This window comes from Diadema setosum, chromosome 6 (assembly GCF_964275005.1).
Source record: "Diadema setosum chromosome 6, eeDiaSeto1, whole genome shotgun sequence".
NCBI classification, from domain to species: Eukaryota; Metazoa; Echinodermata; class Echinoidea; order Diadematoida; family Diadematidae; genus Diadema; species Diadema setosum.
The window spans coordinates 10,617,009-10,761,187 of NC_092690.1; the positions used below are offsets into that span (position 1 = coordinate 10,617,009).

The 144,179-nt window shown below is 38.0% G+C and overlaps 5 protein-coding genes across 5 annotated transcripts; 2 read left to right on the forward strand and 3 right to left on the reverse strand.

The window, feature by feature from the left end:
- Positions 1-9,022: 9,022 nt before the first annotated feature.
- On the forward strand, positions 9,023-25,462 carry LOC140229948 (serine/threonine-protein kinase Chk1-like). The gene is made up of 13 exons (XM_072310148.1): positions 9,023-9,090; positions 12,865-12,990; positions 13,235-13,334; positions 14,000-14,123; positions 14,993-15,127; positions 15,715-15,903; positions 18,135-18,239; positions 20,238-20,324; positions 21,320-21,416; positions 22,020-22,200; positions 23,263-23,397; positions 24,456-24,557; positions 25,323-25,462. Exons 2-13 carry the CDS (start codon positions 12,926-12,928, stop codon positions 25,401-25,403), a joined length of 1,401 nt encoding a protein of 466 aa, XP_072166249.1. The 5' UTR covers positions 9,023-9,090; positions 12,865-12,925; the 3' UTR covers positions 25,404-25,462.
- A 7,860-nt stretch (positions 25,463-33,322) lies between these two features.
- LOC140229949 (histone H2A-like) lies at positions 33,323-34,027 on the reverse strand. The gene has a single exon (XM_072310149.1). It carries the CDS (start codon positions 33,850-33,852, stop codon positions 33,439-33,441), a length of 414 nt encoding a protein of 137 aa, XP_072166250.1. The 5' UTR covers positions 33,853-34,027; the 3' UTR covers positions 33,323-33,438.
- Positions 34,028-35,285: 1,258 nt separating this feature from the next.
- On the forward strand, positions 35,286-85,623 carry LOC140229519 (ubiquitin-associated and SH3 domain-containing protein B-like). The gene is made up of 13 exons (XM_072309767.1): positions 35,286-35,300; positions 38,226-38,371; positions 63,262-63,315; positions 69,542-69,728; positions 72,594-72,792; positions 73,876-74,045; positions 74,975-75,183; positions 76,833-77,004; positions 79,780-79,924; positions 81,292-81,414; positions 82,247-82,339; positions 83,033-83,281; positions 85,385-85,623. The coding sequence occupies exons 1-13, from the start codon at positions 35,286-35,288 to the stop codon at positions 85,621-85,623; spliced, it is 2,001 nt and encodes a 666-aa protein (XP_072165868.1).
- A 17,034-nt stretch (positions 85,624-102,657) lies between these two features.
- On the reverse strand, positions 102,658-110,176 carry LOC140229520 (uncharacterized). The gene is made up of 4 exons (XM_072309768.1): positions 109,900-110,176; positions 108,477-109,288; positions 106,758-107,010; positions 102,658-104,204 (listed from the first exon to the last, which is right to left on the reverse strand). Exons 1-4 carry the CDS (start codon positions 110,174-110,176, stop codon positions 102,658-102,660), a joined length of 2,889 nt encoding a protein of 962 aa, XP_072165869.1.
- Positions 110,177-130,246: 20,070 nt separating this feature from the next.
- On the reverse strand, positions 130,247-132,947 carry LOC140229869 (uncharacterized). The gene is made up of 4 exons (XM_072310080.1): positions 132,707-132,947; positions 132,209-132,477; positions 131,778-131,906; positions 130,247-130,408 (listed from the first exon to the last, which is right to left on the reverse strand). The coding sequence occupies exons 1-4, from the start codon at positions 132,945-132,947 to the stop codon at positions 130,247-130,249; spliced, it is 801 nt and encodes a 266-aa protein (XP_072166181.1).
- Between the last annotated feature and the right edge of the window lie 11,232 nt (positions 132,948-144,179).

Sequence of the window (144,179 nt, forward strand, 5' to 3'; positions counted from 1 at the left end):
GAAAAAATAATGCATATCTGTCAGTGTATAAGAAAGTTATACATCAATTAGTGCCAAAACCGTGTTTTACACCACTGATTGTAAAAATGGCCATATGCGATTTCTAATAGTATTGACACAGTAGTTTCATATGATCATGCATTATAAAATTAAAAGACCCGCCCTTTAAACCATCTGTTTCCAGCTTCTTCACATCATAATGTCTAATGAGATGAGTGGTCTCAACACAACAACTTCATATCCATATATCTCTGCACTAACTTGTTCTTCACCATTAATGCAAGGTGAATGTTTTTTAGTGTTGATATAAATTTACACTGTGCAGGTAAATGTACATTCTCTAACGTTACTAAATACTATGAAATAAACAGCCAACATTTTCTGTTGTCCTCGTTTTTTTAGCACCAAGCAAGAGGATTAACCACCTCAAACTCATCAGTATAGGGGCAATTCCACGGTAACTGACGTTACGCGTAAGGATTTTCATGAAATTGTTTATGTTGTAGTTTTGTGAATGAAAGCACCCGGGGCTTGTAATTAGCATTGATGAATGAGTTCATGAGAATGAAGAAATAGGTGGAAAGTTTTTCTCTCAAACTGCATTCCTTATCACATAGCAAGTGAAAATGTGTCGGTAACTGACGTTACGGAAAAAGGACATGGGAAATTATGGTGTAGATTTAAATGGAAATATCTCATGTCCCTGACTTCTAAACTCCATGTGTTTTATATGGCAATATACCTAGGTTCTTAGGAACAGTTGTGCAAAATAATGTGCACTTCAGATATTTCCTTTTAGCACCATGCCAATTTCAGTGAAGGCATGATGGTAACTGACGTTACGTAACTGACGTTATGCTTACATTTGCCATAGGGTTTACACATGGAAAATCATGATAAGGAATAGTTTTGTGATATTTTATAATTCTGACCTTTCAGAGTGATTTCTTTGATATGGAATCATACCTTGGTTCATCAATTACAAATACCCAAATGAAATGAAACATTAGTCCATTTTATTTGTGTATAATGAAAACTTAAAGGGAAACATGTCAGTAACTGACGTTACGTAACTGACGTTACACATACTTTTGCTATGGGGTTTACAAAGAACTAATTTATTTAACAGGTTATACTGCTGCAGTATACCAGTAACAATCCCAGGCATTTACTTAGCAACAAATTAAAACAAAATTTAAAGACACAAATGGGATGGGGTCCTTAGGGGGCAAGCTCCCCCCCCCCCCCCCCCATGCCATAGCACAGTTGAGCAAAAATAATGTAATGCACCAGAGGATATTTCTTGACATTTGTCTTAAGATTGAATGCTTATTCAACAGTTATGAGTACACAGAGCCACTTAGATTCAGCGGTTCCAAGTATGAATATTGACATAACTAAGGTTTTTTTGTTGTTGTTGTTTTTTTTTTTTTTTTAATGAACAGGAAAGTTTCTATCTAGAGTACCCCACCCATAATGCCCTGCAGTACTACACAAAACACAGATATTTTTGTGTGTGAAAAAAAAAATATCTTTCAGGTCATGGGGAAAAAACACATACAAATAAAAATATTCATAGGGCCTATATATGTATGAAATCTACTGTGATATATTCTTTCTTCTTTTCTTCATTTTACTCCTTCTCCCTCAAGGCATTGTTAGGGCCATAAATAAAAAAAATGGTCTCCATTATCAATAATGATTTAAATGAATAGTGTTACACTTCTAATATTTTTTCTGTGAAGAAGAATCATGCTATTTTGGTCAAAAGGGCATTATTTGTTTATTCCTTGCTTGAAGGAATGTAATTGTTTTTCTTTTCCTTTTCACTGGTATATCAAGGCTTGCAAATACATCCCAGATACCAAGAAATAGAACTTTGCAACGAAAGAATTCTAAGATCACTATAAATGAATCTTCCTGTTCATAATTATCATGTATTACAAAAATGTCCCTGCATGAATGAAATAAAGTAATCAACAAATATGAAAAGTTTTTTTTTATTTTACCCTAGAATCACCTCTCACTTTGAGCAACATCAGTGTTAAACGTTGAGCAACATCAGTGTTAGTTTCAAACAGTAATGACAGTACATGCCTTATGTCAGGCCTGCTTATGTACCATTTCAAGATGTTCCATAATAACTAAACCACACATTTAAGTGCAAGCGAAGAAATATATCTGTTCCTGCATTTGCCTTTAGGTAGAAACTTCACCAAGCTTCCAGAAAAAAAGAAAAATGCTAGCAAAAGTAGTCATTAGTTAAGATTATGAAACTGTTGGTATACAGCTGTACACAAGCTTTTTAATAGAAAAAGGTGGTTACCATGCAACCACGTCATTGATTAGGCCTGCAAATTTGGTAGCTTTATCATCCCGTAGGACTGTGAATGTACTGTATAGTAATTTGAGTGCATTATATATTGCATGTGGTAAACCTAAACTTCCAGATGATTTAACCTTAAACTTGTGTTGAACAGAAAATCAAAGGCTCAACCCCCCCACCAAAAAAAAAAGAAAAGATAAATAAATAAATAAGATAAAATGAACAACAACAAAAATGTATCCATGGACATACAGTGTACCATGGTGATGACATCATTCCCTATCAAAGTTCCCAGATGTATTGAAATGGCCTAAAGTAAAAACATTTGCCTAAGTTATAATTACTGACATGGTAACTGACGTTACATACTGGTATATGACGTTTCGGTAACTGACGTTACACATTTTGATGTGTTCATTTGACTCTCCAGTATGCCAAGTATCCTTATTTTCTGGGATTGAAAGGAAGGCATATGGGCATACATTAGAAATCCTAAGTTACATCATACAGCTCACTTTCTTTGATGAATAAAGTTAAAAATTCCTTGTTTTTGGTAACTGACGTTACATCCATCATTGTCAAACTAATTAAAAGTTTTCATAAAATTCTTTAAAGCAACCAGCTTTTTCTTTCTATCATGTGGTAAAAGACTCGTCTGGTAACTACATACATGAAAAGATTGTTGTTTAGAGTACGAGTAAAGTGGATATACAGAGGGTAAATTATGTGACAATACACTCTTTCTTACCATTGAGTTATAGGCATATTTTAGCAGCCATTTTGAAAATCAAAATGGCCGCTTTTATTGAAAAACATAATGATTCTTAAAACTTCAACGCAAGTGTTGTCTGAAAATGTATGGTGTTTGACACAAATATCATTTTGAATTTTCGGCATCTGTGTCCTACATACCGGGCCGTGGAATTGCCCATAGACAGAGGACAATTCGAAGTGCATTTTGCTTTGGATGAGCCAGAAAAAAAGTTGCTGTTCTTGAAATGAAGACCAGACTTGTAACCTTCTAGAAAATCTTCACTCATTACTTGTAAAGTTGTAAAAATGTGCAATTCGAATGTGCAACTGCATGCCATGCATGCATCCTGCGCAGTGTGTAGCAGGGTTGTTATACAGTACACGCGTGGGGACGTGTAGCCCCGGAGACTGCGCCGGTAGTGTGGCGGCTGTCGCAGGTGTTAGGGGACGTGGTGACACTGACAGCTACAGCACAGCCACAGGCAAATTGCAGGCACGACACACGACTTGAGATTGGAGAAATAAAGGATCTTAGCCGAGCAGAAACAAACCTAACAAAATCATAATTATTGACCATTTACTCACTTCAAACTTGTATAAACCGATGCTTGTTTTATAAGCCAATTAGACTGTAGAACTGTCAGAATGCAGAATAAGTTTCAGTACTCGACGTCACAGTACGGAATATGATCAACCCTCCCGATTTTACACGGCCGGGCGCCCGCCGCCGCGCCGCTAGTGTATAGCGCTGGCTAGCTGGTGACGGTGAAACGCAAATGGCGCCCGCCCTCTAGCGTTCAGCGGGGATAATCGAACCTGGGTCGGCAGCTGCACTGAAATCGATCTACGTTAGTACAGTGGTCAGAAGACTTCGATGGCATGGCTTGTGTCAACCTAAAATTTTTAAATTATATGCCTTTTCAGCGCTCTTACTTTCAAATTATCACTTCTTTATGTGAATGAAAGTGTACATTTTTGGAGTGAAAACTAGTCAAAGAATCCACTGTTATATCATATTTTCTCTAAAGCGTGAGGGTACTTTTTCTCCTCAAGAAAATGGCAAGAATTTTTGTCAACTTCACAATATGTTCGCTGAAATGTTATTTTGCAGTAATGCTATAACCTCTCTTGAAAATTATGCTACAATTCTTGTAAGGCTTATCATATTTTGATTTTAAGCAATTGAAAAAAGGTTTGAACTAACAAAAAAAAAAATGATTTTTTTTTTTGTACGGGTACCTCTTGTAGGTTAAAATTTCAAATTAAGTTTCACAGACACAATACACGTTCACTCTTTTTTGCCATTTACTTTAAAAGAAAAATATTTATATCTAGGAACAAAATAAACAGACCTTTAGCAGCTAATAGTATCACAGTGAATTTATTTAACTCCCTTTGAGCAGCATTTGAGCAATTTCATTTAAATTTTGGCACATGTGACAGCTATGAAATATATTGTGTAGTTGTGCAAATTTCATTTTCCCCATATTTTTTTCTCCATGTCTCCATTCCTTAATGAAAATCATTGTTTATTCCAATACCTTACTCGGGTTATGAGCACTTGAATTGAGATAATACATGGCACACGTGACTACATGCTGTATTAGTGAGCAGAGTGTACATTTTGTTCAATGTTGAGCGGCAAATTGCCATGGTATTCTTTTTTTTTTTTTCTCCAATAGAAAACATGCAGATGATTATTACTGGTTGAGCTGTCTCCATGGGTGTTGGGTAGGGGTGTTACTCACGTTGAGAGATAGTTTTAGTTATCTATGAATTTATTATTTTTCTCTCTATCTTTCGCTCTTTCTCTCTCTCTCTCTCTCTCTCGCAGTTCTGTTTTGTTATCTGTCCAAATATAATGAAGTTAAAATGAAATGTTGCAAGGGAATATAGTTTACATGGAAATTTCAAATTCATACATTGTTCACTAACTGTATATGCATTTTTACACACAGTATAGGTTTTGATGTCGGTAGTCATTTAAGAGCTGACATACATATATGCAATGTATCATATTTTTTTTCTTAGTTTTTTATTTAGAAAATGACCTCTGATATCTGAATGGAATAAGAAAGATTGGTAGGTTCACATATCTCAAATTGACACTTACAAAGAAACAGTTGTTTTGTTTTTGTTTTTTTATGTATGCCTGTTAATAAAATTTGTATTTTTTAATATTGTAAACTGACTGTTTTGAGTGCACCAGGTGGGTTGGGGAGGATGGCCTGAGGGCCTAAGTCATTTAGTTGGCTCTTTCCAGACCCGGGCTGCCCAACCTGGTGCCCCCTTACCACTCCAATGTACAATTTTCTGATTTCGAAAAATGTATTTGTGATTGAAAGCCAAATAAATAATAATAATAATAATAATAATAATAATAATAATAATAATAACAGCTTATCATCATGACTATTACTTACGTTTCTGTGAAATTTCTCAAGATATAATTTCAATCAGAGAATTTTATCTGCTCTTTATTTATTTATTCATTTATTATTATTATTATTATTATTGTTATTATTGTTATTATTGTTATTATTATTATTATTACTATTATTATTATCTCTATCTTCACAAGATATCTCTTGGAGATTAATATCACGTCAAGTTCGTACATCCTGGAACCTTAGACTTCCAGTACTTTTCTCAGGATTCGTGCCGTCCCCAGCAATGCTGCTTTTTGGAGCGTTTGCACTCGATCTGGCACACCAACATCGTCCAAGTGCCGTCGCAGCTGCTTTGGCGTTGTTCCAACGACAATGAGGGATCACCTTCGTTCTCATATTCCACAGGCGGCGAAGCTCTCTGGCAAGGTCTTGGTACTATTATTATTATTATTATTATTATTATTATTATTATTATTATTATTAATGGGAGCGGTTCGGTTATGTGAGTCTATAACATAGATTATTGTAAGACTCGGGTTCAGTTTTTGGTATGTCATTAAATAAAAATAGTTTCTATAATTTACTCGTTCATTCAATTTAATCAAAAGTTCTCTAGAGAGCTTTCACACTTTCCCGGATCGCGCTATACACATGCACAACAGGGACTGTTATTCAACACTGCATTTACACAATATAGATGGCTTATTATATAGATATAAACTGGACTTCTGCTTACTTGGATTTTCATGATTGAAACAACCACAATAAAATTACGGCAATACACAATATCAATACAGAGTTATTATAGGTTTCTTATTCAAATGAATACTTGACAAGTAGTATTTGACTACTAGGAAAAAAAAAAAATTGGACCGGGGATTTGGAAGGTGAAGGGATGAAAATTGCTTGTATATAAACACTCATGTGCATGAAGCCGCTCCCTTTCAACCTTTTAATTTTTCAATATTTTACTCAAGACAGTGTGCACGAGCTCGTTGAATTTCAATTCTAAAATAGCAAAATCTCTCTCGCGTGGAAGGGGGTATCCCCCTCCCACACCCTCCCCCACAACACTTCGTTTTTTTTACTGGCACATTTAGATTGACAGATTCCAAAATGTTTTGTATATCTAAGTTTGCATCAGATCCATGACTTCAATTCTATTAAATGTACAAGTTCCTCGTTTAATTTACCTTTCCCCCGCTCGGTCGCTGTCGGTCACTTTGGAAATTGACAGTTATTTTCCGAATGATTCCACAAAAGTGCGCATCATTCTATGGTTGTAAAATGCAAACGTTCCGTTAGGGAGGGGGCTACCGTACCCCTTTATACACATCGTCTCCCTTCCTCTGGCAATAATTTGCACGTATCATTAATTTTAGTATAGGCCTACACGGTGATATCGTACACTCGGAACGAGATACCACAATTAAATCATTCAATTATCTGTGAATGCTTCTTTTTCTATTTTTCTTAAGAGAAAAAAAATCCAACTTTTCACCAAAAGCGTATACCAGATCGCTGAATTTCAGGTCTAAAAATGCAAAATATTCCTCGAGTGAAACGCCCCCCTCCCACACCCTCGCATAGATATTTCAACTCAAAGTTCCCCTTCCCCACTCGTGAAAACGGATTGACGCCCATGTCCCTTCAAATCCATTCCTTCGTCCTCTCGGTCACTCCGCTCTCTCGCACATAGATTTTCTTGTTTTAAAGGGGTCGTATAGTTTTGGTTGAAACCTAATTACAGGTTTCTAACATTTCTTTTTTTTTGTGAGATAGTGAGAAATCTCTTATGAAATATGAAAGAGCATGTAAGTCCATGAGGAATTCAACGTTTATTTGATGAAAATTGGTTTTGAAATGGCTGAGATATCCAAATCAGAGCCGCATTCTAATGAAGTGTGCTTGGGACCCACACTTTTAACCCCAGTCCACGAAAGGGTTCAATGGTTCAAATTCATGTTGAACATTGAGTTGTTATGGTAACAGCTAGTATACAAATTAATTGTTATAGCTGAGTTTATTTTTTTCGGTGTTTGATGGGGTATATCAATCACATTGGATGATAGTTTTAGTTTTGATTTGTATGCATGCATGTGCTTTATCTTCATTTTTATGCTGACGACAATGATGATTAAAAGTTTAGGGTTGGGGGTCGGGTAGAAATCAAAGAATCTCCTACATTTATGTTGAAGTTGCATTTTTTATAGCCTATTTATAAATGAAGCTAAGGGTTGGATGATTATATTGGAATTATATTGTATTTTTATGTTTTGAAGTTTGATATGGACTATGGAGTGAAGGGGTAGGAATCAGGGGTTGAGTGATAATTTTTTTAATGATTGTTAAATGTTTCTTAGGGGCAACATGTGATGGTTCCCATGCCTACGGGCAATAGTAAATGTATTTACTTTTGTGTGCCCTGACCCTCATGTAGTCTCCATTAATTTCATTTTCATTTTGTGTAACGTGTACAGTACAGGGTATCCTTTGTAATGTTCATTCTGGGTTTTGTTTCATGTTTGTAATGTTAATGATATGTATTCTACATTCTTTACCTGGTCGAATAAATAATAATAATAATAATAATTGAACCCCAAAATGAACCCTGATTTCTTAGTGTGAGGAATATAATGGTTATTTATGTGGAGAAGCTTTTTGACTGCTGCGAAGTGATGGCGTCATAAACATTATGTTGTTCATTCTGGGTTTTGTTTCATGTTTGTAATGTTAATGATATGTATTCTACATTCTTTACCTGGTCGAATAAATAATAATAATAATAATAATTGAACCCCAAAATGAACCCTGATTTCTTAATGTGAGGAATATAATGGTTATTTATGTGGAGAAGCTTTTTGACTGCTGCGAAGTGATGGCGTCATAAACATTATGACGTCATCACATGAAGAGTTTGTTCGCAAAAACCGATAAGTCCATTTTTGAAGATTTTGAAGTACGGTATTCCTATTAAATGATATATTGGTCACTATATTACAAAGGTACATTTTTGAAGTTATGGTGAAAAGAAGCAAAAATTTTCTTATTATTCTCCTTATTTTTCTTGACCTTTTAATCACAAATATCTCCATTTGGCAAATATGGACTTATCGGTTTTTGCGAACAAACTCTTCACATGGAAGACCAGAGGTGTCCTACATCACAGGATAATTCATGTTGATAACTAAATTCAATTGAATCGAAACAAAATTATGTAGAGACGGTTGGGCACTTGTTCATGATGTCACACCTGTAGCCTACACAATTTGGAACATTTGGTGTCGAACAAGGTCCGTTTGGCCACCCGTCTTGCCCCCCCCCCCCCCCCCCACCAAAAAAAAAAAAAAAAAAAAAAGGAGAAGAAGAAAAAAAAAGAAAAAAAAATAGTTGAAGAAGAAGAAGAAGATACACTGTAAAATGTGTATAGGCCTATATTCTAAAGCCTATGTCGGCAGGACAACGCGCAACCAACAAAAACAATCACAGAGAACGGCTTGAACTATTTCTAATTCTGGCAATTTTAATTTGATTTCGCGCGATCTTCGTAAGTTGGAACGTCATTCGTGGGCAGTATTCCACGTTTGTTTTGCATTCGTATGTATCGAGATTGAGGAACGGGTAAGATACAGAGCGCAAATGATGACTTTATTCTCATATTTTAAGACGGAGTGTCATATGAGCCATACTTATGTTTGAATTGGTGCTTTATGCACGAGAATGACCTTTATGAATTGTTGATATTTGTAGTTTAAATGACCAGCACGCCAACCCGTAGTCCCACGTCTTAGAATTCGTGTATGCTAAAAATTTGTTATGACTAGTATAGTTTTAGGGCGCTAAACGTTAGAATGGGCTAGAATATAACCACCAACGCAACCATCGACCTTGAACTAACTGTGTAGGCAAGCAGTTAGGACGTTCTAACTTCTTATTCTTAGTACTTCAGTTCGGGAAACTCGCTCATTGAGTCATGAAAGTGGCTCCTGCTCAAAACCGTCTTCTTTAAAAGAGAGTAGGCCTAGGGCCTACCATCAGGACAGTAGCACCATTCACTCTCCTACTACCTTGACTACCTAGGGCCTGCACTACTACGACGTACAAAGGGGTGTAGGTAGTCGGAGACGCGCGTTTAGACGTACCGTTAGTGCACCAGTTTTCGACAGGACCCAGATTTCGACACTCAGCAGATAATTCTTATTAAATTTTAGGGTAACATCCCCAGTATTCGGTCACTTAAGCTTTTTTGCAATATTTTTCAAACTAAAATAATACATACAGACATCATATCTACAGCAATGTATGTGAAATATATCAAATTTCTTTAATCTCAACTTTCATTTCGTTAAATATCTCACAGAATTGCACAAAATCGCGAAATATTTCACCTTGAAAATTCCCCAGTATACGGTCATCGGCTCCAGTATTCGGTCACGCGATGTGCGCGTTCAAAGTCAATGCGTGTTCAAGGCAGCTTGAAAAACGCGCACGCGCGCTACCTTGTTGGCGCAGAATTGCATCGGGGACGTTGCGGCGACCGTTGGTGACCGAATACTGGGTCCTCGGCACTTGCATTCAACCCTTGTACATTGGGACACTGTATCGGCACGTACGGACATTTTGTTTTTCTTTTGCGTTTTTGAGGATACCATTACACTCCAAGCTTGCGATAGGCGAAAAATCCCGCGAGAGAACGGCGTATTTCTCGATTTTTAGCGCTTTTTCGGCGACCCATACTCTTATAACTGGGCCTTATCCGCGCGCGCTTTTGGAAAGTAGCGCCGATTCTGCACTTTTGACGGTAAAATTTGGGATTTTGGATGGATTTTTGGAGGGGGCCAAGGGAGTTTCCTATTGTGAATGAGTGTGGAAGTATGTGAATTAATGTGATTTGCGTGTGTTGTGACAGTTGAACTTACTGGCTGGTGACTAGTGATAAGTGACCGAATACCGGGGGCTGACCGAATACTGGTGCCCTTACCCTATACTCAATAAATTTTACATGATACAAACGTCTGACTTCAACAATCAACCAAGTTATCAATCACATTTCTAGTCTTATATAAACACCGTTTGTCACTTGTCATCATAATCCGACAGTAGAATATTTAGGAGAAAAGCAACACAGTGTCAGCAGAAATTTTGATGTCGGCCATTTTCAGGGGTTCAAACAATATGATGCATTTTGTATACATCGCCGTAAAATGAAATTCACCCATGCCGGATATCTTACTTTAGTATCAGTTTGTTTGCCAAATCCTGATGTTAGAATTCATAATTGTCTTTAGTAATTTCATGGCTGAATTCGTGATAAATGAGCAAACTTGTAGAAAGAGTTGGCTTTGAGAATGTGGCACCAGATTTTGGCATTCCCATAATAAGACACGTTATTTATAGAGGAAACAACAAGTTCTTGCGCTGGTACTTTGCTGGTTTGCGTCCACAATGCAGTGTACGCATACTGTACGCGCCATGTGATTTAGGCCTATGTGTGATGCGCGCTGTGATTGTGTCGAAAAATGATGCTGGGTGTCGAAATCTGATGCCAGCGACGGCGTGACGGAAATCGCTAAAATGGAACACGAGTGCATTCAAACTGGAATTCGTTCAAGGCATATTATAATTGGCCTTTGTAGCTCAACTTCACATCGAAATTCCGAGGTAAAACGGTGCAGTATTGATGGTAAACAAGGAAATGTGCTAAAGTGTCGAAAACCGGTACCCTTACCACTGCTTACTGTACGTCTCCGACTACCTACGTTGTAGTATAGGAGAGTGAATGCCATTCATATAACACGCAGATGAGGAGTGAAGCAATAAGGACGTTTACAGACCTGATTTCAGCCACAGATTTCGGTGAGTTTTTGACGTAATTAAACAAAAAATCGCATACCGATTATTGAATGATTATCATAGATTACGATAATTCCTTGTATTTTAGTTTTCCACGATTAAAAAAGATATTCATGAAGGAGTCGCACAACCACACTGAAAAATGACAACGTCTGCGAAGGAATAGAGGTGCAGCCGCGTTTGTCGCGGCTGCCTGTAGTTACCCCGTCATACAAATGAGCACTTCCAGGCGCCGGCCACAGCACAGGCCAGGCAGGGTCCTCATACTCAGTCATGAGGCCTGGCTTTGTGCTCAACTATTGATACACAGCCCAGTTGCTGTAAGTAGCGACAAGATGCTCATGACATGACTGAGGCCTGCTGTTCACTTCTCATCCATCTCACATCTGACATATTACTGTTTATACAACTGGAATATTTGAAGAGTTTGTTCGCAAAAACCGCGAGAAGACCATTTTTTAAGATTTTGAAGTACGGTCTCTGTCATAAAGTACAAAATAATACCTTTTAATAATCTATTGGTCACTACATACAAAGGTATATTTTTGAAGTTATGGTTAAAAGAAGCAAAAATTTTCTTATTATTCTCTTTCTTTTTTTTTTACCTTTAATTGCAAATATCTCCATTTGGCAAATATGGTCTTATCAGTTTTTGCAAACAAACTCTTCATTTATTGATAGATTGTCACAAGTTTGCACTGTTTTTTTCTTTAAATTATTCGTTTTTTAGTTATTTTTATTTATTTATTTATTTTTTGCGAAGTTATTATTTTTTTTTTTACACACACGTAATGAAAAGAGGACATATTTCTGTCTGCACTTTTTGACAAAGAACTCAAGTTTTAATCAACTGATGAGCAGCGCGGCAGCGACCCATCCAAGCACGCACGATCAACCACGAGCAAAGCGGATGTGCTCAATGCAGGGCTGTTGCAGCTTAGTACACTAGTATATTGCTATTTGCCTGATCCAACTCAAATTTTTGTGCTTTTTGTGTGGCTGTCAGTCTCACCACTTCATGCGCATATTCCCATAAAACTGAAGTCTGACTCATTTTATAGATATTCATGATCATATTAAGTAAAATCGTACCCACACCTCCTCACCAGCCAACCTAAAGTAAAACCACCACTTAGGGCCCTACAAATATAGTGTAAAATGGCTACAAATACATTTTAATTATCACATGCAGGTAAACAAAATTATACCTGTGGACTGTGTGCAGTACACTTGAAACATTGCAGGGTTTTCACAATCAAACAACTGAGGCGAAAACAGACCAGTTTGTATCTTAACTTTAAGAAATGTGTGTTATAAAGTATCCTAAGTTACACTAGAAATGTATGTGTGACTAGCCTATAGATGTTTACACAGATATATATTTTGATATGATCACAGTAAAGTTTTATCAGAGTACAATTCATAAGAGAGTCATCTGAGGACATGTCAAGTATCTGTTAAATTGGCAAAAAAAGAAAAGAAAGATAGATCTGCAAGGATGTTATTATCACTGAACAGCCAAGCATTGTTTTGTTTTTACAGGTAAACTCAAACATCGATTAAACTGTGTACTACAGAACAGGTCCCTTGGCATGCAGTCGGCATGGTGACACCATTTGTAGATGGATGGGACTTTGTCCAGACCTTGGGTGAAGGCGCATATGGCGAGTGAGTTGATGAATTAGATCAAACTTGGTATTTAAAACACATTGATCATACACCACCAAGAGAATGATTGCCAGTGGCCAGATATCATTCAGTTCTGTGTGGTGGTCAAAAATACCTACTAACGTACAGGTTAAGACGTAGCTCAATGTGTGTTTGGTGAAGTATGGGTCATCATTTTGATGTCATGTTTTTGTGGTGTTCAGTTTGATGCCTGTTACGTAATTCATGACATCTTTTACTGCAGGGTGAAATTGGCCGTGAACCGGTCAACACAGGAAGCGGTAGCTGTCAAGATCTTGAACCTTGATAAAACTCCTGGAGCAGCTGACTGCGTGAGAAAAGAAGTAAGAAGTAATTTTATATGATGTGAACTTGCTAGTCGCTATAGAGAGCTTTTTTTTGTAAGAAAACTCGGAATTTGTGTAGGAAAAGAAAATTTGTTAACCGTCAGAATGAGGTAGATCACAGGTAAGCCCATCAAATTGCAGAAGGTACATTTCTACAGCTTAGTGCTGTACAATGTATTTTGTTTATTGTGATAGTTGTAAGGTTACTCTTTGCTAGTGTTTTGCAAGGTAGTGTCAGGTGAGCTCTCTTGCCTTGGACCCTTTCATACACTAAATTGTTTGTACACTAATTGTTTCAGTTGCAGAATTTCAAATCTCTTTATTTGCTGAATGCATAATTGATTCTTAAATTGACAACAGATTAACTTTGGGAAGATAAAGGTTCTTGTCTCTTTCAGGGGTTTTCTGCAGATTTCATGAATTGTACGTGTGCCATGTATACTTTGCGTATTCAAAATAAGTAGTTAATTTCAAGGATCACAGTTTGATAGTCCAGATAGACATTTTAGCCAAAGTAGGAAGAAAAGTCATGTTTTAAAATCAAAGAATGGCTCATGTTCATTGTCAACATATGTCACAAGCAGTTGTACGGAAATTACTGGTATTTCGTTGATCTTGTTACGTAGTGCTAATGTTAAGATCATTTTTATTTCACTCGTCAGGTATGTATTCATCGTATGATGTCAGACAGCCACATTATCCGATTTTACGGTCACCGCAAAGAGGGCGCCATTCAGTACCTGTTTGTGGAGTATGCCAGTGGTGGCGAGCTGTTCGACAGGATCGGTAAGAATATTGCATTTCATAATACACCACATGGTACATAGCTATTCAGTCTTTACTGTATACACCGTTATTTTCGCGAGGGTTTAATTTTCACGAATTGCAGTTGGATCGCGAATTTGTCTCCATGCGCTTTGTTAATACAGCATTAACGTAAGCGTCGGCGTTGATTCGCGAAAACAACATCTCACGAAAATGTCTATGACCTCGTCATTCGCGAAAATATTTGTACGCGAAAATAACGGCGTATACAGTATGTGGTGCTTGTTGCCACTAACAGTTTAGTTGTATTTGCCTGGATACAAAGGAAGAGCTCATATGGTAATATGGAAGGGACATTGTCAAATTGTATTTAAAATGGTTTTAAGGACTTTTAGAACAGTAAGATAAAGCTGCCAATGGTCTTATAATGCATTTGAATGCACTATCACATGACATGCACAGCATACAAAGATTTCTTGCAACTGAACTTGTTTAAATCCATTTAGAAATTATATGATTATGTTACACTGTCAATAAAAGTGTACAAATGAAGAGATAGAAACTCAATGTTTCCCATAGATGTTCATACTAAGAACTTGTAGAATAACTTTTTTTATGATTGTTTTTTAAATTAAATGTTTTAAATATTAGCATAGTTGTAGTAATTTGTAGTGAAAACAACAGCACAATTCTCAAATCTTTTTTATGCTGGAGTCTTTTATTTCTTAGCATGCATTCTGAAAATCATCATACAAGTCAGCAAAATTTGAGAATATGTGAAATTGCACCACAAGCACTTTTGCTGTGTTAATATTCTATTTGTCAAATAGGCCTATACATATAAGAATTGAGGCATTCTGAAAGAACTCTAGTATGATCTTTCTCCGCAGAGCCCGACGTGGGTATGCCAGTACCCGAGGCTCATCGGTTTTTCTCCCAACTCATCTCGGGTGTGGAGTATCTCCACACCAAGGGTGTCACTCACAGGGACCTCAAGCCTGAAAATCTCCTCCTAGATGACAATGGTATGCCTCCTGTGCAGAGAATATAATTGTAATGACAATGCAGATGAAGTGTTGTGTGCTTTGGCAGTTTACTTTGGTTTTGGTTATTTAGTTGTCAGCATTTTTACTGTTTTCACCTCTGTCTCATTTCTTTACAAGCTACAGTATTTGTGTCTTGAGTTGTTGATCTGTTTGTGTATATGTGTATTAATTTTCAAGATTCTTTTCATGACACTTAGTCATAAACTGTAGTTGGGCAGAGTACTCATGTGAAGTGAAAGCTTATGATTATCTACATCATGTTTGATATCAATATCACTGTATGCATCTTTTGTCACTTATTTTTCAATTCTACCTTTTCTTCGATTTTGTTTCATCTGTAAGTAATAGTGGTTACAATGTATTTATTATTATTAATACTTTATTAGTATTTTCATTAATATCATTATTGTCATAATCATTGCTATCATGAATATGATGTCATTATTCTTTGCTCAATTCAGAGAACCTGAAGATCAAAGTGACAGTGTCATCCTCATTATTGTCATTATCATTGTCTTCCATAGTTTAATTGTGATTATGGTGTCATTATTCTTGACTCTGCCCAGACAATCTCAAGATCTCGGATTTTGGTCTGGCGACGGTCTTCAGGCACCAGGGCAAGGAGAGGCTGCTGGGGAAATGTTGTGGCACTCCGCCGTACGTCGCCCCTGAGGTCCTCAAGAGAACAGAATATCACGCCGAGCCTGCCGACATCTGGTCCTGTGGTATCATTCTCGTTGCCATGCTTGCTGGAGGTACGACTGACGCCCTCTCTTGAGTTGATTCACAAGTGTTTATTTTTTTCCTGGCCATTATATCATTCATTTTTTATGAACGATTAGTGTACAGTGCACTCCTGTTATAACAAACACGGTTATCACGAAATTCCGGTTACAATGAATTGAATATTCAGACCGCGATATTATCCACTCTATGTATTTTTATTGTTTATTTGTTTGGTTATAACGAAATTTCAATATAATGAAAAAAAAAACAAACAAACTTGCCGGTCCGACTTTGTTATTAACCTGAGTCCACTGTATTTGTCTGTACAGTGCATTTAATCAGGTTTTTTTTTTTTTTCGTATCTTCTGGGGGGTGGGGAGGGGGGAGGACATAAATATGAGATTTTTCTTGAAGATCCTTGCAAGCTGAGGTGTATAGTTTCACATTTCATGTGATTCTTCAGTACAAGTGCAAAGTCACCTTTTCTTGGGTAGAGGAACCTATTCTCAAAGTTGTTATTGTACATACAGTACTTGTATTCTATCTGATATGTTCTGCATATATACTATCAATTGCCAGAGAGTTTTAACTACATTTTAGCTACATGTATCTTGCCAAATCTTTAGATTATCGTCACGAGACTTCCAAGACGGCAGTTCCATTCCGTACAAGTAAATTGTCTGAATTATTATGGGATAGGTCCATTTGCATGATGCCAGCGTGGTGTATGACTCAACAGTCGAGAGCTGTTATTGTGCCATCCTGTGTGGGAAATGAATTCTCATCAGTGATACCACAAAATTGTCATTGGTTTGCATGGCAAATCAGTCTGATCTGTACATAAGTCAACACACTGCAGAGGAAGTGTGAGAGTATAGCCGATGCTCTTTGAACATTTCATGGAAGTAGAACTTTTATGGTGTGTGGTTTCGTGGTACACCATGCATTCATTCTTGGATGAAGAAATTGTGCCTACCCCACAGAAAAGTGAAAAATCTGAAAAGTGTCTACCCCACAGTTTTGGTGAGAATGTTCTTACCGCCTTCAGGAGAAAGAATACATGGTTTTCAGTGCAACCACCCACTACTAAACTGAGAGGGTAATTTACCTATAGTCAATAGTGTATTGTCTAGCTCTGTTGCTCATTTTGGAAGAAGACATTTCTGAACGGACCCTTTGAATTTGGAACTCAGTGTATCAATAGATCTTTAATCCTCTGTGAAGGGATTAACTCACTTAGAGGCACACATTGTTAAGGGATTTAATGGAACAAAGAGCCTTTGTCAGTGCTGTATTCATGACAAGAAAATGGCTTGTCATCTGGGAGAGAAAACAGATTTTCTACAGAATACCCCTCACAAATGCCAATTAGAAATTTGCAGTTTTGCAGACAGCTGCCCTGTATTACCACTAATTGAGATGCTTTCACTCAGTCCTTAAACTGAATTCACTCAAAGAACTTCAATCTTCTTTTTTGTTCACCTGAATTCAGTGTTTTCCATTACCTTGATATTGAAAAGGTTGCTACAATCTTACAAAACTCTAAAGGATGCCATCTAACTACAGCACTGTGGTAATTTGGGCCTTTGTATCCAAGAAATAGTGCTATTTCTCAAATGCTGATTCACATTAGCTTTGAATTACTCCAGAGACCTGAAGAACAACAACAGCAACAATAAAATCCATTAAAGAACTTTCACTGCTCTGTATAAAATCATAATTTGTCAAGTGTTAAAGTGGCACAAATTGGCCTTTGTTGTTCGCAGTTTGCCCACAGTTTGGAGAGGTCACTAAGAAAAAAAAAGAACAACAGACAAAACGATATAATGATAAGTGAGTTACCAATACCGTTTGTCCATTTAACTGCAAGGCATATTTTTATGGAGTTTAATGTCTCAACTTTACATGCAGACTTTTTATGACATTTTTTCCCCTTTTATATCATAAAAGTATTGTTAAGGCTTACTTGTTTCTAGCTGTGTCACAAAATTACTGTATTATTGGGACTGTTAGTAAATATTGCAAAGTAATGAATTCGCTGTGACAAGAATCAATGTGATGGATCTAGGAACAACTACTGATATTCATTTCAAAATTTTCAAGAGAACAGTTCATATATATTCTGTATGAAACAACAACAGACGGGCAGTTTTGGGTGGCTTGGGGAGTAATAAGACGGGTGGTTTGGGCATTTCAGTTGCTAATGGCTTAATAGATGAGTGATGTGTGTTGTCGTTATTTATTGCTATCTTCCATCCAGAGCTGCCCTGGGATGAACCTACGTACACCTGCACGGAGTTCTGTGATTGGCTGGACAAAAAGATGCACCTGTCACCATGGAAGAAGATTGACACCACCCCACTGGGTAAGATTTAAACATATCAAGATATGCAGATTGTCATGAATAAACAGTATTCTTTTTTCTACGCAGTGGTGTGGCCTGTTCGGACCGCGTTGGAAAAAAAATGGTTCCAGACAAGACTGGGACAATGTTGTGTGAGGCGAGGGAAGAATGAAGTTTTTGATACTTTAAGTTTGATATCATTGGTGGCGGTGATTATTTTTGGTGTCAAAATGTGTGACATGATGTTGTGCCACCAGGATTTCCCTCCCTTCCGTAATAAGATCTATTATAGTTTTTACCCCTTTTGCTCTTTTTAGCTCACCTGAGCCAAAGGCTCAAGTGAGCTATTGCGATCGCCCTTCGTCCGGCGTGCGTCGTCCGTCGTCCGTCGTGCGTAAACTTTTTACATTTCATCTTCTTCTTGAAAACCCCAAGATCGATTTTCATCAAACTTGGCAGGTAGCATCCCTAGGGGGTTAGGAACTCAATTTGTTAAAATGGGCACCATGCCCCACCCAGGGGGCCCCCAGGGGGGCCCCAAACCCCCCAAAATGAAGGAATCTTTAAAAATCTTCTCTAGAATCAGAAGTTATAGAGCTAAGATAATACTATGAGTGAGTACATTAATGACTGTTGTTTCAAGTGTGTTCATAGCAGATCCAGGGGTGCCCCTTGTGGGGGCAGGGGGGGGGGGGGGGGGTGGGAAGGTCCAAATGGGGGCCTGAATTGTGCATTTTCATCTTCTTCCTGAAAACCTCATTATATTGGATTTTCGTCAAACTTGGCGGGTAACATCCCTAGGGGGTCAGGATCTTAATTTATCAAAATGGGCACCATGCCCCACCCAGAGGGCCCCAGGGGGCCCCAATCCCCCCAAATTAAGGAATCTTAAAAAATTTGGGCCCTTATTGTACATTTTCATCTTCTACTTGAGAATGCCTGGTCAAATTTTAGTAGAGCTGTGAATAATTTAGATTAGTGACTGCGTGAAAGGTGAACTTGCGATACTCAGGTGAGCGCTAGACCCGCGGGTCTCTTGTTTTTTTGTTTTTTTTGGGGGGGGGGATGAGTGCAGTTACCTCCATTTAATCAAGACTCAGATGCATAGGGAAAACCACTTTAATAAGACAACATCACAGACACATTACCAAGACACATAAGTTGTACCACTTCTATGGTATTAGTCATCAGTCGAATGTGACATCATTTTCACCAGATATTGATTCAGTCGTGAAACATTGGATTGTTTCACTGAGGAAAAAAAACAAACAGTTTTAGGTAATGTGAGAGCTTCTACAAGTGAACCTTTTATGGAAACTACTTGTTTGAAGGATTAATCCAGCATGATCATCAAGATGATGACATCAAGATGATGACATCATCACCTTTTGAATAGGCAATTTGAATATATCGTTGATGGGGCAACAAGACCTTGTATCTACAAAGTGTCAAATGTTCAGCAGAGCAAAAAAACATGGCAGCCAAACTCACCCAAGATGGTGTCCGATCAAGTAGTTGTTATTATATGAAATAATGTACGTGACATGAACTAAACATGTGCAAAATATTGGGCTGATAGGGCCTGTTTTTCTTGAGTTATTGCGAAGAAAGATAGCTGCATCAAATGGGAGAGCCTTTCCTTTGACATGCCATGGTGACTTTATTTTGGGGGTAAGACAGCTAGGATTTGGACAGGACATCATTTTAATAAGTGATTATCTGACCATTAATCTAAAAAAGTCATTTTCACAAAAATTTCAGATACAAGGTCTTGTCGCCTCAGTGAAAATATGACTGTCTAAACTAGTATCATCATGTTTGCAAAAACTGAAAAATAAGTATACTTCTAATGCATAAATGTACAGTTGTAAGTGTGACTAATATCACCTGTAATGTGTAAATGTGAAGCTTCAAAAATGTCTAACATCTTCAAATTCAACCTAAACATGTTGTAGAATTACACTCTAATAGAGCAGTGCCATTCTTTAACTCCTGTAATTATTCTCGCCTCTCGAGCAGCTCTATTGAGGAGGATCCTTACCGAGAAACCCTCCAAGCGCTACGGCATCTCACAGATCAAGAATGATCGCTGGTTCCGGTCCAAAGGTATGCTCATCGATAGAAGCACCACGCTCTCCCCCTTTCTCTTCATACTTGCCAACTTTATATGACATAGGAATATTCCCGTTTTTCCAGTATTGAAGAAGCAGTTATAGTATCATGTAGCAATATTTATGTCCACCTGTTGATGGTAAAGTATGAGGGATTAGTGAAAACTCCCCATTTTTGCAAGTTTTGCTCCTGTTTGTACCTACTTTTGAGCTTCTGATTTGACACATAAACCCGCTTTTATGTGAGTCCTAGAAGTTTCAAACAATTCATCTTTATCCTTCACAGGTTGCCCATCTATGATCCTTGGGACTATTACTGACCCGACCTGTTCCTGATTATGTTTTCTCACCCCTGTGCTTTAATCCCTCTGCTTACAATCTGTTGGGCTCCATGCCTTTGACACATAACCCACCCCCTTTTGTTTTCTTTGTTCTTTGTTCCTTACCCCTCCCAAGACAGTGCATGTTGTGTGTGGTCCCCTCATGTGTATGTTTTTGTAACCTGTATGCTTGTCATTTTGCCGCTCACAAAGATTCATCTGGGGTTGAAAGCTCAAACCCCTTTTGACTTAATCTTAGAGGAGATTATTTCCCCTTCTTGAATGGGTCAGTCAAATGATAACAATGTGGTATCAGCTGCTCTTCATTTGGTCATTCAACATGATTTCTACAGAACAGTGCAGTATATAAAGAGAGACAAGTATAGTTTTAAGGATCCTGAAGAATATTAATGTCAAGTAACTGGGGGAATTTGTCTACTAAGCAACATTAAGAAAATGGATAGATTGATATATAAATGATCGAGTAAGTACATAAATACATTTAAGTAAGCAAAGGAATTCAAATAAAACTAAAAAAAAAATGAATTAAAAGCAAAAATGAAATAAGATCATTTGTAAACAACAGAATCTGTCATCATCTTATCATACTGCATGTATGCCAACAAAAGTTTACCCTACCGTCATTGCCTGTAATTGTTCTTGGACTCAGGAACCCTTGGCCGTGTGCCGTCCAGTTCTCCTGGCTTGGCCAGTATGAAGAGAGTCTGCAGCGGCAAGGACCTATCGCCTCTGGCAGGTGGCCGCAGGTAACGGTCATTTGTTTTGACCACATCGCATGTTGCAATATCTTTTAGTTGCTATCAGAGTTGCCCACCAGTGTGTTTTGTTCACGTCCTGCTGTGAGCTAAAAAATGAGCCAGAACTCTTGGGCATAAGCCTGTTGGTGGCTCTGCAAACTGACAGATCAATCCTCTGTGCTTTGATAACCAGTGGGAAGATTGCCCGCATATGTGTTAATTCAAAAGCTGGTAGCAGTTGTGTCTTATACTGTATACGCCGAATATTTCGCGAGGTTTTCATTTTCGCAAATTTTGTGAGTCAGGTGCTATTCGCGAAATTAAAGTCACACGAAGATATTGACTCTGATCACACTATGAATGTGACGCATGCGTATACATTTCTCCATTCACTACAGGACTCCACGATCGCGAATTTAATCACTCGCGGGATGTTCCGATTGGCGAAAATTTAGTCTCACTAAATGTATGGCGAATATAGTAATCATAATGTTCTTGTGCAGAAGCAAACCCTCCCTAATTATTTGAAACTCACAGCATGATATGTATTTCACCCACATCTGAAATCTCTCTCCCTATTTCTCACGTTGTCGTTGTCCATGGTTGCCGTAGCAACGGGAAGGTCTCCGCCTCCCAGCCCACTTTCCAGACCAATGGCTTTGGGACGGCAAACGAGGGCGCCATACCCAGCGCAGTGGAGGAACTGGTGAACGCATTCAGCTTCTCCCAGCCAGTTCACCCTGACAACATGCTCCTCAGTAGTCAGCTAGCATGCACCCCTGGAGCCTCTCAGGTAGGCAGTGGTCCTTAAAGGTATTAGCCCACATTTGTAAACCTGCAGCAATTGGTCTCGTAGTTAGCATGGAGTTTGGGTATGATTGCAGTAACACCTGTGCAAAATTTCGTTCCAATTAGTCCATTACTTTAGTTAGTGTGCGTAGCTAGCCCGCGCTCGTAATTTGATTTTGGGTCGGGTTGACCCGGTTTGAAAATTGATTTTAAAACAATGATTTTCTCTCTTTTATCGAATGGTATAGACAAAGAGCAACAGGTGAGGTATGTTACTATTATAACTTGTACTTGAAGTCATATTGGACCTGTTTTATGCAGTTTTGATTTTCGTGGGTTTGCAAATGTGGGCTAGTACCTTTAATAGGCAGAGGAAAGTTTTAGAGCCCTGTTATGTATGTTTAGATAGATAGATAGTTATATAGATAGATAGATAGATAGATAGATAGATAGATAGATAGATGGATAGATAGTTAAATAGATACATAGATAGATGGATGGATGGATAGACAGATGGATAGCTCAGTGGCAATATTCAACTCCAATCAATATTCTTCCACTACATGTATGCTGCATACAAAGTTGTAGACAGTTCATTGTCTGAATTCCTTTTTTTTTTTAATTTATCTCAGTCAGGCCAGCCTTCCCATTGCATGACTTCCCCACACTTATGGGTATTAACCCATTGAAGACGAGTCCCGAGTAAACTTGGGCAAGTGTCTATGGGAAATGCATACTATAGCAAATTCAGCCCATCCTCGACAGGTTAAAGACCACAATGGAAGACAAGTGCTAACATGGATATTAATATGTGGGATTAAGGAAGTTATGCGTATTGTTTTATCTTATTGCTTATCTTATTGCTCTTTCTCTTTTTAAATCTTCACCTTTATTGTTCTATCTTTCCTTCCTCTTGTCCATTCACCTGCTTCAATCAAACCTTGTCCATGTCTTTACATACTTCCTCTCTCTGTCTGTATATTATGTACATATATATCTATCTGTCTCTCTTCATATAATATATAATATATGTATATCCCTCTCTGTCTATCTCTCTTTCTCTCAGACTCCGCTGCAGAGACTAGTGCGTAGAATGACGCGTTTCTTCACCAAGTGCAGCTTCGAGGAGACCCTCAGGGTGCTGACTGGGATCCTGGACAAACTCAGCGCCTACTCCTGGAAGAAAAGCTGTTCAAACCAGGTAGGGAGAATAGTGTAAACCAAGAGACATTCGCGGCATGGCATTTTCAGGAATCAGAATCAATGGCCTTTTTCGCCACATGAAACTTAAGTGAATTGCCACTGGCTTTCAGTGCATTCTGAAGGGGGGGGGGGGGGGGGGAACTGCCGCAAATCTTGGCTCCTCAAATTCGCAAAAGTTTTGCGCATGTAAACATTTCTGGTTTTACAGTAGCTTTGTGCGGGATCTATTAGTACTAATCTGTCTCATCTGGAATGAGTAAAATGAAAGAAAGCAACTATCTTTTGAAAGTGAGCAAAGCTAAGCAAATAAGAGATTTACAACCATTTTTGTTTTCCGAATATTGTGTCCTTGTGGCACCTCCAGTTAGCATTTGTGGTCATGTGACTATATTCCAATGGATTACACATCCTTAGCTGTAGCGCACATTTCCTTTAGACACCTGCTTGAGTAAACTCAGGAATATCTTCACAGGGTTCAGACATGAGAGTTTAGGGACTTTGATGCAGTGATAGCCAGTATTGTGTTAATATGTTCCTTCATCAAAATATAAGGAAGTACATTTTGATGTGTAAGATATTATGTTTTCTGATTTAGCATTGTTAGAACCTGTATGTTTTCCTATTTTCAAGTCAAAGCAGGATTTTATTTTTGCTTTTGAAGTTGACTTCACTATGCTGATCAGTGGGTCTTTTTGGCAGCCCTGCTGATCTAGCTTGAGTAGAAATTTGAAAAGTAATGGTCTCTCTTGAGGGAGAAAGAAACAAAAACAAGCAAGTTAAACCTATAATCTCTATTTGAAAAAAAAAGAAGTGACTTCTTCACATCAGCAAACCCTCAGCATACACATGCTACTAATCGCAACCACTTTTGGAAAAAAAAAAAATGGATACAACCTTGTACAATAGAAAAGTAGCATATCAGAGCAGAAATAAATCTTTTAAAAGCATAATTTGTTGTTTAGCTATTTGTCATTAAGTGGTTAATACTCATAAAAGAGTCTCATATTCTTTGTTGTTAGAATAATACTGTGAGAAATTTTGACCCTTAACCTTTAGATCACCATCTCAACCCTTGACCGTCGCAACCACCAACTGACCATGAAGGCCAGCCTCTTGGAGATGGACGGTCGCATTCTAGTGGACTTCCGGCTGTCCAAGGTAAGAGTCTTCCTCTCTCTTCTTTCTATCGACCCAAAGATCTCCCTGGTCTCTCTCACTCCGCAAGACGTTTTCTGACAATTTTAAAAGAAACCAAAGCCCAAATATAAAATTGGATTGAGTGAAAGCAGCAATATCAGTGGAACACATCAGTTAATGGTTTGAGCAAAATCGGACAATCAGTTCAAAAATTATGATTTTTAAAGGTTTGGTGCCATCATTGCTCGATAAGGAGACTTTGACTGGCCGAGCTCCGGCTGAACGTTATGTAGGCGTGGTCTCGGTGCATGGATCATGCAGATCGACCAATCAGAGACAAGTTTCATTGGGACACTCTCTGGATTGATGCCTAGCAATTTCGGGATTGAGCGAGAGTTCAATATTATGTACTGGACCTTTGTGAGGGTGCATTTCGGAGGGGTTTGGTATGTCTCCCTCTTACGTCAAGTTTGTAGAGGGATCATAGTCGGAAGCTGTATGTTTTATGTCGGGATTGTGGACACCCCTACACAAAGGGCCAGACTGGACTAGTCAAAGTGCTGCAAGTTACAGTAACACAGAATTCTGTTTCATGAATGTCAAATTGTACTGTGCCTGAAAATTACCACTACAATGTCAAGTACTGCATGAATGTTGGTTGGTGTCTACACACATAGTATTTGGCTCTACGACTTCATTGTGCAATGTTTAGGGGGGAAATGCTTTCTCTTTGCTGGACTTTTAATCATTATTCAATTTCATTTGTTTGTCTTTCTGTTTCTCTAGGGCGATGGACTCGAATTCAAGAAGTGCTTTGTGAAGATCAAGGAGAAAATGTCGAAGATCATCATCAAGGGTCCCCCTTAACACACACGACATGATCCTTGTCCCGAGTCCCTTGCGAACTGACCCGCGCACCCCATACCGGTCATTTGCTTGCTTGACCTTTCCAAGAACTCACCTTGTGCCTTATTGATTGGGTGCCTTTGTCTTCCAGTTTTACATATACGTATGTACTACATGCATTAAGATGAAGCCAGACAGTGCTTTCCAACCCACTGACCACTTGCCTATACACAGATATATTTTTCTTCTTCTCCTTCTTCTTCTTCTTCTTCTTTTTGGGTCTGTATGTGAGAGTACTATTTCTGACAGCATGAATGACAAGAGTTTTAATCCAACGTTACCACTTGACTTTTACCACTTCTCCAGAAAAGACAACGTTGGAGTAAAACTGTGTCGTCTGAATCATCCCGCCGCTTTTTCTTGTCATGAGTTTTACGTGATTCCTATCTCATACTTTCCTCCACAAATGACCAGATCAAAGGCTTCACTGGGGCAAAATATTTTACGGAGAAAAATATTTTGCCCTAATGAAGCCTCTGCTTATCATAGAAATCGTGGGAAAATAAATCTCATATTGATCTTCGAGAGGGGAGAAATTGTCACTGTTTATGTGTGCGTCACCCAATATTACTTGAAGGAAACCTGGCCTGTCAAAATAATGATATAAAACATTTTTTTTTTTTTTTTTTGGGGGGGGGGGGTATTCAACATTTCAGATCACCTTTAATTAAACTTTCATTGCTTGTTGTTTTGTGCTTGATGGAATGAAGTCATTTATAGAATCCACTCCATGTCTATCGAGATCTATCTAATCATATGGTACAAATTTGACTATTTAAAGATCACAACCCTGCATCCATTCATCCAGTCAATGTGCTCCAAAATGGCCTGGGTGGACAAGAGACAGAAATGAGAGTAAAATGACAGGAAGGCAGATTTTTAATACCATTAGTAATGCTCATCTTTATTTCCAGTCAAAACAAGACACAATATACATAAATATTTGCTTTTCTTTTGTTGTGTTTCTAGCTGCCGGATTACAAATGCCAATAAGGGTAGAAATTCCCCCATGAGCAAAAGTGAACAGAAATGCAGCATGACGATGGCAAATTCGTGTCTGCAGTGTGTGACATGCCACAATATTCCAAAGCAATAAACACTTGACTTCACTGTATCAATAGTTTCACCAGACTGCGATATTACAAGCTTTACTTCCAGCTGCACAATTCGTATCTTACAATGTACATACAATTAAAAGGCAATAAACTGTTGCTTTAATACACATGAAGCTATGCATTGTACAGTCAACCTTGCCCAAGTAAAGATATTGTCTTAAGCCCCCCAAAAAATCATACCCTGGATGGATATAACGCCACTAGGGCTACAAGACCTTGTCTTGTGGCAAATTCTTGTCGGCAGTGTGTGACATGCCACAATATTCCGAAGCAATGAACGCTCGACTTCACTTGTATCAATAGTTTCACCAGACTGCGATATTACAAGCTTTACTTCCAGCTGCACAATTAGTATCTTACAATGTACATACAATTAAAAGGCAATAAACTGTTGCTTTAATACACATGAAGCTATGCATTGTACAGTCAACCTTGCCCAAGTAAAGATATTGTCTTAAGCCCCCCCCCCCCCCCCCCCCAAAAAAAAAAAAAATCATCCCCTGGATGGATATAACGCCACTAGGGCTACAAGACCTTGTCTTGTGGCAATTTCTTGTCCGCAGTGTTTGACATGCCACAATATTCCGAAGCAATTAACGCTTGACTTCACTGTATCAATAGTTTCACAAGATTGCGATATTACAAGCTTTACTTCCAGCTGCACAATTAGTATCTAACAATGTACATACAATTAAAAGGCAATAAACTGTTGCTTTAATACACATGAAGCTGTGCACTGTACAGTCAACCTCGCCAAAGTCGAAACACTGTTTTAGTCAAAGAAAAATAATACCCTGGATGGATGTGTTAATTCTATTGTCTAAGTCAAAATTCAGTAATTTAATTTTTGTGATCCAGTTGGATTAATTAGACCTAGGCAAGGTTGACTACCAATAGTTATGTATTATTCCTTTGTTCTCCATTCATGACTTACGAAAAAAGAGTCATTGTTGTGTGCCACAACCCGTTCCATACTGAATTCTGAAATGCTCATAGGCTTAATACACAGGCCACCAAGTTCCCCAGGGCCGATGGAACCGGGAAGGGGGGAGGGGGTGCCCCCTTTTTTTTGCACAATATATAGAAATACATAGGGTGTAACCACTTCGGGTCCCCCCACTTTTTTTACCTCGGAAGTGGCACCCGAAAAAAAAAAAAAGTAGAATGTGGTTAAGCTTTTGCCGATTGTAAGTTGTGGGGAGACATGGGCAGCCTGAGTGAATTAATCTTCATTTGCTCCCCTCCAGGGTACATTACAAAACGAGAGAAGCACTCTGAGAGTGCAGACCTTCGCCAAGCAGCTTATTTCTGCTACTGATCTTGTTCTTCCATAGTAGAGATCAGTGATTTCCACCTATACAATACGCATGTTGAAAGTCGCCATATTTCCCAATGCAGAAGCCTTTTGTCACATCATCAACCTTCAGCTGCGCGACGCGCTTCGCCCTAGCAGAAACTAGAGCACGCACTATAGTGTGCGTGTGCAAACCTCAAAAATGTGCAGCTTGAACTCGCAAGTTCATATACCCTACCTGCCAAAATATTGAAAATCCTTCATAAAATCCACAAAAATTACCGGATCACTGCAAAATTAAATCATCTGTTCCTTGTGTCATTTGCAAGATCCTTTCATGTAAGTTTTACACAAATCCGTTATCTACTTTTTGAGTTATTTTGCACATGGACAAACAAACAAACGGCGAAGAAAACATAATCTCCTCCCTTGGCGGAGGTAACTACAACTAGTAATGCAGCCGACTTGGCCATTGGCAAATCATGCTCGTTGAAGCAAACGCTCACTGATAATGTTCAACTCCTATTGAGATTCCTTGACTATACATAAGTGTATGTGTATTTACATTATAGATCAGTGAAAAAGCTATACACAATAAAATTCGTAACGGGGAATCTCAACTATATCTGTTTTGAGGCAGCCTTCCAACTGCCTCAAACACATTCCTGGTCTTTAGTTGATGAATTGTAAGGCTTATCCCGATAGTGTTACCATTTTGTAGACACAAAACAGGGTGTGTAATTGATTAAAGACAAATCATTGCTTGCCAAGCTTGACCTTTAACCTATGAACCCTCTTACAACCTTCAGCTTCTGCCTTGAATGAGAGTAAGTTAAGCACTGTACACATTCTGTTATACTGTACTCACAACACACACACACATACACACACACACACACACACACATGTACAGTTGTACATGTGACAATTAAACAGAACTCCTGTCTTCCACCTACAGTATAATTATACTGTATACTCCAAATATTTTGCGAGGTTTTTATTTTCGTGATCTCGCGAGACAGGTGCCATTCACATCTTTAAAGACACCTGAAAATATTGACTCTGATCCGAACATAAATGTGATGTGCATGCTTACATTTCTCTCTTCATTACTGGACTCCACAATCATGAATCTAACCACTTGCAAAATTGTTGGTAAGTCCAAATTCGTGAAAAATCAGACTCTGCTATTAAAATATATGGTGCATTCAGTATGTCACTAGGTAGTGTGGATAAGTCTGAGCCAGAGATGCAGTCGTGTACTTCAATGCTTCATTTACACCCCCTTTCCTGACTACAGTTCCATGCAGGAACTACTGTATTACCGGTACTGGGGGAAAACAATCTGGAAAAAAACACAAGAACAAGAACACGAGCAAAAACCAAACACATAAAAGCTGTTGTTGCAAACTAACAATGTTACTGTAGTGCTACATCACTCAAATGTGTATCCAAATGATTAGTGTGGCAGTGAAGAGGGATTGGGAGGAAAACAAGCAGACAATTGAAAAACCTTGTATGGCACCTTGGACAAATTCTTTTAATAGAAACTGTTAACCTTTCTACTCCCACAGGTTTTCTGCAGTTTTATCCTTCACCTCACTTATACAAGGCAGTGAATTTCACTATAAAGTGTATTTTGCTCAACTTAAGACACATTTATTCTGTTTTGATGGCCATTAAATGGCAGAGCAGGTCCTGATGATACATGTAAAATAATGATACAAAACTAGGCAAAGGAGGTCAATACATTCCCACACATATGATGTTAGGGGTGTTTCAAAAAAACTTGATGGGGGCATGACCATGGGCTGTTCAGATGTTAAAAGTTTAGTGGGGTTGGCCTTTTCCTCGAGAATACTACATATTTGCCCATTTATGATGATTGTACTCTAACCACTTTTCACTGTTTTAGGAAAGAAAGGTTGGTCAATGTTAATGCAATAAAATAATAATCGTAAAACAACAGACATGTGTTCCATGGGGACGCCAGCAATGTTACAGTACTGATCATGGGCATGGATATATCTGTTGTGTCTGTTTATAAGTTATTCATGCATTCAGATTTGCATCGATTTTGTGCCAAATTTTGCGTTCTTTGTCTTCGTGGTTGTTGTACTATGTCTGGGATGGTACTGCTTGTTATTGTTCCTATGTTATTATTGCATCAATTAAAATGTTACAGTGTACATCTCACCTTCCTTATACCATAGGCTAAAATATGTTTTTCATATTCTAACATGCTTCTCTTCTAAAAAGAGGCAATAAGGCAAGAAAATCTATGTTCACATGGAGTTTTGTTTGATGTATTATTGGAAACTGTGTTTTGGAACTTTCAAGTATTATCTTTGTGTTGACAGATTCAGTAATTTTTTTTTTGGTTTTATTTGTGTAAGTGTGAATGTGTACACTGTTCCATCGTTATATATGTTTAATGTGTACACTATTCCATCGTTATATATGTTTAATGACACTAAGTGCCTTATTGAAACCATAGTCTCACATTTCCATACATTACAAAAAATAGGCAAAGCAATCTACATTGTATTTCATATGATGTTTTATGAATGTATTCTTGCACAAAGTGTCTTCTAAGTTTCTGAGATCATTATTCCTTGTACTCATCAATATGTTGTATTGTGTTCACTGTACTGTTATTGTGTACATTGTTCCTATGTATAACCAGTAGCTAAGTATGCCTTTTGTAAACCGTGAAAATTTGTATTTCCCAAAACGAGAGAAAACACAAAGCAATGTTTATCTTCTTGAGATTTTGTTTGCTGTATTATTGCACAATGTGCCATGTAGGCCTAAGTTGTGTACGTTGTAATTGCGCAAGTTCAAATGGCTGTTTACATTGCTACATGTACTAAAAGTGCCTTTCATAATCGACGACACCTCGCATATCCTAGTACATATTAGAGAAACAAACTCCTTTTACCAGTTTTTGTTAACTCTACTATTCCTGCACTTCGATCATTGCCTTCTGTGCTGATGTCCGTGTTGGCAGTGGTTGGGTTAATAGCTGAAATGTTTCGGTGAGCAATGTGCCACGAATGTCCAACAGCTAAATTTGCCTTCTCTGAACCACAATGCATCACATATCCTAAAATGACAAATTAGACCAAGCAATTATTCTACAGATCATAGAATTTTGTTCTTCTGTTATACATACATGTATTTGTGATTCCTTTAAGTGTCAGGTGTCAGTGTGAAGGGAGAAAGTGTTCAGTATTACAATGTACCTAGCAATTGATGTTTACTGGTTTTTGCAAACAAAATGTAAGTAATTGCATAATGGGAAAGAATAAACTTGTATATATCTTTTTGAAACAAAAGTATGTAGCTTTGTTTCTTTGATCCCACATCATTTTCTAAAACTTTGCGATGTTGGTTGATTTTTATCTCTTACTCGTACATTTCAACACTTACAAGTTGTTTTTTTTTCCATCGTTAATGTCTTGTTGGGTCTAAGAATGTGGAGGGTGGGATTTTGATGCGCCGAGTACTTGTTAAACATAGGACCGATTTTATTTACTTCTTATTGACTTCAAAGAATTTTGGTAATTTTTGCATCAGAAGCAGCTTGGAAATGGGTGAAAAGCAGTCAGTTAAAATAGGCATTTCTAAGATGTAAATCTTTTACTTATTTTAAAAGTGAAATCAGAAGTAGAGCCTATATAGTCCTCCAAGGCTCTCCTATGTATAAGATACTAGTACAAAGTTCTTGTGAAAGTAGGATCTAATTAGGGATGTGGAGACCAGGTGACCCCCATTGTAATGAAGGGCTGGCAGTTTGTGTGTGTGTGTGTGTTTTTTTTTTTTGTTGTGTGTGTGTGTGTATATCTGTATGTCTGTGTTTGTGATTGCTGTTTTCCAAAAGTACTAGTAATCTAAACAGAGTGAATATGCACCACAGATTTGAATAATTTTGTAACCTGAATGTGTACTTTGTTGTGACAGACTCTCATGGAGGGGGGTGGGGGTGAACGAGGGAATGGGCAAATGGAGGACAGACAGAACAAGAGTCAAGAAAAGGGGGGTCAAAGGTGATAGGGGTTGCTTCTTTTTTTTCTTTTTTTTTCTCGACAATGGGTCAATCATTTGAAAAAAGGCAAGTGTGAGAAATTTACAAAAATAACAAAAACGTCACCACACCAGTTCTCGGCAAAACAGTGATCACCCTATGTAGCCTACCTTAGCCTTAGGTGTACCAGACTCGGTAATGGTTTCTAGATAAAACAGTAACAGGTTAGCTACGGTACTACATGTAATATACAATGTAAATGTTAGAAATTCTAACGTGTTAGAGAAGATTCTAGAAATTATAAGTAGACTCAAAATTGGATTCGGGATCTAAACGTGTTAGATCTATTAACCAGTAGATTCTGTACATCTATGTTTTGTAACCAGCGTTAGAGAATCTACACTGCCCTGTCACTGTAGGCCTAGAGAAGTTGCAGCACTGCATCTAGGGTCTGGTCGGGCAACATGTTTTGTTAGCACCAACCGTTATTAGCAGCTCTTTTTTGCTCCTTCCACAGCTAGACCGTCTAGTGATGGATCCGGGGCGTGGGGGCACACCAGGCACCCCCTTTAGTTTTGTTAAAATAAAAGGGAAAAAATGCGGGCGCATGCCCCCGACGCAATTTGCCGTAGATCTGTGACTGTACATCGTTGATGTTGCTTTTCTATTTTTTGTTACTTTAAGGCTTCCGGAATCCTACATGTAACTTGCATTTAGGCCTACACATTTAACGTTACATTTAGATGTCTAACGGTTAACATGGGACTAGTAGAATAGATAACTAACGTTAAGTCATGAGCCTCGACCCATTACGAGAAGTCACAAAGTTGTCATCGGCAATGGCAGGTCAGTCGTTCAGCTTAATAACATTTTAAGGGTTTTTTTTTTGTTGTTGTTTATACAAGTTTCAGTCTAACCCGTAATAATTTTAAGATTTTGTTTGTATTAACATTTTGTTTGTATTAACAAGTTAGGCCTAAATTGTAACTGTTAGGCCCAACGTTAGATGCTACTCAGGATTTCTCAACCTCAGAGACGTGGAGACAGAGGCAACCAGGCTTTAACGTTAAAGAGGGTTCTAACACGTTAATTGTGAAACAGTGGATGTGGCAAGACCATGCACACAAAAGCAGACACCAAGAAAAAAATCAAATTCTAACCCAATGTTCAAAAAGTTTGTCAGTTTCTATGGAGAGTGGAACTCCCTGATCACAATCTATGTAGGCCTAGACTTGGGCCATTAGGACCTACGTGTCGTACTCGTAGATCCTCTTCCAAGTGAAATTTACATTCTGCAATACAGTTAACGTTAACATGAAACATGTCATAGACATAAATTAATGTATTCTAACGTTAGAGTCAACGTGATGTCAACCGTTAAGTTAGTGTTAACCGTTAGTAACGTTAGACATCTATTTACAAGATTGTACACATGTCACTTGAACTTAGTAATCTCAGAATTCTTTCTTGGGCATATGGTGGCCCTGAAAAGGGCCGAGCAGACGAGATATTGCTCAAGCTTTTGACAGCGAGCCCAGTCAGTAGAGCAAGACACGAAGCTCAGTACTCCTGGCTCTGGCTGCTCTTTCCACCAGCTTTCTTTGCAGCAGCGGTCTTCTTGGGCAGGAGCACGGCCTGGATGTTTGGCAGCACACCACCCTGGGCGATGGTCACTCCGCTGAGAAGCTTGTTCAACTCCTCGTCGTTGCGGACAGCGAGCTGAAGGTGACGGGGGATGATCCTCGTCTTCTTGTTGTCACGGGCAGCATTCCCAGCCAACTCGAGAATTTCAGCGGCAAGGTATTCAAGCACAGCGGCTAGGTAGACGGGGGCACCTGCACCAACACGCTGGGCATAGTTTCCCTTGCGAAGGAAGCGGTGAACACGACCGACGGGGAACTGCAGGCCAGCTCGCATGGAACGGCTCTTGGCTTTGGCCTTGGCTTTGCCGCCTTTTCCGCCACGTCCAGACATAGTGATGTGATTTGAGTAGGCGTGTGAAACACAAACGAGGATACACAAGTTGTGACTAAAGCCGAAATGCTTTCGTCGAGGTATTTATACGCTCGAATGTCAGCCGCGGTTCCAAGGCACAACCAATGAGAGAGCGAGGTGGAATGACGTGCAACAGATGGCGGCCTGCCCGCCGCCACAACTCGCTCCGGACGCTTTGAAAAAAAGGCGGCCTGTTTCCCTTTACGTCCGGATTAATTCCACGGTGTCATGTAGTACAGTTGGGATGGCGACATTGTAGTGACCTGTCATCTAGCTAAGCGAACCACCTTGTTGTACGTTGAAACGAACTGCATGATCCTATCCACGTACTATGTACGCAGCACAAAATGTCAATCTCTGTTCTGCATCAGACCAATAGAGGGCGAAAATCACAAATCTGGGGAAGAGCCAAAGAGGTTTGTATAGAACCTGTTTGGGAAGAGCTGTAGCTAAAAAAAAAAAAAAAAGAGTACTACATGATACAGTACCTGTAGTGTATACAAAAGAAGTGTTGAGAGCTCTGCGACTCTGATCTGGGGCCCTGCAGTCACTGATCTTTTGTTTGTAGGAAAAATTAAATTCTCTAAACAAATCAGTGGGCCCTGTCAATAACAAAGATCATAATACGATGTACAAATAATGATGAAATCAAACACCAAAACCCTGGTTTTTGTACTGCTAGCTGAGCAGCATGAGGGCAGTGGGATACCGATGATTTCATGGACAAATAATTTCCATAGATTATTATAAACGCATGCGGGGATCATACACTATTGTTCCAAAGTCCAGTCAGAAAAAACAAATTAGTCAGGTATGAGCCAATCAGAATCGTGTATTCAGAGACTTCTAGGCCTGCTAAATTTTAACTCCATGAGGCATGAGGGAAGTGAGAGAAATAGTAGAGGGCCTAATTACCAGAAACGCAGGGACTCCTTGGAAAAAAAAAAAAAATCAATGTTATGGCTGGGATTGGTTGCAGTCATACCAGGGCTGTGAGAACGCAGATTTTAATCTGATTTGAGACTTTTTTTCTTTTTTTTTTTTTGCTCTTCCCACCCCCCCCCCCTCCCTTTTCAGATTTTTTTTTCTGCAGTTCACTATACTGTACTGAAATATTTGTAGTTTAAGGCATTTCAGACTTTGTTCCCATATACAATAAGTTTCAGATTTTTTCAGACTTTATTTTTTCTGCATATTACACCATATTATTATACTCTAACTCACTCCCCGAAATACCTAGCACTATTTTTATTATCGTAATATTTTAATCGTTATCATTACGGTTGTCCTCCGTATAGATTTCTACCTGTCATACTGAATGAAAGATAGGGCCCTACATTTTAGGTAGATCTATTAGAATTCAGCGCGAGTCACACTGAACCAAATGAAATGGTGATTACAAATGACAAGATATGTCCTACAACTGGGTATGGTTACTTATCTTGTGTACGGATCACATTCGTATAAACGCAATTGCAGTCGTTGAATATTTCGTCAAGTCTTTACATTTGGCTTTTGACAAGCCGTTATCCATGGGACACGCACAATACGCGCGCAAAGTGAGCTATTTTTAGTACGTGTCTGGGTTGACCCCGTATGGGGGGAATCCCCTCCTCACACGTACGCGTACACACCACTGGAGCAGCTGCTACATGCTTTCTGTGTGAATTACAATGCAACGGAGAGGGAGCACAGGGAGGGCTGATGATCCACTGGCGGATGGGGGGGGGGGGGTGGGTAGGGACAATACCGGCGCACGCCCCCTTTATTTTTTGTTAAAAACAAAAGAAATGAAATGAAAAAAGAAAGAAAGAAGTAAAATCCGGAAGTGGCACCAGAAATATTAGTTGCTCCCCCTTATACAGAATTCCCGGATCCGCCCCTGTAATCGATGGAGTATCAATTCTGTGCAGAAAATCCGCACCCATGTAAAATGAAGCATTCTCTAGATGCGCTTTTGAAGGACATGTTCGCGTAGATCGGCACCTCTAGCTCCAAGACGAAATGTGGACAAAAAGGAAAGATGTTTGACATTTCACCGAACTGCAAGATGCAGTGGCTCTTTTTATTTATTTTTTTTTTTTGTAAAAACAAAAGAAAAAAAACAAGGGGGCGTACTTGCGCCCTCTTTAATTTTGTAAAGGAGCCTCCGCTTTATGGAGTTCCTGGGGCCGCCCTTGAAGCTGTATTTCACCGTAGAATTAGCGAAGGAAGACTCGAATTTGTGGAGCTGCTGACGATGTAATTCGAAATAAAAATAAAAAAATAGGCCTATTCCTGATATCTTCGTAATGCGCAAATCGATGTGAAATGAAGAGCAGGTGCTTTTAAAAACTTGGTATTTTTCGTAATGCGTGCATTTGCGCTTGTCAGTATAATCATAGACTACTTTTTGCTGTTTATAAAGTGTGCTGCAGATTCGATGCTCCAAATCATGGCATAATAGGCCTATATTGATGCGTGAACATTGAAAGACTATATCTAGAGCGAACTATGATGCTCGCGGGGGTGGGAGTGCAGGTCTTTTCTGCCGCAAGAGCGTTTTAGTCCTTGAAGTCACTGTATAGGCTGTATATTGTTTACAGGTCACACAGACACAAGTTCGCCTTCATATACATGTGGATTAAAAGAATGCAGCAATGCTAATGAAACATAATCCCGTTAGAGTTTGAAGAAAATCGGACAATCCATTCAAAAGTTATGAATATTGTTTAAGTTTCCGCATTGCCGCCATCACTGGATGAGAAGACTACTACAGCTTGTGATGTCACGTGTGTATACAATATAAAGAAAATACAAAGAAAATCTACCATATTTTCATTTTTCTTGCATGATAAAAGAAAAACTTTTAGAAGGCAGATAGAACAATAAAAGTCGAAATATGTATGTTGTTGTTGTATACAAAAAATGCATTTTTTTTTTCTGGGGGGGGGGGGGGATGAAATCCTGGATATGTTCCCAATATCGTCCTATGCTCAAACTGTAGTAGTCTTCTCATCTAGCAGTGCCACTGCGCAGAAATTTCAAAAATTCATAACTTTTGAACGGATTGTCCGATTTTCCTCAAACTTTTGCTGATGTGTTCGATATGTAATATTGCCTACTCTCTATAAAAAAAGATCGAGTGAAAATATTCACTCTTGAAGGAGTGAATAACAGAAAAGAGTGAATTTAGAATGAAATTGGAATGAATTTTGAGTGAACATTTCACTCTTTTTCGATTGACCTCAAGGATCACTCCAAAATCTTCGAGTGATCCCTGAGGTCACTCCAAAATGAGTGAAAATAAACATTTTCACTCTTAATTCACTTTTTTTTTGTATTCACTCTTTCAAGAGTGAACATTTTCACTCGATCTTTTTTAGAGAGTATACATTCATTAAATCCACATGTAAATAAAGGTGGACTTATCCTTTGATATAGCCGTGGAATGACAACAAGAAAGAACGACTAGGTCTGCCTGGTATCGGGGGGGGGGTCAAGGAACCCCCCCCCCCCCCCCCCCCCGTTTCACGGAGTCTAGTAGAGCACTTTTAGCCGCCCATTGAATGTCATGGCTGTCGCGTGGAGGATAATCCTTAGTAGGCCTAACCCAATTTACCGAAGGATATTTCAGTTGTGTAGGCCTACATGATAGGGTGTTGAGGCCCTATAGTCTGAAAAAGAGGAAACTTTTGAAATCATAGTACAAGTGTATTTTATAACCTTTAAAAAGGTTCGTTTCATACAAAGAATTAAGGTCTAGTCCCAGAGAATAGGACGCAACAAAGAATATTAATTTAAAAAGTTAAAGAGATTATTATAGGATCCATCTCTCAATCGTGCACCGCCACTGAAAATCCCTCTTCACTAATATCAAAATTACACAGGCCTGCATTGGAGGAGAAAATGCTAAGTGTCACCGAAATTAACATATGACTATTTGGAAAATAAAAGTGGTGCTTTTCAATATGAGAGGGCATGAATGTAAAGAAAACTTTAATGTATGGGGCTTAGTTTAAACGAAAAGCATTGAATGTTCTGCGATTCTACGCAGCAAGAAAACATAGCCCCGTCCCTATAGAGTGTCCAGCCCCTCCCCCTTGGAAACCCACGTTTCGATCATATCGAGTTTGGCCGGCATTCATAATATCTTTTTCTGAATTTCCACCTTATTATCATCAACTTTGACAACCATGAGTAGGACCAAAGAATGTTGAGATTCAGACAAGAATCGACCGTATCCGTCATCGTACAATAAATTGTTGACAAGGAAGACACTGCAGAATATTATATTTTATGAAGAGCGCCATCTTTTGGAAGTATTCAGAAAGCAATCCTCGAAACCTGTGTAAATTGGAACTAACTGTAAGTTACGACAAGCTGTACTGCTGAACCCGGAGCAAAATGTCAGTTCAAGCTTCGACGTCCACCGTCGAACCATGCGGAAGGCCAGCGTGAGGCAGAGTGTAACTCCCCTGGAGCTGTTGATGTCCATGGGTTTTCCTAAACATCGTGTGTGAGTACAGAAATATGGGTTTTTATGGAGGGGGGATACGTTTTCAGCGTTGATTACACGGTGGTTGTCGGAATAGGCATTATGACGCCCACGAGAGGTATGTTATGATTTTGGGTGTTCCGCAGGGAGCCGCGTCCCGTATTCATCGGGCTAAGTCAACCCGGAAGTTCCGAATTGAGTAACCCCGCGAAACCAAACTGAGGACGTTGTGAGGTTTGGTGTGGCTAGCAACACGCACAATCATGATAATGGTCCTATTCCTTATCCCATTTTACACTACCATGCAATATGCATGGCTAGCCCAAAATTCCTGTATGCTTTGAAGCACCATTTAGAAAAAGAAAAATCAAAATGTAAACACAACAAATGCTTCATCTTTTGTTGCTCAGGTTGCAATGCAATGTTGTCAGCAGGTGGCTTAACAAATGGAACTCTTGCACAATTTATGTGCCTCTGGATCTACATACTGTTGATGCTGTTACCACACAATTGTTTGTACAATGACATCAATGATCTTTAACTGTAAAGCTTTAACAACATTTATTGATACGTTTGTATCATTAATGTAAACCCAATATGTGCTCATGGACATGGTGCAGGCAGTCAAGGATGGTGATAATTTGGGGACTTTATAGGATGGCTGTAAACCCAAGTGTAGCCAGTACTCGTGAAAAGAAGAGCTTCCAACAGAGACTCATAAAACAACATCCACCACTTGATCTGAATAAAAGTTTACCAGTGAGAATACTTGAGTGCAAGTGTTTAAACTTGTTAAATGTTATGATATGAGATTACAAAGCCGAATGTTTCAAATATTTACAAAACATTTAACATTGCCGATGTAAAACATAATATAGCCCAGTGACAATGTCATTGGTCTAGCATTGTAGCACATGTAATGAGTACCTGGTAAGCTGTTTCCCATGTGTATACCACATACCATTAAAGTCACAGGTAAAAGAAATACAGGGCAGGAGAGAGAGGGAGAGCTGGGGAGATGAATTGAGATCATCATTTTTCTAATAGATTATTGTCCATGTCCTGATTATTCGACTATTCCATGCTAAGCAATGCTCTTTAAAGGGATGGTACAGTATTGGTGGAGATGAGAATTGGGCTTTTAACTTTTTGCAAGATACCAGTACCAAGAAAACACTTTAATAATATGATATAGTACAGAGCATACCATTTTAAGAGGAATTCAAAGTTTATTTGATGAAAATCGGGTTTGGAATGACTGAAACATCCAAAAACAAAGTAAAACAGAGCGATCGTAATACAAGTATGGGTCCCACACTTTATTAGAATTGCTCTTTTCTGGATATCTCAGCCATTTCAAAACCAATTTTCCTCAAATAAATGTTGAATTCCTCATAGAATTACATGCTCTTTCATATTTCATAAGAGGTTTCCCATTATCTCACCAAAAAATGTTAGAAACCTGAAGTTAGGTCTCAACCAAAACTACAACATTTTGTACATTGTATATGATCCCTTTAATGAAACTTGGAATTGTGATTGTGCCATGATACATCCGTACACACCAATACTGCCATCATTCCTTGCCAGCCACCATTTCTTACATTGTAGGTATACAATTTGACTTTTTGTCCAGCCAGTTTACAAGTTGTATTTTTTTTTTAATTGCTGAAATTCCCTATTCTGAAGTCGAAAATAATTTTCATGTGGTTTTAAAACCGGTAGTGTTCAGTTCTAGGGCAATTACCCCAGACCATTCCCCTGACCCTAACCCTAATCCTCAACCTACAATTGTAATCCTAACCCTATCCCATTAAACTCTAACCTTATCGCTAACCAGTAATTAGCTGGGGGGGGGGGGGGGGGAATTGCCCTGATACGCAGTATTCTTTTGGAATACTCATTGTTGTGTTTCATTAGTTACAGTTTGTTATTTCGAAGGTTCATTCCGAATCTGGAAATGAAATAAGGTTCATTATTCTGAAGATTCCATCTTAATAGAAAAAAAAAAAGAAGAGGAAAAAAAAAAATGCCTGAATCGGGCAAGCAAGAAGTTTTGCAGCCACTCTTTTTCACATTTCCCCTCTTCAAACTCACAAAGTCAATCCTTATTTTGTTTTCTTAGTGAACATGTGATCCTCTTCTGGTGGCAAATCATTACAGGTTAATTATTATATCTTTATCTACATGTATATTGTACATAAGAGTTTTTAGACAAACAGAGCAATTTACAATAGTTTAGGCTGTGTCTTCTTCACATTCCTTGGATCAAAAGTTTTACCTGGTACTTTAGGAGAGAATGAACCTATCATTTAAATGTGTTGCTTGATTTTTTAATGGGTATATTTCACATTTTACATTTGCCCTGAGTGTTGAACAGAAAGTACACTGAAGATTTGTATTTACATTGCATTAACTGAATGCCTTTTGGCACGTATGCTGTGCCTGTAACTGGAATTAGAGTCATGTGTGCAATTTTGCAATAATAAAATGTTGGAAGAAAAAAAAAGATGGACAGATATTATTGTTTCAAGGTCAAACAGTATTCAAAAAGTATTGTAAATTTAATTGACAGGGTTTTGCTAAAGACATATCATAGCTCTTTACATAAAATTTAGAGTACCGGGTAGAGAAAAACAAACATACACGCACACATTAAAAGTGATCCTACGGTGTATACTCTCTATGATATCAGGTGGTATTTTAACCTTCAGCATTTTTACGACCATCCAATACCACCCTTAAAAAAAAAATAATAATAATCTTCACAAGAATTTCAGAAGGCATATCATGTTTTCAGTCTGTCAGTCACGATACTTCGTACAAGAAATCATGACATTGCGACAGCTGACAGCCCGCAATACACTGTATCTTGATTTGATACTGAAACCAGTAATGGCATACCAGATGGACCCGTGGTAATAGGGCTCAACATAAACTTGCATGACACAATGTATCATGATCATCATACTCAGTCCCATACAAATGTACCAAGGTATGTCTCTTATAACACCTTTATACCATTTAATAACTGATAGAGGTTTCACAAGTCCACATGTCCTGTATAATCATGCATCCACATATTAAAGGACAAGTTTACCTTCATAGACATGTGGGTTTTGTGAATGTAGCAATATTGGCAGAACACATCAGTGAGGGTTTGAGGAAAATCTGACAATCCGTTCAAAAGTTATGCATTTTTTAAGTTTTTGCTCAGTCACGACTGGATGAGAAGACTACATGTACTATAGCTTGTGATGTCACATGTGTACATTATAAAGAAAGCATAAAGAAAATTCAACATATTTTTACTTTTCTCGCGTAACAAAAGAACACTCGACTTCTCTCTTTCAGAAGGCAAGGGGAATAATATTACCCTTAACATACATCAGTAGCAAGTCAGAGAAATGTGCACTTTATTCAAAAAGTTAAGTTTTGTGAAATTCTCTTTTTATTTTCCCTATATCATTGTACGCATGTGACATCATACACGGCGCAGTATAGTCTTCTCATCCAGCAGTGACTGCGCAGATACTTAAAAAATTCATAACTTTTGAACGGATTGTCTGATTTTCCCCAAGGTTTCCCTGATGTGTTCTACATTGCTGCATTCAAAAAAACCCACATGTCTATGAAGGTGAACTTGTCCTTTAAGTAATGTGGACACTTGCAGGGACACCACAGGCAGTTCTAATGACTGTCCACTATATAATAGAATTAGTATCAAGTCATGAATTTGCTGTAAAATGGTAAGGGATTACAAAATCCTTATGAATACTGTAAAACCAAGGAGGTACTAGGCGCCTAGTACCTCCTTGGTAAAACGAGGAATGTTCACGTGCATTTTAATTTTGCGAATTTCGCGAGCGCGAAGATTCGCGAAATTAAGATGCACGTGAAATCTCTTGTCTACACTATAAAGATTGAATGCCAGTGGCAGCTCGCAAAAATTTCATGCCGCAAAAAAGGCCATCGGCTCCAATTCGCGAAAAATTCATGCCGCGAATATACCGTGTTTTACAGTATTCAAATGAGTGAGTTGATGATGTCATACCCTCACAATTTTTGATATGAGGTATATAAAGTCAGAAAAGAATATTATTTTTGGCCAGTTATACAAGTAATACAAGTATGTTCCCATACTAAGATATATCAGAGTTTATATAACACACAGTGTATTATCTTCTTTTTCATTTTGGGTGGTTTTAAGACAAGTTTACAGCTAAAATATGAGATTTTTGTCATTTCTGTATGAAATGAATAAAAGATGTGAGAGCATGACATCGTCAACTTGCTCATCTGAATATTCATAAGGACTGATCAAGAAGTGATTTCCTATATTACATGTGAAATTTGAAATGTCATATCTTCTTTATTTCTGCTCTGATTGTTGTCATTTTTGTATTATTCTGAAGGTAATATTTTTCTCTTTCTTCTGAAGTTCATCATTTGTTGGGTGGATTTCCTCTTTAAAGGCATACTTTGCTACTGAGGTTGTTTTCACACATACTGAGAGTGCATAATTTGAAACAGTTTGTAATGACGCATCACGAGAATCATGATTTAAATAATGGCTTTTCGCCATGGCACACATTATATGTACATGCAAACTGGAATTGTGGAGGGTGATTTGAATCGTAATTCCAATTGTGATTTAAATGATGGTCCGGAGGTGTTTCAGAAGTACAATAGGAAGCAGTCGTGTGCATGGATTGACCTCCAAATCGTGTTTTTGGGGTGGAGCTTATAAATGGTGACCTTTCAACTGTTTCTGCAGAATAACTTCCAGGGAATAATTTTCTATGCAACAATTTGCTATGCATTTTTACACCATTGCAACACAAGCTATTTGTATGAAACTTTTGTGTAGCAGTTTTCTTCCATAGAAGTGTACAGGATACCATTTGAAATATTGTTCATCTGCTGATATTGCTAATCAAATTTGAGTCGGAAAATTATTCCCTGACTTCACTCCTCAAATGCTAGTTCTGCAGTCAATGTACACACTACCTACTGCGTAACCCGTTGAGGACAGTTTAATTTTGCTACAACATGCATTTCCTATAGATACCATCCCAAGTATACTCGGGACTCGTCCTCAGTGGGTTAAGAGTGATAGATGGAGACTCAGAAAGAAGCCACACCTCTTCTCCTTGCCCTGAAATTAAAAGCCACAGAATTCGCAAAACCTTCCTAGGTCGTGTGCACAAACGATACTTTGAATCGTATTTTGTAATTCAGCATTGCAGTAACGCTTCTAGACTGGTGTGAAAACAGCCTTAGTTTTGTGCGCTCATAAAACAGGAAATCATGAGTGATGATGGATCCTTCCACATTTTTTTACATGTATTACAGCCCTGTAGTCATCATAGTACTTGTTATGAAATGCTACGTACGTGTGATCCGAAGTCATGTTGGCGTGTTTCCTCATCCAGTGGTGACTCTTGGAGAATATCAGCCTGACTGAGCTGATATCTCTACTTAAAGGTCCAGTTTACCTTTGGGAGCAGTGATTTTAAAAATGTTCAAGATATCACATTTGATGCATATGTGTAGGTCTGTTGTATCACAAAACATCCTACCATATAAAATTTTTGCAATAAAGCCTAAAATATAAGGAAATATCAGTATTTTTCTCAATAAACCGTAACTGTAGACGGTTTATTCTGGAAGCATTTTTATTATAACTATTGTTCACATTTTGTGTATTTAACAATACTTTACATCGATTATACGGATTCAAATTCTACATCGATTATACGGATTCAAATTTTTACAGTGGTTGTTTCTATCCCTAACTCACATTTTAGAACTATTTTAAAGCACTAATGCTGGGGTTTTGTTTCATCTGCAAATTGTAAATTATGCCTTTAACCCACTGCATGCCACATCAATTTTGTATCCCTACATGTACACACACATACAATGTACGGTGTGTAATACAGCTGTATATTAAATGTATGAAATATGAGCATGTTTGACTCATTGGCGCAGAAGGTGTGAAAGCACTCTGAGCACTGTTTACATTTTACAAACCAACAACCAAATATGAGCATGATGCTTGTTGTACATTCCCCATACCGGTAGTACACAAGTGTTGATGTGACGCCTACACTCATGCATTGTACGGTACATGCCACCACGTGTGATCATGTATTACAGCATCAGACACTGTGACTGTTAATTGATGAGGCCAGGTGATTGATAGGGTGTATCTAAAAGTCATTTCAAAGAAGATTCGGTGGTCTGTGATGAGTATGGATGGTGCGCTCTTCAGCATCTGTACCGACGACCCATTGAAAATTTATGATTAGATGAAGATTGAAGATTGTCTTCATCAAATCCGACGCCTGTTTTGTTGTCTGGCCTTTGCCAGTCTATTTCAAATATGATGATTGTTTTTAACACATACTGTATCATTGAGGAGTTCCCCCCCCCAAGGATATCAAATATTTAAATTAAATATTTTGCTACCGGTGTTTCTGTTCTCCCCCTCCACCCCTCGCCCCCCCCCCCCTTTAAGGTGCTCTACATGAAATAGCCAACAATAGATGGGGGGGGGGGGGGTACTGTCTTTTCCATTACAATTGATTAAAAACAGTCGGTCAAAGTTACAAATTAGTCTCACTTCAAGTCTTGTATTCTATTTCTAATAGTTTGCTGACATTCAGACTTTTCCATCATAGAGCTATTTCCAACTACAGCCTGACATTCTCATGTTTTACAAAAGTAGGATTGCTTTTCTGTTGGATGTAGGCCAATTTCTGGAACCGAAGTTACAAGATATTGACAACTTCTTGAATATTTTATTGTCCCCGCCGAACGAGTTCGAGCAGGGGACTATGAAACGGGCTCCGTACGTGTGTGTGTCCGTGTGTCCGTCCGTGTGTCCGTCCGTCCGTCCGTCCGTGTGTCCGTGTGTGCGTCCGTGTGTGATCAAAATGTTCAAAATGCTACTCCTTCGCCATTTCTAACCCGATTTTGATTCTGTTTGCTTTATATGATAGCACTACATGGGAGCTTTGAAACTTCTATACAGAATTTCAGTTGTGACCTTTGACCTTGACCTTTGACCTATATTGTACATTTTGCTTCAAAATGCTACTCCTTCGCCATTTCTAACCCGATTTTGATTCCGTTTGCCTTATATGATGGCACTAGGTGAGGGCTTCAAAACTTCTACACAGAATTTTGACCTTTGACTTCTTTGACCTTTGACCTTGATTTTTGACCTATATTGTACATTGCCTACAAAATGCTACTCCTTCGCCATTTGTAACCCGATTTTGATTCCGTTTGCTTTATGTGATGGCACTAGGTGAGGGCTTCAAAACTTCTACACAGAATTTTGACCTTTGACTTCTTTGACCTTTGACCTTGATTTTTTTATCTATATTGTACATTGGCTACAAAATGCTACTCCTTCACCATTTCTAACCCGATTTCGATTCCGTTTGCTTTATGTGATGGCACTAGGTGAGGGCTTCAAAACTTCTACATAGAATTTTGACCTTTGACCTCTTTGACCTTTGACCTTCATCTTTTTACCTATATTGTACATTTTGCTACTGAATGCTACTTCCGGCGGGGACATATATTACGCACCGCGTAATTTCTACTTTTCCTTGTTAATATTGTCATTTCTTGGGGGGGGGGGGGGTGGCAGGGAAGAAAGGTGTAGACGAATTTTCTTTCAGCTTGTGGTCAGTGACGTCCTGTCCACTGTGCTACCGTCTAGCAGGTGCTGGGTGATCGAGGTATCTAACTTGATGTTCGTCCAAAGAGCAATTGGCAGTGTATTCTGGGAAGTGACGGACCAGTGTTTCCTGTGCTCATCCTGTGGTGTTATCATAAAACCTAATAACTCTTTATTGGGCAAGTCCAAGATAAGGTCCCCTCAGAAGGCAAAATTTCATCTTTGCTCAATATTGACATGTTTGGTATCATTTTGAAGCTTATGAGTTGAAGTTCTGATTTCCATGGAGGAAAAAATGATATTATGTAAATTTATGCAAATTTCAAGGGCTTCATTTCAATACACTAAGTATGTAAAGTACAGCGTTACGGACGTATGCTGGGACATTTATAAAAATTCATATTAATTCAAAGGAAAGCAAGTGATATTTGATTATTTGGACATAAGAAATTCATCAAATAGTTTAACTTAGTATGAAAATTTTGGGATTATGCAAATGATCATGCAAATTAGCTTATGTCCTATCATGACATGTCACATACGTAACAAATTGAGGTCATTTTTTAAGGTTTTTTCTGAAATTGCTAAAGTTATTTGAGTGCCCTTCTAGGAAGTTCTAATTTATTTTTTAAAGAATTTAAATACCATAGAAAGAAGAAAAGATAGTAAAAGAAATATTTTTTATTAGGCAATTAAATAATGTTACATAAACTGGGACAAATGTGTTACGTATTGGACATCCTCATACATATTTCATGTGAATGCATCCATTAGCTAGCTGGGAAGGTCTCTCAGTACATAAATGGTCAATCATCCTGCAGAAAGCATCCCAACTTTGCAGCTACATAAACTTATGAGTTAATATAGATGCTTGAAACTATACATGTACAGATGTACTTGACAACAATTTTCAGAAAGGGGAGGGGGAGATGGCAAAATACACAATGAGTTATAGTTTTCGTAGAAATGGGGATTCAGTTTTCAACATTTTACAAGATGATTAGAAACCACTTACATGAATTATTAAAGAGCATACAATTCTAAGAGGAATTTAAAGTTTATTTGATGAAGATCCAATATAAAATGGCTGAAATAAAAAAAAACAAAGTAAATAAAGTGGTCCTAATAAAAAATGGGACCCACCTTTTATTAGGACACCAGGTTTGTGGATATCTCGGTCATTTCAAAATGGAGTTTTGTCATGTTAACTTTGAATTCCTCTTAGAATTGTATGCTCTTTAATATTTCATAATTTTTCTATTGCAAGTGATTATAAATGAATTGTCCTTATTCAGTTTTTAGTAGTTAGCCATGGTAAAAATTATGGGTATACATACATGTACAGAGGTGTGACTCGAATCAATGACCTGATTGCTAGACAGACATCATATCTACAATACTCGATTACTGGGGTTCCAAGCAGCAGGTATTGCATATTTATTGAAATTAAATTTATTTCTTGTGTCAAGTTGTTTTTTGTCGAAACTGAATGGCAAACTGCCCTTCATCAGTGGAAATAAACACTTTACCATTCAATTTTTTTAGTAGTAACTATCCTGATAAAAATACAGGGCATGCATGCTCAGGTTGGTTTTCAATGAAAATATAAAATATGATTAAATATGATTATAATGGTAAATTAATTGGGGAAATGTTGTTGCTTTGACAATCTGAATCAGTATTTGAGTAATTTCAAATGATTTTATTTCAATATACGTAATTACATTGTGTGCAAAATACCCATAAACATGGTTCTCCACACACTAAACGAATGCGGGACAAAGGGCATGCATACTCAGGTTGGTCATGAAAAATATAAAAAATATGATTAAATATGATTATGATGGTGAATATTTGGGGAATGTTGTTCCTTTGACAATCTTGATCAGTATTTGAGTAATTTCAATTGATTTTACTTCAATAATTATGCAAAATACCCATAAACAATAAACATGGTTCTCCACACACTAAATTAAAGCGGGACAAAGTGTCCCATACGTAACATGTCATGTCTGTCTTTAATTAGAACCTGTAAATAGAGCTTTTTACCTCATGACGTGGAACTTACCTCTGATAATCTTGAGTGTTGTGAGTTTCATCACACTGAGTTACAAGTTGTAGAATGAAATACTTTCAGAGAGTTTTGAGATTGAAAAAATGTTCAACAAAACAAAATTTTTCTGGTCCCATACGTAATGGCACATATTTTCTCTTCTAGAATATAATTGTCAAGGTAATTTTTCTCCATTTTTTACATGATTATTCTTCTTCTAGATATCAATCACCATGATAAAGTTCAATATGATCAAAGGCCATTAACACTATTTTTCAGGTCAAAAAAGTCTCTGAATGTCCCATACGTAATGCACATGTTATCTTGGACTTGCCCTATTTTCTTTTTTAGTAGATAATAGAATATAAAAAAATAGTGATGAGTGAGAGTCTTGGTGAAAAATCTAAAGAATACAAAGATAAAATTGAACAGTGAAAGTATGTTTGTTTAATTTTATCGGCCAGGAGCCTGTTTTCAGAGATTTCAGCTGATCTGTTGAAGTGATTTTTTTTTTTTTTTTTTTTGGTGTGTGTGTGTGTGTGTGTGTGTGTATGTGAATACCTCCCCTAGTGCTCTGCTTTTTGGGTGGCAGATCATCATAGGTGCCCTGTCTAAATATCAGTAACCTTGTGTGTGTGTGTGTGTGTGTGTGTGTGTGTTTGTGTGTGTGTGTGATTGTGTATGTAACTTTGAGATAGAAACTTATAAATGTACACATGAGCATTTTTGCCAATAAACTACACAACTGACGTTAAAGTTCTCTTTGTTTTGTTTTGAAAAATGCTCCCTTCTCCCACATTATGAGTATAATGTTATTAAAAGGCTTGCCAAGTACGGCAGTAAACGTTCTACATTTTCATTCAGTTAGTATTTGGTTTGCTCCAGTAATGTAATATGAAAATGCACCATCACAGTTTAAAGGACAAGTCCACCTTCATATGTAAGGATTGAGAGAATGCAGCAATATTAGTAGAACACATCAGTGAAAGTTTGAGGAAAATTGGACTGTAATCCATTCAGAAGTTACAAATATTTTAAGTATCTGCGCAGTCACTGCTGGAAGAGAAGACTACTACAGTGTATGTCACATGCGTACAACAACATTATAAGGAAAATAAAAAGAGAATTTCACAAAACTTTACTTTTTGAATAAAGTGCACATTTCTTCGACTTGCTACTGACGTATGTTAAGGGTAATTATTATTCCCCCTGCCTACTGAAAGAGGGAAGTCGAGTGTTCTTGTGTTATGCGAGAAAAATGGAAATATGTTGAATTTTCTTTATTCTTTCTTTATATCGTTGTACTCATGTGACATCACAAGCTACAGTATAGTAGTCTTTTCATCCAGCCGTGACTGAGCAGAAACTTCAAAAATTCATAACTTTTTAACGGATTGTCCGAATTTGCTCAAACTCTCACTGATGTGTTCTACTAATATTGCTGCATTCACTCAACCCACATGTCTATGAAGGTGAACTTGTCCTTTAAACTCTTTATGTGCCACGATGTAAACCCCCTGAGTGCAATACAAAACCTCTGCCAAGGGAGGAGGTTATGTTTTCATTACAGGTACCACACACACACACACAAATCTGTGGTTATTTTGCATTCAACTGATCAGTAGATCACATCATTGACCATACATGACTTTTGCACGCAAGATAGTGTCAGATCGCAAATCCACTAGGTACAGTGTAAACACTGCTTGATATTTAATCACAACAGTATGCAAACTACATGTAACAGTGAATGGAATCGCGAATGATGCTTTCATTGCAGTGTATTATTTGGCGATTCATTGATCCATTTGGGCGGGTTTTTGTGTTTGAGCAAAACATGCAAAGTTGGCACGCCATCGCCTGACTGGGGTGTGTGAACATGGTACATAAAGAGAACTTTAAGCAAATTGAATTTTAGCAAGGTTGTTTACATACAATTGTACCACACTACAAGGTCCCATGATCTTAAACAATAATTCCCTGAGACATTGTATAATACGAAGTGTACGTCCTTGTTTTAGCAAAGTTATTTAACAAAAAACATTATACCTTGAATTTCTTCATTTACGGTCTAGTCCTTGTTGCAAATCTGACAGCAAACTTCTTGTGACCGTCACAAAATTGCAGTCTGTCGCGCAGTCTCCTCTTGCAATGTCAGTGGATGGCTTTTTGCACATTTACTGAGCAACTTTCACCCAAAATGTCATATTGTCCTGTGAATGACCCTAATGTGCATAGATTCTACATAACAAAGAAATATAACTACTGTATGTGTATATATCAATATTTTTTTTCTTGGTTTGCATCTTGAAATAAACACTTTGTGTTTGACTCTTCTCTATACCCTCTGTCAGCTGATGTGCAGGAGCAAAAAACAAATGCTACTTTTCTACCACCACAGCTAGCAAAACAAAACAAAACGAGTTTGTTTATAATCAGAAAAATACATACACATAAGTGATAAACATTGTACAGAGTTTTTACATCTTTAGATGTATGTTGGTAGACCCAAAGTACGGTAGCAGTGAACCAACATGTCGTTTAACTCATAAAACTGTGTGTGGATTAGTAATCAGGCACACTGGGCTCATTCCACAAGCTGCCGTGTAGGAAGGAAATGGGGAAGTGGCGAGGAATTCGAGATATCATTAATTGCCTATCACGGCCTGGTCCCGCTGCGTGCATTCCCATTATGGAGGTAATAGATTTTCAGATGCAGCCCCAGTTGCGTAAGCAAAACCACTTACGCCCAAGCTTTTAGTTTCAGAGCTTTTTAACACCAGACCCTGCCTTCGGAAGTAGCAAAGTGGTCTGACAGCTGTGTTTTGTAATCATAAGGAAAGTTTGTGTTGGTATTATACAAGTGTATCACTGTATCAAATGTTTTGGGTGAGGGGGAGTATACTAGTGTACGAGATATTTCTCATCAAAATATGAAAAGGAAATGCCTGGGTTTGCAAATAAGTGAGCACCGGATGTTAAATTCTCAAATTAAAGTAGTAATTATCTGCAACTGTCAAATTTTTAAAATAGACGAGAACATTGCTCCTACCTTTTAAGCTGTGCTGTTATTCTGCTTTCTTGTTTACTCATTCTTTAACTTGGAATGAATCAATCACTTCAGGCCCTTTTATTCTTTTTCTTTTTTTATTATGTTTGTGTCCCTATATAACAACTGGTAGTTAGTTTTTATAATGTCAAAGGCTCTTAAAATACTATTATGATTTCAAGAGGAGCAAGCATATCGTCTGTTGAGAATGAGAAGGGCTTTAAGTTGTCTCGAACACTATGGGTTTTGTGATCACTTAACGCCCTTATCATTCTCAACCGACGATATGGTCATTTTGCCAGACTAGTCAAACCAGCAGTGAGAGCCAATACCCAGCGAGAGGACATTTGGGGATTTGTCCAAATCTGTAGTAAAGGCCGTTTTCACAACTATCGAGAAATGGAATGCTGAATTACAAACACGATTGCAATTGCAGTTGGAATCATTTTTTATTCACACGACCGAGGAAACCTTCACGGATTCTCCCATTTTGAATTTCAGAGCGAGGAGAGCTCTCAACGTTGTCTGCATCAAAAATGTCCACCTTGTATATCCCAAAGGTCAAACTGACCCACAGTAGGCGCGGTCACTGGCAAAAGATTGAGAAGTTTAAGATCGCAAAGTTTTGGTCATTGGTATGCACGCAAGAAAGAGTGCGCCGTCTGATGGCTAGTGATTGTGACGTAACAATGCACATCTAGACATAACAACAGTTACGTTCAGACGACAAGCCCCAACCTCGAGGTTAAGCTCTTGCCCCCTAACTTCGACATGTGTCCACATAATGAATCTTAACCTCGAGGTTACGAAACCTGGAGGTATAAATTCCTCCCTCTTTGAGTGCGTTTTTTTTTTTTTTGTGGCTTTTTGTGGCTAACCTCGAGCTAACCTCGAGGTTAGCAAACTATGAGTCCATCTTCACGGTCCCTAACTACAAGCTCTAACCTCGAGGTTAAGGCTTGTCGTCTGAATGTAACTAATGGCCTCGCTCTTCGGAGACACTGCCAGCAAACAGATCAAGAAGTTTCGTGGGAAGTTTGCAGTCGCACTGGCAAAACTTCGAGATCTTCGAGATCTTGATCTGACTGCGCCAATCTGGCATGTGTGACCGCACCTAATGAAGAGAGAAAACTGAGAATAAACACTGTGCCATCAAGCATGTTTCCTTTGAATAGTTGCTGATTTGTTTTGAGCATTAACAATTAAAGAAAGCTGTATGAAGAGAGAGCTGGCTTAAAGATAATAAAAAGTTCTGGTACCTCAAAAAGTGTCCTTGAATTTCCTTGTCTTAGTTTGTGTTTCAGGTTAAAGTACCTTTCATATAACTAACACTGTGAGACTTACTCGCCCCAAAGTGCTCTCATGTCTTAGTAATCATGCAATTAACTGCGACCAGCAGCCCCATACGCATAGCGACCAGCAGTCCCATACGCATAGCGTAATCGGGCTTCGCATTGTAGCATTCAGGATCATGACAGATTTAGTATCGCAGGGTAAATGTCAACTTAAAATCCCATAAATTCTTCAATTTGAAGACTTACCAATTAAGTTGAAGTATTGAAAACAGGCTTCGGGCAACGTTTGGTTCTGCCTATAGTCCCTTTCTGTTCGAATTGATGACTGAATGTGACTCGGTCGACAGGACCTTAGGAGAGCTGCATACAGTACACTGAATACCGCAGCCAGTGCATGCGAACACATCACATGCAGCCCGCGCACAAATTTCAAATCCATGAACGGATAAGATGTTTGTGTGTGCATGCGCTGGCCATGGTATCCAGTGTATGTAGCTCTCCCAAGGTCCTCTCGACCGAGTCACATTCAGTCATCAATTCGAACAGAAAGGGACTATTGACAGAACCAAACGTTGTTCGAAGCCTGTTTTCAATACTTCAACTTAATTGGTAAGTCTTCAAATCGAAGAAATTTTTGGATTTTAAGTTGACATTTACCCGCGATACTAATTCTGTCATGATCCTGAATGCTACAATGCGAAGCCCCATTACGCTATGCGTATGGGGCTGCTGGTCGCAGTTAGCTATGCGTACAATGGGCTGCACGCTGCTGGTCGCAGTCAGTGGTTTCGTACAATATTTATCGACGCTGTACAGCGTTGGCTCTGGTACGAAACCATTATTGCATGATTACTAAGACATGAGAGCACTTTGGGGCGAGTAATTCTCACAGACAACGTACTTTAACGTGAAACACAAACCAAGACAAGGAAATTCAGGGAAGCTTTTGAGGTACCAAAACTTTTTATTATCTTTAAGACCAGTCGGCACAGAAGCTGGAGCTGTGAGAAGGATGGTAGAAACTTTTGCATTGATAGAAGAATTAATTACACCATATGCCGTGTGGTGTGAACATGACACTTTTTCAGGACTTGTGATACAGTTTTGTGTGTGATTATTAAAATCATAGTTGAGCATCAAAGCAGTTGAATAAATGGTAAGCATTTTATAATCCCATTTCAAGAAAAAAAAAAATGGCTATAAAATGCGAATACATCAAGCATGAGATATCCTCAATGGATGTAAGACATCAACATGACATGTATGTAAGACATCCACATCCAAGAGTATGCATTCTCCTGATCACAAGGCATTTTCAGGGCCTACACCAAGGAGGTACCAGGCGAGCTCGCCTGGTACCTCCTTGGTTACATGTATGTGTACAACATACTGTAAGAGTGGAAATTCTCGCCATTTTACGCAACCAGAAGCTAGCGCGAAAAATAAAAACACGCTAATTTTTTTGCACGCCATATTCTAGTAGTTAATATTCTGTTTCGGCAGCATTAAAACATGCAAAATCTATCTTACCCGGCAGAGCGCAAAAAAATTACTCGTGCAAAAATATCCACTTTTACAATATAGCATTTCAGTTGTAACGTATAAATACACTGCAGTGTTCAGTTTTATACTACATGTACACGATATCTTTGTGGGAATCAATATACTGTTATCATTTGACACACTTCCATGGGATGGGTTCCCTATTTTCCTTTTTCTAAAAATTATCTTTACCTACATTGTCTCCAGATGTGGTAAAGCTGTGTGAGAGAGTCTCATGGCAACTACCAGACTATTCCATTGCAATGGGGGATTGTACTTGACTTTATTGCCACACACGGGAAGTTTCACTGTAAGGCTTCCTCCACAGTGTACAGTGCAATCAGGTGTCGTAGCTTGAACGGAGAGATAAGGTATATTTCGTACTATATCTAGACCGCAGGTCTGCCGTTTGTGTGTGTGCCTACTGTATTAATGGAGGTTTGTTTGGGAAGAGTTCTTTGACCTCTACTTTTATTTCTTTCCCAAATTACGAATGGGGTCAGGCGGGGAGAGATAGTCTAGGAAGGAGGAAGGGAAGGAAACTGGGAGGAAAGTGGCTGTAAATGCCATTAATTTACAAACATTCCAGCCCCAAAATTGCCCCCACATATATAGATAGATAGATACAGATCTTAGATAGGCACATCCCTAGTAATCCGGTGCTGCGGCGCTTAAATTAGCCAAGGGTGCTCTACTGATTTCGTACCCCAATAACATTCAACTTTGAGGACGTTTAGCAAACGGGCAAGCCTCCTTTGATCGGCCAATGGGAGCGTTTTAGGTTTGGACAGCGCAGGGATTAAGAGTTTGTCATGGAGGTGACTGTTTCTGGATCACAGTTTTGTTCACGCATGTAAGTGTACTCAAATAATAATGATGATAATAATAATAATAATAATAATAATAATAATAATAATAATAATAATAATAATAATAATGATAATAATGATAATGATAATGATGATAATATAATAATAATAATAATAATAATAATAATAATAATAATAATAATAATAAATAATAATAATGATAATAATGATAATGATAATGATAATAATGATAATGATAATGATAATGATAATAATAATAATAATAATAATAATAATAATAATAATAATAATAATAATGATAATGATAATGATAATAATAATGATAATAATGGTGATGATGATAACAACAATAATGAAAATAATGATGATAATAATAATAATAATGAAAATCAAATTATCTCTGTCTGTCTGTCTGTCTGTCAATATGGCTGTAAATCTGCTGTCCATCAGTTTGTTTGTAAGTCTTGTAAACTACAGGTGTGCGTACAGTGTGGGGTATCGGGGCTGCCAACCTTCAGAGTTTAGGTGAGGCATTGCTAAGGAGCAAAGCGATGGGGGGGGGGGGGGGGAGGGGTGCAGGGTGAAAGGGTGGTGTCTCTCCCCCCCCCCCCCCCCCCCTTCCCCCTTTCCCCCATTTGAAGGAGCTTTGACAATTTTACATTTTAAATGGTGATGGATATACAATGTGTGTTTACAGTCATGGTTTCAATACATTACATGTTTTACAGAAGCAGCATCTGTGTACTAAAATTAATCGAAAAAGTACACCTGTTACATTGTCACTAATACTACATTTTGAGGACATTTTTTTTCTTTTTTTTTTTTTTCGCTTTGCTTTTTGTTTTGGGGATTCAGTGTGACAATTTGTTTTTTAAAGTGAGACTGTCACAGTTGGGTGAATTGTGTGAGTCTCATGCTCAGTGCGTGAGAGTTGGCAGCCCTGACATACAGTCTTGTATTTTAAGTGTAGAGTGGAAATTTTTGTGCATTTTGCCTCGATAAGAAACTGGGTTAAGTCGCCAAAATTGGGATTCTGCATTTACTGGGCTCTAGCCTCATTCCAAGCAAATGTGATATGCCATTATGTACATATACATACAAGTATCACAAGCACCTGCATCACACGAAATGCATTCAAGTCTTAAAATCTTTTTCTTCAATCATTCATCTTTTTCGGTGTCAATGAGACAATCATGTCAGAATGAAGAACGAGTAGGGCTTCAGAAAAACTGATACACAAAAGACCCCCCAAAATGGAAAAAAAAAAGGTTATTTTGTGATGTATGATTTGAGAAATGTGTGAGAGAAACCTGATTGAAGCTAGTGTCCCACCTTTAAAACTTTACTTTGTTTTATAAGCATGAGAGGTGGTAGAATACCATGGACATACAAACCAGTTCTTTTGTATTAAAGTCTGAAACTAATTTTGAAAACAAGATTTTACATTTTATATCAAAGTTTATTTTGTAGGCAGACTGTTTTATTGTTACGGTTCTGTATGCTTAAAATTGATTCTTGGTCGGGTTACCTGCTAAAACATGAGTAAGATTGCAACTTTGAAGCAGTGCTACCAGTTGATTATGACATAACATGCTTTCACATCAATGTTGATGTGTGTATATTAACTGAACAATAGGAGTCTAAAGTTTATACTTCCATAATTTTTGTTCGAAATAAATTGCATGGAAAGGAGACTAGATCTATGGGTGTGTCAAATGTGATGTCTGCTCATTCTGGATGTGGAATCTCTCGTACGGATCTACATCTTGACGATGACATCATGCTCGCATTTCTCTGGATGGCTCATTTCCTTTTTAATCAGCTCGAATCTGAATCATGCTCATTTACTCAGTATTGAACAAAACACATTAGGTGTACTTAGAAATTTATGGGGGGGGGGGGACTACATGTACAAGTTGCTCATGAATACACATTAATTGCCTTCAGTGGACTTTCTCAATACATGGTATTAAACTGCCATGTCCCCTGTGTCGTCTTTACACAAAATAAATACGGACTTTTGAAGCAAGATTGCTTGAATACCAGACGATATTAAATCAAGTAGAACTGACTATTTTATTAATGACTAAAGGGTACATTCTATTCCACCAAGCCTCTAACTTTCATTGATATTGTGTCTGTCAATAAAACATTAATAACAGTTTTCACTGTATTTCCAAATGAATCCATTTCAGAATGAATATGAATTAAATTTAATCTGCAATCCTCAGTGTTCGCATTATCTTTCTTTTCTCCTAAATTCATTTTCACGTTTCTTAGAAAATATGTGGTTGATTCAATAGCAGAAAACATAATTTAGTTTTTCTGTTGATATGTAAATAAGTATTTTTCCAATTAAGTTTGATTTCATTTATTTGACAACATTTTTAGAGGTGCAAATCAGGACATGAGAAAGAAGAGAGTATTAAGACTACATGTAGGACTCCTTTAGAAGCTATACACTCTAGTTGAAGAGAGAAATGCACATGTATACATCCGGTATATGACTCAATGATTACAAACATGTTTCCATAGAAATATGCATTGTACAGGTATTTAATAAATGATACTAAATATAATGAAGTCATTGTATTCTCAGTTTAGTAGAAAGTGACATAGTTTAATTCACACACACAAAACCCACACACAGACTGAGTGATGATGGTAGGGAAGATGAACTGAATAAGTTTAATTCACACACACAAAACCCACACACAGACTGAGTGATGATGGTAGGGAAGATGAACTGAATATGTACAAGTAGGGATACAGTACAAACATAATATGTAACAATTTGAATGCTATCACAAACAATGTCAACACTGGGAGATCTTTCATTTTTAGAGAGACTGTTTATATATTACTCTCATAGAAACCAGCAAAAAGGAGGGTGAATGTGAATGCAGATTAAATTTGAAGGGGATTTCAACATTATTCTCCAGATTGCCAGGAAGTAAACCACTTGCTGTCAAGTTGCTTTCTAATTTGACAATTTTATGTTGTATAGATGGCCACATGAGAAATGCAATACTTATTAGCATGTCAAGGCCATTATGCAGACATATATCGCAAGCTGTAAAAACTCAATGTTACTTGTGATGGCTGTTCGGTTACATTGTATTGAAACTGCAACTAATATAATATTTACAGTTGTAATTAATGAAAGTGAGTGTATACTTTGTACTTAAAGTTTTGTACAACTGTTAAAGGTAATGTCAAACTATGGGCAAAAAATGTTGTGATATGGTCAGTTTTACAGTAAAGGGTGTAACTTTGATGTGGCAAGGGTCAAAAATTAAAGTTATGTTTCCATTTGATTATCTTATCCTTTATTTTATGTAGGAATGTCTATATTTTCAATATTTTCTCATTCCAGAGCTTAATTCTGAGGCTAGATATGAAAATGAACTGACTGATATTGAATTTTAGGTACAGCTTAAATTTAGGTAAAAACAACATGGTCCATGTTTTGGTCACCCACAGCAACCGAATGAAGATAAATGACCAATGTAATGCAACTTTTCATTTGCTAAGAACATATTTGAAATATCAAACACTTTTTTCCTGACAGATATTCGCTCTTGCAATTATTTGGATGTGAACGTAAAACTGACCATATATAAAAGGGTCAGATTACCCAATTTTATAAGTTCTTTTGTGCGGGCTCCATGTCATGCAGATCCACCAACCTACATTGTACCAATTCACCCATGAGTCATGTCATTGGGCAAAAGTAATCTTATATCATGAAACTATTACAAAGGTATTGTTTACCTCTGGGAACATTGATTTAAAAAAAAAAAATGTTCGAGTTTCCTATCACATTTATTGATATTTGTGCAGGTTAGTTGTATTAATTACAAAACATCCTACCGTATAAAAATTTGGCAATAAAGCCTAAAATACATTTTTTTTTTTTTTTGGATGAGGAGATATTACCATCTTTCTCAATAAACCATGTAGACAGAACTTATTCAAGAGACAAATTTATTGAAACTACAGTTTTGTTCTAATTTTGTATAAACAATACTTAGCGTAAATGATTATACTTCAGGGTTACAATTTTCACATCATGATTTGGTTGTTTCTATCCCTAACTCAAATTTTAGAACTATTTTGAAGCACTGAAGCTTGGTTTTTGTTTCATCTGCAACTGGTGAATGGTGCCTTTTGTGAAAGAGTTGTGGCTCCATGCCTGTACAGCTGCATCTAATATAGTCGGCAAGAAGATACAACTTGTACAAGAGGAATTTTGTGTAAAATTTCCTTTTAATTTCAGTGAATACCTGAGGCCTGTAAAAAGTAATCTAAAGATGTAATAAATGAGTACTGTTCATGTCCCCTTATAAAATGTAATAAAGCAAAAATCTGTGAAAAAAAAAACCTTGTACATTTTAATATATGTTTTTTTTTTTCTCTGAGAAGAAATGAAAGGTGTTACTTTATATTAGTACAATGTACATTGCATGTGGCATATTGTCTATGCTGTCACGAGTAAAACAGTCAAGATGTTCACATTTTCTTTGTGCGAATGGCAGCGAATATTGTGGGAACTTCGATCTATTGGCTATAAGACAATTGATCACGCATAATTTCTCATAGAGTTTATATGTGGCCCACGCAGTTCGTGAAAGCAACCATTAAACCTACATGGATAGAAAGGAGTGTTACAAATAAGTGTTTCTGGCGCCCATGTTTTGTTGCTCGACTGTGTCTGATCAACAGCCTGATCATTGGCTCGTGAGTAATAAGTGGTGAATGAAGGGAGTCGTCACGTCGTTGGGACCATGTCATGTGACAATGAGTGTAAATTGATCATACTATGAACGGCTCTTGTCTGATGGGGTCCATGCCCAATCGGCACATGCCTTGGGAAAACGCCAATCCTCGGGAGCGCATCGCGGCAGGAAGTGAAGAAATTGTCTTCACGAAGAAGGTTAATTAAGTGTTCATACATTGTATGATGTCTGTTCATCTGTGGATTGTTCAGTTCATGGCTGTCAAAGGGAATTATCAATTCTCCCTGTAAAATTAACTGAAGTGTTGAGTTAAACTCAGAGAATAGTTGAAGATTGGACAAGTGATTTTGACAAGTTTTGGAGTTTTATCAAATTTAGTCTTTTGAAGACTAGTCCAGATTATACTCGGGCAGATACTGTACAATTTTGTACCAAGGGGAAATGAATGTTATACTAGTAGCAAAGTCAGCCTGTCCTCAATGGGTTACATGCTCAGTACATGGTTTCCCTTATTAATAGATGGGTGAATTTTTCTCAGAATCACAGAAGGAATGCATTTAACAAGCAAAGCTCCCTTCCTCAAGCAATGACAAGCAGACAATTTTTCCCATTTAAAGATCTTCATGATATGATAGATTGTATGATGTCAATTGTGAATTGAGATATATATAAAGATAGTATGTACAACGTGTATGAAGCCTGTTTTTTTTTTTTTTTTTTCAACTGCTACTATAACTTTGAGTTAACTTAAAGTGCAACATTGAACCTACTTTGTGGGAAGAAACCAAAAAAAAAAGGGCTTTCAGGAGCATTCAAAATCCTTTCAGCTTTAAAATAACATTTGAGAATGCATGAGATGTGTAGTATAAAGACTGAGGCATATTCTTCCGTGTTCTGATGACAACTGTGTATTGCATTAGTCCCATATATTTAGAATCATGTTGGAAGTAACAACTACACAAAAATTGCATTGTGCATGTTGGTCTCGGTGTGTACAACACCTGATCAGTTGTGTTTTGAGCAGGTAGCACTGTGATACATACTGCAGTAAAAACTGTGATGGATGTACCACATGTATGGAAATCATCCATGCATGTTTAGGATAAGTGGAAGCTTGACTGTCCATGGCTTTAACAGGATGGATTGAGGAAGTGAAGCTTTTACCATCGATTCCGAGAGTGTGTGGAGGAGAAAATTAAGCAACATTGAGCTCATTTCGCACAGTGTTGGTTGCAAGCCATGGGAGTCACATGTCCTCACTTCTCTCCCTTCTCAGGTTCACTGGTATGATACATTCATCCTGCTTATTGAGCAATCTATCCCCTTTCTGTTTTTGGTTGTTGATTTTTAGCTCACCTGAGTTGAAGGCTCTTGAAGGTGCTTTATTGCGATCACACTTCGTCTTGCATCCGTTGTCTGTTGTCTGTTGTCCGTCGTGCGTAAACTTTTGACATTTCATCTTCTTCTTAAAAACCCCATGATGAATATTCGCCAAACGCAGGCTGTAGCACATACATTGTAGCATCCCTAAGGCGATAAGATCTCAATTTGTTCAAATGGGCACCATGCGCCCCCACCCCCCCCCCCCCGAAAAAAGAAGAAGGAATGTTTAAAAATCTTCTTGTCTAGAAGCAGAAGTGACAGAGCTGAGTTCTACACACGTAGTACATTGATGACCGTAGTTCAAGTTTGTTCATGGCGGATCCAGGGGTGCCTGGGAAGCAGAGGTCAACTGAGGCCTGTGTTGTACAGTAACCTGCGAGTTGTATACTGCATGGAAGTTGACCATGGCAGCTCGGAGATATAAACTAATGTGCTTGAAAAAAAAAAACCAAAACATTGCGTTTGTCTTACTCTCAGAAAGGTGATCATGGTCTCAAACACGTTTCAAAATGCCCTTTGAATGGCGTTTCAAATTGGCATTTCTAAACGTGTTTGAAAACATGGTTGCATAATTTATCTATTGCACCGCCAGCGGAACGTTTTCAAAAGTAGGGGGCCCACTTCCGGGTTTCATGAGCTAACAAGCAAAAACAAAACAAAAACAAAAACAAAAGGCCTTCAGCGCGTTGCCACTTCCGGGTTTCTTCAGCTAACAAGCAAAAAGAAGAAGAAGAAGAAGAAGAAGAAGAAGAAAAAAGGTCGTCATCTCATCTTTCCCATGTATTACCTGAAAATGGCTCAAACACATTGAGGATCATGACTCTGCCTCAGAAAATTGTTGAACGCATCCTTAGAATAGTTTGTGAAACCGGACGTGTAATTCTGTGTTACTTCAGTAACATCATCATTCCATCGTCCTTGTCATCATGAAAGAGACGGTGATAAACCTGGGCAGTCACCACAATTAAAAACATTTGTAAATTTGCTCAGTTTTTGTGTTTTCCTTATTCCAATGCTTTCTTTTAATAGCATTGATATCTTTTTATTTGTTGTTACCAGTCTGGAAAGTTTGCTCCTTCATGTTAGGTTTTTTTTCTTCTTCTTTTTAAAGGGGGAATTATTTGATGCTATTAATGCTTTGTCATGAGAAAAAGAAACACAACTGCTATCTACTTTTGATGATGTATTGATTACTGTGATATCCCACAGAAAGTGAACAAAGGGTGCGAGCAGGTAATCTATAAAATTGTATCCACTGAAAATGATGCTAATGTGCAGTGTCCAGGTTTCATATCTGTAGTCTTCATTTCAGACTTACAACTTCTAAACATAGTCAACCTGTCGTTGAAGACTGTGATGGAGGGCAACTCTTCTTTATGTTTTTCTCTTCTCATTTTTGATTAGGACCAGTAGTGACAAATTCTTCAATATCAAGTTCGTATTGACTGATTTTTGCAGATACAAAAGAAAAAAAAATGCTAGTAAAATGGAAAATAAGAATAATAAGCTCTTGAAATAGGAGGGCACATCCCCCCCCCCCCCCCCCCCCCCGCATGCCACCTGTGGAAGGGACTAGTCTTCGATTGCATCCCTAAAAGCAGCCAGTGCATTGGGTGAGAGAGGTGTTGACACTCTGCTGACACAATGTGTTGACTGTAGTGAAAGCCATTTCAATCTCATGTGGTTGTCTGTCATGTGTCTTTGTGTCAAAACAAAACTGTCTTAAATTTTAATGGTTAGTGGCATTTGTATCACCAGCCTCAGTGAAAATTGGGTTAGCTCATCCAAAAATCTGTTGCTCGCCACTCAGACAGCAAACTAGGTGAGTGCAGAAATAAAAAAGTCCCTGTTCTCAAAGGGAGAGTAGACCTTACTGCATTTTTTAAAAATATAACTGCTATAGTACTGTAAAACAAGGAATGTTCGCATGCATTTTGATTTCGCAAATTTTGCAAGAGCCAAGATTCTCGAAATTGAAATGCACGCATAAGTTCTTGTCTACACTATATGCATTGAATGTTATAGAGGCAACTTGCGAATATTTCATGCTGCGCAAAAGGCCGCTGGCTCCAATTCACGAAAACTTCATGCCGTGAAACTACGGTGTATCGTATTTTACAGTACCCATGACATTCTTGTGATGGTACAGAAATCTTACTGAGTGACATACCATGCACATGTAGAAATTCTCAAAACTTTCTCGGGATATGCAGTGTCATATCACAAAAGAAATAAAAGGAGAGAGAGAAAAGGAAATGATATTGACCTTTGTGACCTTTGACCTTTGACCCTGTTGCTTTTATATCTTGTCTCGTCCCTGACAGAGAGAAAGCCCAAGCAGCGACTGGTCACCAGGACATTCAGCTTGCATCTGATTGGTGAGTTTAAAAATTTGAAAGTTCAGTCATCATATCATATTTCACTCTCTTAATACGTACTTCATCCTATGTTTTTTCTGTCCAACTTCTGTACATCCCCTGATACCTTTATCCCAATATTCACTGAGGTTCTGTTTTACACATTTTCTTTCTCTTTGAGTCAGTCATATCCCATTCTGAAGGCCCGTTAAAAAAAACTTGTTTCTCTCCTCAGCTTGATTTTTCTTTTGTTTCTTCTGCTTTTCTTTCTTCCTTCTGTATTCACAATTTTGTCCCTTTTCTTGATTTTTAAGTATTCTTGTACTAATGTCATTCATGATTAAAACATTATATTTAACTTTATATTTTATCTTTTTCCCTTCCTATCTTTACTCATTTGTTTTTATTCTATTTTCATTTAAGTAGCTCACTACATAATTTCCTTTCTGAATATTGTCTAGTAGCACTAACCTTTTCTTCTCATTCCCTTTTGATTTTTGTTTTCTTTTCAAATTGTTATTTTTCCCCTCTTGATAACTATTTGTACTAAACATTATTAACTGTCTCCAGTCCCTCTAATTCAAATGCTAATTCAAGAGAAAATGCATTGTAAGGATGATAAATTATCATCATAAATCTAAATCATTTGAATAGATATACAACATGTATGCTTCTCTCACTGATTGCATTCTGTTTTGTTTCAACTTTTTCCCTTTTTGTCCAAAATGAAGCCCTGCACAGATACCTCTCTGATTTTTCTGAAAGTTAATAGCAATCTAGAAAAGAAGACAGCATAACAAAAAGAAAATTGTTGCAGGCGATATGATGCTGTACCTATTGTAAGTGACAGAATATGAAATTAGTAGTAATAACAGAACAAAAACAGGAGCTGGACTGTTACAGCGTAGGTACAGGCAAAACAGGGACTAGACTGCCGTAGGTACAGGCATGTTTCATTAATAGCAAAAATATTCTGCCCACTGGACATGTTACAATGTAAGTAAAATGAAAAAATGGTCACATGATCGCTCTTAGCCAATCATAAAAATTGGATCCATATAACCATTTTATGGTATGGTACGTACTGTATAAGGCATTTTAAGTTTTTTTTTTTTTTTTTTTTTTTTTCATTTCTCCCCTTCCTTGGTAAAAGATAGATTTTACACCAACTGGCGGAGCTTACTTTCATTTCAGCCTCAAGTTCATGCATGTTTACAGACTGGCACACAGTACCTGTGTTGTTGTGTTAGCTGTATCCGCATATACTCTAGATGTTGTTTGGATGTGTTGTTGGTCATTTGAGTATTTCCTTCTTATGCTAAAATTATGCAAAATAATTAAATGTATAGTCTCTGTTCAAGTCTGTATCATAGATTTTTTCTTCATTCATCAAGGAGCAGGAGGAGGAGGAGGAGAGGAAAGACAGGGAATAAAAGGGTATTCAGTCGGTTACATACTCAATAGAGAGACTGAGAGAGAGTCTATTATTCCCCACTCTAACTTGAAATAACTCTGGCTTTGTAGGAATTCCAGGCCAGTAATAGTCTGGAAAGAAAGAGTACTTTATGAAATATGACAAGTACAGCACACTGATATTAACTGTTCAAGAATTGTTTTGCAAAAATTAGCAAAATTTCACTATTTCATAACTTTCTTGATTTTCATCCAATCTTAATCAAGTTAACACCTTTTTTTTTCGGTCATTATTTACCTTTTCCTTCCAGACAACTTTTGTCTGGCCAGGATTCCCCTTTTAGGGGGGTTATGTGCACTCAGGAAGTACTGCTCACAGGGACGATTACCCGCTCACCCTCTTAAGTGAAGTCTAGACTAGTTTTTACAATAATGGCTAAGATATATGACAGGGGTCACAATTCAGGGCAGTTCATGCTTCAGGAATGGGTCCCTTTTAGAGCCAAGGTTTTTTTATTTTTATTTTTCATGATTTTGCTGCTGTCATGCCAGAAAGGGAGACTGTTAAACACAGCCGTGGCCTTTCAGGTCTGAAATATTTGTCCAGAAATCCCCTCAAAATATGACATTAGAGAGATATCTTACTGCCTAAAATCTCCTGCCCCTGCATCATGGACTTGGTACTATTATTTTCACCTCCACAAAGGCAAAGAGGTTATGTTTTCATCAGTGTTGGTTTGTTGGTTTTTCTGTTTGCAGTAAAACTTACTCCAAACTTCAGAACTGATTTGAATAAAACCTGCAAGAAAAGTTGATAGTGACATGAGGAACAGATGATAAAATTTTGGTAATGATCCAGGAATTTTTACAGTTTTTTGAAGGATTTTTTAATCTTTTGGCAGTTAGGGTCAATGAACTTTGGAGTTCAAGCTGTGCGTATTTGAGGTTTGCATGTGCATGTACGCGCTGTGCTCGGGCGAGACGCTGCGTACTTGGAACCTGATGATGTAACAAAAGGCTTCTACTGTATATTGGGAAATTTGGCAATTTTCAGCATGTGTGTATAATGATGGAAATGACCTGCTTGGTGAAGTTCTGCACTCCCAGAGTGCTTTTCCAATTTATTTTTGTTTATATTGAGGTGAACAGTTTCACCAAATGGATATTAAGAATCTACCATGTATGATATCTTTTCATATCTTTATTACCTGAATATGCTTTCAGTTTGTCAATGCCACCTCAAAATTTAAAAAAAAAGTGATTTGATAAAAAAAAAAAGTGAATATCCATTTGATTCTGCAGTTTTTATTCTTAATTTAGTCTATGTGTAGGAAAGAAATTATCACTAAAATAATGCTGAAAGTGAAACTCTGTACATCAAATGGTCATTCATTCCTGTGTTTGTCCTTTTGCAAAAAAGTAATGTAAACTTTCACATAGTCATCCCACATAATGGTTTAAAAGTGAAACAGCCTCGAAGTGAGTCTAGTCCTCCCCCAGGTAACGAGAAATGAAAAATGATATTGCCCTGATTGAGGAAGGTCAGAATTTTATAGCGTGCTTACAAAGCTGTTTTAAGGGGTGAGTCAGCAGTATCTCACAACCTTTTAGGGTGCCTATATGTAATAGAACTGACATGTCTTCAGACAATTATGTCCCCTCACATTAAAAGTATAGTTTTGATAGCAAGTACAGATCACTTCTGAACAGTTGATTGTGCAGACTTTTGTGCTGGATGATGTTGACAGGAAGAATCAAAACATTAAGAGCCTGCTGAAGACAAAGAAAGAAAAAGAAGAGGAGTCAAAGTGGATATTGATATTGGGCTGTGTAGACTGTGAGTTCATTGTATCTGGTTTGATGATATGAGATTAAAGGGATCATATAGTTTTTGTTGAGACCTAACTTCATGTTTCTAAAACAACTTTTGGTGAGATAATGAGAAACCTTAGATATGAAATGTGAAAGAGCATGTAATTCCAACGTTTATTTGATGAAAGTTGGTTTTGAAATGATTGAGATATCCAAAACAGAGTGATCCTAATAAAGAGTGAGACCCAACTTTTATTATGATCATTCTTTTTTACTTTGCGATGTTTCAGCCATTTCAAAACTGATTTCCATCAAATAAGCTTTGAATTCCTCTTAGAATGGTATGCTCTGCACTATTTCACAAGCGTTTTCTTGGATCTCACAAAAAGTTAAAATCCCAATCCTCTTCTGCCCCAATACTATACCATCCCTTTAACCAGCCAATAAGGCAGTTTCAAATATTTAATTGACCAACTCATTCAAATCTAACCAGCCCTCATGGTGGTGGCTCTTGTTGCATCATATGTACATGTATGTTTAGGAAACATGACCATAGGCAGTGATTTTCCTTTTACTGAAATTCTCTAAATTCTACTTAGGCCTGAAAGGGCTGGTATAGTTGTGGTTGATATATGGGGATTCAGCTTTTAACTTTTTGTGAGATAATTAGAAGCCACTTTATGAATTATTAAAAAACATACAATAAAGGGGAATCCAAAGTTTGTTTGATGAAAATCGGTTTTGAAATGGCCGAGATATTGTATCCACAAGTATTAAAGGTAAAACAAAGCGATCCTAATAAAAAGTGAGTCCCATCTTTTATTCAGATTGCTATGTATTGGATATCTCAGCCATTTCAAACCCGATTTTCATCAAATAAACTTTGAATTCCTCTTGTAGAACTGTATGCTCTTTCACAATTTATAAGAAGATTCTCATTATCTCACAAAAAAAGTTTGAAACATGAAGCCCAATCTCAGCCACAATTACAATACCATCCCTTTATAGCTTGTGAATTGCTTTGGATAGGCCATTTTCTCCCCCCCCCCCCCCAAAAAAAAAAAGAAAAAAAAAGAAATAAGTATGAATACAGGGGAGCATACATAATATAGTAATACAGAATATAATTTTCTCTGTTTGATGCAAAAAGTTAAAGTGGTAGGGTTAGAAGTGGTTGTGACAGAATTATCATTAAATTTGAAGATGAACATGTTTGGCTTTGATGTGGCCTGTATGCTGAGTGGTCACAAACCATGCACTGAAATGTGGGACTGCACTATTGAGTCTTTGATTTACAATATTTTAAGCAATTCTCAGCTTTTAGCCAGTCATGCAACCATACAGTTTTATAACAGCAATATTTTGTGGGATGCCAAATCTATAGATATTTTTTTTTTTTTTTTTTTTTTTTGCAAGAGGTTAGCTTAGTCAGCCAGTTGATATAACATATAATTCTATCCTCATTCAAATCATGATAGTTCTATGCATAAGTTGTTGTTGTTGTTTTTTTTTTTTTGTACAGATGAGACTTTTTGTATATAAATTTGAAAAAATGTCTCCAATAGTATCGTAGAAGATTTTTTTTTAAATGTTAATCATTGTATTTAATTTGGTCACAACATTTTCAAACTCTATATGGATATATGTCATCATGCTCAACTTGTATACAATTTCCAGTTGCTTTGTAAGTTTGGTCATATAGAGATGGCTCAGTGTGAGGGTGAGGTACTCCCAGGGAATACGTAGTCAGTCATCATCATCCACAAAACTGGCTTTTTCTTCCTCCAGGAAGATGAATCATATTTTGGACCGAATTCATAAATCTGTCGGCTATTTACATCGCTTTATATGCATTTATGGCCATCTGCATTGATGACCATGCGTCACCTCACTTCATCCATCTCGGGACAATTGTCTGACCGTACAGATGACCCTTGGTAAAATGAATCCTCACCAAGGGAGCCAAATCCCTGGTGTATGTTTTCTGTGGTCTTTCACCTGCCCCCTTCCTGGAGCAAATTCCGTACAGCTGTTAACCCTGCAACAGTAGGTCCTGTCTGATTTCTTAAATCTGTCTGTAGACAGTTCATCTATTTAGATTATGAAATATAACACAACATCTAGAACTTCATTACTATCCCTTCTTTATCGCTGTATGAGCTGAAATTTTCACGTAGAGATATTCTATTAGTGAAAAAATGAGCAAAGAAAATGGGATTCCATTGGGATTCGAACCCGACACCTCTGGATTGCTAGCCCGGTAGACCAACATGTACAATATACAGTAGATATTAGTTGTGCATAATCCAGCATAGCATGGCTTTTTTTGTTTTGCCTAGAAATTATATTTTTGCATGATGTCATTTTTGCATGTTTTTATATCCGTGCATCGTTATTTAGTGGTTCAATGGAGCAAAATTTCCTTCATACAGTATTCCATAAGAGATGCAAACTTTTTGATATCTTTTGGAAGTATTTGCTATCATCTCTACACAAATTCTGTAGCTTACCTACTGTGAATCTATTGTTTCTCACTTACTAAATTTACCGTTCCGTAGTTTTGTGTTATGTCTTTCTTATTTTGTCTTAATCTTCAGTATTCACTGGTGGTACATGTTTTTCACATGGCAGAATAAAAAAAGTTATTTTTATTTTGACCCCCACTTTCATCATAAACCAGCTTTTATTTCAGTGGGAGAATCATAAAGAGCCTGTAAATCGCTCCCAGTGCAACTGATCCCTAAATTGGCAACACGGATTTCATGATTTTCTCTCAGATTTTCTAAATTCTGTGACTTTTCTTTTATTCATTTTGTGCAGATTTACTTAAATACTGTAAGACTGGTTCCAGAGTCTTTTGCAATTATATAGAATATGCAGTAAAATTCAGAATTACCAGTAAACGATAACAATTAAATGAAATTTGGAGCTTGATTCCACCATGGTATTATGGATCTGACCATTGGTGCATCCCATTGGAGGAGATAATCTAATCCATTCTTTCAACCCCTGTCATTGTCAGGTTACTGAATCATGTCGACGACCCAACTCTTGACGAATCCATCCCGCGGGAGTACATCGTCTACGCCTGTGCGGTGGGGCCCCTCGGGGAGCAGCTGGACGACTACTGGAACAAATCCCTCTCCATCTGTGGCCGGAATGGCGCCCATAGCCTCCTCCCCCACGTCACTCTCTGCTCCTTCATCTCAGTAAGTTATTACCATGGTAACAGTAGTCTTTGACCTGTTACCATTACATTCAAGGACAGGTGCCTGTCTTTAATGGTTAAAGCAAAGTATGTATCTCACTGGCAGAGACATTGCTGCAACTGATCTGTCGCCACAATTTGTACAACTCGCAAGAAACAAAAGAAAAAAAAATGGTTTGCACTCTCGCCAAATAAAATAATTCAATCATCTGTGAGTCATCGAGACATCGCCATGGCATCTTCAGTACTGTGTAGGTCACCACTGAGTCTACGCAAGGTAGTGGAGACATCTGTGGAGACCACGATGACAAAATTAGTCTCTGCGACTTGGCTGCAACTAATGAGATGTCGCGGAGAAGTCTCAGAGACTAGCTGGAAACTGGAAAAAGTCCCTGAATAAAATCAAACATGTTCAATTCTCATGATTCCCTGCAAACTCGGCTGTATTCTAGGGAGACTGGAGATGCCACCAGGTTGCCAACTAGTCTACAGCTCAGTAAGATACCCGTGTAACAATTTTACTGCAAACCGGGAAAGAAGCAATCCCCTCAGATTATGTGTGTGCTGTTAAGTTTGCAATGTCATTGTTTCGGCAAATTTCACAAGTGGAATGATATTCACAGAACTGATGACTTGTAGAAATGTTGCCTTCTGTGACAAAAATACAAAAATACTTTCTAATTGAATAAAAACAAGGAGATTGCCAAGCAGGGTTTATGTTTTCCCTTGTTCTATTACTGACTAAGTCTTCCAAATTTGGAAAAATATGATGCTCATCGAGTGCATGATGTATAAAGTTGATATCAAAATATCCCATTTTATACAACGTCCAAGTAGATCCTTGTAATTTGATTGGAGGATTGTTGGTGACGTGATATTAAATAAGTACTCCATTCAACGCGCCGTGCAATTTTGGTTCTATTTTTGCGTGCAACTTGGTTCGATTTTTTTCGTTCTATTCCACGGTTCGAGAAATTGTACGGTACTGCGTGTACTGTGTGTTGCATATTGAGGATCGCATGCAGCTAGGGCAGGTACGTGTGCGGTACATGCATGCGCGTACGTAGGCCTACGTAGTGCTAGTGTACGTGTATGAGCGCTAGTATAGCTGTGACCTGTATCTATACACTGATTGCACAAGCCAGAAAGAGAATCGCAGTGGATCCACATGCAAGTATGGCTATATTTTTCATACATATATAGACTTCTAGGCCTACTTAGACCAAAAAGATCTACTTGGACGTTGTATAAATCAAATAGTGTATGGTCTTTACTCGTGCAATGGAACGAGATTTCGCACTCGGTGAAAGATGAGGTGCACTATTCAACTCGGCTTCGCCTCGTTGAATAGAGCGCCTCTATCTTTCACCTCGTGCGAAATCTCGTACCATTGCACTCGTGACCATTCACTATTTGTATATTAATGAATGCTGCTTGTTAAAGAGAAAAAAAAGTTAGTGCCCACATTAGTGCCCGCAAATATTTCTTGAAGTTTATTTCCATTCATGAATTACATGTGAAATTTTAGAATTAGTGAAATTCTTATCCCAAAAGAAAATCTTTTGATTGAGTATTTCTGTAAAATAATGTAATGTGTAACATTGCTATGGTGACTTTTAATGGGAAAGAATTATGTAGTTTCAAAAGCATCAAGCAAAAACATAATTTTATGAAATTTTATGGCACAGAATAATGGAAGGGTATACAAGTATCCTAGTGATGAAGTCACCTTGGCTTCTTTGATGTTTTCAATATGACTATTTAATGAAAAATTGAAATGTGAGATTCCCTAACTTTTTTAATATCTTGGGTCTGATTTCAATTAAACTTCTGCTATTTTATCATCCTTGATTTCAGGCTATTCATAAAGATCAAGATGACATGACAATGAGTTACACTAAAATCATGTTACCTTTCATGTTACCTGTTCAATTTTACTAGACTTTCTCTTATTTCTTGTTTGATTTCATTGAGTGTGTTTAAATGGCCATGAAACATTCGCATTGTGGTATTGCTCTTTTAATTTGGATGATGCATTGCTAGTAGAGTACAGTGGAGTACAGTGGCAGAAGAACATACCTGTTTTGATTGATGTGAAAGTACAGGGACAGTAGGACGAAACCTGTTGTGATTGATGGAAATCCAAATGTAGTTTAGCTTTAACTTGGCAGGATATATTGTGTATGAAGGTGTTAGATTAATTCATCCTAATTGTTTATGATCCAGGATGTGCCATATTACAGGTTGAGGTTCTGCCTCATGCAACATTTATTTTTCCTTTAATGACAGGTTTCAAGTACTGTCCTCTTTGACATTTACCTCTTTATGTGCCACACTCGCACGCCTGACTTAGTCGACGGTGTGCCAACTTCACATATTCGCTCAAACGCACAAACCCACCCAAACTGATCAATAAATCGCCAAATGCCACAGTACAATGGAAGCGTTTCTCGCTATTTCATTCCTCTCGCATATAGCTTGCATTTTATGTGGTGATTGACTAGCAAGGGGCATTCTCTACTGAATTTTTGTGTAAATTCTAAGTTTTTGTCACTATTATATTTTGTGTGCAAAAATCTTACAATAATATTATTCCTGGTCATTTGAAAGAAAAGCAATAACAGATTTGACTTACAATTTACATCAAAACAAAGCTTGGCATTTTCTGTAAAACTTTCCTCAATACTTGTCCAGCTAAACAGAAATGTATAAAAGTGACATGGATGTGAAAAACAGAATGTTTTCCCAAAGCATGACAACGTTGGTGGCTCAGAATAACGTGGCACACAGGGGGTTTCCACAATGGCACATTAAGAGTTAAAAGTCTTTTTCTTCCACATACCCTCCGGCATCTGTTTCCCCGTAGTGTCCAGACAGTCAGTGCCAGACGTTGACCGACACATTCCAGATGGTCATCGACAGGTGGCAGTCCAAGGCTCCCGAGGTGCTGACCCTGGACTTCTATTCCTCCAGTAATTTCATCGGGCTCTTCATCGAGGACGACCATGCCGACTACCTGAGGAAGGTGATGGCAGACTTCAGCAAGGAAGCCTTGAGCAGGACAGGTAGGCCTACAGGGTGGTGTGTCTTCCATGAGATGGTATGAGGACAATTATCCCTAGAAAGGTTCACCCCTTAATGTGTACCAATACCTTTTAAATCAAATTTGTGTACATCTAGAAAACAAAAACAGCCGTAATTCACCTGTGCTAACACCTTAAAGTATATATTTCGATTACTTGTAAATCAGATTGTATCTCTATAACACTTTTGCACTTGTACTCTGTGCGTTTAAGTTCTGCTCTCTGTAAGCAACCGGTACTTGACAGCTATCATGTCCACAGATATTTCCAGAGACATCTATCTCTGAAATTATATTTTCTCTGCGTAAAAACCAGAGGGCTCTGACTCCTTTGTGCAGGTCAACTGTCTTGGGGAAACATCCCTTAGACAGCTACTGTTATGACAACTATTTCCACGGCAACCACCCCCATTAACAACTCATTAACAAATGTCCATTGGACTACTTTCCCCTGAGGACAGTTGTCACTGACAGTTGCTCCTTTAGGACAATTATCAATGGATTTGACATTTTGGGATAGATTCCTTATTGCAACTGATTGATCTCGACGGAAGAATTTCATGAATTTGAAGATTCCTTATTATTTGTACCATTTTGAAAGTCCTGTTAACTTCAGGAGTTTCCTTGTCTTTCCAGATAAATGATTCTAATTGACCGTTCTATCTCATGCAAATGATACAGTCGTATGCTGTAGGTCTGCTAATCAAAAACTGTCTTCATTACCACAAATCAAATGCGCATTCTGTGTTGCATAATATTTTTACTTTGCCTGTAAGTGTTGGCTGCTCTTTATTCTAAGAAAAAAAAAAGCCAGTAGGCAGTAGAATTATTTTACTTTAGTACCTCCCATTCTGTACATGTACATATCACTACACTAAAGAAGAAAGCAGTCACTATCTTGTGTTCTACAAAGTGTGGTAGATGATAGATTGCCAAGACCTTTTCTTCCTAATTGACTTCACATACTTTAAAGTTTCTTCACTTTTCTTGTTAGTCCCTTGCTACTACTATACACCACAGATTGTATCATATTTTTTTTCTCTTCACTGCCACCGTACATGACAAGGTGTCAAAGTCGATCCGCACAAGAAGCAGCTGCACCTGACCCTCGCCTACCAGTTCAACCAGGCGCACACGGAGACACTGGTCAACCTCTCCAAGGAGATCGACATCAAGTCGGCGGCACGCTGGGAGTTCCGCCTCTACTCCAGGGACCCACGCTCATCGTCGTCGGAGGTGAGAGATAAGTGGATGCAGCGCCATGGAAACGCATCCAGTCCTCAAAGTAGAGACTAGATGGCTGATGCGTAACATTCCTCAAATTATACAGGTTTTTTTTTTTTTTTTTTTTCTGTGCCTTTTTGTTTGGATTTATTTACGCTTAAATATGCACGTTCCCATGGGACCAACAGCTTGTTGGAAAGTCCTTTCCAGTGGAATTATTCTTCTCCTTTTTCTTTCTGTGGCACACTCGGCTGGACACCACTTACTGATTATTGCTAGTCACCAAGGGCAAGCCACAAGGAATCTGCATCATATGCCCATTTATTGGTGTAGGCATGTGGGAAGACCACTTCACTGTGTGAGCACCCTGCTTATTACAGTGAATGAATGAAGTGAGACTTTTAACATGCATTCTGTGAGTCTTTATTCCCTCACACAAGGAACTTCCATTAATGTCCTTTTGAAGGGATGAAGGACCCTGCTTCATTCATTCATTGCATGGAGCAGGGTGCATACCCTATTATAGTGGTCCAACCAAAAATAAAATACTAGCTGACATTTTAAGAAAATGCACCATGCCAGTCAGTCAGTATGAATACAATAGTGCACCATATGGTGGACTGTAGGAAAAAAGAAATAGAATTACTGTAAAACAACATATTTTCGCAGTGCACGAAATTGTCATGAATTGGGACTGATGGCCTATTTCGCGGCATGAAATTTTTGCGAATTACCTCAAACATTCAATGCATATACATGTAGTGTAGACAAGAATTTTCGTGTGCAATTTAATTTCGCGAATCTTGGCTCTCGCGAAATTCACAAAATTGAAATGCATGCAAACATTGCTTATTTTACAATATACTGTTCTTCTTTACTTTCTCTCTTACATGTTTATGCGTCAAGACTCCCACATGTTGTCTTCCCCCTTGCTTCTAAAGGTTCTGAGAGTGCTGTATGGTCACACGCCCCGTGTCCCGGATGAACTTGAGCTCATTCCTGACGACTACATCTTCATGGAGGGCACGGAGCTGGACAAGAACAGTGATGGTTGGTTCAAGGGCGTGTCCTTCATGACTGGCTGCTCGGGAATGTTCCCCGGCAACTACACCGAGAAGGCGCCCGAGTCCGACACATGGACGATCCACAGGTACTCGGTGATGTTTTCCTTTACCCTAATGTAAGATAAATCTTGAACGATAATAATGGTGATTATAGTGATGATGATGTTGATGACAGTGATAATAAAAGTAATAATAATAATTACTTGGAATGATGATAATAATGATATTGATGATAATGATAGTGATGAGTCGCATATTCTCATCTGACCACAGTCGATGTGTACAGTAAAAAACATGCATGTGTCTTGTTTCCTATTTCCGGGGCCGGGTTGGCTGATTGTTCATTCCTCACTAAGAGAGTAATGGCTCGTCAAAATGGAAAAAAAAAAAAGAAGAAAGTAGTGCATCACAAAACTGACTGAGGGTACCGTCATGTTTGGTGAATGTCTGTTATGAGATGGACACTGTTATGTGTCTTGGTAATGAATGGTATATGAAAGTCTGACTCATATTGAACAAGTGACACACCCATTTCCAGGGGTTGTTAGGTGCAGCATACAAACACCAGTACGCCATATATTTTGCGAGTCTAAATTTTCGTGAATCGGGAATTCCCGACGTTTTCGTGAGTGGTTATATTCGCGATCGTGGAGTCTTGTGCTGAGCGGAGAAATGTAAACGTCACATCCACATTGGGGATCAGAGTCAATATTTTTGTGTGTCTTTAATTTCACAAAGAGCACCTGACTGATGATTTGGGTAAAGTTTCTAGCAAGCTGACACACGCACCGGGCACTTTTTACCACACTCCTGCTCAATAATGCTGTACAATTATAGTGTTTAAGCTGCTTTAACCCGTTGAGGATTGCTGATTCTGCTACAACACACATTTTCCATAGGCATTTGCGTGAGTATACTTGGGACTCGTCCTCAACGGGTTAACAGCCAGGGATACAAGGTCATGTTTGACTCTGTGGGTAGGAATTCCTCTCTAATTGTCGGAAATGCTTTCAGATGAACATTAATTGCACTCAGAAACATTGTATTAAGCGCATTACAAATGTAATGTATTATTATTATTATTATTATTTATTAATTGCACATCTTCATGAGTTACAATATATACAAATTGCTTTTTAGAAATTAAAAAGCTAATGTGATCACGGTAGACAAAAGCATATTTAAGCTGAATTTGACACTTCCTTGTACAATGTAGCAAAGATATGTTTTGTACATGGCAGTTGCAATGTGTGCATGATAGCGAAAACCCATACCTCTGAATAGTGCTGGGAGATACAGTATTTTTAGTTTTGCGATACAGTGCACTCCCGTTATAACGAACATGGTTATAACAAAGTTCTGGTTACAACGAGATAAAAATCCAGGTCGCAAAATTGTATGCTCTATGTTTTTTTAGTGTTTATTTGTTTGGTTACAATGAAATGTCAATATAACGAAAGAAAACTGCCGGTCCCGAGGACTTCGTTATAACGGGAGTCCATTGTATGTGTGTGTATCACTCTTGCATGTACACCGAACGTACACTGCATGCTGGCCTGGCAAGGGAGATGCAGTGTGGACCGGATCCAACTTTGCCACTGAGTAATCCCATAATGCATCTGAAACAGCTAGCCAAGAGACACTTGCATATTTGTCTTGGCCTAAATTGACTGGTGTGTTGCTAGTCCATTTTATTGAATCTTGTACTCATTATTTCTATTCCTTTCTTAAACAGAGTCTTACCCGTAACAAGACCAAGAACCACGAGTAACAATGTGTCCCGCGGCAGTTTAGACCGAAAGGTTCCAAGTCCCCCCATCCCCATCGGCTCGGACCTGGAACAGTCTGGCAACTACAGGTCAGCTGAGGGCCTCCTTCAGAACCCCCAAGTTCACAGTTACGAGAATGTGAGTTTAAGAGATAATGGCTGCTATGAATACCTGATGTTTTGTTTGTATTAATGAAGGTGCCTATTGCAAATGCAGTTGCTTGTCTCACAACGAAATCATTCATATCTCTTGCATTGCTTTTTCTTTTTCTTTTTGTTGTTGTGAAGCATTTTTTGATTAAACAGTGTCATTGAATAAAGAGTCTAGGTTGTTGTTTTTGTGTTTTTCATACCTTTGTTTGAGATAAGATGACAAATGAAAGGACATTACTGTATACACCATATATTTCGCGAGTCTAAATTTTCGCGAATCGGGACTTGCCGAAAATTTCGCGATCGTGGAGTCCTGTACTGAACGGAGAAAATGTATACACGTACATCACATTCATGTCGGCACTAGAGTCAATATTTTCGTGTGTTTTTAATTTCGCGAATAGCAGCTGACTCGCGAAATTCGCGAAAATAAAAACCTTGCGAAATGTCCCTCTGAACTGCTGCATACAAATGTGAGTCCTGAAATTGATTTTTTTTTTTTTTTTTGGATGGGGTGGTTGTTTCAAGGCATTTTGGGCACTCAGTTGAATAGTTGAAGAGTTTAATTTTTTTTTTTTTCTTTCATACTTCTGGGAGTTTTCTTTTTTTTTCTGGCACAAATCACGACTCAAATCTAGAAACAAATTCTGATTGTCTTATACCCACTGCAAAATAGGAATGAATAGATTTTTGTCATGCTGTATAAAGTGATAGTCAAGACTCTAGAGGCATGCTTTATCCTTACAGAGTAGTTCTGCGCATGAAATGTTTAGGGTATTAAACCCACTTCACTTGCCAAGGTTTCCTCCAAGGCTTCTCTCCTTGGTTTAGATCAGCATTCTTAGTCTATTTCATACTGCTCTGGAGTCTTCCTTTTTTTCTTCGTTCTCAATGTCAACTCTGGAAGTATGTTTCCTCTCAAAATTGCTCGTTATATTTAGATTTCAGTTTCCGCCCTCCGGATGAGTTCTTCTGGGGCGACTTCCAAGCAAAACAGAGCTTGTTTAGATAAGGAACCGCAGCACTGAGAGCGTTAACATCGGGGCTCCGGTAATGGCAGCGTGTTGGGTTACACAATTTTAATGCCCAAATGCTGTGGGACTGAGGCAAAGAATAACAATAAGGGGGCAATTGGGTGCTGAACGGAAGTCATGGGTAGCCCACAAGTGCCTCAATTGTCTTCCTAAACTAAACACTGGGAATCGTTCTTATGATAACAAAAGAAAAAAAAAGAAAAGAAAAAAAAAAGATAAATAGTCGGTATGATGCAGAGACCTGCAATTCAGTCATACGGTTTGTATTACCGTGAAGACGCCAGCTGTATGCACATGACTTCCTTATACTGAAACAGGCAAGGGAAGAATGGCAGCATACCTGAACAGATTGTATTTACATGAAGAGAAAATGATAATCATAATAACAGACCGAGTATTGATCGAATGCATCTTGGTGTCAAGCAGACCACTGCATGAATGTGATATTAGTTTTCCGGTTCCAGTCTATTTTGTGTACAAGTCGACTACTACGCTTGTAAAACTCTTATTGTGCCATGGTGTAAACCTCCTGTGTGCCACATTATTCTGACACAACAACGTACATGTAGATATGCATTTGGAACCTATAGATTTTTATTACCTTGGATATGTAATGAGCGAAACTGTAGAGAAAATGCCAAGCTTTGCTTTGATGTAAAATTGTATGACAAATCTATGACTGTTTTTCTTTCAAGACTAGTAGGGCTATGCATTATTATAGAGGCATAACTTTTGTATACAAAACAGTAACAGTGACAGGAACTTAGAATTTACTCACAATCTGGTAGGGAGCAGTGCTTGATAGTCAATCACCACATAAAATGCAAGCTTCATGTGACAGGAATGGGATGGCAAGAAATGCTTTCATTGTACTGCACCATTTGGCAAATTATCAATCGGTTTGGGCGGGTTCGTGCATTTGAGCAGAATATGCAAAGTTTGCACGCCGTCGACTGAGTCGGGTGTGCGAACGTGGCAATAAAGATTTTTGAAAAGGACACCAGAAAATTAGAATGGACATGGGCTCATTAAAATTAAACCGAAAAGAGAGGGGAGAGAGAAAGAAAGTCGTTTGTTATGAACGTTTTACTTCATTTTACTGAATGCTGAATTTTGATTCCATCCACATGTGTGTAATTCAAATCCATAGTAGAATGATTACATTGAGAGTTACAAGAGTTTGATTTTGTCAGAATAAGAAGAAAAAAATAAAAGAATGTTGAATATAAGACAGTTCCATTGGCTCTTGGTTGCATGGAAATGATTAAAGATGCAGTTACATAATGATGTATTCATGAATAAAGGGAAACTTGACATGATGCAACATGATGATGTCAAGACATTCAGGTTATAAATGAGACTTCAATTCTAGTGATCTCTTGAAATAGTTCCCCCAAAAAGGTAATACCACTGCTACGTTGGCATTTATAATGAGAGAATGAATGAATCACATATGATAACTAAAATAGACAGCACCAAACCACAAAGAGGTGTTGTTTAAAACATGATACCTTAATGTCTTGTTGTGTTTTCTGACAGCCAAATTCACGCAATGAAACCAAATGCATTTTATTACTGTCACAGTGTGGTTCAAGTGAAAGTGAAAATATTTTCGTGGAATGAGGAATCTCCAGATAGAATATCATGATGAAGATGAGGCTTGCGTTTGCATCTTGAAACAAGAGACTTGGCAGTTTTTATGATCTGTTTCCTTTGTGCATGCACAGCTTCTCAAGCTTAAGAAAATGAGCACCAGCGAGCCGCCGGGGATCACAAAGAAACAGCCGCGACGACTGTTCATCATTAGGCACGCAGAGCGTGTGGATGTCACATTCGGGGAGCAGTGGCTTATTCACTGCTTTGATCAGCAGGGTGAGAATTTGAAATTTGATTTGAGTTGATTTTGATTTGATTTGATCAATTCTTTTTGGTTAAATTATTGATTTGATCAATTGGTTTCAATCATCAGGATGATAATTTAGAATTTGATTTGAGTTGATTTTGAAATGATTTGATCAATTGGTTTCTATCGTCAGGGTGAGAATTTCGAATTTGATTTGAGGTGATTTTGATTTGATTTGATCAATTGGTTTCTTTATTGATGTGATCAATTGGTTTCAATCATCATCAGGGTGAGAATCTGAAATTTGATTTAAGTTGATTTTGATATGATTTGATCAATTGGTTTCAATCATCTTTCATTAAATCATTCATGTGAATGAAAATACAGGTTATCGTGATCGCAGAGAATACCATTTTCTTTTTTTCCCCCCTTTTTTTTTTTTGTACAATGACATTGTGAAAAAGCTGAAAAGATGCATTAACTGCTCATCTTGTACTGTCCAGCTTTCTTCTCACATGATCTGTTGTCATATCTGAGCATCAGTATACATGGATATATAATACATGTAAGAGTACACTCGTGTGCAGGTACAGGCATACTTGAAGGAATGTGTAAGTACAGTAGGAACTCGACTGTATGGCCATGTCGGGACCGGAGGGCCTCCGGATATCGATTTGGCTGGATAAGAGAGACATGCTCAAGCACTTCATAGCATATCATGCTAGGGGTATACACATGTTATGACCAATTTACTAACATTATGATTATCTGCATGGCATTGTCATGTTTCATACTTCATATGATACAGAAATAAAACAAAAAATAACCCTTCATGTCTCTTCAGGGGGGCGTTTCATGAAGGAACTTGTCGGATAAAATGTCCGACAAGTCAATTATATCCGACAAGTTCAGAGAAATCAGCCAATCAGACTAAAGAATTTCTCAAAACTTGTCGGATGTAATTGACTTGTCAGATATTATATCCGACAAGTTCCTTCATGAAACGCCCCCCAGGTGTTGTTTGTTTTGATTGATATTTGACCGACAGTGAGATCAATATTGTGACATGTTGAATACTGCCACTGCATCACTTCAGAATACTGTAACCACTGCTGTGCACTCAGTGCCAATAAGCGCGGCACCAGTCATTGACACATTGTCTCACAAACTGACTTTTAATAATGAGTTACAGTTCGCTGCCCTATGATGATTGAAATATGTCCTGTCTTGTATTTGCACGATAACGTTTGGACGTGTGTTTGTTTTGAGTGAGATATGGCAGTAAAAATACATTAAAACATAAAAAAAAAATGTCAGCTAGTCAACGTCCCGATAACAGAGAATCCGGATAATAGAGGTCTAATTTACCTCCCTTGATCATCTTGGTATGTCTCAGGCAAATACCAGCGGAAGAATCTGAACATGCCCAAGAGGGTACCCCAGAGACCCGGAGGGGCACAAGACTTCAAGAAGGACTCCCCCATCACAGAAATGGGACAGTACCAGGCCAGGATGACAGGTGAGAGAGAGGAAAAAAAAAATGCACACACACACAAAAAAAAAAACCAACAACAAACAACAACAACAACAACAACAACAACAAGCCTAACCTGTGGAAGGTCATATATGTTAACCCTAAAAAGGGGGGGGGGGGGCAGAATCTGCTCTGCTGTGACATTTTGCACAAAAATTCTGTAACGCGAGAAGGCCTCTTCATGAGGCTTCTTGACTTTCTTTGTTCAAGTCTCACACAACTTTTGAGACCAAACTTGCAACGTCCGTGCATACTTTTACGAAGCCGCCCTCTGGTTTTGGCATAGCCGAAAAAATCCTGGTGTGATTAAGGTTAGCGGTCGTACAGAGCTCAATACAAATGCTTGCTCTTGTGGCCTATAATAGGTTAAAAAAAAAAAATCCCTTTTGGCAATCAAAATATGTGCTTGGACATTAATTTGCTATAGAATAGGATATCCTTGTATCAAATGAAAAGTACACCTTTAGTTTAAAGATGTGTCTGTACAGCTAATTTTATTCTCCATGCATTGTCAAGTGCTTCTACAGTATTGCTAAACAATGAATTTTTGACAAATTCCTGTAGTATTTTCTGTTTACTCTTCCACTGCTATGACATAGCAAAATGTTGAAGGGATTGCAGAGATTTTTCTTATTCTTTTACCGAGTGTCTTACAAATTTTCCTACATTCAGGGACTTCGCATATTACATCTATGTGTAGGAATATTTGCCATTAACTGCAAAGTGTAAGCATGGCATTGGAAATGCCATTGAGGTCGCAAGACCACCTGTTAGGAGAATCATCCCTCCTCTAATGATGAGTTGGTCTCATTTCCAGGGGAAGCCCTGAAGGCGGCCGGCGTCAAGATCTCGTACTGCTACGCCTCGCCTGCTCTCCGCTGCTCGCAGACGGCCCATGCGGTTTTACAAGGTACGTCATCTGTTCCCGTTGGAATGGTGACAAGATGGGAGAAAAAATGCAGAAGATGCATCAAATGGAATCAGTTGTCTACATTTATTATGCCTCCGCCACGAATTGGTGCTGGAGGCATTATTATTATTTTTTTTTGGGGGGTGGGGGGAGGAGGGTGAGGAGATCTGGTTGATTTTCTCCAGGATGTGTTTGCAAGGAACAAATAATTGCATTTCCTTGATAAGAGATGAATTTCCATGTCGTCGGGAATTGTTTCAGCACCATCTGTGAGATCATTCGGTTACCAACTAACGGTTGATCACAGTGGCTAGTCATTTTCCTCAAATTTGTTATGTGCTTGTAAACATCTGTAAATAAACTGTATTGTAATGTAAATAAAACAGTCTGCAAGAATCTTCAGCCTATTGAAGGAGGAAGACTTAATCAGAAGAAGAAGAAGAAGAGAAGAAAACAGAGAAAGGAGGAGATGGAAGGAAAAATTACATGTCAAAGAGAATGTAAAAAATTAGAGAGACATAGATGTAGATTGTGTAAGGATTTCTTCTGAAATTAATTATGAAAACAGAAGAAAAGGATTTTTCAAGCAGTTGTGGCCCATACATTTCTTTTTGAATAAATGATTGCTGCATATTGCATGAAGTCCTTTACAATAAAGTTAATTTTACACCTCCTCCGTGGAACCACATCCAGGACTGGAGGCGCCCGATGCGGTGAAAATTTGCATCGATACAGCGCTATTCGAGTGGCTGGCCTGGTGCAAGGGAGGTCTACCCAAGTGGCTGGCACCGGCTGAACTGGCGACCTTTGGCCTCAACATCGACCTGAGCTACAAGGAGAAGCTGACAGCGGCTGACCTGAACCAGAAGGAGAACTGCCAGGCGTACTACAAGAGGAGCGAGAACTTCATCCGTGAAGTCCTCAAGGAATGCTCCGATGATGGTAAGTAACTTGCTGATAATAATAATAATGATAGTGATAATGAAGATAATAATAATAATAATAATAATAATAATAATAATAATAATAATAATAATAATAATAATAATAATAATAATAATAATAATAATAATAATAATAATTATGATAATAGTAATAATGATAATAATGATAATGATAGTGATATTGATAATGAAGATAATAATAATAATAATAATAATAATAATAATAATAATGATAATGATAATGATATTGATAATGATATTGATCATATTAATAATAATGATAATGATGATAATAATGATAATGATATTGATTATGATAATAATGATAATGATAATGATAGTGATATTGATAATGATATTGATCATATTAATGATAATGATGATGATAATGATAATGATATTGATTATAATAATAATGATAATGATAATGATATTGATTATGATAATAATGATAATGATAATAGTAATGATAATGATAAATAATGCAGTGTATTTCCACTATGACGAACACGATTTTAAAGACTTGCTGTTACAATGAAGTAAAGATTTAGGGCCCAAACTTATTTCATTGAAAAATTTGTTTTTGTACTGAATGGCCTAATATTGATTGGAAAAGATAACAGCTTTTAAATTCTATTGAACACTGTGCTTTATAAATACCATTTCTAGACTTTGATGATAACGGTGAACGTATGTTACGTGGACGACTGATAAATTTTTTTTTTTTTTTATTCGCTCTTTGTGTCTGTTCCAATGTGTCTTCTCTCCCTCTCTCCTTTTCCATGTACATGTGTATATATTTTTCTTTTTACCTGTCCATTAATCTGCGTGTCTCTCCCTCTCTCTCTGTCCCCCACCTCTGTCTGTTCGTCTGTCTGTTTGTCTCGCTTTATGTCTTTTCTTCAGTGCTTTCTCTTCCTCTCTCTTTCCTTATCTATATTTTTTGCAATCATATACTTGCCTGGTATATTGTAATTGGAACTGTATAGATTCATCCCTGGTACAGTTGTACATGCACCATTTTTAACCCCATTCGTTATGGAAGAGTATAAAAGAGTAAATTTTATTCAGTTATATATATTCATTGATGGTGATGACAGTTTTGTGTATCCTGTTTTTCATCAATATAATTTTTTTTTTCTCTCATAGTTTGTTCTATAATTTGATTTGCTTGATTAACTGCGGTAAGCTATGAGATGTTGCATTATGTTCTGAGAAACGTATAATTAAGTGTCAAGTTTTTAGTGGATGTTTGGATTTTTTAACAAGTTTGTTGTATGTTTTATAACAATTTTTTTTTTTTAATAAAATGAAAGTCCTGTTGTTTGTGATTATGTTTCTGTTTGATATTTTATGTGTTTATATACAACAACCTGAAGCAAAAAAAAAAACAAAAAAAAATCCAGATTAATGGACAATAAAGACAAAATTGAAATGAAATATCATCCTATGTAGATATTGCTACTAGCAGTTGAATGTTTCTATATGTTTGCTCAACGCTATTTGAGAGAGCTGCTTCAAATCCACACACCAGAGAGAAACTTTCGTTCAAAACACAAACAATTTTTTTTTTATAATTATTCCGAACAGGAGAACAACATTTTATGGAGAATGAACATTTACTTATATCGCTTCCACCCTATGGAAAAATCTACTCCAGAATTTAAGACAAATCACTATTTAGTTATCATTACTATTATCATTAATAGATTCAAGTCTTCTTTGAAAACATTTTTTTTATATTTTTTTTACTTGTTTGTTTTTACAGTGTAAGCAAATGTGCAGCTCGGTACCATTATTATAATTGGAATTGTATGTCTTTGTATAATCTTTCCTCTTTTTTTTTTTTTTTTGAGCACATAGGGATGTATGCACTGTGTGCTATGCACTGTATAAGCACTGTTTATTAATATTATCATCATTACTATCACTTAATATCTCTTTCCCTGCAGGAGATATCTTGCTGGTTGGTCATGCCAGCACGCTGGACTTTTTTTTTTTTTAGCACATAGGGATGTATGCACTGTGTGCTATGCACTGTATAAGCACTGTTTATTAATATTATCATCATTACTATCACTTAATATCTCTTTCCCTGCAGGAGATATCTTGCTGGTTGGTCATGCCAGCACGCTGGACAGCAACTCGCGCTGTCTGCAGGGACTCTCGGCTCGGCCCGCCATGGAATTCTCCCGCATTGTACAGAAGGTGCCTTACTGCGGAATCATCATGCTCGAAGAGTACGCGGAATTCGGTATCTGGGACTTAGTGTCGCCCGTCATTCCCACGCTGACACACGCGCCAAACGGACGCTTCGACTGGCGCATCATGCAGTCGTGAGCATGCACTGCGACCACTTTCATACACAGAGATATAGAGTTTATTTATTTACATCATAGAAACAGAGTCTTTTATAAGATTTTTCTCTACGAGACGGGGAACTTTGTACATGTGCCACCTGTAGATAGATCTATAATTACCAAAGCTTATCCTTCTGTGTGTTAACAACCACGATAAAAAAGAGTGTAAATGATATCAATGATATTTATAAATATTGAAAAGTTGTAAAATTTATAGAAATGTGAATCTTTCAGGATAAATCTTATATTCAATCCCATGTCTCCTGAATGTTATGTCGCAGATATTTCTGATTATTGGCTATTAGATAATATGTCACGTGTATGATATGAAAAATTGAGCCGAGATAATGGGATTCCATTTCCTTTGCTCAATTTTTCACTTATAAACTATATTCATTTCTGGTCAGTTTCCCTTCGTTTGCATTTATTGTATGATATGAGTGAAAATCATGTCTATTTCTCTAATGTCACACAAAGTAAATCAACTGCTGCAAAAGTGTATGGTATACAGTAAACTAATAGCTAGTCTTGTTTATTTGTTGTTGTTTTTTTGTGTAGAAAACATTTTTTACCTCAGGTCTTAGACTAGCAACCTTAAGATCCATTTAGACCCAGTCTTCATTACCTGAAGGGATGTGTAGATGGGATTTTGACAAATGTGCTATTTGATTTGACAATCAGATATGTAGGTAATCTGGTGGCAGTATATTTGACACAGCAAGTGTACAATAGAAAAATACATGTATGCCTGAGTAATACCTGAGTAGCAGCACTTCAAATGTATCGTGTTGCGATGGAAGTTGGATCTACAACGTAAATAAAAACTAGGTGCAGTTTGAGGGTGCATGAGGTTACTAATGTTGTAGAACTGAGCGTGCATTTTGAAAAAACAAAACAAAACAAAACAAAACAAAACAAAGAAACCTAGATCTTGATCGTGATATAAATCACCACTCAAACAATTCAACCAGTCCTTAAAAATTCTACAGTCAGCCTATCCTGAAAATTTTGTCAAAATCTGTTCTGAATTTTTCAATGCCCGTTACAGACAAGCAAGCGAATGCCTTCAAAAACATGACTTTTGCAGAGGTGATATACTGTGGCAAATAAACTTCACTGAGCAATTGCCAACATGATTGACTGTTTCGAGAGTTAATGTCATATCCCATATCAAATCTGCTACTGTATGCTGATGTGGGAGCTGTTTAACCACAGCTACAGTACATGGAGACTGGCAAAGAACTTCATTATGAGTTGATGGAAATACGACACTCCAGCATTTCCGACTCCAAGCAGACAATGTCTTGCTAAAGTTTTTCTGTTATGTTTGAAAACAAATCATTTCAAGTACCCTCATTTGGCACTTCACTTTTGTCTTTCCAATCAAATTCATTGGGCATTATAGGAGTCTGACCACTTCTTTTTTATTTTGATAGGGAAGAGGCAAGAAAATACAATATTTTTTTTTCTTGGCAAATGCCCAATAAGCTCATGAATGTAGGCAGGAATTAATAGTGTGAATAAGTATACATGTCATTTTACATCTCAACCATAGGACCGATTATAACTTGATAGAATGTTCTTCAGTCCCATTTATTTAATTGTATGTCACTTTTTAAAATTATTTTGATTGTGTCGCAGATGACAAGGCATTTATTGTGTATGTCGCCAATTTTTGCTATTTTCGCTACTTGCCATCAACGAGATTATAGTGATAAGCAGCTAATAATTTAGGGGCGTATGGATGAGGTAATTTCTACATGTAACAAGCAAACCTGACGTTTATGATTTCTGTTTAAGCATGCTTAACATGTGTAAATCCTTCCTCTTTCTGCTCCAAACAAGACAGATGAAATGTAGAACTTGATTTCAAATGGTGACTGCATGTACAACAGAACTCAACATGATACAATACTGTACTCAATGACCATTACTTTGAGCTGAAGTGGACATTTTCGGACTCAAGAGGGCGCACTTTAGCACCGAGTGCATAATCCACATTCAGTTGATAGTGACGGAATTATTGAATAACGCTCTTGCTTTATGTACTTTGGAGTCTAACAGAGGCAGAGTTTTGATGTCTGTGAAAAGTAGCAGTTGTTTAACTTTTCTTTGCAGGGTTTTGTGGTATGGAAAGTAAAAGAAAGAAAGATGAATAAGGGTGCTGAGATTGAACTTCTATGCAGTTTTGTTATGTGATGATTGGATTATGGTGGCTGTTGATTTTTGGTCACAAATTGTGTCAGAGAAATTTGGCTTTATGATGCTGTTTTGAGGCAAATTGATCATTGACAAATTCCTTGTGAGATGTAAATATTATGCCATAAAGTGTCAACTCTGTTTATTTTATACATGGATGTATAATTTCAACTCAAGTGTTAAAAATTAAATTATGTTGTGTATTTGTTGAAGATGAATAAATTTCAAAATGATGGTGCCTTAGGCATGCTATAGCTTGTATGCTAAGGTTTGCATTGTAGATCCATTTTTTTTTTTTTTTTTGTAAGAAAGTAGGCTGAGCTTATATTAGTTCAAAACGGATTATTATTCTATGTCTATGTTTGTGGCAGAACTTATTCCATCTCTAATTTCATGCAAAGTTTTGTTTATAGAAGTGTGTCTTTCCAGTCAGATGAGTTGTGGGAATGAGGAGTATCTAATGATTTTATTGTTAGTTGTAGAGATACATAAGCAAAACAGTAAGAAAAGATAAAATTGTGTGAAAAGAATGCATTGAAACATTTGTCTGTACCAAGGGGGGTATTTGACCTTGTCTTTTACTGTTTTTCCCCCGTCTTACCTGATCTGACATTCTTGCACACTAATCAATTTCATCCCCCCTCCCGTGACCTCCTCTCTCTAGAATATGCAAGACCATGTGGTTGCAATGTAATGTATTTAGTGGTTGTGAATTTATTATCAAGACCACAAATGGCTAATTTAAATTATGTGTCAAAATAAACTGACAGTTTGATGCAAATCTGTGTAGTGCAGGTCTCAGAGAGGTTGACTTTCCTTGATTCACAGGTAGACTCCAGAAAAATGCATGCATCTTGTGAGCGACCTTTAAACACAAGTCAAAACTGTGTACAAATTTTGCATGATATTACGGGACTATTTGGGGGATTTTATGTGACATTGTGTCGTAAGCTAGGGCTAGCAGTGTCCATTTCATGAAATAGTGATTATGATGTATCGCTTGGTCAGTATCAAAGGAAATCTTCCGTAGAAATTCTTTGATATGTGTTCATCATCCAAGCCACTTTGGGAGTATAAAGCTTTAAAAGGATGGTGCAGCTTTGGTTGAGATGGGGCTTCAAATTTCCAACGTCTTTTGATCATAATTTTTTTTTTTGGAGATAATTAGAAACCTCTTGTGACATATGAAAAAGCATATAAACCTAAGAGGAATTCAAAGTTTAATTGATGAATATTGGTTTGAAATGGTTGAGAACGAAACAATCCTGATAAAAGATGGGAGCCACCTTTTATATGCATATATATCTTGGATATCTCAGCCATTTTAAAACCGATTTTCATCAAATAAAATTTGAATCCCTGTCAGAATTGTATGCGCTTTAATATTTCAGAGAGTGGTTTTTAAGTATCTTGCAAAAAAGTTAAAGCAGAATCCTCACCTCAACCAACACTATACTTTTCCTTCAAGGAGTGAGAGTACATGTAAGTCCAGGAATATATAGGGGTGTCACTGTAACCCCCTCCACCACCTTGTGGCCCCACCCCAGGTACTATGGTATACCTCACAACAGTGCTTGATAAGAAGTTTATAGTGATAATTTAACATTTTGGTTGCTTGATTTGGGAAATTTGTTGAACTTTGTTTAGTGAGGTGTATAATGCTGTTTGAATGGGTGGCAAAGGTAAAACACAACACAACTCAAGAGTACAAAAGCTTTGAAAAAATCTCACATTATCTATGAACAAATATCACTGCACTATAAAACTGTTCCTGTCACAGTTAATTCTGTTAAAAATGTGTTGTTTTTTTCTGTTAAAATGTTGATGTGGAATGTCTCCCTTACAATGAAATCTCAGTACTCACAGATTTTGACACTTTTGAAGGATTTCATCCATAGTTTTGTGCACATACTTTCTTCTAATCATCATTTTTACACAATATTAGCAACTTTGACAGCAATTAGAACCATGCTCTTAATAGTCAAGGCAAGTTGTCTCACAATGCCTTTAATTTTCTTAACTGCCCTTCAAGAATCAGTGCTCATAAGGTTTATTTACCACTCTGAATATTTCTCTTTGCAACAATTGTGATGATGTCATAGTGCATGGTACAATGTGCAGTGGACTCCCATTATAACAAAGTCCTCGGGACTGGCAGTTTTCTTTCACTATATCAAAATTTCGTTATAACCGAACAAATACACAATGAAAATATATGGAGCGGATAATGTTGTGGCCTGAATTTTTTCTTCGTTGCAACTGGAATTTCGTTTTAACCATGTACATTATAATGGGTACACTGTACAGTGTATATTATGTAGAACCTTTTTCCCAGCAAGTTTAACTCATTAAGATCTGGAAATGACATTTCTGTGGTTCTATAAAATCACTAAATTTGTACATGTATTTGAATTACAAATTTGGCCACATTCTTAAGAAGATTACCGTTACTGTTTCCGTCTCAAATTGCTTTTTTGTTTTGATTTTGTATGAATTTGCTGCATTTAACCCGTTGAGTATGGGCTGATTTTGTTATAACACGCATTTCCCATAGGCACTTGCCCGAGTATACTCGGGACTTGTCCTCAACGGGTTAATGCAGTTTCATAAAAATCTTTCTCCAGGATAGGATTTGCATTTAATTCAGAGTTGCCAATTTTACAAGGTGGTGATTTATGTGGTAAAATCATGTCGGGCCTTGATGAGGTAAACTTCAGCTGCAGGCAGTTACTATGGTGATGATTTTGAATGATTGTACAATTTGCAGTGTTAGCACAACTTCATGCATAATTCACAGACCTACTAGCATGGCAATATGTTTTCCCAGAGTGCACCTTACCTCATGTATCAAAGTTATTATGATTCTATATGATGTAATAGCACCCACTTTTAATTGTTGCTTGCATTAGAATGATTTTACTCCAATCCTTACACATCATTCCACCTGTCCATGCGTCAAATTTTATATCATCGCTGGGGTGACAAGACCTTGTATCTGCAACTTTGGTGAAAATGACTTTTTTGCACTTATGGTCAAATAATCGGTTAAGTGATGTCCTGTCCAAATCCCAACTGTCTTACCCCAAAAATGAAGCCACCATGGCACGTCAAAGGAACGGCTGTCTCATTCTGTACGGTGCTTTGGCCGCCATGTTTTTTGGCTCTCCCGAACATTTGACATTTTGTAGATACGAGGTCTTGTCGCCCCAGCGACAATATATATATTTTTCCCTTCATATTCTGCAATGCTTGCAGCATCTAGACATAGAAGTTCAGTGTAGAGAAATGATTGATTTTAGACACACAGTTGATAATGACATGATGAGATGGAGTATTAAAAAAAAAAAAAAAAAAAAAAAATTATTTCCAGCAGATTTACTTGATGACTTACATGTATGTCGTCTGTCTCATATTTCTGTGTCTGTTAATTTAGCTATTTCACAAGTCTGTTACATCTGAAAATTAAACTGTTCCAAAGCTGTATGATACATTTGAACCTCCTAAATGGCTCCTTGACTGTACCAACCTGTGTACTGTATCAACACATTTGCTGGTACGAAGACCCTCAAAATAAAGGGGGTAGGCCCTTAACAGTTCATGCCATTTTGAGGTGAACCGAGTATCATCATGGATCATGCATTGTGTTTGCATTGTTTCTTCTTTATTTCTCCCCAAATGTTGTGGAGGGGTTAACTCAAAAAGTTCTTTGACTATCAACTTCAAACTGATGTCGTCTCTGTATCATGTCATAAAGAGGACAGATCTACACTGTCTTTTCCTCTTGTTTTTTTTTTTTTTTTTTTTTTTTTTGTCATGGGAAATCATCCCTTTGGGCAGTTTTTTGTTTATTTTATTTATTTTTTTCTTTTCAGAAAGTGCAAAGTGTAGCCATCTAGAATGTGTTATGTAGTTCACAAAGTGGTATCATTATGACTTCAACTGCTCTTTCACTATTACCACACTCACATGTCCTATGCACAGTCAAAACTGATTTTCTTTACCACATAATGTATACATGCATGTATACACTTGTATGCATGCCGGGTATAAATGAATTGATGAGGTGTCTTATGCAAGGATCTATCTGTCTGTTGCAAATTTCTGATGAATTTGACAAACCTTGGTCTTTGACCAAGCAGAGGGACCTGCACGAGAGCATAGATCCCAGCAAGTAGGGTACTTGTTTCACATGGTTGGTTTTGAACACAAGGGGGCGCTGTATCCCTTACAGGTAGCAGCACTGTTTAGGTTAGAGGTGGTTTTTTTTGTTGTGTTCATCATCTTTTTACAGATGAAGGATGGGTTCTGACCATGTATCATTCTTTATTACAGCACAATATGTGTATTATAATACATGTATTGCTTTAATCTTTTTTTTTTTCTTTCTTGTCCCATCTGCAGCCTGTTCCTGTCATGCATTGCTATTTTTTTTCTAGTTCTGTTTGTAAGTTTTGGTATGAAAGAATAAGGTTATCTGGGGCTTTATTTCTCCTATGCAGTACAAGATTTTTTGACAGCAGTTTTTGCTACAATAGGCTTTCTACCCGAAGAGCCTTTATCTCAGCTCAATCTCTGTCTCTTGACTAATCCCGACCCTTTTAGAACATTTGCTGAAGACTTTATTCTACACGTATGCATAGGAAGATTTGCCGAGGCCAGTGGTATTGAAGATGCTTTTAATTTTACAGGAATATCACAGAGAAAGGCATTTCTCACCATCTTCTCTGTACATGTATTGCAAATTAAGTAAAAACTGACTTTGTGCTTTGATTCTGCTGAGTCATGTACAAATTGAAGTTACATCTGTGTTGCAAAGAAGTTCATAGAAACTGACTTTGTGCTGTAAGTCTGCCGAATCGTGTAGAAATTGAGGTTTGATTTCTGCAATTGTCTGTATTTTGTTGTTGTTGTCGTTTCACGAAAGTAATTTGTGTTTACATCATTTTATTTTGCCTTTGACAGTGCTTCCTAGGAGGAAAATATTTCTTCAGCAATGAGCTTGATATCTTGTTCACATCACTTAAATTTGCATATCGACTATTGTATTAGGAACCAGAAGGGATCAAAGTTATAAGTGTAAAATCTATGTGTAGATTTTTTTTAATCACCTTTCTTCTTCCTTTTCAATGCTACTGTGATGTATAATTTTTGTACTGAAATACTCCTAAATTCTGTACATGTATATCATTTGTCATATCACCTGTAACATACAAGTTGTGTACCTTTTCCATCTATGTTGTGGCAAACCTAAAAATAAAGGTGTGTGATACACGCAAGAGTAACAATTTCAGTGCTTATCAAATCTATGAATTTGTGAGTGTGTGTGTGTGCGTGTGTTTATTTTTTTATTTTTTAACATGAGATATTACTGCTGGTACAAGTTTTTTGTAGGATGTGTATGAATTGTTTGGATGTAGTGTGAAGGAATAGGAGGTCCCACATGTTTTATTGTATGCAGTATTATTTTACATACTGTATGCGTTTGACAACTGCATGTCGCTCAAGAATATGCTCCTTTTTTAGGTACATGTACTGTGAAAAACTACTTTCTCTGTTTAATATCTGTCTCTTAACTTGTACACACACACACACACACACACACGTGTCTATGGTGGAAACCGAGGACCCGTTTTACCCATAAGAATTTTACCACATCACCGGGGACCTGTGTGTCAGTAGGACTCTTGTCAACCGAGGACTCATTCGTATATTACCATCCAACCGAGGACTTACTGCAATATAATGATTATCAAGGACCTACAAACATGTACCCCTTCATGCAAAAGCATGCAAAAGCAGACCATTTGGAATGGTCTGCATACCGAGGATGTCCTCGGTTCTCTGTGTGTCCTTGGCTTAAATGTAAAGTTTGTATGTGTGTCCTCGTTTTACACCATGGGTAAGTGCACACACACAAACACACACACACACAAACACATTCTCTCTCTCTCTCTTTCTCTGTGTCTCATGTCTCTTCATTTATCTGGGACATTTTCTATTAGCAAAATCTCAGTACACATCACTCCAAAGAGTGTACGACACATACAAAAAAAAAAAAAAAAAAAAAAAATCACATTCTGGAATCCACATTGAAATGCTGGCACTTTTCTTCTGAACACAAAGTGTATTTAAAACGGTGTATCATATATGTTTTCCTTTTCTTTCTCTTTTCTCGCATGGCTACATTTAATTGGATACAAATGAACTAAACTCTACTGAATAGTGTGCAACGTTTTTAACTAAAAAGAGACATGCAATCACTACATGCCGCCATTTTTATTTATTTATTTATTTTTTGCTTTTAAATACAGTTGTGCAAGTTCCTAATCCTCTACAAGGGACAACCTACAATAAAGGAGAACAAGTCATTTCACATCTACTCTCTAAAAAAAAAATCGAGTGAAAATATTCACTCTTAATGGAGTGAATACAAAAAAGAGTGAATTTGGAGTGAAATTGGATTGAATTTTGAGTGAAAATGTTCATTTTCACTCATTTTGGAGTGACCTCGGGGATAACTCGAAGAATTTGGATTCACTCTAAATTCACTCTAAATTCACTCTAAATTCACTCTTTTTTGTATTCACTCTTTATTTTCACTCGATTTTTTGTTTTGTTTTTGAGAGTACAATGTACTGTACGTACAAACTGTATATTGCTACAACAACTTCATTTGCTCAAAGATGACTACACAATGAAAATTGCCATATTTATGCTTCCGCCACAGTGCCATTACAAGGCATTATATTTCTGGGTTGTCCGATTATAGCGTAATAGATTTTGAGGTACATGTATCCCAATGAAACTTGGCATATTTATGTATGGATGGATGAACAGGTACCCGCCCAACAGGAGGTGTTGGTTCTAATCCTCATAGCATGCAGCGGGAACTGCTTTTATTATTCAAATCAATGAAATTCTTCTGTCGAGATGTGTTCATTGCAACTGACTGACAAATTGCCCTACATCGACGTAAATAAGCACTGAATTGATCAGTGTTTTAGTAGTAGCCATGATAAAAAAATCACGGGCGAACGTACTCGAGCAGGATTCGAACCACAAAAATCGAACCACAAAAATCAAATGACCACAACACACCAAGGGAAAGGCTATCCCAATGATATAGTGCTTTGGCTGCCATGTTTCTTGTGCTCTCCTGAACATTGAACATTTTGTAGATACACTGTATGAGGTCTTGTCGCCCCAGTAATGATATCTACCATATATATTGCTGCAATATATATGGTAGATATCATTTATTTGCTACATGGAAAACTAGCCAATGTCAAGGAAGAATTTTGCTGTCTGAATGTTAAAAAAACAGTTGATATTAGATATCTAACTTTAATAACGAATACATTTGTTCAATGTGCATCCCTCCAAAGAAACACATTAAAGTGAAAACATAGTTTCGGTAAGGGTTTGAGAACCTGTCTTGCACCATTTCACATTCGCTTGCAATATATCGAAAGAGTCTACCAAGAAACTTATCTGGCTGACCCGATTTGCCAGGATGATGAGTTGTTTTGGAGCATTTTGAGATCAACTATAAGTTGATATACCAACTTTAATTCCAGAAGGATCCAGGTTAACTCGGTCTCGGGGAAAACTCGGCCCTATTTCAGACAATTTATACGCAGTTCGTGATCGGCATATTGTACACATAGGCGCACATTCATTTTGCAGGCGTGCCAAAGAGGTTCCTGGCCCGTAACTGCGACCAGCCAGAACGCGAAGCGCTCCCATAGTACAACACTGTACAATCCAGAGGGACAACTAGGCCTCGCAATCAAGGTGAGGCCGAGTTGTCCCCGAGTCCGAGTTAGCCAATATATCGAAAGAGTCTACCAAGAAACTTACCTGGCTGACCCGATTTGCCAGGATGATGAGTTGTTTTGGAGCATTTTGAGATCAACTATAAGTTGATATACCAACTTTAATTCCAGAAGGATCCAGGTTAACTCGGTCACTGGGAAAACTCGGCCCTATTTCAGACAATTTATACGCAGTTCCTGATCGGCATATTGTACACATAGGCGCACATTCATTTTGCAGGTGTGCCAAAGAGGTTCCTGGCCCGTAACTGCGACCAGCCAGAACACGAAGCGCTTCCATAGTACAACACTGTACAATCCAGAGGGACAACTAGGCCTCGCAATCAAGGTGAGGCCGAGTTGTCCCCGAGTCCGAGTTAGCCTGACCCCAATCAGGTAAGTTCTGAGATGCAAACATTTTTGGTTAATATTTTGCATTTTCGTCGTTACCCAACGAATACCTTGTCATTACAGCGTTATTCCACACATTTCTTAGGCATACGTGTACATTTTGGAGCGAAATTTGACAATTTTGCAGGTTCACTGAGAGAGGCGGCTGGAGTGCTGGAGTGATAACAAGCGCATGCAATCCATCCATCTGAGCACTTTTGAGACAAAATCATCTCCAGTCGACTCCCGTTATTAACAAAGTCCTCGGGACCACTAGTTTTCTTTCCTTTTATAGAAATTTCATTATAACATTATGACAATGCTGGGACCTGAGGTTTTTACTTCACTGTCTCCAGAATGTTGTTATTATCGTGTCCTTTCAAACAGGACTGCACTGTACTTTTCTCCTGCACTTGGCTTTGAAACTCCTTAAAACTGTATGGCCCATCTTCACATTTCTAAAAGCCACAGGAAATCCTATTGACAAATCATGGAAAAGGACAGTAGATCAAGGACTCCTGCGAATGTGGACAGTCCGAGGCGGTCCAAATTTATCAATGCCATATTGTATGTGTGGTCTGTGACTCTGTATCACCACATAGATTTGTACTACATGTACACTGCATTCACACTAATGCTTCACACTAGTGCATACAGGCAAGCTGTTACACACTACAGCTGTACCAGATATGACCTCTACCCAACTACTAGTAGCTTACTTGCACCATGCAGTCATGAAAAATGAAAGCATTCCTTGGTACATTGTACTTCCCATTCTCTCTGAAGATAAAGTTTCAGACATTCAAGGCAACTTTCAAGATACATTTCTTGGTTTTTTTTTTCATATCGCAAATGTGATCTGGAAATAAAATAAACAAATTGTAAGCTGGTATTAGCCCTTCATAAAATGTAGTAATGAAATGTTAGCTTAATCTGATAATCCCTTCATTGTGAATGCTGAAGAGTTCTACATCCCGTTTTGCTGTTTTTGTTGTTCTATTTATTGCACTGAGCACAGCTTATTGAGATGAAGCACATGGATAGACTATAAACTTACTTCAAACACTCTTTTCTCCATAAACATTTTACAGAGTGTGTACTTTCTCTCCATTATTTAGAAAGGCTTGGAAAGCAGGGGCGGATCCAGGAATTCCGTAAAGAGGGGGCGTGTTTACAAAATTAAAGGGGGGGGGGGGGGCGCACGCACCCCTCCCCCCATTTTTTTCTTTTTATTTCTTTTGTTTCAACAAAAAATAAAGGGGGGGGGGGGCGTGCGCCGGTTGCGGTCCTCCCTGGATCCGCCCCTGGAAAGTCAATTTGTATTGAGTTTTATATCATTTCAAAGCTCAGAGTTGTAAGCTTAAGGGGGTTTCACACCAAGCTTTACGTAGAGTTGCGTAGAGTTGCGTAGCGACTACGCCGAAATCGGCTGCGTACTCATGAAAAATAGTTGTGATGATCCGCGCAGGATCGGCGTAGTCCAAGCGTAGGGTTACGTACGGTTGCGTAGGAAGCGCGTATCAGCGTAGCTTATTCAGCGTGTAGCGGGCGTAGAGTTGCGTACATAAACGTAGGTCGGGCGTACAGGCCGCGTAGAGTTGCTTACAGTTGCGTGAAGTTGCGTACCGCGTTCGTATGCACAAATTATTGAAGCTGCAGAGCTATTTCAGCATTGCTTTCTGTTTCTTATTCCACTAATTACCTGCTGTTCAAACATAATTATGGTGAGGAGGTTAAAATCTTTGCTGATATCGTCAGTTCTCCATCATTCAGCTGTCCTAGAAACAATATTCGCATAAAAACGAATATTTAGCAAAAAATAGAAAAGAGAAGAAAATGAGACGTTGCAAGAATCAGAAAATTAAGAATATAGAAGTGTATAGGTCAAATCTCGGATCCAGCGGAGACCAAGGGGCAGTATTAACAACTGATGAAAAAACTGCATGCTGCCGATGTTTGTTCATATATCAATTTCACGGGAATGGAGCCCATGCGTTCAATGAACTCTTGACACGAAATACACCGAGAATTACATAATAAGATATCAATTTCATGAGTTCTTTAGAACCTATTTCAAACTTGCTCTAACCTTCATTTGATAAAGATGACCAGCAGCTTATGAAGTAACTTCAAGTTCGTGGAAACGCGTGCAATGCCCACCTGCCAGACATGGAACAACTGTAGCGTGGCAACACAAGCAGAGCAGAAAATGAGCAAATGAACTATACCTCATGGTGCCATAGATGGGAAGATGAGATACCCATCATTTAGATCAGTGTGACTAAATGGCACCTGAAATGGCAGTAGGTTCTTCTACCTTATGGGCATCCAACCCATCAATAACAATAGGAGACAACATGTCTTTATACCGATTTCCCTTATGCTTCTCCAGAATTCTTCTCCAGAATTCTCTACTAGCGTGCCACATACTCGTTGCGTTTGCACTCATGTCTTCGTGCGCTATCCTGGTTGATCACTAAAAACATAGTAAACTGTAGCCTACCTTCCACCCCAATCTAATTCTTCTCTTTTATGGCTGATACAGCAGCTTCTTAGCCTTCTTGTTATAGTCTTCACGAGCCTTATCACAGAGCATTGGGTGCTATTGAACCAACTCCATTACAACGTGTACCCTTTCTTGGTCAGTTAAAACTAACAAGGCGGAGAGCACATTTTTGTTTCCTCTACCTCGGTGATTTAGGGAACTTAATTCCCACTGGAGCTTCATTGCCAGATTAGTTCACACAGTTCTGGCAAATCGCCTGCATCTTGATCAGTAGAGGCATGTAAAATGAGCAGGAGAAGAATTTTTGCACCAGCCACAGCAATTTGCTCTTCTTCTTTTTTTTTTTAATGTATTCGGCCTTTTCGGCCTTTTGCAGTTATTAGGCCCACAAAAGATATAATGAAGAGTAGAAGAGCACATGATGATATTCACCAGCGATTCAGAGTCCAGTGGGGTGAATGATATCATACAGTTTTCAAACATGGATCACATTGGACTGCCAAATCTTCACCAATAAAAATAGTCTACGCAATCGTAAGCAACACTACGTAAATGTACGCCAGGTCTACGCAAGTCTCCGCAAATGTCTACGTAACAGTACGTAACAGTACGCAACACTACGCCATGTCATACGCAGGCCGAAAAAGTTCCTTCGTGTGAACACGGTTTGATGGCGTACTGTTGCGTATGAATGGCGCACAGTTGCGTAGTGTTGCGTATACTTGCGTAAAACCTGCGTATCAGTGCTCTACGCGGAGGGTACGCGAAAAAATTAAACATGTTTAATTTTTTGCGTACATCTCGCGTAGGTATTTTGCGTCCCTCGGCGTACTCTTTCGTAGAGTTGCGTACTTACAGCATACAGATGCGTAGTGTTGCGTAGTCACTACGCAACGCTACGCAACTATACGTAACTCTACGTAAAGCTCGGTGTGAAACCCCCTTTAGAGTCTGCTCTTTAAAAAACTACCATTAATCAAATATCCATGCCTCAACTTTTAGGTGGTTGCATGATGCAGGGTTACATGATACTGCACTTAAATACATACATGGGCAAGATGTCCTGGATGGATGGCTCTAGGGGTGGTATTCCGAAAATCTTCCTAAGTTTCTTCCTAAGTCATAAAGTTAGGAAGTGCTTAGGAAAGACAGAATTGGTATTCTGAAGTTTCTTCCCAGGAACTTCTTAATGCAAACATTAGGCCATCCTCATCCCCGTCCACTGTTCTTTTCAATCAAAGTCAATACAAAATGCTGTATCATAGGGAACAAACCGATGACAATCGCATTATTAGGGTTAAAAACATGTGTGAGCGGCATGTCCTATTTCTCATGCCCATTTCACGCATCAAAGTTAATGTTGCATGCAGTGAATGACAAGCACCTATCAAGATGTTTTGCAGCTTGCTATATCTTAAAGGACAAGTTCACCTTCAGTAACATAAGGATTGAGAGAATGTAGCAATATTGGCGGAACACATCATTGAAAGTTTGAGGAAAATCGGATAATCCGTTCAAAAGTTATGAATTTTTGAAGTTTTTGTGCAGTCACCGCTGGATGAGAAGACTACTGCAGTGTATGATGTCACATGCGTACAACAATATAAGGAAAATATAAAGAGAATTTCACAAAATTTCATCTTTTGAAAAAAGTACACATTCCCTTGACTCATCACTGACATGTTATGGGTAATATTATTCCCATTGCCTTTAGAAAGAGGCAAGTCAAGTGCTCTTTTATCATGCGAAAAAAGTGAAAATATGTTGAATTTTCTTTACATTTTCTTTATACTGTTGTAATCATATGACATCACGAGCCTTAGTAGTCTTCTCATCCAGCGGTTCCAACACAAAAGTTTTAAAAAATCATGACTTTTGCATCGATTGTCCAATTTTCCTCAAACTTTCACTGATGTGTTCTACTAATATTGCTGCATTCTCTTAATCCTTATGTTAATGAAGGTGAACTTGTCCTTTAACAACATACTTAGGACAGGGGTGGGGCTTTCCTAATAATCTTCATAAAATTCTTTCCTAGCTGCATTCTAGAATACCAACACTACTTCTTCCTAAGTTTGAAATTTGCATACTTCATCCTCATTTGCATATCTACCCAAGTTTCTTCCTAAGTTTAGGGAAAAAGGTTAGGAAGACACTTAGTCCATGGGCCAAGACCCGAAAAATGGGTTGTTGGTACAACCTGAGGTGGCAAAACCTTCTTGGTGTCATTTTGTTTGTCGGGCATAGATATGCTTATCAAGCTATGATAGCATTTCCAAATGAGTAGCTTAGTCATAATAAATGAATTTTTAACCAATTTGGTCTCGTTTTTATATCCCTGTACTTCTGAATCGAAACTAACCGCTGTACAAAGAAGAGCGCTGCCTTCTGTATGTCCACAGGTGTTCTGTTGTAAACGCGGTGCGCTTAGTCTTTATTCAAGGCAGCGAAGGGAATATCCAAAGTGTTATGATGTCCACAGCTGTCATGCGGTGCGCTTAGTCTTTATCTAGACGGCGAAGGGAATATCCAAAGCTTAATATACAGTGTATATCCCTTTATCTAAAAACAACAACAAAAAAGCAACTCCTCATGAATTTTGCCGTATTTTTCAATTATTCATCATTTTCCGGTGAAAACGCTAATTCCGTCTCTGTGTGCGTGTGTGTGTGTGTGTGTGTGTTTGTTTGTTTTGTTTTTTTGCCTGATTAACAAAAATATTCTGGTAAACACTACTAAAAAGAAAAAAAAAACAATGTACTGCTATCACGTCTACAGTTCCTAATAAAAGGGATTATCTATACTGTTTTTATACTACCCTCTCAACAAATACATCAGTTTTAAACAAAAATCACGCTGTTCATTTATAATATTATTTATTATAATGTATTGGAGTGTACTGGTTTGTTGTTTTTGCATTATCTTTCATTGTTGGATGGAAATAAAGCGACATTGGTGTGGCATTAGCGTTTTCACCGTAGCGTTTTCACCGGAAATGATGAATAATTGAAAAATACGGCAAAATCCACGAGGAATTTTTTTTTTTTTTTTTTTTGTGGATAAAGGGATATAAACTGTATCATAAGCTTTGGATATTCCCTTCGCCGTCTTGAATAAAGACCAAGCGCTGTGGACATCATAACCTTTGGATATTCCCTTCGCTGCCTTGAATAAAGACTAAGCAAGCCGCATTTACAACAGAACACCTGTGGACATACAGAAGACACTGCTCTTCTTTGTTTAGAAGTTAGTCTTGATTCAGAAATATAGGGATATACAGAGACTCCAACCCCAAGCACCTTCTGATCTGGAGATTCTCCCGCCCGAAACCCCTAGCAAACGGGAGACTCCAAGTTGATGTGTGCGAGGCGCGAATTTCCTAGGGTTCTAGGTGTTCTCTGGTGTTATCTAAGGCTTATTTTTTTTTCAACATACGATAAAAATAAGTAAGAAATCCTTTCCACCGGGAGACACAGAGCCAGGGCGGGAGAAATCACATCTCAAACGGGAGAACGGGAGATTTTGCAAAAAATGGGCTTTCGGCGGGAGATCTCCCGTCGAAAACGGGAGAGTTGGAGTCTCTGGATATAACGAGACCAAATCGGTTAAAAATTCGTTTATTATGACTAAGCTACTCATTTGGAAATGCTATCATAGCTTGATAAGCATATCTACATGTATGTCCGACAAACAAAATGACACCAAAAAGGTTTTGCCACCTCAGATGGTACCAATATCTGGCCGGGCCCATGGACTAACTAAGGAAGAAACATAGGGAGCCACTTAGGAAGAAACTTAGGAGGATTTTAAGAAAACCACTTAGGAAAAACATCTAAGGAAGGAATTTCTTCCTAGGAAAGATTTCAGAATACCACCCTAGGTCCCCTACATGGGACCTACTGTTCAGCCAGTGATCAAGTTCCCCCCAGATCGCAATCATGGGCGATCAGTGATTGCATACGCGATATGTCGCAATCAATGTATGCCGAATTGCATACAATCAATTGATTGTGACACATCGCGTATGCGATCACTGATTGCCCGTGATCGCGATCTGGGGGGAACTTGATCGCTGGCTGAACTGTATATGAGTTCTTAGTTTTTCCTAGTTGTCAGTGCTGTGGTGTTGTTGTGCATCAGTCTGTGTGGGAAGGTCTGCATCTAACACCTTGTGCCGAAACATGTGGGTGGTGTAGGTCTGGTTGAGGGAGAAGGACTTGCCACAAATGTTGCAAGAGAACGGCTTCTTGTCCTCATGCATGGAACGCATGTGGTTCTGCAGAGAGTACTTGACAGTGAACCCCTTTCCACAGATCAGGCACACAAATGGGCGGATGCCGCGGTGGCGCCGCTCGTGCGCAGTCAACCCGGCCCGGTTCGTGAAGCCCTTGTTGCAGTGGGCACAGAAGAAGCGCATCTCACGGGTCCTGTGCATGCGTCGCTTGTGCTCGTAAACGCCGTTCTTGAGGCGGAAGCCCCGGCCGCAGAGCTCGCACTTAAACGGCTTCAGACCCGTGTGCTCCCCCTGGTGGTTGTTGAGGGCGCTCTCCGAAGCAAACGTTCGGGGGCACAGGGAGCAGCGATACATGCGGTTTTGCTCGTGGTTCTTGGCGTGTTCCAGGAACTTTGCTTCACTCACAAAGACCCGTGGACAGTGATCGCACATGAATGTTCCTATCCCTTTGTGGATTTCCTTCTCATGCTCCAGTGCTGTGGAGCTCTCCATGTATCTCTTGGGACAGTAGCGGCACTTGTAAGGCCTGGGCTTTGTGTAGTAATCTGCAGTCTTTCCAAGCATATCTTTTGGCTCATCTGGCACTCCTTTCTTCTTTGTCCGAAGAGATTGTCCACATTGTGCTTCAGGCAATGTATCGTGGTTCATCTCATCGTGGTTTTCAGTGAGCTCAATATGGTCTGCAGTGATCTCAGTGTGGTTTGCAGTTTGGTAAAGTTGCTCTTCAGCTAATCTTGTTTTCCCACCTCCCCTATCTTCATGTCTTTCTAGTATTCGTTTTGATACTCTCTTTTCTCTTGGTTTCGCTTTCTCCTTGCCTTTGTAATTACTCATGAATTCTTTGTGAGTCATTTCATGCTCCACGCACTCTCGCTTTTTCACAAAGCAAACAGAACAAAAGCGGCAGGCATGATTCCGCCTGACGGGAATGCCATGAATGTCCCTCTCATGGCGATAGAGGGCTCCCTGCGTCTTATACGACTTGTCACACTTGGGGCACTTGTGCACTCTTTCTCCGTGCGTGGCTATGTGCCGTGTCAGCATGAAGGTGTTGCGCTGTTTCTCACCACAAATTGGACACGTGTACTCCTTTGCGAACTCGTGGAACATTGAATGGGCCTTGAGACGACCCTCTAAATCAAAACTTTTTCCACACACTCTGCACACAAAGCGCTTCGGCTCTGTCGGGACTGCTGGAACATCATTCTGCGTTGGCTTCGTGGTGTCTGTCTTGCTCCCGCTATCTTTGGCAACTTCACTTTCGGGAGCCTTTTTCTCCTTTCCCTTGAGCCTCCATGTCACAATGGGACAAAGTTCCTTGACCCTTTCTGGTTCATGATCAAATTTGATGTGCCTCATCATACGCTTGGCTGTAGGGAGCTCCTCCTCACACTGATCACAGCAAAAATTGTCCTTCTCTGAAAAAAAATTGAAGCGTGAGAGAAAAAAATGTCAGCTTTTTTGTTGACATGGCTATCATTTATTGTCATTTGGGTGATAAAAGCCCCTCAAACTTGGGTGAAAATCACATTTTGGGAAAAACTCATCAGATAATCAGTAGAGTGGCATCTTGTTCATTTGCAAGCTGCCTCAACACCGCAATGAAGGCCACAACAGCATGTCAACAGAAAGGTGATTGCATTTGCTATAGTGCTTTGGCTGCCATACTTTTTTGTTCTCATGAACACTTAACATTCTGAGATACGAGGTTTTGTCGCCCCAACAGTGATACAATCCACTATTGTTCCCTACCACTGTCAAGCAACCCTAACCCTAGCACACAACACTGCAGTCAACACGTAGTAAAATGATTCATCTTGATGCTCATGCATCATATCATTTTTATCATGCTGCAGACATGGACTTCCGTCCATATATTCACATGTTCATGAAAAAAGGCCAAACACATGCACAGATGTATACCGGTTTATTTTCAGATAATGTTTGACAATGCAGTGACATATGTTTCATGGGATAGCAGAAAATTAGTTTTGTTGTTATTTCATTGCTTTGATTTCTACATGCAGCAAAACTCTTTTGATCTGACTCTTTTGGTCAGACTTCACAGAGGCCTTAAAGGGAACTCAAACCCAAAGAGCAATGTGGATTGAGTGAAAACAGCAACATTAGTAGAATACATCAGTGAAACTTCAAGGAATATTGGACAATCAATGCAAAAGTTACGAATATTTAAAGTGTTAGTGTTGCACCGCTGGAAGAGGAGACTGCTAGAGGTTATGACGTATGTGTGGCCAACAATATACAGAAAATATAAAGAAAATTCCACAAAAATTCACTTTTCTAGTATAATAAAAGAGCACTTGACTAACTGCTTTCGGAAATCAGGGGGAATAACTGCTACCCTTACAGGGTGTGTCACACCTTTCTGGGCATGCTTTGCGTGCGACTTGCGAAGAACAATTTTTACTACCCAGAAGTCCCCACAGATGACCCGCACATATCACGGCATATCATGGCACGTATCTCACCCGTAGTCGCCCGAAGGTGCACACACAAATCCTTTAAACCCATAACCATATGCCCTGTCACACCTTTCCGGGCAAGCTACGCGGGCTTGTTGCATGTGGGGATTTTCCAGCATACCGGACATTTTCTGAGGACAGACAAGGATGTGGGCAAGTTTTGCATGTGTCTAACTTGCTGGACGCGTTCTACTTAAGTTCTACTTGCGCTAATTCTGTGTGACCTGCTTGCCAGGCGTCTGGGGGGCCGACAACTCAGTGAAGGAATTCCTCTGATGGAATGGTAGAAATCCCACAGAATGTCATTATCTTGGCCGCATACGGGGACAGCGAAGTATCTGCGTGGGAAGTGCCCGCGAGGTGCTGCTGCTAAGGGCCTCCTACTGGCGTTCTGCGTGGACCTCTGCGGCAATCCCTGCGACTCCCGCGGAAAAGGTTTGGTCATGCTCAAACCTTGGAGGGGGGGTAAATCGAACTTGCGTACGCACTTCTGGGCAACTATGGGAGAGATACGCACTAGGTACTGTAAGGTGCAAAACTTCCCAAGACACGGTATGACAAGGCCCTGAGCATGCTCAAAACTTGTTCCGAGTCACCCTCTGGGGGGTTTGCCTGCAGAGGTACACGCAGAACACAAGTAGTACACCCTTACCAGCAGCACCTCGCAGGCAACTCCAAAGTAGGTGCTTCGGCGTACTCGGAAGTTGCTCATAACAGAAAAGGGATCAGTTCAAAACTCTCACGCAGGTCACATGGAACACATGAAACAAGTGCGAACTGGCAACATTCTTGGCTGTCCGCAGAAAATTCTCCTGCATGCCGGAAAATCCCTACTCTCAACAAGCCCGTGTAGCTTGCCCGGAAAGGTGTGACACGGCCTTAACATACTGTATGTCTGTATCAAGTTGATGAAATATGTAATTGAAGGGGTCGGTGCAATATAGTGCTAACCCACACAATGTTCATTTTGAGATAATCGCTGTTGAATGTTTTGAAAGTCCATACATTGTACATTGATAAGACATGAATGCATGCATTTTTTACCATCTTATTGGTTGAATTCAAATATGATATTTTCACGGAGGTTAGAGTGAAGGATAAGGATTATGAAAATGCATGTAACTCAATTTTGACAGAAGTGTGGGTTAGCACTATATTGCACCGACCCCTTCAATTTTCAGGAAAAGTGAATTTTTGTGGAATTCCTTTCACCAAAACTTTAAAAATTCATAACTTCTGCATCAATTGCCCGATTTTCCTCAAACTTTCACTGATGTGTTCTACTAATGTTGCTGCTTTTATTCAATCCACATTGCTCTTTGGGACAGGGTTCCCTTTAACCCTAATAATTGGGGGGAGGGGGGCTGCTTTTTTTTCCCCAACAAATAAAAAAAGTGTCAGGAACCCTTTCCATATCTGCAATCATACAGCACAACAAAAGAGCTCTCCTTTAAAAGCAAGCACAGCTCAACGAGACTTTGGTCATACCTTCATTGTGGTGAAGATCATTCAGCTTGGTTTTAAAGCCGACAAGGTCACTGTACTCCTCACTGTAGAAAACCATGAGTTCCATACCCGGCTCAATGACTTTTGTGACCCGGAAGTAGATATCTCCGAGGACCTGGACAGCTTCTAGGTTCTGCTCCTCCATATTCCGGGCACATCGAATGTGGGCCAAGGCGCTGGACTGGTTCTTCCCTTTTCCGTCTACATAGAGGAACACTTTCCCCGTCAGGCAAAGCTATAGCATGGTGTGAAAGACAACAGGAAAACACTAAATTTGTGTTAACTGCAAAGTTGTATCTGTCTGATACGGTGTGGAGAGTAAAACTGCAACAAAGGTTTTTTTCTGATGGAACCCTGCGACTGTCGTAGGGCAAAGCTCTTGTGTTGCCATGTGTTGTGAACTTGTGTTACAAACCCAGCGAGAGCAAATTTGTTCACCCTCTTTTGTCCTCCTTCTTTGTTTTTGTTTTTGGGCTACCACTCTAAATGTCTCAAATATCAATATTTAGTTACACTACATAAATATGAAGAAAAGTGAAATGATGAACTGACAAAGTTGCGATATCACATTCCACTCATCAATTCTCTTTCCCCGAGATGATAATTTGTGACCCGCTACAACAAAAGGATCCAAAAGTCGGGGGAGGACAATTTTCTGAAAATGGCATGATGTTATTCCCTTACTCTTCTACTTTAATTTCATATATAGCACAACTCATAAAAGTACTCGGTTGCGGAGATATCAAAGATTTTATCAGCGCATGTCAAGTGGTTGAGGAAATCAGAGTTTCAAGAAAAACGCTTTCAAAGTTGTCCTTCCGACGCTATCATGGTCACGGCGAGGCAAGACAGTTTTCACGGGTTGACAATAGAAGGTATGCTCCTAGCGACCTCCGCCGAGTTCAGTCAAGCTTAGCGCCAGCGGTCTACGCACAACCAATCGGTAATCAGGTTGCCACGCACTGACCAATAAGATCACTCCCTCGTTGCTAGGGGCGGAGTCTAGCTGTTGGGCTAAATCCAAATCTTCGGACACGTTTCTCTTACATTGAAAGTCTGAAAATCATGGCCCAGAAAAACGCTGATTTCTTGCTTTTCCTTTGATCATTTAGCTTCGAAATTTCGGCAGATTACGGACAAAGCATTAGACTACAAAATTATGCCAAAAACAGAAATCCGATTGTTTTGACCAACTTTGATGATGTGACTTCAGACTCGATTTTCTCTGCTCAGCCGTCAGCGACTTTAGGATCCTTTTGTTGTAGCAGGTCACATTTAGCCTTGACACTATATCCGTTCAACGTTCTGACTTGATTTTTTTCATTTACTTATGATTTCAAGAGAATACCTGCTGAATTCTACTACACCGGACGCTGTTCACAGCACACGCAGAAAGGCTTTTGAGTTTGGCACTTAAGTGTAGAAGCCACCGGCGGCCATTTTTGAAACTCAAATTCCCACCACAGTAATCTCCACCCTACCCATGCATTCTCCACAACTCGCTATGGGGTTCACAACAAAGTTGCTGCATGCCCTTCTATACCATGGTCTACACCACATAAACTATAGTGAGTGGGGCTAGCACATTCACTTCTTTGTATGAGAGTCTAAAAATAGCAAACGCCAGCTTCAATGCACTGTCCATTGCATAGTAGAATTCAGTGAAAATACCTAGTTGTACCCTTTGACATTTGACCTTACCTCCCATGTAGACTCCTTAGTTGAACCATTCTCTTCATCCAGGAGGTCGCCCTCATAGGGACCGAACAAAACTCCTTTCTCAATCCGCTTCTTAGCTTTCACACCGGAGATATTTTCCTTCTCCTCTCCACAATATTTGAAGGACAGACAGTCTGGCAGGACAGGGACGAGTTCGTTTCCTGCCTTCTCAGACTGAGTCTTCCCAATGAGGGCGCTGCGACGAGGCATGGAGACCTGCTGTAAAACGGTCAAGACTCTCTTCTGTGCGAGAGGAGGTGTGCTGCTTTGAAAGGCAGGTGAAGTGGTGTAATGGGAAGAGGCCAAAGAATCTGGGATAACCGTAGCACTCTGCTGGGATGCAGAAGAATCATCGGGCCTTAAGGCATCCCCATGTCTCACAGGGGCTTGTGCTGTGGAGTGTTGTGGGGAGTTTCGTCTTTCCCTTGTTGGCGAAGTGTCTGCTGCTGGAGCTATGGCCTGATTGACCATGCTTCCTTGAGTCTGGAGGAGTGACACGGCTGAACGAGTAGCTGTGGATTGACTGTCCAAGAAAGGTCTTCTGAGTGAGGGGGACTCTGCGTCCTGATGCTCGCGCTCTGTTGCCTGAGGATGATTTGTAGTAGGTTCCAGGACCCGGTCCCCGGGATCCCTGAGCTGACTTTGACCCCGATTGCCGTTGGTGACAGGAGGAAAACAGGTCAGAGTTGTCTGCTGGAGTAAAGTGAGCTGTTGAACGCCGGGAGAAAAGTTTAGTGGTTCATCACCACGAGGTGGCAGAGACAGGTTGGGAGTGGGCAGCACTGGAGTTGGACCTACATGTATGGAACAGAAATTTAAGAATGATCAACTAAGCAGTAATCTCCTCCATTTTTTTTTTGAAATCTTTTAACTGAATACCAACCACTCTCCTATGAAATTATACAAGAAACATAGGGTTGATACAAGGCAGGTCAGAGTTGCACCTACATTGTACTATGAAATCAGCGCACAAAGTATTATCAGGTAAGAAACAAACTACAAATTTCTCATTTTGTTGTTGTTTTCTTTTTAAACGTGCAAACACTTGTTATTAGAGTTTGTATAAAAAGTGACAACTTGAAAAGAGAATGTCAAAAACATTAATCTGTTGAAGAAGAGTTCCCGAGTATACTCGGGCAGGAGTCCATGCGAAATGAGCGCTGTAGCAAAAGCAGCTCGTCTTCCACGGCTTCACAAACAGAGATTCAAGTTAATCAGATATGGCTCTGAAGAAAATTGTATTATAAAGAAATCATATCATGCACATACCATATATGTATATACACGTGTACATATCAATAAATTGATATTCATATCATATTAAGGGAGACATGAAAAGCATCTTTGAACTACTTACGTAAGATGTGCATTTCAAAATAAGATGCTTTAAAATAGGGAAGCTGACCTGGAAAGATTGACCTCAGAGTGGACTGGGCAGAGTGGCTGGTGGCAAAGTCACCCTGACCCCTCACTTCTCCATGCTCCATCATAAAAGGGGCCTGTGGGGGCACTGGCAGCAGGTTGGGGTGGAAGGGAACTTGTTGTGGGTAGTGCGGCACGTGGTGTGGATGTTGTGGCCGAGGTGCAGACTGGAATTGTGTGTGGTGCCCACGTTGAGGAGGAGGGTTATGCTCCTGGCTGTAGTAGCCTGGGCAGCGGTTGTCTCTGAAGCTTGGATCCATCACCAAGTATCGTCTACTGCTGCTGTCAAACCGGCAACTGACTGAGTGTGTATAAAGTCAAGACCATTACATGTACTGGTAAAGAACCAGCATTAAGGTGCGACCTCCTTGTGCCAAATTATATCACGACAATGCGCAAAAGCACAAGGAGGTTTTACATGGTAGCTGGCAGTCAAACTTTGGATGGTGTTATGGTTGAAATATGGGCGGTTTGCTTTACACTTGACTTCCGTAACCCGTTGAAGACAGTCCTGTTTATACTCGGGAAGGGGTTAATGGGAAATGTGTCTTGTAGCAATATCAGTCTGTCTTCAACAGCCTAACAAACCAGTAAAACATGTTAATGAACCTGTCTGTATTAATGACCATCTGCCTAGATAAAGATCACCTTTACTGCTCTCTTGTGGGGTTTTTGAACACTATTACATTGCTACAAAGTTTGTTTGTTTTTTCGACTGCCATAACATAAAGATCACACTGGTGTTTAGATCTCCTTCATGCCAACAGCAGTAAGGCTATGGAATGCACTCCCTGCAGATGCCCTCACCACCACATCACTGGGCGTCTTCAGGACTCGCATATCCGCATGTTAGCTCCACACTGGAGCTTTTTTTTTTTTTACTCGCACCATGTATAATATTTGCACAACCATCCACCGGCATCACATACTCAAGTTTCATCCTTAGCATCATATCCAGAATTGGACTTTGCTGAGTACCGACGTAAATGTAAACGTACAATGCACATAGGGCCTTCTAATCATATATCTGAATTTAGAGTTCTACAAGTGTACAGTATACATGCAAACACATCTTCTTTGAACTTCATGCAGAGATTGCCTAGAAGCTGTAGGATTGTACATGTACGTGCCATCAGAGTGCGACACCTGAAGTATTGAATAAATTGAATACCGGTACCATTCGCCAAAACCACGTCCAAAATATATAATTATATTTCTACATTCAAATCAGTCTGCTAGTCTACAACTCCTTCTCACTGTGTTTTCTTTCCCCAACTTCCACCCAAGATGCCAGAGATGAACACCTCCTCTGTCCCTAATTTTTTAGCTTTTAAATTCTGAATTTGTAAAGAGATTAGACTTTAACAATGTTGGTGCTAGACGAGCGGACCCAGTTTGCAGCAGGTTAAGGCCTTTTGAAGGCTAGTAGTATCGTGGTTAAACGGGCAACAGAAACTGAATAATTTTTCTTTTTTTTTTTCTTTTAGTTGGAAGAGATACCAAAGGACAGTTACCCTTGTCGTAAACTTCATCCAGAAAATTTGCAACCACCAAGCAAGATGACATGGGGGGTGTTTCATCAACGCTTGTCAGTGCCGACAAACGTTGATGAAACACCCCCCTGGTTTGTGGCACTGGGGTCCACTTTGCGGCACCCCATACAAAAAAGTCCCCTGATTTTTTCAAACATTAAAATTTTGCACATCAAAACGAATAAATTTATTACTATGGTCCAACTAGACCTAGTTTTCAGCTTGTTAGTTCACTTTATTCGGATTCATTATCTCGATCCTCTACAATTCTTATAGAATCTAGTTTGCATGCCATAATGGTACTCTTTGGTAGTCTATACAGCTAGCAGTAGATGGCATGCATTTCATCAATTTCCACCCATTTTGTTGACATGTAAAATAGCGCTTTACAATGAAGATGTGTAAATCCCATATAGGGCCAAATGGGGTGACACAAACTGGACGTAGACCTAGACATAGTACAATAGCTTCTTTGAATTTATATTTGATTTTGATCAGACCGATAACTCTGTCTCTTTTATCAACAATTCCGTTCGAAGGCCTCTTTAACTCCCGATCATGAGCACTCGATTCGACAATTGTAAATTTAAATTTTTCCAGTGGTAGAAACCCACATTCCTGACCTGGGACTAGATTCTAGTTAGCAGTTAACAAGAGTCCCGAAGAGGTCATCGAATGAGAAGCAGATTTATCAGTCATCGAAACCCCATCTAGGTCCTACAGCTAACTAGAAAGTAGAATTATAACTTTATGGATATTTTGATGTAACGTAAATAGGCCCTAACTAAGTTAACACTTATCCTTATATCCTCTACAGTCCAGACATTGATGAAACAAACACAGGAAGTAAGGCATGGGACCGAGTAGACCTACAACAGTAGTAATATAGCGACACAATTTCTTTGCATTTCCTCTCGACTAGTTTCAGAAACTATTCTAGATCTTGTGTTTATCTAATATCACTCTCCAAAAATTAATGGGTAAACCAGTATTTTTTGAAGTTCTTTGCTTCCAAAAAATATTTCGCCAGATTCTTACCTCATACCAATTAACCTGCAAAGCGCAGCTACACGTTACACTGACTTCGCTGCTTTCCTCCTCCAGCTCAGCCCCGCTAGCTCTCTCAGCGCTCCACATCCTCCCTATCCTTCCTTGCACTGAAACATGCCCTGCTGTGTACTCAGTAATTTACCATCGCAATGAAAATACCTGTACATTTGTACTAGCATACAGTCCGAAGACCAACGGGAACCTAGCACAATGAGCAATCTGCTTGTTTATTGTTAGTGTTAGAATTCTATTCCACATATTATAACATTATCAAAGTCGGAGGTTGTGGATCTTTAAAAGTTAAATACCGCCAGTCTATTATGAAAGAGTAAAATCTTGCAGGCATGTATCAAAATCGGATCGGTAATATGATATTGTGAAGTTTGCTACTGTAAATGTCAATTTAAAAACAGTTCTTGAATAGTTACTGTAATCAGCAACAGAATAAATTGATGATGCCTTCTATTAACAATTTACAGTACAGTATGTGGGCCTACATAAAATCATTAAATTTGCAGTCATTTCTATTTTATTGTTTTTCTCCTTTTTTTTTCAATCAAACGCAAGTTACATGCCCTAGTCTCAAGTCCTGCCCTCCAACTGACCTTTCGTTTTTATGTTGAAGTTACTTTACCAAGAATAACATTAGGACCTATGTTTCAAACTTTTAGACCAGAAAAATTGAATTTTGCATTTTTTTTTTCTCAACGGGAGGTAATAGTGATGACATATGAAATTGAAATTGTAAGAAATGACATCATCAGTTCATTCATTAAGCCTACAACATTATAGGGCCTATTCTTATCAACAAAAATATCAAAGAACTGTTATGAAAATTGTCACTTCCTTACACAGGCCTAATTCGACACTGATCAAAACTCCATCGGGGTGTGCCAGACGTATAACTATCTCTTTTCAACAAACTCTTAAATGTATGGTCTTGAATTCCCCTTCAATTCTGAAACAACTTTTAATAACAGTGTTTGAAGGCAATCTCTTCCCCTACGTCTCCGAGTCCCCATTTACAAAATGTCTAATATACCAACCCAGATGACTGGTCAAGTAAAGTTTCTCTCTGAATCGTGGTAGGGTCTTTAACTACTATAGAACAACCGTCCGATCCTTCCTCTCACATCAGGAATCAAAGAAACAGATGGAATTAACTATCCTGTACCCAGGCTGTTCAGCGCTCACTTTGGCGGTGACTGCATAACATAGGCTCTATGGCCCCAACCAGCTAATACAATTTTGGGACGTTTTCTGAAAGTTCAAACATTTTTGGCTGTTTTGTCAAAACGTTTTCTGATAGTCTTTTGCGGTTTGTTTTCGACGTATTTGAAACTGTTCAAATGGACTTTAAAAACATTATTTTCAACATTAAAAACAACAACAACAACAACAATAACAACAGAAAAAACTGTCAAATTTTTAAAGTAGGACCTACCTGCTGAAAACCTTTTGGACTTCAAAGATGCCAGAAAACTTTGTAAGAATATTTAAAACGTTCTATGGATGTTCAGACGTCTACAAAACTTTAAGTAAGAACATGTCTTGAACGTTCAAAAAATGGGTGTCATCCCACGTAAGAGACCGACACCCACGAGTCATGTATTAGTTTTGGGTATATGAGACCAGCATCAGAAAATAGGTCTTGTACAGCCCACGAGTTATACGGCTCACGAGTCATCCACAACAGCTCGTGATTTCGATACTACGCAGAAAAGGCTCACGAGACCAACAGTACGCAAAAGAGGCTCACTAGACCGACACTACGCAAAGAATTAAGGCTCACGAGACCGCTAGATAGGATGAACAGCGTCATCTACACAATGCCATCAAAGGGCCTACAGGTATGTACCTGTACAGGGTGTTCCATGAAGGGGAAAATAATACCAGTACTGACACTGTACTGACGGGTGCAATTTCGTCACGCTATCGATCGAGAGAATATTTTTATTGTAACTAATTATTGAACAGCGCCATCTTCATATCAACGGCATTAAATATGTATCTCTTGTGTGGCTCTTAGAAGGCAGTTTTGGCACTTTGCGGGGAGCGACATTGTTACCTCTTTTTTGTTGTTGATAATATTGTATTCTTCATGGGACTTCCCCCTCAAAAATATAAATAAAAGAAGACAAAAACGTTACGGACCATGGATTAATTTAACATCTTTGATAATGCCTTCGCGCTGTTTTTAATAGGCCTTTCCAATTTCTAGTTAGAAATTGGACAGAATGTAAGTTCAATTTCTTTTTCTTTCTGTCTTTTTTTTTCAGAAACACTCACACACGCAATTTCAGATCTTTGATAATGCCATCGTGCTATTTTTAATACATGTATAGGCTTTCCCAATTTCTACCTAGAAGATGAACAGTTCATTTTCCTTTTCTTTCTCTCTTTTTTTCACAAGCACTCACACACAAGAACACAATACAAAGATCTTGAACATTTCAGGGAGTGAGGAAGGGCAACTGACGGGGTAACACCCTACAGTGTAGCAACTCTCCTTTTCTATCTCTCATATTTTCCTTAAAGACAAGTCCATCTTCACACATTCGGATTGAGTGAATGCAACAATATTAGTAGAACACATCAATGAAAGTTTGGGGAAAATCCGACAATCCGAGCCAATTTATAATAAGTTAGGAATTTTCAAAGTATCTGCGCAGTCACTGCTGGATGAGAAGACTACTAGAGTATTAGAGTGTATGATGTCACATGCGTACAACGATATAAGGAAAATAAAAAGAGAATCTCACATAACTTTATACTTTTTGAATAAAGTGCACATTTCTTCGACTTGTTACTGACGTATGTTAAGTGTAATATTATTCTACCTGCACGAGTGTTCTTTTGTTAAGCGAAAGAAGAGAAAATATGTAGAATTTTCTTTATTCTTTCATTACATCGCTGTACACGCGTGTCATCATCACACTAGTCTTCTCATCCAGTAGTGACAGCGCAGATACTTTAAAAATTCATAACTTTTGAAGGGATTGTCTGATTTTCCTCAAACTCTCACTAATGTGTTTTACTAATATTACTGCATTCACTCAACCGGACATGTCTACAAATGTTAACTTGCTATTATCTGGACACATATGCAATTAATTGGTCTTGTAGGTTCTTTGCCTAATGTCAGTCTTGTGAATCTTTTAAACGTACTGTCGATCTCATTATATAGCTATGTGTGCGAAGTGTTGGTCTCGTGAGCCTTTTATGCATAGTGTCGAACTCGTGGGCTGTGGGGTGTATCATGACAATAAGCGAGCTGTACGACTCGGGGGCTTACTTGTGGGATGTATAACTCGTGACCTGTATAACTCGCGGGTGTCGGTTTCGTGACGTGCACCCGATAGTAAAGCTATGCTTGTATTATCAGCATCATGCAATATCAATAATCAAAATAATGTACAATGGTGCACAGATTAATTTAACATAAATACATAATATCGATATATTGGCGTTGCTGTTTCTTTTCTTTTGAGTGTTCCACGTCCTACAAGCTCAGCTTCTTAGTGGTACGCTCTTTTCCATCTTTATGTCTTCTTCTTCTCTTTTTTTTTGTTACAGTGACAAAGTGTGCATGGTTCTTTTTTTTTTCTTTTTAATACCGTTAGGGCATATATTCTACTGTATTCAAAGATCTGTTCTTCCCAATTGGATGAAAGTCGAAAAGAAGCATGTATCGCTTGGTATTTATTATATTTTGTTGATAGAAATGAATAAACCATTGATCTAAATTGACTTAATGAATAACACATTAGAGATTGCCATTGTATTTGAGTTCCTCAGTATCGTTTGTGGGTTTATGTAGACCTACATGTGCGTGTGTGCAGTGGCGGAGGCGGGTGATAGGGGGCTAACATCCCCCCCCCCCGACTTGGGCTGCCAAGTGAATAATGTGATGTGGAAAGAAAAACGCCATCATTGTATGCAGACTCACACAGTATAGTACATGATTGTACTAGCATGCACTGTCTCAGGCTTAATAGCCAAACTGCAAAAAATCTGAAAACCTGTAGTTTTTGTTTGTTTTGTTTTGTCGTGTTATTTGTTTTTTTTTTAATCACACAAAAACCACAAAATGACAAACTGACAAAATGATGAACTTGTACCATCAGTTAACAGTTTATAAACAAACTAGTGAAAAGAGATTAGTAACAATCCGTCACCAGTCGTAGTAATCAGAGAGGATAAAAGAAAAATATAAAAAATGTCAACTCAAATGAAATGAATGAAGATAACTCCAAACACGTTTGGCAGTCAAAATATTACCAAATACATGTGCGGATAAAGCTACCCATAATATCGCAATCCACTTCTTGATTCTGAAAAACTTCAGAAAGAGCGTCATGCGTCACTGCTGTTAACTAATCCGGTTACTGGATATGCCGTCCAAATGTGCTTAAATTTTAATATTCCATGAACATTTTGAAAGTGGCAGCGAAATTAAATCAGGGCTTTATACTCGAAACGCGTTTCAAATTTTATGCAATTACTGTTTACAACAAGCACTGACATATATTTCTTATGCTATATCAAATCATACATACACGTGTGTGTTATTTTAGTGGGCTATGTATATAGATATAACGCTTAAAAATCTGATTAGAATGATATTGTAAAGAATGTGATATTTATGATAAAACATTCTATTTAGGCGTCATAAATTGATGAGATATCATCATAGTATGCAGGAATGATTATATATAGTTCATTGGGATTAGCGGGGATAGAGGGGGATATGAGAGGGGATAGAGATAAAGGGAGATTGAGTGGGAGTGAGACAAACCTGGTCGGTTCTCTTTTACGCAAAATATATACAACGTGAAATATTTTTCTCATGATTCCCCACCAATATTATGCTAATTCATAGTTCATAGAGCAATTTATAGTATAATTTCGTTTTATCATGGATATTCAGTACTTTGTTGTTTTTTATAGTTAGTTTGATGTACATGCTATGTATATTTCATTTATTTGACGTAAAATGTCACAATTTGCAATCTCTTATGTTGTGCACTATAAACATCATGAAAGCACGAAGATTCCTGGCTTGATACCTCTAGTAGAAAAAAAATGCACTGATTAAAAACAAAAAACAAACAAACAAACAAGCAAACAAAACAACAAACATATAAACCGAACGCAATGAAGTAAAGAAAAAGTCAGTGGTAAATAACAGTGTTTTGGAAGAGAAATCAACATGCGGCGTTAATATTATAGCAACGTCTTAACGCACTCGACGTGAACATGATGGTATCAAATACAAACTTACCATCATCACATACTGAAGAGATGCAGAATAGAGAATTCACCTAAGTCTTACATCGTATACTATCAACAACATGAAAACACATAGATATCCTTTTTGAAACCAGCGTAAGGAAAAAAAAGTGCAGTAATAAAAAAACAAGAACGACGAAACCCCGAAAGCAATGAAGCAAACAAGTTACTGGGTAATAACGACAACAATGGACAATAAACACATGATCGAACAAGGAACAAAAATAACATGCATTCACATTACTCTCATTCACCAAAAGTTTACTATACTATATTATACTAAACTATACTATTCAAATATTATTCGTCAATATGATGGATGCATTTAATAGAAACTTATTGTGATATCTATTTTCAGGAATAGGAAAGACTGAAACAGAGAATAAATGCAAAGTATTGAACGTACATTATCTGATTATCAATAGCATGATATCACAGAGATTTGGGGGTTGGGATCTGTACACAGAATAAAAAAAAAATGTTCGGTGATACAAGGTAAAAAGGCTGCAATGAAACAAAATGGCTCTTTACGAAATTGAAATTTGAAATTGAAAGAAAAATCGGATGATATATTCATTTTATTTTTATGTAGCAAAATAATGTTTTAAACATACTCTATGCGAACGTATTGATCTTATTTGATACAACTTTTTTGATAACAATTTTTAATACACAAACGATTGAAAGTAGAGAATGGACGTGACGTATTTACACGGTATATTCAATGTGCATTATCAACATCATTCGAATCAAAATCTGCTTCCAGGAAAATCGGAAATATGATTGTTCTAAAAGTGTAAGGGATATGAAACGCGTTTGTATCATTCTTACGCAGGCAATCTTCACAACATACTCTAAGTGAATATGATGATCGTATTTAATCCAAGCTGCTATCATTTTTATTTTTAGATACAGAAAAGTATAAAAGTAGAGAATGCACACAGTCATCGATATACATTATCAACGTTATGTAAATACAACGATATCTGGATTAAAAATCTGCTTATAGTAAAGAAGTACGTTAGTAGTAAGAAAAAAGCAATGAAGGAAACAATCTGGAGGGTAATAACAACGTTTCGAAAAAGGAAGAGAAATTAAATGCTTTCATAATCTTATCATTGTCATACAGCTAACAACGTACATGTACATGTATATACTTTATGTCAACATAATAGTGATACTAAATACACTTCAACTATAACTAACAAAATACAAAAGAGCCGTAGAATAACGCATGCACGTAAATTTTACGGAGCATACATGAACAACATGAAAACACAAAGATATGCTGGTTGACACCAAAAGACAAACAAACAAACAAACAACAACAACCAAAAAAAAAGGAAAAAAAGTGCAGTACCCCCCCCCCCCCCCTGAAAAAAAAAATCCCGAAAGCAAAAAGGAAACAAGTCATGGGGTAACAATAACGAATTGAAAGTGGAACAGAAATAAAATGCGTCACATCATTCTCATGCAGCAAGTGGTTACAACATGGTCTTTGTCTACATGATGACCGCATTTAATGTAAGCTTACCATGGTAACCTTTTTTTTTTTTTAGATACAGAAAAGATAAAAAGGAAAGAATGCAAGCAAAATCTTTCATGTAAATTATCAACAACGTGAGAAAACACATAGATTTCTGGGTTGACATCTGATAGCAGAAAATCAACAACAAATAGGTGCGATAAAAGAAACGAAGGTAAGAAAACAACTCGGTTAGTACATTGAAATAACAGCATTTTGATAATGAGAAAGAAGTAACATGATAGTCTGAAACTCCTACTATATTCAAATTATTCTTATATAGCCGCAAAAAAAAAATCTCTACAAACACAATGGTGTATATGATACAAAATTATTAAGATTACATATGCAGCGCAAAATAATATGCTCTACAAACACAATGGTGTATTTGATACAAAATTATTCTGATTACATTATGCAGCTGAGATACAAAACAGAGAATGCGTGTATATTCTATAACGTTTATTATCAACCACATGCTTGTATGAAACCATAAAAAGGTGTCAGGAAGACACCTACAAAAAAAAAGAAGAAATGCGTTGATACAAGAAGCAAAAGCAAATAAAAACAGTTGACAATAATAACAACAACTGTGACATGCATATATCTAGGGTATAATCTAGAGATCTTAAAATTCTTCTTTCAAAACAGTAGATTGACAAAGACTAGTGACCTACCTCCACAATTTAGGAGAATAAATGTTGACAATGAATGGCAACATCAACACAAATCAAACTAAAAAAGAAAATTGTGCCAAATACGCAAAGTAATCAATATCACGTATGTCCCATAAACCTCTTATCATAAGAAAATTATTGAATATGAAACAAAGTTACAAACCTACCTAAAGAATAACCATAAAAACCACATTCCAACTTTAGTTTGAGTAGGAATATTACACAACAAACAAAGATGATGATTTATGTGTATTACATCGAAACCACGAAAGCAAAAGAGAAATCGAAGGATTCTTTATACTGTTAATATGTTTGTATCTGTTGCTTGCACGATTTTTACCACAAACGCTATTTCAACTTGATAATCGTCAATAAAGCTCTCCTGATTACAATCACATTAAAGATGCATCCCGATAAAATACGCATAAATGCTAATATGTACCTTACACTACGTATCAGCAACAGTGAACACACAAGCTAATGAGTGTATGAGGATTGAAAGGATAGCCCGTAAAATGTATGGTCACAGAAGAAATTTAACTGAAAAGCTTAGTGCATGGAGAGAGAGAGAGAGAGAGAGAGAAAGAGGGAGAGGGACAAAAGAAACCAGGAGGATTAGATAAAGATCAGTATTTTGTTTAAACAAAAAAAAAATGCACACTTCATATAACTAACAAATAGAAAAAAAAAGCTACAGAAAAGCGCATGCACGTAAATCTTATGGCGCGTATCATGAACAACATGCAAACACAAAGAAATGATGGTTGACACCAAAAAACAAACAAACAAACAAACAAACAAACAAACACAAAAAACAGAAAAAGTGCAGTCCCCGTCCTCCCGCCCCCCTAAAAAAAAAAAAAAAATCCGTAAGGAGAGAAAGAAACAAGTCATAGGGCAACAATAACATTTGAAAGTGGAACAGAAATAAAATGCGTAATATCATTCTCTTGCAGCAAATGTTTACTACATGGTCTTTATCAACGTAAGGACCGCATTATATGCTTACCATGGTAACCCTTTTTTAGATACAAAAAAGATAAAAAGAAAAGAACGCAAGTAAAGTCTTTAATGTAAATTATCTACAACATGAAAAGCACACAGATTTCTGGGTTGACATCTGCTAGCAGAAAATCAACAACAAATTAGTGCGATAAAAGAAACGAAGGAAATAAAACAACTCGGTTAGTACATTGAAATAACAGCATTTTGATAATGAAAAAGAAGTAACATGATAGTTTGATACTCCTACTATATTCAAATTATTCTTATACACCAAAATAATGTCCTCTACAAAGACAATGGTCGTATTTGATACAAAATTACTCTGATTACACATACAGCTGAGATACAAAATAGAGAATGCGTGTGTATTCTATAACGTTCATTTTCAACTACATGCTGGAATGAATTCACAAAGATGTGAGTGAAGACACCTGCTAAAAACAAAAGCGTTGATACAAGAAATAAAAGCAAATAACAAACATTTGACCATAATAACAACTGTGACATGAATATATTAAGGCCCAATCTAGAGATTTTGAAACTCAATTTTCTGAAACTATTATTGAAAAAAAAAGTAAAACTGGTGATATAACCACACAATTTAATGTTGGCAATGAATAGCAACATCAAAACAAATCAAACCATACAAGAAAATTGTGCAAAATACGCAAAGTAATCAATATCACTTACGTTGCTTGGATCTCTTATCATGAGAAATTGTTGAATATGCAGCAAAGTTACAAACATATATAAAGCATAATTACAAAAAATTACATTCTTAATTTCGAGTAGGAATATTACACAACGAAAGCAGATAATGATTACATCAAAACTACAAATGCGAAAGAGAAATCTAACCATGGTTTTATACTGTCAATACGTTTGTATCTGTTGTTGCAGTATTTTTTTTTTTACCACAAACGCTATTTCAACTTGATAATTGTCAAAGCTCATCTGATTACAATGGTATTAAAGATGCACCCCCATAAAATACACATACATTTTAATATGTACCTTACTCTATATATCAGCAACACAAAAGCACATTGATATGAGGATTACAAATAAAATAGCATGCAAAATGTATGGTCACAGAAGAAATTCAGCTGAAAAGCTTAGTGCACAAACAGAGAGATAGAAAAACAAAACAAAACAAGTGAGTAGATAAAGGTTAATGCTTTGTTAAAAGCACAAACAAGGTATGTGAAGGTAAACATGACTTGCTTCCTAATTTTCCCCACAAACACCGGAATGTACTTATTTCCTGGCAACATAGACAACACACACACACACACACACACACAAAATCAGAATGAATCCAACTCATTAACAGTTTTGACTTCTGCTTACAATAATATAAACATGATAAGGCAGACAATAACCACTGCTGCAATTTATCGTCAGAATATTATGGACGCAAGCGTTCGAGACCTTTTACGCTATGGATTCCCCATGCCAGGGTCGGCTGCCGCCTCAGCTCCAACCGGCTGAGGGTTGCCAAGATGCCTCAGCGCTAGGTCTGACAACCCCGCCTGATCCAGAATGTTTCTTAAAGACTCGAGGTTTGCTTCCCGACCCTTAGTCTCCTTCCATCTATTCATGACGGCCATGGTAGCATTTAGGTAATTGTGGTGACGACTGTCAAGGATTTGATCCAGCTCATTTGATGTACAACCCATGCGAATTCCCAAGTGGACGAACTTGGTGGCTGAGATTTCCTTGGCGATTTTCAACAGTAAATCATCCCCCAGAATGCTTGACCTTTTAAAATAATGATAATAATCATTGTCTTCTTGGTATCGAAGAGCAATTGGGGCGTCGGAGTACACGTCATGCAGCATATACTAGTATTTACCAAAAATCAGTTCAATTCAATTCAAATTTTATTTCATTTTTTCGACAAGAGCATAGATATTTTGTTTAATTTGGGAACAGAGAATAAGGGTTCATAAGCAAAACGAAGCAAGCTGAGAAGATTTTTACAATAATTGTGGAACCTTACAGTAATTACATATTGTACATATGACACAGCTGTATATGTATCATAATTTAAAGAATTCCGTTAAGTTGGGAAAATATACATAAGTATGTTCTAAGCAAGAATCGTTCGTTAAAGAGGTAAATGAAATTCAGCGGAATGTCGGGTGGGATGTTTATATAATATTGACTGGCCTCGAGGGAGATACCAGAAATATTGCCCAAACTGAAAGAATATTGCCCGAGTCGAAGACGAGGGCAATATTCTTTCAGTGCGGGCAATATTCATCTGGTATCTCCCTCAAGGCCAGTCAATATCATAATTATTACCTATCCCCCTAGGTAAATTAAGAAAATATGTGAATACAGCTATACACTATGATATAGATCAAGCCACATTTGACTACCTGTAGATCATCACCAACACGTCGAATAATTGAAAATTGTTCATCAATGTATATCATTCAACTCCAACTTCAAAGATACATAATGTAGTTGTAACAGGCGAACTTCAAACATCTGAACTCTTTTACACTTTATTTTTGTTTCTGTTTCAATTTGGAGAGTTGTAATAACTGTTGGTCACTGTGCAGTTAGTCATTGTTTGACGCGTCGCGCTGCTGGAACTAGTGGAAGTGGTCGACCTTGTATGACTTGATTTATCGGCGTTCTTCTGCGGTGCGTGTAATCGACACGCAGCGACGTTCTTGAATATTTTCTCTTCGTGGTCGATCGGAATGTTTACATGAGGTGGGAAGAGAAGGAGTGGAATCTCTCTTCCCACCTCCCGGTTTTACAGTGCACTCCCGTTATAACGAACACGCGGTTATAATAAAATTCTGGTTATAACGAAGTAAAAAAATGGGCTGCAATGTCATCCACTCTATGTATTTCTACCGTTTATTTGTTCGGTTATAACAAGATTCCGATATGACGAAAGAATAACTGCCGGTCCCGAAGATTTCGTTATAACGGGAGCCCACTGTATATGTAAAACCCCGGATGCTCGTAATATGCTCTAATATCGCCCGCTGAACTCCCGACCCTGCAAAATAACAACTGTAATTGCCTCGCAAAACTACCTCGAATAGGTAATAATCAAGGATATATATATATATATATATATATATATATATCGGTTTTTTTTTCTTTTTTTTTTTAAAACGCATCTTTAATGTTTAACACCTTACTAGAGGAAAATAACAGATTTGTATGGGAGCGTACGGGAGAAAATCAGATAACCCGGAGAGCTTTCTTTTGCAAAAGGGACATTCTATCCGGTAGGCATCGTAGGTTCTTGTAAGTGTTGCCCGAAACTAAGACACCATACTTCAGGTAAGGCAATATCAATGACGAGCATAACATTAGTAATGATATTCGAGGGATATACAATTTCATCTTAATATTTGTAACGCTTAATTTACGCAAGATTGTTTTGGAAACATAACCAATATGGAGCTTCAAAGGAAGTTTATCATCTACAAAGACTCCGAGGAATTCAAAACGTGAAACTCTTTCTGAAAGAAAATTATCCAGAACTATCTGCACTCAAAGTGTTAACAGTATTAAAAAAAAATCTTAAAAATGTAAAATTGGAAATTATCTAAATTGTTAACTTCAATTTGCACTCACTCATTGTCTTCAGGAACATTGCTCTCAGTCTCGGGTTCTAGGATAAGGAAACACAGAAATCATATGCGTCATTGTACAACATCCCCTGTCAATTTATACATCTGCCATAAAAATGTACAATGTAATATGAACTAATGAGATATTCATTTACACTCTTTGCATTTTCCTTTATCAGCTTTGTCAAGTACAAGTCATTTTTTTTTTTTTTATTAAGAGCTGTGATGCTACTACGATCCTTCTTCTTTGGCCACATTCACCTTGTCCTCATGTGCAAATTTATTTTCATGTTTTCTAGCCTCTTCTTTTGGGAAGAAGATTTCAAGCTGCCAACTCCCTAAACCGTTCTTCTTCGTTTTTGTCATTATTACTTAAATACTGATCAAACACCAAGCCAATGTTTATAGCATATCTCCGTCAAAACATCAGTGAAAATGATCGAAGGAAATGGGATACAAAACCGAGACCTGCAGATTGCTTGATCGGTTCTCCTACAAACTTAACCGTGGAAAGCCCTACCATGTTTTTCGCTCGAGAAACCCCGAAAAATTGAAATTTTTATTGCTGGTTTGGAATTTTTTTAAGCTAATCTGACATAATCCCGAAATGAACTCGCTGAAATGGAGGGATTGGCAAGTTATGCATTTGGAGTGCATATTGCCGATGATAGTGCGCGTATGATCATGTACAACCTCTTGTAGGCCCTTTAAAAAATAAAGTGTACTAACATTACTTTGTCAATGTTTAATGATTCCCCATTCACTATTCCAAAGTTTAGATCACGACCTGTGAAATGTATCGAAATAATTCAGTGTACTGAAGTAGTCGTTTATATATATAAACTTTTCTTCTTTCATTTGATGTACAACTTAATGTTCATCGTTCATGCATAAATGAGTTAGAACAACGAACAGTGGTGCTATCAAATTTTCATTTGCACGCGCAAATGGTGACTTTAAGTTAATTTTTCAGACTTTTAACGATACATTTTCGAAGAACAAAGTTCATAACCTCAATATGCATATTCTCTATTTTCGTATGGGACCTTATGCGTCAAATATGAATAACGCATGCTTGAGAAAAATATGCATGAAAACATGCTTCATTTCTACCGATTCTATACGGATAGTCGACAAACAAGCATTCAGCTCTCCTGACTTAGCATTAGACAATGGGCTCGCTTGCGCCATTGAATTCACATAAAACAATGGCAGTGCTATAAAACAGTGAATGTTGTTGTTGGGGGGGGGGGGGGGATTTACAGAGAATGCCAGAGACGGAGTGCCCTTTGTTGTCATTTATTTAGAATAAGCTATGAGACTTAACCAATAATTGAAGACTAATATCGTGTGTATTCTCAGGCTGTACGCAGTTCAGTGGCTATGGAAAATCAACGTTACATCAGTGGTACTGTACACATTTTGATGATTTTGTATTCCTCCAAATTCTTGTTGTTTTCATTCCTCACTACATTTCCCTCACGCGTGGTTCATCCTTCATCACTGATAGGGGTTTGAAGTCTTTAAAGGGGGGGGGGGTGAAGCAGAAAGAGAGGGTACATCACATTATTTATCCCTGAACTTGCGCGTCTAGCATTTCAAAGGTACAAGTGCAGGTCAGAAAGTCGTTTTCTTTTTTTTTTTCTTTTTTTTTTTGGGGGGGGGGGGTCGGAAGGCCTTTCCGGTCGATTACCTCCCTCCCCCTTCAACATTCCACTGATGAACACCCTTTGCTCTGTGGTTTGCTGCATGGTCAGGCAAGCTCACAATCATGTGCTAATTTTCGACCCTATTCCAAACCGTCTGTAACATTCCCTTTTACTCCCCTCCCTTCACGTTTGTGTAAATTCATTGACGAATGAAGGCTATTGTTATCTGCCAAGTCTGGCAGGCGTCGGGAAAGCTAACTGTCTCCTTATTTACTATCCATCTTTCTGGGTGAAATGGAAGCATATTTCAAATTAAGTTTTCTCGAGCAGGCCTAGATCATTTTTTACGCATGAAATGTCATGTGAAAGGAAAAAGAATGGATATTAAGGCTATGATTTTATTCTTTTTTTTTGCAAAAGATTGTCGAAAAAGCGTGGAAAACTCATTTGAAGTCGCCATTTGCTCGTGCAAATGAAAATTTAGTAGTATCCCTGTCTATTGTTCTAACTCAGTCATGCATGAATTTTTAACAATGAGTTGTGCATCAAATGAAAGTAGAGAAGTGTATCTTTCCATACATGTACATCTAATAAAGCAAATATATGATTATGATAGCAAAGAATTGCAATGAATCTCGGTTTCGTTTTTTTTTTTTTTTTTTTTTTTTTTCTGGGACACGCTGTATCTGAAAGAAATCAGGCTGGGGTGCAGTGGCGGATCCAGAGGGGGGCGCAAACCGGCGCACGCCCCCCTTTATTGTTCGTAAAAAACAAAAGAAATTAAAAAAAAAAAACAATGAAATGAAACCCGGAAGTGGCACCAGAAACATTAGTCACGCCCCCCCCCCCCCCCTTTACAAAATTCCTGGATCCGCCCCTGGAGGTGGACGTTGCTCTCGATCTTTAGTCTCCCTGTTATTCAGTCAAGCTTTCGGCCAGTCATCAGGCCTTCCTCAGGATCTACCAACAGAATAGTTATTATCTGAATAACCTGATGTGTCATAATATGTAAGATCGAGAGCAACGTCCGCCTCAGTCTAACTTCTTTCAGTATATGCTATTCACAATGAGGCACCGCGCACGTTTGGGAAGGGAACTATCTCTCGCACTTATATGACCGTGCATCACAAAACAAACAAAAAGTCCCACACATTGATTTTGTGCGAGGACTGAAAATAGGTGAAAAGGGTCAATTAGGTCAATCTTGACTTTTTTATATTTTCTGAAAGGGCAAGTCTTCCTCTACATTTTGCTAAAATTTGGTATCATAAAATGAACAGGAAAGTGTGTTTTTTAGCAGTTTTTTTTAGCAGTTTTTTAGCAGCATCACAAAACAAACAAAAAGTCCCACACACTGATTTTGTGCGAGGACTGAAAATAGGTGAAAAGGGTCAATTAGGTCAATCTTGACTTTTTTATATTTTCTGAAAGGGCAAGTCTTCCTCTACATTATGCTAAAATTTGGTATCATAAAATGAACATTAAAGTGTTTTTTAGCAGTTTGTCTCGAACACTTTTTTTTTAGAATGGTGTGATTAGGTGTGTCTTTAGAATTCCCCTTTCATTTCTTAAAAAAACAAACAAACCCTGTACACACTCTTCACTCTCAACTCTAATAACTTTAGACAGGATGATGCTACTGCTTTGAAAGTTGGCATTTATCATAAACAGAATGTGTTCATAGAACGTACTCAATTTCAGCTTAATCTGATTGTGGTTAAACCGGTGGTTTTAATCCTGTTTTTTGTCCCATTCATTGCACAGATAGCACGGCTTAGTGAAGGTTAAACGCTTGAATACACCCTGTGCTTTAGAGCCTCTTTTCACAGTTCACACTTTTCTGGAGAGTGTTGCTTTCTTTCCAATATTAATCAATATTTGATTTCAGTTTACATCATTTTAAAGCTTAAAGTCTGCTCTTTCAGAATATGCTTTTAACTAAAAATCTATGTCTGGCGACTTTTTGTTTGTTTTGTGGTGCAGGGTCACATATTATATATATGTATATATATATATATATATATATATATATATATATATATATATATATATATATATAATATGTTATGAAGAGCTTGCTTCCAAAAGACGCTAAATCCATCATTTTTCAATGGATTTAGCGCCTTTTGGTTGCAAGCTCTTCATATATATATATATATATATATATATATATATATATGTAACCATGCATCACAAAACGAACAAAAAGTCATCTCCACTAGACCACCGAGCTTTCGCCCGGCAGCAAGTGTTGGTTCTAATCCTTATAGCATGCAGCGGGTACTGCTTTGTTATTCAAATTTATGAAATTCTTCCGTCGAGATGTTTTCATTGCAACTGATTGACAGATTCGAATCCTGCTCGAGTATGTACGCCCATGATTTTTTATCATGGCTACTACTAAAACACTGATCAATTCGGTGCTTATTTACGTCGATGTAGGGCAATTTGTCAATCAGTTGCAATGAAAACATCTCGACGGAAGAATTTCATAAATTTGAATAACAAAGCAGTACCCGCTGCATGCTATAAGGATTAGAACCAACACATGCTGCCGGGCGAAAGCTCGGTGGTCTAGTGGAGATGACGCCTGTCCGGTGATCAAGAGGTCGTAGGTTCGAATCCTGCTCGAGTATGTACGCCCATGATTTTTTATCATGGCTACTACTAAAACACTGATCAATTCAGTGCTTATTTACGTCGATGTAGGGCAATTTGTCAATCAGTTGCAATGAAAACATCTCGACGGAAGAATTTCATAAATTTGAAGAACAAAAAGTCGCCAAACAGGGAATTTTAGTTAAGAGCAGATTCCGAAAGAGCAGACATTAAGCTCTCAAATGCTGTATAACTCAATGCAAATGAACTTTCCTAACCCGTCCTAGTATTGGAAAGAAAGCCTACACTCTGGAAAGTGTGACCTGAGAAAAGAGGCTCTGAAGTACATGGTCTTTAAGCGCTTAATCTTTACCAAGCCGTGCTAGCTGTGCGATGAGGGAAAAAAAAAAACAAACAAACCACAAAACAAAACAGGATGTTCCACCAGATCAATGACAATGAAGAGATTATCATATTATGCTGAAATTGAGCATGCTTTATTGACACTTTCTGCAGATGATAAATACCAACTTTGAAAGCAGCAGCATCATTTTCCCTAAAGTTATTGGAGTTAAAAGTGAGGAGTACGGGCAGGTTTTTTTTTTTTTTTTTTTTTTTTTTTTTTTTTTTTTTTAAAGAAATGAAAGAAGACTCTATGAGAAACGCCTAATCGCACTATCGTACCAAATTAGTGTTCTAGAGATTTATCATCCAAAACTTCAGTATGATGTAGAAGAAGACTTGCTCTTTCAGAAAAAAAAAAAGAAAAACTCAACATTGGCTGACCCATTTCAGCTCTTTTCAGTACTAACACAAAATCAGACTTTTTGTTGGTTTTGTGATGCACGGTCACATAATACCATAATCACAAAATTATGTGCATACATATTGCATCCAAAGCCAACATAAAGTTGCGCACCCTGATTTTATGTGATGACTCAACAAAGGTGAAGTGGAATGATTTGATCAATTCTCATTTTGATATATTTTCTGAAAGAGCAATAATTGTTCTTTCAAAATTAGAAAGTTTGGGATTCATATAATTCAAGGAAACGGGATTTATATACATGTATATCCATACATAAGCACTTTTTATAAAATAGTGTGATGAAGAACAATCTATATCTCATGGGCCCCTATTTATTTCCTTTTTTTTATGTAGAATGTGTACTTTCCTTACATTTTTAAGATCAGGAGAGTCCCTCTGTATTGAGTTATACATGATTTAAAACTAAGAGTCTTCTCCTTCAGGATCTCTCATTAACAAAAAATCTATGCCTGGAAACTTTTTGGTGGTTTGTGATGCAGGGTCACAACATATACACAAACACACACAGGTACACACAGGCACAGAAAGCGACAAAACTTGAAGGAAACAAGAGGAAAGGCTTATGATATTAAACCATACCATTAAATGTTATGATATCCATGGTTTTAGTCATGTTTTCCTGGCCGATGGACAATGTGAGGAATTTCTGGTTTGCCTCTTGATTCTTGAAATCCAGTTCAAATGAGACAGTACACCTGCAAGTGTGGAATATCCCTACAGACGGTATAGCCTGCATGCAAGGAGAAGAATGCAATAGGTACAATGTACTTTGGAGGAATTGCAGATGAATTATTTGTCGGAGGATATTCTCAGATTTTGCCTCATTAGACAGAAATTCTAATTGAATGGGTTCTACAATAAAGTGCAAAAACGCGATTTGATCATGATCTACAAGAATTGAAACACGGTATACTATTGTCATGGGACATACGATGTTGCATTGTATGAAATACTGCGAAATAATGAATGATTACTAAGAATTTGGTAAAAATCATCGAAATAAGCATCATGGGAAAAAGAAATTTAAAGCAAAAATAGAACTGATCATCAACATTATGCGACTATCATGACCATTTTTAAACATATTATGCATGTGTCCTCTGGAACACATAGGTGGACAGCTACTAAACGCAATGGTTAATGAAGGGCCTTTTTGCATGATACGGTTACAGTTTGTCAGACACCCTGCATTGGCCTTGCACATGTTTGGCCTTTTAAATTCATGTTATTATGATGATTGTGAACTTCGTTGCACCTTCCCCGAGAAATAAAAAATAGTATTGCAACGAATCTGTAAAAGAGATAATTATCAATGACAATTTAGCCATAGGGATTAAGCAAATATCATGAATGATCAGTGAGTTACAGAGGAATGGTGAATTTTATACAGCAAATCAATTTCCGATTATATCTGTTTATGCTTCTAGTTGTTCACTCGACCCGGGAATTTTTCAATTTGAAAGAATCAAGCAGTACCCGCTGCTATGAGGGAACGACCACTAGCGATTCAAACCATTTGAATCATGGTAGCATTTCTGCGGTTTTCCCCTACTTGAAATCTTTGGTTGTTGCTTTGTTTCTTTGTTTGTTGCTGTTGTTGATGTGTGTGTTGTTGTTGTTGTTGTTGTTGTTGTTTTTTTTTTTGGGGGGGGGGGGGGGTCGGGGGTGTCTTGTAACCGAGCTTGGTAACTTTATATGGTCAATACTGAGCCTCCTGAGCTCCGTTTGATCTCCTATTTTTCGTAAGTCTAAATAACATTCTTATTCTTATTCATATATTATTTTACTGTATTCTATATATCGATGAATATGTTTATGTCAGGCAGTGTGAAATGCTTTCCTATGCAACAAATGATCGTAAGTTGCAATTCAGTTGTTTGTTTTCTATTAATTTCAATTAATTTCGACCAATTTTCCTTTAGGTCACGTAAAGGCCTACTTTGTATTTGTATTAATTTTCTGTTATAGATGGAAATAAAAGCTCAATTGGATTGAATTAGGACTTCTATTTGCTCGAAGCTGTACTACAAAACAACCTAAAATAAATAAACCAACGAAAGACCAAAAAAAAAGGGGGAAAGGCATATATTATTTTATACTTTATCATGGACGTTTTGTGAAGTACGGTCCTCGCATCTCACAGCTACGTCAATTCCTGGATCAAGGTTGAGATCTGTGCTGGGATGCACGATTTTGTATCCCGAATCACGTTCTTCAGACAGGATTTTCTGTGGAGCGAAAGCGGAGGAAGAACAGTATAATGTAATGCACTCATAGAAAACCTCAATGCCTTAGATTTAACATTATAGACTAGATTGTTTTCTGCTGCTATAAAACGTTTCTGCCTGTACATCTCTTTCATTCCGTTAATCTCGTCATGAAGACAAGCTATCGTGTTTGTAACTTCCTAAATTGAGCATAGACTTTATTGTGTTTTCACTTGCAGGAAGTGAATATAAAATCTTAACAATAACATCATTCTCTTAACAGTGTAATGCCTAATTTTTTCATCAGGTAATGGAAATGGTACCTTGTCGTGACCCTCCACGTCATCGTACACGTGGATCCTCAAATGCAGGACTCTAGATTGTGGCATTGATCTAGGCATGTACGGCGTGATGAGAACTCGTTTCCTTATGGTGCGCCAAGACGGAATACTGTTCCATATTAGCGACAGCAGATTCCACGAGAAGTGATTGATGCGAAGCTCCAGATACCCTTTGCGAACGATGCATGTCGGCACATCTTTGTCTCCGTCTTCCTGGTGTCCTTCAATCCTTGTCATGCCGTACGGGTGACCTAGGCAGCAGTAACCGATGTCACTTCTTATCAATTACAACACCCTCTACGGTATGAGACTATACGTTTACCTTTATATTCCTATTATTATGATAAGTTTATTATACTATGAATTAAAATTATTTCTGATGTAATGACAATTCCAAAATACAACGTCATTACATGGATAATATGCAGCGTAAAAAATCAATAATGATTCGAGGAAGTGAATACCGAAAAGGGGTTTTACCATCTTGATACTCTGACCAGGAGTAGAAAGCAGTGTGAACGTCGTCTGGTATGGCCATCTCAGCGCAGTGCGGCATTTCAATTGTGATTGATTTCTTGAACTCCAGATGGGACGGCTCGCATCGGAATGCCCAACAGACCACCATTTCATCTGGGGATAGATTGATCCGAGGAGTTTTAGAAAGAATCTCCAGCGAGATGAGTTGGCTCCCTGTTTCAATGGCACCTGCTGGTATCAGCATTCTCAGTCCGTATTCTTCCACAAACAGTTCGCCGCCTGCTTCACTGAATGTCCCAGTTACCTGTGGATTCGCCTGGTCCTTTGTCTGTTGAGAAGAGATGTTGAGGATGAGTTACAGCCTTTTTTTTATTTTACCAAATAAAAGAACAAAGGAATATTGCCATAACAGATGCATTTATGTAATAATTCGAATTTGATTTTAATTGAATTTGATTTGAATTTATTGGTTCCTGCATTATATCATTGCTCATGCAGATACATACATATACATCATATACATTGATGGTACCATACATATAAATGGATATACATAAACATTAATTGCTAACAAGGTAAGTTTCTTCATTACCTTTAGAATGTACAGCAATACAGTTTCTTCATTGCCTTTACAATGTACAACAGAACATAATCAGTGATGCAATGAGAAACGCAGAAGGGCTACAGCTTAAGCATTGCTTGATTTGCATGCAGCCCTCGTACATAATACATAACATTATTATAGGAAAATAAGGGGAGGGATGACTTGCATAGAGATAGGATAGGAGAAAGGAGAGAGGAGAGGTCTGTCTGCTTTCGCTAATACACAAAGTTAGATCACCTGGATCACTGAATAGTTAAGCGTGGTAAAGTATTTTCTCACCGAGGTACAGGTGAACAGTTACAGGTCATGATCGGTTACATAACATTACGCAATAAATTCTGAACAGCGATAATTCTACGAGGGAATTTCATATACAATACAATTGCAATGACATTATAAGATCACTGATATCCAGAGAGCAGCATTGTCTTTACAGCTTTCTTGAAAGAATACATAGACTTTAAAATTCGAATTTCTGAAGGAAGAGAGTTCCAAATATCAGGTCCAGTGTGTCTGATAGATTTCAGAGCCATCACCGTTTTAGGATTTTGTAGATGAAATTTATCAGATTGCCTTGTGGGATACGAATGTATATCCTTGTTTAACTGAAATAATGAGAAGAAAGAAGATGGCAAGAGAATGGCATTTGCCGACAAGACAATGTATTCAGCTGGTATTATAGACTGAAAAAAAAAAACCTCTGCACGCCTTCTGCATTTGCTTGAAAATTAAAGTAAAACACACAAAACACCAAATTAAAAAAAAAGAAGAAATACAATGTTGAAAAGCTACTAAATGAAAACTTGTTATCATTAAAGGTCGTAAGACTATACTTTTAACAGGAAATGCACAGAACTCAAAGTATTAAAGCTGAGTTTGCGTAAAATACAATTCTTAGGTCTACCCTGCCTACCGAACCCCCCCCCCAAAAAAAAAAAAAAAAAAATGAAAACAAGCAATGTCGCTATGGTCACTGGTATGCCTCCGCCATAATGCATGGTTCTCCTAAAAGGTCTATAGTACAATGTCCTGACAACGTATTAAACTACTATCCAACTGCATATTACTTTCCAACTCACTGCATCCCTACATTAATAAGCCCACCAGAATAAACAGCACCACCCATAGTGAAATATTAATAGATAATATACTGTCTAATGTTAGAAGTGAAACCTGCACGAACGGCGTTCTTTATTCAGATATATCCGACCACCTACCGACTTTTATGATTAACGATAAATCTGTAACAACCCCAATAAGCCGCCAACCCAAACAATGCTTGGAAATGCATAGAAATGAAACACCACAAAAACTATTAGATTATTATTATAAACATATTTCTTTAACTCCCGAAAGAAATGGAAGGAGAAGAGCTCGGCAACCCTGGATTACTCAAGGTCTTATATATTCCATTCTTACTAGAAACCGTTTTTATAAAATATCTCTGAGAAAACCCACTCCTGAAAATGTGAAAAAGTATAAAACATATAGAAACAAATTAACTACCTTGATTCGAGTTTCACGTAAATCATATATTTCAAATAAACTCGAATCTAATAAGGATGATAAAAGTGCTCTTTGGCGGACTGTTAATGAAATACTCAAAAAGAAACCTACGGAATGTCCTGATAGTATTACTCATAATGATAATGTCATTACCAATCCTGACAAAATTGTAAATATTTTCAACAATTTATTTTTAATGTTGGTCCTTCTTTAGCAGCATCTATTCCCATAAATGATATCAAAGATTATAAAGAATATTTACCTGAAAGTAATCAAAATTCTTTGTTTTTTACTCCAATTAATGAATCTGAAATTATTGATACTGTTCGATTTCTGAAATGTAGTAAATCCTGTGGGCCTGATAATTTAAGGGTGAATTTGTTGAAAAAAATAGTTTACCCCCTAGCAGCCCCTCTCACCCATAAATTCAATCTATCCCTATACTTAACGGCAAGTATTCAGACTCTTTTAAAATCGCCAAAGTTATCCCCATCTATAAAAGAGAAGATCCATCAATGGTGAAAAATTATAGACCCATCTCATTGTTACCTGTACTATCGACAATTTTAGAAAAAGTACTTTACAAGCGTCTCTACTCGTTTATGATTGAAAATGAAATATTAAATGCGAATTTTGGTTTTAGGAAAGGATTTTCTACCGATTATGCTATAATAATACCTGTCGACAATAATAATTATTGATGTGCTTAATAAAAAGGAGCATATAATTGGAGTTTTTATGGATCTTAGTAAGGCATTTGACACTATTGATCATGACATTTTACTTGAAAAATTACATATTTATGGCGTGAGAGGGATTACTTTGTCGTGGTTCAGAAGTTATCTATAAGTCATCGCAAACAATATGTTGCATTTAAATCCAGTCAGTCATTATATTCTAACTTGTCATGTGGTGTCCCTCAGGGATCTATCCTCGGGCCCCTACTTTTTTTGATTTACATTAATGATATTATCAATTCCTCTCCTCGTTTGCACTTCATCTTATTTGCAGACGACACTAACGTTTTTTACTCCCACAAGGACATTGCAACACTGGTTGATACACTAAATATGGAATTAAGCAACATCTCGAAATGGTTTAGACGTAACAAGCTTTCATCGAATATTGATAAGACATGTTTTATACACTTTCATACTCTTCAATCCCAACCCACCCTTCCTAAAAGTATTTTATTGATGATACAAACATTGCTAAGAAACATTCAACCAAGTTTCTAGGAGTGACCCTAGATAGCAATCTAACATGGAATACTCATGTCCAGAATATTACAACAGCAACATCTAAAGCAACTGGTGTTTTAAGGAGAATAAAGTATCTAATTAATGATCAAACTTGTTAATGTTATATAACACTTTATTTTTACCATATGTAATGTACTGCAATATTGTATGGGGCAACTGTAGCAAAACCAAATTGAACACAATTTTTCTTCTCCAGAAAAAGGCTCTTCGTATATGCACACATTCAAATTTTTTGGCTCACATTGATCCCATACTTTATAGCCTAAAAACTCTAAAGGCCCATGATATACATTTATACCTAACTGCCATATTTATGTATAAACACACTCGAAACTTATTACCATTTTTTCATAATGCCTTAGTAACCAATGACCATATTCCCGTCGTTCCTATGATTTTCATTTAAGTAATCAAAAGCATCTACTTGCTCAAAAGTCGATCAGACATCACGGTCCGGATACATGAAACACTTTTCCTGAGGAGTTGAAACAGTGTGCCTCCTTGTTTTCATTCAAAGCAAACTTAAAGAACACATTTTATTACAGTATACTTCAAATACGAACTAAAAACAAACAATTTATATGATTAATGTTGGTTCCCTCTTCCAGCAAACCAATTCTATTATTCTATATTCCAGCCTATCTGCCCTTGTGCACTTTCAAGCACTTGCACGTACATTCACCACCATCACACATCAGAGTTTATTTTCCCCTGCTATCTTCGTAGCAGAATTTGTATTGTATTGTATTATTACGAATCTAATACGTCCCTACATTTTCCTCGGGCCGGCCGGCCGGCCGGCCATCTTTTCAAGCTATGCTTACAATGGCGGCCCTCTGCATAATCGCTTCTTGATTATAATTGTAGTTGTAATCCCCGCTGCATAGGCATGCATACTGTATATTATATCATTAATTTCCTTTTATATTGTTGTTTATGCAAGTCAAACGACTCTGTTTTGAATTTACTTTGTATATTTCCCACATGTTCATGATTATATGCCCTATGTATATTGATTTGCTGATTGATTTATTGATTTGCATAAAATAAAGTATCTGTTAAACAAACAAAACAAACGTGTGATGACAGCTTCACATAATTGGTCCAATATTTAAATTATAAATCTGTCAAAAATATGCTGAATGTTCACTTTCCTTGAACGAGGTTCAATTGCTAAATTGTCTAAGAGCTCAGGTATAAGGGAATTTGATTATTTTTACTTGACCTTTGACCCTTTTATAAGTTTAGGCATTGAATAATTTTCAAGGAATGGAGAAAAAATGTAATTTCAGTATTGAATAATAAAATTTAGCATTTAAACCTGGCCTTTCACACTTAACCTTTGACCATATGACCCTAAAGTTCCCAAGAGATTCACTGTCAGGTAGAACATGCATAGATAAGTACTAAGTTTCATGGTGATACCTTGAGTCACTTTCGAGATATGGAGGAAAACGTGAAATCTATCACTTTCACTTGACCTTTGACCTTTTGGCAAGAAACTTCCCAGAGGATCTATAAATGTTTATATCAAGTTTCAAGAAAAATCCTGCAGGCGTCGCATAAATAAGAGGGAAGTAGTGACATTTTGAGGAGCTCACCTTCACCTTTTACCCCTGACCTTTGACCTATGACCCCAAACTCCCTAGATACTCATTGCCAGTCAGTACACACATAATATATACAAAATTCCATGAAGGTAACTTGAACTATTTGCGAGATATGGATAAAAACAAGAAATGTTAATACTTTGACTTGACCTTTGACGTTGACCTCATGACCCGAAAATCTCTCTGGCGAATCTTTATTAGGTAGTATATGTGTACACTAAGATTCAAGAAAATACCTTCAGGAATCGCATAGATTCGCATAGAGGGGGAATAGTCCAGCGGATATAGAGCACATATAGGGTGAATCATGCACATTATGGTAAAAGCACCATACTTGGTACACATGTACATGATGCCAATACAAGTTATTTCTGATATGGAAGCCACTCTGATTCTGCCTGTGGCGGCCGTGGCGGCCATTTTTCAAAATGGCCGCCAAGTGATATAGCAATGCTGTGTATTTTGGAAACTATAAGTCCGATTGTCGTGATTCTTGTCCCAAAGTATAGGTTTTGAGGGTCAAGGATTCCAATAAAATAATTTTTGAGAGGATAAAACCATGGCAACCTACTTATTAGCGGCCATTTTGAAAAACATGGCTGTCGCTCTACATTCTATTCATATATCTTTAAAACCAATGGATGCATCTTCATGATTCTGGTACAAAAATATGTTTTTGAGGTTCAATTATTTAAATGGATACATCTTTTCGTGTACAACCATCACATCCTATATTTTGGCTGCCATTTTAAAACATGGCCACCGCAATATATACTATACTGTACGTCTTTGAAACTAATTGGGGTCAATGATTTTAAACAAACATTTGTTGATGAATAGAACTAACACATTTCGTTTTCATGTCTATTTTGAAAATAATATTGCCGCACTACATAGAGTATGCACACACACACACACACACACACACATACACACACATTATATACAGTGTGGCTTAGAATTAACGGAAACGCGAGTTTTCGCAAATATTTGCACATTTTCATTACTTCGATGCCAAAATGAATGACATAGAGTTATAGAGAATTTATCAAGAAGAAGAATGACACCAAAATCATCCGATTTGGTTGAGTAGTTTACTTCGTACAGATGTTTTTGTAAAGACGGGTCGAGCGTAAATTTCTTAGCTTAATTCAACAAATTTAAGCATCGAACAAAAGCCACTGCCTTGGGAGACTAACAAAGAATTGAGGCCGCACAGCACAATGTGGAATGCTTGAATAGGATTATTGTCGAAAATTGACCTTCAATTGTTGGGTAGTCTCCGTTGCTGAGCTTTGATAAAATAAAGTAAGAAATTAATGATCAACAAAAACATGTCTAGAAAAAAAAGTATTCAACCAAATTGGACAATTTCGTTTTGGTTTTGAAAAAAAAAATTCTTTTCCGTTTTCTGAGGGCTCACCATATACATATAACATCCTCACTTGCCATATGTATTGTCCCATTGACAAGAATCGTTCACCTATTATTGGTAAATGAACCTCCTTTGTTGCTGCGGCGTTTAGTTCTTTATTGTTCATCGATTGTTGTTGATTGACTATACCTCTATCACATTCACTATTCAAGTAGGTATTGAACATCACATAAGTACACTTGTTGCATACCTGGAATACTAACGATAATTATGCTGTATATCAAAGGTAGAATAAATGGTGAGAGTGGAAAAGAAGACTTTCCACCCAATTTTGGATGCATAGACAGGAGAGTACAATTAGTGTATACACTGTAATAGTTTCCAGCCACAAAGACATGATTATTGCAGTCTTATAAGACCTACTGACTTCTAAAGTTTGTTTTCAGTTCTTGTTCATTATTTCATAGTATGACCTTGTCAAAAGTTGTTGCACAAAATTATAAGGAATCATATGAAGGAATCGAATGAGCTCTGACAATCCAAAACAATTATTGCTCTTGATCATCCATTGATGAGCGGTAATGAACGTGAATGCATAGATGCAGGTGCGCTGTAGAGAACGTCTTCAGTATTTCTACTGGTGCCGGTAAGTAAGATCGATTTACTGAATATCTTATTCTGAAGTTTTATCTTCCAATAACTAAGAATCTAAAAATTTGTATTTCTTTGAGGTTTTCCTTAAATTCATAAATTAACATATTTTTTTTTTTGTAGTTTATATTTTGGATGGACGCTGTTACGTTATAAAATTGTGTTGAAATGCCCATTGTCCATTTACCTGTAGAAGTTGCTTTTCAATTATGAAAGCTTAATCCTTATTCCATAAGAGAATGGCAAATGCATCAAATGTATATTTGTATAATTTCTTTGGGGTTAGGGTAGGGTGAAATTCAGTTCAAGAAGCTAAAATCATTGATAAAAATTAATGCATAGATCAACCAAAACAAGTAATGTATTCAGAGTAGAACTACACACAGAAACAGATAATTTGATTTTCCTTCTTCTTGTTCTTTGCATATTATTGTACATCAAAAGGTAAAATTCACAACCACAAATCCATTTAAAGAAAATGTTTGTCACATTTCTATAAAAAAAAATGTACACATAAGTTTTTGCTTTACCTCTGTTAAGCACATTTACATAAAATGTCATCTTTTTAAGTAATTGGTAATTGGGTTTATTTGTAGGATAACATGGCTTCAAAAGTAAAGCTCATTTCAACCGAGAAACCAGCTCCCTGGAAAGAAACAAATTGGAACAAGTGCACCATTTATCAAGATGATGACAAAAAAACAAAAACAAAAAACAAAAAACCAAACAGCTTTGTCGAAAAGAAATGATGTTGGTGTACGATACAAAACTTTGGCAGAAGATCTGATTTCTTTTCATGAGGCCGATTCTTTACCCACTACGCTGCAAACGACAATCAGATGTAAACCTATAAAGATGTATTCTATAATACCTATTATATTTACTTTATCGTTTGATGTATAAGGTTCAGTGTAGTTGTAAGTATCAGAACAGGCTGGTCAATCATGGATTTTATAGACATACATATAGTGTGTTTACATTTGATGTAAGTGAACAAGAAGTTTTAGAAGTTTTCTCACATTTAGTGTCATGTTTCCAAAGAAAACAGATGCACTATATTGGTTGGAAACTATGATTTTCATTCCATGGTTCAGGGACCAGAGAAAGCGAGAGTCTATATTTGTATAAAATGTATATAATCTTGATTAATATGTACTTCAGACATGAAATTGTGAAGATCATGTTTTTCACATACACTGTAACACACAGAAATCCTATAAAGGAAATTATTTTCCAAAATGCTTACAAAGTTAACTATGCCTAGATGTTCCACAGTAGAATAATAAAAATAAGTGAAGAAGTAATTGTTGACCCTTAAAACAAACGTTTACACCAGAATCAATCCACAATGGGCATCCCGCTTTCATAACACTCGTACGCTATATAACTGGAGGGAGGCCATATTAATTAAATGGCCGCCAAAACAAAGGATGTGATGAACCTATTGACTTTGCTAAAACATCATTATATTGAAAACCTTCACCCCAAAACTATACTTTTACACTTTAATCATGATTATATATCTTTTGAGTTCGAAGATATACAATATCCATTATCTGTTGTTGTTTCGGTATGACAGCCATATTTATTAAAATGGCCGCCAAAACGTAGGATGAAACGATTCATATTCACTTACAGTTGAATTTATCGGAATCCTTGACGCCAAAAACATATAAGTTAGTACCAGAGTCATGACCCTTTGTCCCTACGTTTTAAGGATATGTTATATCTAGCATGGTGGCCATATTTTTTCAAATTGGCCGCTAATAAGTAGGTTGCCATTGGTTTTATCCTCTCTAAAACTATTTTATTGGAATCCTTCACCCTCAAAACCTATACTTTGGTACAAAAATCACGACAATCGGACTTATAGTTTCCAAAATACACAGCATTGGTATGTGTACATGGCGGCCATTTTGAAAAATGGCCGCCATGGCCGCCAAGGGGAGAATCAGAGTGGCTTCCATATCAGAAATGACTTGTATTGGCATCATGCACATGTGTACCAAGTATGGTGCTTTTACCATTAAGTGCATGATTTTTTCAATATCCGCTGGACTAGAAATAGTGAAATTTTGAGCATTTGACCTGACCTTTGACCTTGAGCATGTGCACCTAAAAGTTAATAGGTGTAATTTTGCCCACTCATACATAAACGTGCCAAGTTTCATTAGGATCATGGGTGAAAATCCCGGGGGGGGGGGGATGGGGGGGGGGGGGGGATACATCCCCCCCCCTGAAATGGAGGAGGGGGGATGGCCTGTACAATCATCCCCCCCCCCCCTGAAATTTGAAAAAGAAATGGAGGAAGCAGAAATGTGATTGTATCAATTTTGGCATATTGCATGACGTTCGCACGCCCGCCTTCAGAGAGGTAACAGAGCTGAACAGTATTCTATCTTGAAGGATAATGTATACATAATTTTCTCAAGCGCTCGCTCGCTTCGCTCGCTCGCGAAGAAAGTAATACCGACTTATAAGGTATGGTCCAGACGTTGACAAGGTCAAATAGTATAGGCCTACATGCAAACATGGTATGACGCGAGCAACTCGGGACCATCTGCAAATTATGTACGAAAACAAACAAACAATAACAAAAAACTATCGAAAGCAGGAAAATTTTCCTGCGTTTTTGATAGAAAACTGTCCAAATATCTTATCCAAAGTGTGCACCAGATTGCAGAATTATAATTCTGAAAATGAAAAAAAAAAAAAATCTATATCGCGTGGGAGGGAGATACCCCCTCCCACCCCCTCCCCTTTCGGTCCTCTTCCTTATGTCTTTTTAGATTGACAGATTTCCAAATGTTTCATCTCAAGTGTGCACCAGGTCTGCCACTTCAGTTACAAAAAAGAGAACACAAAAGATATCTTCTTTCAATCAACCCTTTCCCCGCTTGGTTTCCCATTAAAAACTATATAGTACACTTTGGGGATTGACAGCATTCCGAATTCCATAAAAACTTTTCATTTGTATTTGTATTTTATATGAAAATGCAAAAGCCCACTCGTATGCAGTGTCATGAATATGCATTTATACAAAGAGGTGTGGCCTGTTTGGCCCATTGTAAAAAAGTCAAGATGGCTCATTTTCGAGTGACGCTGGGACCATGCCGTCCGAGGAATCCAGAGGGAGGAATAAAGTTGTTATGACTTTAAGTTTTCGTGTGATGATGATTTGATTCCGTGTCACGAATTTCCCTCATTCCGTAATAATTGGGGGCTTGTCCAAAGGAACTGGACATTCAAGTCATGTTGTGTTTGGATGTTGAGGTTCGTCGACGGTATCGTCGTGGGGAGACGTTGGCTTAGTCCCAGCTACGCATTTTGATGCGGTGAGTAGATTGTAGTCACGTTTGTGGTCACTGCACTGGATGATGCATGACAATCGTTTGGTGGGGCGTTTGGTGTAATTTGCCTCCATTTCTAGGGTAAGGTGACCTGGAGTTGATTGTATGCCTCTTTGTTGCAGATGACGTTTTGTGACTAAGTTTACTATTATTTGTTTTATCTCCCGGACCCATTCGTGGTCGCCTGAATTTGCCATTCGTTTGCTGTGACAGCGTTTGGTGGTGTGTACAATGTATTTTGCCATTTTTGGTACGGTCGTATACGTAGCCATAGCATACGCAGCTGCTAGTTATCATGGCCGATTTTGATGTGGAAGCATTCGTTGGTCAGGGTTTGACCGTGACCAGGTTGAAAGGGCTGGTCAAGGATAATTTAAAGATTGTAGCTGGTAGGCTAGGTGTAGATTTGACCAGTTGCACACGTAAAGCAGAGATTCTGGATGCCGTAGTTAAGCATGCAAAGTTAAGCACTGTGCCTCCTGTCGAATTGTCAGACAGTGAAGGGGAAGGTAGGCCTAAATCACAGAGTCAGAGAGATGAATTGAATGAAAAGGAAATGTTGGAAGAACGGAGAGATAGGCTCAGAGCAGCAGAGCATGAGCGTGAAATGGAAAGAAAGAGAATGGAGTTGGAAATGATGCGGTTTGAAGCAATAAATTTGCAGGCTAGAGACTCTATGCAGAACAGAGGTCAGAGGTCGATTGGTTCTGATTTGGCAAGTAGAACAAAATTGATGCGTAAATTTGATGAGAAGGATTTAGATTCATTTTTCTTCACATTTGAGAGGATAGCAATGAGATTAGAGTGGCCGAAGGATGAATGGGCATTGCTGGTTCAGCAAGTGCTGACAGGTAAGGCCCAGGCGGTTTTCTCCTCTCTGAGTTGTGAACATGCATTCGATTACGAGAAAATGAAAGATGCAATTTTGCAGTCCTACGAGCAGGTGCCAGAGGCATATCGACAACAGTTTCGTAACATGAGACGATCCGAAGGTGAAACACATGTTGAATTGGCGAGAAGAAAAGAGGTCGCTTTCGATCGTTGGATTAGGTCTTTGAAGGTAGATCTTACGTACAAGGCTCTGAGAGAAATTATGCTCCTAGAAGAGTGCAAACGTG

What these genes read in the sequence shown, in the direction of transcription:
- LOC140229948 (XM_072310148.1), top strand. Translation starts at nt 12,926, where the DNA reads ATGGTGACACCATTTGTAGATGGATGGGACTTTGTCCAGACCTTGGGT. An exon ending in GATTGACACCACCCCACTGG is followed by an intron (nt 18,240 to 20,237) that starts GTAAGATTTAAA and finishes CCTCTCGAGCAG; the next exon opens with CTCTATTGAGGAGGATCCTT. An exon ending in TGGACTTCCGGCTGTCCAAG is followed by an intron (nt 24,558 to 25,322) that starts GTAAGAGTCTTC and finishes CTGTTTCTCTAG; the next exon opens with GGCGATGGACTCGAATTCAA.
- LOC140229949 (XM_072310149.1), bottom strand. Translation starts at nt 33,852, where the DNA reads ATGTCTGGACGTGGCGGAAAAGGCGGCAAAGCCAAGGCCAAAGCCAAG.
- LOC140229519 (XM_072309767.1), top strand. An exon ending in CACGCTCATCGTCGTCGGAG is followed by an intron (nt 74,046 to 74,974) that starts GTGAGAGATAAG and finishes TTGCTTCTAAAG; the next exon opens with GTTCTGAGAGTGCTGTATGG. An exon ending in AAGTTCACAGTTACGAGAAT is followed by an intron (nt 77,005 to 79,779) that starts GTGAGTTTAAGA and finishes GTGCATGCACAG; the next exon opens with CTTCTCAAGCTTAAGAAAAT.
- LOC140229520 (XM_072309768.1), bottom strand. Translation starts at nt 110,176, where the DNA reads ATGGATCCAAGCTTCAGAGACAACCGCTGCCCAGGCTACTACAGCCAG. An exon ending in CTAAGGAGTCTACATGGGAG is followed by an intron (nt 107,011 to 108,476) that starts GTAAGGTCAAAT and finishes ACCATGCTATAG; the next exon opens with CTTTGCCTGACGGGGAAAGT. An exon ending in TGATCTTCACCACAATGAAG is followed by an intron (nt 104,205 to 106,757) that starts GTATGACCAAAG and finishes ATTTTTTTTCAG; the next exon opens with AGAAGGACAATTTTTGCTGT.
- LOC140229869 (XM_072310080.1), bottom strand. Translation starts at nt 132,947, where the DNA reads ATGCTGATACCAGCAGGTGCCATTGAAACAGGGAGCCAACTCATCTCG. An exon ending in CTGGTCAGAGTATCAAGATG is followed by an intron (nt 132,478 to 132,706) that starts GTAAAACCCCTT and finishes ACTGCTGCCTAG; the next exon opens with GTCACCCGTACGGCATGACA. An exon ending in CACAAAACGTCCATGATAAA is followed by an intron (nt 130,409 to 131,777) that starts GTATAAAATAAT and finishes CCTTGCATGCAG; the next exon opens with GCTATACCGTCTGTAGGGAT.